At 43.4% G+C, this 127,478-nt stretch overlaps 1 protein-coding gene and 6 pseudogenes across 1 annotated transcript; all 7 read right to left on the reverse strand.

Moving 5' to 3' along the window:
- Positions 1–1,577: 1,577 nt before the first annotated feature.
- LOC137352513 (UDP-glucuronosyltransferase 2A2-like) lies at positions 1,578–14,966 on the reverse strand. The gene is made up of 2 exons (XM_068018059.1): positions 14,860–14,966; positions 1,578–7,169 (listed from the first exon to the last, which is right to left on the reverse strand). Exons 1-2 carry the CDS (start codon positions 14,877–14,879, stop codon positions 5,531–5,533), a joined length of 1,659 nt encoding a protein of 552 aa, XP_067874160.1. The 5' UTR covers positions 14,880–14,966; the 3' UTR covers positions 1,578–5,530.
- A 7,143-nt stretch (positions 14,967–22,109) lies between these two features.
- LOC137352514 (UDP-glucuronosyltransferase 2C1 pseudogene) lies at positions 22,110–23,948 on the reverse strand (annotated as a pseudogene).
- Positions 23,949–51,455: 27,507 nt separating this feature from the next.
- Positions 51,456–65,627, reverse strand: LOC137352515 (UDP-glucuronosyltransferase 2A2 pseudogene; annotated as a pseudogene).
- Positions 65,628–73,460: 7,833 nt separating this feature from the next.
- LOC137352624 (UDP-glucuronosyltransferase 2A1 pseudogene) lies at positions 73,461–74,905 on the reverse strand (annotated as a pseudogene).
- Positions 74,906–81,600: 6,695 nt separating this feature from the next.
- LOC137352516 (UDP-glucuronosyltransferase 2C1 pseudogene) lies at positions 81,601–90,095 on the reverse strand (annotated as a pseudogene).
- Positions 90,096–98,321: 8,226 nt separating this feature from the next.
- On the reverse strand, positions 98,322–103,642 carry LOC137352517 (UDP-glucuronosyltransferase 2A1 pseudogene; annotated as a pseudogene).
- Positions 103,643–115,517: 11,875 nt separating this feature from the next.
- Positions 115,518–120,477, reverse strand: LOC137352518 (UDP-glucuronosyltransferase 2A1-like; annotated as a pseudogene).
- Positions 120,478–127,478: the final 7,001 nt, after the last annotated feature.

A 127,478-nucleotide genomic window follows, 5' to 3' on the forward strand; every position in this document is an offset into this window, starting at 1 on the left:
TCTTGCCTCTCCTCATTCTTCCTCACCAAAATGCATCACTTCACACTTTTCTTTTCATCTGCCATGTGTCCACCCATAACAACAGTCTATCTATGTCCTCTTGAAGCCTATCACTATCCTCCTCGCAGTTCGCAATACATCAGAGATCTTTTACTGCAGTCAGTTGGTGGGAACCCAACAGGCATTGGAAGGAGAATCTGCAATCAACAGGTGCTGGCCACTTCAGATGAATATGTGACGAATAATTGGTAACATATCTGAGTGTTCTAATACTACATACTGTTGAAGCATTTATTTGCTCAGAGTAATAAAGCAGTTTTTTAAAATGATTGTTTACTTTTTTCTTCTTTCTCGACCTGTTAAATCTGTAATTACTTCCTGTAATTATTTTAAATCTTCTGTAATCATTTTAAATTTGCGCTAGTTTTAAATCTGTAATTGTATATGCTGATAAACTAACTGCATTAAGCACAACAACCTTTTGAGTGAGTCATCAATTTGTTTTGAGTAATTCGCTGGTCAAAACACATGATAAGCCTGAGTATTTTAAAACAAAAAGGTTTAAATTGGCATCCCTGGGTGGGCCCTGAGCAAAAAAGAATAAAATGACACACTCAAATTTAAAGGAGAAAACCATGGATAAAATAGTTAATAAGTATGTAACAGGAAACTTACCTTTAAATGAGGATTGGATTTGAATGATCCTCAGTGGAGAAAGCCTGGTGTGTATAGCAGAACAATGGATGCCAGGTACATCCTGACACCCTGGTATGCTAAAAGATCAGGTGAGGAAAAGAAATTGAGGAAAATAACACAAAAGCTAGTGATTCGGATGCTGTGGTCAACCGATTGTTGAAGAACGAAGTGAAGAAAGAGAAAACTGACAACCAAAAGGGAGCACCAGCTCATGGAGATTCATACCTAAAAAAAACAGATACTGGATAGACAGAAGTTAAGTGATAAATGGGAAAATGAAGCATGTAAACAGAGGGATAAAGTGGACAAAGGCAAAAAACAAAATGAGGACTTGAAAGCTGCAATAAAGCTAATCAGCTTTGGAGAGAAAAGGGAAAGAGAACTATGCAGAATGTGAGAAAAGAATTAAAGACTTGGAGGAGAAACTGTCGGTTATAAGGGGAGTAATGTGTGCACTGGCACCAAAGTATATAAGTGATAAGGAAGACAAATTAGACTCTGGACCATCTGGGGACGATTGGAGACCCCCAGCACACGTCCCAAAGAAAAGGGAGGACAGAAAAATGTGTTGTTCCACCCCCCCCCCACACCACACTGCTAAATATAAACCTGGGTTAGACCATATCAACCTGGAGACATCACCGAGAATACTCATTGACTGACCTTAAAAGTTTAGCCGAAGATATAAGCAAACTTGTAAGGAGAGGCAAAATAAAAAGCCATCTAATGTTACTAGAGCAACATACCTCTCTAGCTCAATGTGATGAGGAAGAAAAGAAGAAGCTGTTATTAGTTACATTCAAACTGAAGCATTTGGCAAAGCTCACAAAGGTCTTTGGTTGATTTAGGAAATATTATTACGCCTTCCAGCAATAACTTAATAACATCAAGACCATCACATCTTGGTGGGATATTGGAATGACCATTGAAATCCATCCGTGAATAAGAATTGTTTCACATATCCTATAGTTGTCCAGTTGATTATTGTGCTATTCTTACTGATTGACCTAGCCCGAAGAAATTGAAAGAAAACTGTCAATAATGTGGCAGAGAGCTGAATGCAAACAAATTCTCAAGTTGACACTTGTCAAATTGGTCTTAACAACTTCTGTTTATCTCCAAATCAAACCAGTTATAACAGGGGTGCATTTTGCTTTCTGTGTAATTAAACAAAGGCTATCGGAAAGAATTAGAGATAGTGCAGGAGAAGAAGAGACATTGGTATTTGGATAGGCTTTGGAGACTGTCTAAATTAAATAAGGTGGGGCCTGGTGTTCTGCTACAGTTCTACAAACATCTATACCTGGAAGGTTGACTACACGAGGGTTCACATGATGGAAATTTACGAAAAAAAGATGAAGAAAGATGGACAACTTTCTGGATGGGTTAAACCCTATCAATTAAATAAAGAGCCCCGAATATAATTGGGCATTATGATTTTAAGAGAAGCTTCACAGGATAGTATGGAGTGACAGTATAGTAACCCAGGGCCATCCACTGATAATGGGTATAAGAGGTTGAACAGCTCGGCGATCTTTTATCGTGTCAATTGGCGGGATCCTGACAGTAGGTGGAAGGAGAATCTGCAATCAACAGGAGCTGGCCACTTCGAGTGATTGTATGACTGATATTTGGTAACATATTTGAGCATTCTAATGCTTGATATTATTGAAGCATTTATTTGCTGAGAGTAGAGTAACAACGCGGATTTTTTTTATTATTATCTTTTCTCCTCTTCTTTCTCAACCCATTACATCTGTAATCATTTACCATAATCATTTTATAGCTGTGTACATTTTAAATCTGTAATCACAGGTACAAATAAGCTAACCCCATTAAGGAATCAATCTTTTGAGTGAGTCATCAATTTGTTTTCTTATAATTCACAGATCAAAGCAATGTATAAGTGTTTTGAAACAAAATGGTTTACAAAAAGCAGTTGTCCTCACAGCAACCCCTGGGGAACCCCAGTGTATACCTTCCTCCAGTCTGGAAAACAACCGTTCACCACTGCTCTCTCTTTCTTGTCACTCAGCCAACATCATATCCATGTTGCAACTCACCCTTTTATTCCAAGGTCTTTGACTTTGCTGACAAGCCTGTTATGTGTTTCTTTATCAAACTCCATTTGGAAGTCCATGTACACCGCATTAACCACATTACCCTCATCAACCCTCTCTGTTGCCTCATCAAAAAACTCAATCAAGTTAGTCAAGCACGATTTTACTTTACAAATCCTTGCTGGCTTTCCTTAACTAATCCATATTTGTCCAAGTGATTAATTTTGCCTGGATGATCATTTCTAAAAGCGTTCTCACATTGGAGGCTAAACTGACTGCCTGTAGTTACTGGGCTTATTCTTAAATCCTTTCTTGAGCAAGGGTGCAACATTTGTAATTCTCCAATCCTCTGCCACCATCCCTGTATCTAAGGAGGATTGGAAGATTATGGCAAGTCATTCCTCAATTTCCACTCTTACTGCCCTCAGTAACCGTGAATGCATCTCACCTGGTCCTGGTGGCTTATCGACTTTAAATACAGGTGCCTTTCCAGTGGTTCGTTTATCAATTTTTAGTCCATCCAGTATCTCAACTACCTCCTCTTTCACTATGACTTGGCTAGTATCTTGTTCCTTGGCAAAGTACTCATTTATTACCTCACCCACGCCCTCTACCTCCATGCTTCAATCCGCTTTTTGGTCCCTAATCAGTCCCATGTCTCTTTTTACCACCCTTTTGCTATTTATATGCCTGTCGAAGACTTTTGGATTCCCTTTTATGTTAGCTGCGATACTCTTCTCATACTCTCTCTTTGCTTCTCTTAGTTTTATCACTTCCCCTCCAAACATTCTACATTCAACCTGGTTCTAACTTGTATTATCAACCTGATATCTGTCATATGCACTCTTTTTCTGCTTCATCCTACACTCTATCTTTTTTATCATCCGGGGAGCTCTGGCTTTGTTTATCCTACCTTTCCCCCTCATGGGAATATATCTCAACTACATGCGAACCATCTCCTCTTTAAAGGCAGTCCATTGTTCCATTCCAGTTTTGTCTGGCGATCTTTGATTCCAATTTACCTGAGCCAGATCCGTTATCATCCCACTGAAATTGACCCTTATCCAATTAATTATTTTTACTCTGGATTACTCCTTGTCCTTTTCCATAGCTAACTTAAACCTTATGAGACCATGATCACTATCCCCTAAATGACAATTGACCTACCTCATTCCGCAGAACCAAATCCAGCAATACCTCCTTTGTCATTGAACTGGAAACCTACTGATCTAGAAAATTCTCCTGAACACACTTCATAAACACTTCCCCCACTCTGCCTTTTACACTATTACTATCACTGTCTGTATGAGGATAATTAAAGTTCCCTATAATAACTACTCTATAGTTTACACCTCTGTAATTTTCTTGCAAATTTGTTTTCACTAGTTGATGGCCTATAGAATGCACCCAGTAGTGTAATGATACCTCTATTGAATCTTAGCTCGATCCAAATAGATTCTGTCCTTAATCCCCCAGGACATTCTCACTCTCCAGCACTGTAATCATTTTCTTAATCAATGCTGACACCCCTCCTCCCTTCTTTCCTTCCCAATCTTTTCTGAACAGCCTGTGTCCAGGAATATTCAGTACCCGGTCCTTCGCTTTTTTGAGCCAATAGTCCCCACAACTGATGTTCGGCTAACTGGCCTGTAGCTCCCTGTTTTTTCTCTACTTCCTTTCTTGAAAAGCAGTGCAGCCTTTTCCAACTTTCAATCTGACAGGACCATCCCTGAATCTAAGAAATTCTGTAAAATCAGAGCAAGCACATCTCCTTTCTCTGCAGCTATCTCTTTTAGAACCCTCGGCGTAGGCATCTGGTCCCGGGGACTTGTCAGATTCGGATATATGCATGAAAGAGTTAACTTTTACTGGCCAAAATCATCAAAGAAGACAGATAAATTTTCCAGAAATATTTCTTCATTAATACCTCTGATTATATAATTAACAACATTTTCAAATCAGATAGTGTAAGTAACCGATTCTTGTTCAACAAATCTGACCCTCCATTTAAACTTGACAAGTCTGAACATTTCTAGCTCAGACCTCTGATAGGAAACAGATGCTAAGTGTTTTATCTTCGCAGCACTTTCGTGGAAGGACCCATGAGTCTTGTAATTAACACTTTCTCCTTTCCCAGACTTCAGCGTAATTTTTGATCAATCTGTTTTACTGGACAGCTTTATACATTTTGATGGCATTTTTGGTATACAGTGGTATGGCACTATATGGAGTTCACAGCAGATTATTTGAGGCATCCTGTTTATGCCTGCCATAAATTCTTGCCTATCAAAGCTCCCTAAAGAGAAACTTCCTTCAACTTGCCAGCACATGACCAACACAAATGGAGAGTATGCTGGAGAAAACGGATATGCAGACCAACCCTGAGAGAATTGTGGTGGAAATCTTAGGCCATGTGAGAGTGGATGGGATGACTCTGGGGGACAATGGGCTTTTCTGCCAGTGAATCCGAGAAGTCTCATATTCTTATTTTATATTCTCGACTACACGTCAATTAATGTGATGAGTAGTTTGAATAATACCTGAAAAACATGTTGTTCTTTCCTACAAAATTTGATTGAAGCGCAGCATTTCATGTACATATCTACTCAGAAAGTCTATTACTGACTGGCGTGCCACTCCTGTGGTACTTTCCGAAAAGTCTTTTATTAAAATTCATGATGTCAAGAAAGGAATGCATTAGATACTGGATTAAGCATATCTATTGTTAAATTGATATAATTCAAAACCCCTCTCCCAATTTGAAAGGAGAAATCTTACTGAATTTTTTGTTTTTTCTTCTGAGCAATGTTACAAAGTTTCTTCATCAGTAGAACTGTCAGCACTGTAACCATTAGGAACAGAGACAACAGGAAGATCATCACATCTACACAATAGTAAGCGTACCAGGGGAGTCGGTAAAATTCTGAGCGTAAATGTGCTGCACCTTTGTGTCGTGCAACATACTCAATCCAGAAAATGGCTCTCTCCATTGGAGACTCTGGCTGGTCCCTGTGCAGAGCAGAGAGTTTCTGCATGTTATCCCGATAAGATGTGTTGTTTATGACCTCATTAAGTGCCTGTAATAGATCTGTTGACTGCATGGTTGCGACGTTAATCACTTTTGCTGCACCTCGGATTTCAAGTCTCAGTAAATTGTCAAACTGATCAAGAATCAGAGGCATGCCAACTACTGGCACCCCATGATAGATGGCTTCATAAACTCCATTGGTGCCACCATGGGCAATGAAGGCTCGTGTTTTGGGGTGCCCTAGTAGGTCATTCTGAGGGATCCATTTTGCCAATAGTGTATTATTTCCTATGTTGGGAGGGATCTTTCCATAATGTCTCCAAATAACTTTCTGAGGTACTTGAGCAAAGGCCTCTGCTATTTTCATTGTAATATGCATTGGCAGAGAGCTGACAAGGGTCCCCAATGACATCACAATAATCCCATGTTCCCCTGACATTTGGACAAACTCTTCAAACTCTGCTGTTAAAGGTTTGGATGGTTTACACTGAAACCCTCCGATATACACAATATTTGGCATGGTTGGCCTCGGGAATTCAAATATAAAATCTACTCGCATCAGCCACACATCTGCCCTGAGGAGAATAGACTCGATGTCTGTGTCTGGGCCCAGATATCGATGGCACAGTTCAGTGTACATGGGGTGAGTTCGAAATTTTGTAGCCGATTGTTGAATAACATCTATGATGACATTTTTCATTCTTTGGAGAAAACTCATTTTGTCTGTTAATCGTGAGCCAGGTGATGGGATATAGGACAGTGGTGATGGTGCTGTGAGAAAATGAGCTTCTCCACTGCTGATCCAACGAACATTATACACCAAAGGGAGTTTTAAATAATAAGCAAGCATTGAACCTGTAACAAATACAGGATCGGTAAGTATTAAGTCAAAGTTTCCATTTTCAAGTTGGTTTAATAAACTTTTGTTTTCAAAAATTGCAATATTAATTTCTCGAGCCTGAATATGACAGTTGTACATAAAAGACGTAATTTCATATTGGAAATTCACACAGTCCCATAGTGTTGAATCATTCTGTGAGTGTTCTAGTGTCTTTTGCACAAAATGGTCCACGGCTTTGTCCCATGTATCTTTCTTATGGAATTCTTGCATTTGAACCACAATGGATTCATATAGATCAGGACACTCTTTGATATACCAAGATGGTGATGGATAAAACACAGTCATGTTGTGCCCACGAAGTCTCAGTTCTTCCATTAGAATTCTCATATTGATCCAGTGACTTCCCTCGATAGGTACAACTAATATTTTAGCCCCCTGCGTAATTGGACAAGAGAGGGTGATGATAATACTAAGAACATATGCAACCTGTAATCTGCGTTTCCATCCAGAACACTCCATATTGAGAACCAATGAAAGCCAGATCCTGTTGGAGAATTGAATAGAAATATTGGTAATACAACATAAATGTGAAAACCTGAGAATTAGGAGCAGGAATAGGCCATACAGTCACTTGAGCCTGCATCATCATTCAATAAGGTAATGGCTGAACTAATCAACTCCACTGTCTCACCATATCTCTCGATTAGCTAAGTACCCAAAAATCTATCAACCTCAGTCTTCAATGAACCCAGTTACTGAGCGTTGTGAGTCCTCTGGGGTAGAGAATTCCATAGATTCACACCAACCGATGAAGAAATTTTTCGTCATCTCAGTAATAAGTGGCCGACCTCTTATCCTAATTCTCTAACCCTTTCAAGCCTACCCTTAAGACAGGTATATCCTTCCTTAGATAAGGAGACCAAAACTGTACACAGTACTCAAGCTGTGGTCTTTCCGAAGTTCTATATAACTGAAACAAGAAGTCATTACTATTGTACTGCAACCCCTTTGCAATAAAGTGTAACATTCCATTTGCCTTCCTAATTATTAGTGTAGTTCTTTGTGATTCGTGTACAAAAACACTCAATCCCTGTGAATCACAATATTTACTTGGTTAATCTTTCATAAAAAGTTCCTCTTTTCCATGCTTCCTACCAAAGTGGATCATTTCACACATCCCCATGAGTATTTCTGATACAAAAATACTTTTGCAGGGCACTGCTTTAATCAAATTAGACCTGTGGGCTGAGTGATTTCTCGTATGCAATACAATTTTGGATGTCACAGAAGCAGATTGCATTGGATTTACAGCTGAAAAGCAGGGAGCAACAAGTTTCAACACAGGATCAGGGATTAAGAAATGCCAAAACGCAGCCAGGGAAAAGAAAGTAGTGCATCAGGAAAAAAACATTTTCCAGCACACTGCATCAGGGAGAAGAGAATTCCAGCACAGTGTAACAGGAGCAGTGAGTTCCCAGCCAAGTGTATTGGAGAGCAGCAAATTCCAACACAGTGTAACAGGGAACTTCAAGTTCCACCACAGTGACCTTATCAGTGTCACCTTGGTGATTTGCTGCTTTGAGCTGACCTGTCATGGATGTAAGGTTTGTCCTCACCAGATAAGAATGGGAATAACTTGAGGCACTGAACCTGCACTATTCAGAGGGATGGTAGCTATACTAAAGCTCAGGGAGCTCGTCATTGACTCCTGTCTGAGCCAGATATTGTGTAATGTGATAAAAACAAAAGGAGGAAATCTGTCAATAATTTCAGAATAAATCACAAGGCCACTTGGTCGGCTGAATTGTTGCCCTTGTTCCAGGCTGGGGTGAAAATATCCTCTCAGCATCTACCGGTCAAACCACCTCAGAATCTTTTATGTTTCAATAAGTTTGCTGCTCATTCTTCTAAACTTTCATGAGTAAACATCCAATCTGCTCAACCTCTCCTCATAAGGCAACCCCTTCATCCCAGGAATCAACCTAGTGAACCTTCTCTGAACTGCCTCCAATGCAAGAATAAGGAGACCAAAACTGTACGCAGTACTGTAGTGTCATGTCAACAACACCCTTTACAGTTGTAACAAGACTTCCTTACTGCCATACTCGATACCCCTTGCAATAAAGGCCAACATTCCATTTGCCTTCCTAATTACTTGCTGTACCTGAATGTTAACATTTTGTGATTCATGTGCGAGGACACCCAGATTCCTCTGTACCACAGCATTCTCTAGTCTCTCTCTATTCAAATAATATTTTGCTTTTATATTCTTCCTACCAAAGAGTGTTAAAAGATGTGGCTAGTGAGTTGGTTCCAAAATTCCCTAGATCTGGGGAATGTTCTGTTCGATTGGAAAATTGCGAATGTAACTCCTTTATTCAAAAAGGGAGGGAAACAGAAAGCAGGAAACTACAGGCCGGTTAGCCTAACATCTGTCTCAGGGAAAATGTTAGAAGCTATTATTAAAGATGTTATAGCAGAGCATTTAGAAAAATTCAAGGTAATCAGGCAGAATCAACATGGTTTTGTGAAAGGGAAATCATGTTTAACCAATTTATTGGAGGTCTTTGAGGGAGTTACATGTGCTGTGGATGCATTGTACTTAGATTTCCAGTAGGAGCCATATCAAAGGTTATTGCTGAAAATAAATGCTCATGGTGTAGGGGGTAACATATTGGCATGGATAGATTGGCTGGCTAACAGGAAACAGAGAGTCGGCATAAATGGGTCATTTTCTGGTTGGCAAGAGGTAACAAGTGGTGTGCCACAGGGATTTGTGCTGGGGCCTCAATTTTTTACAATTTATATAACTGACTTCGATGAATGGACCAAAGGTATGGTTGCTAAATGTGCTGATGACACAAAGATCGGTAGGAAAGTAACTTGTGAAGAGGACAAAAGGGGGTGACAAAGGGATATAGATAGGTTAATTGAGTGGGCAAAGACCTGGCAAATAGAGTATAATATGGGAAAGTGTGAAATTGTCCACTTTGGCAGGAAAAATAAAAAAGAAGCATATTATCTAAATGGTGAGAGATTGCAGAGCTCTGAGATGTAGAGGAATCTGGGTGTCATAGAGTCATCGGGTTATACAACACGGAAACAGGTTCTTCTGCCCATTGTGTCAGTGCCAGCCATCAAGCACCTAACTCATCTAATCCCATTTTCCAGCACTTGGCCAGTAGTCTTGTATGCTATGGCATTTCAAGTGCTCATCTAAATACTTCTTAAATGTTGTGAGGGTTCCTGCCTCTACCAGCACTTCAGACAATGTATTCCAGATTCCAACCACCTTCGAGCTGAACATTTTTTTCCTCAAATCCCCTCTCAATCTCCTGCCCCTTACCTTAAATCTATGCCCCCTGGTTATTGACCCCTCCGCTAAGGGAAAATGTCTCTACCTATCTAACCTATCAATGCCCCTCATAATTTTGTATACCTCAATTATATCTCCCCTCATCCTTCTCTGCTCTGAGGAAAACAAGCCTAGCCTTTTCAGTCTCTCTTCATAGCTGAAGTGCTCCAGCCCAGGCAAGATCCTGGTGAATCTCTTCTGCACCCTCTCCAGTGCAATCACATCCTTCCTATAGTCTGGAGCCCAGAACTGTACACAGTACTCCAGCTGTGACCTAACTAGTGTTTTATACAGCTCCATCATAACCTCCCTGCTTTTATATTCTAAGGCTCGGCTAATAACGGCAAGGATCCCACATGCCTTCCTAATCACCTTATCTACCTGTGCTGCTGCCTTCAGTGATCTATGGACAAGTACACCAAGGTTCCTCTGACCTTCTGTACTTCCTAGGGTCCTACCATCCATTGTAAATTCCCTTGCCTTGATAGTCCTCCCAAAATGCATCACCTCACACTTCTCAGGATTAAATTCCATTTGCCACAGCTCCGCCCATCTTACCAGCCCATCTATATCGTCCTGTAATCTATGGCTTTCCTCCTCACTATTTACAACACCAATTTCGTGTCATCTGCGATCTTACTTATCATACCTCCTATATTCACATCTAAATCATTAATATACACTACAAACAGCAAGGTTCCCAGCAACGATCCCTGTGGTACACCACTGTTCACAGGCTTCCACTCGCAAAAACAACCCTCGACCATTACCCTCTGTTTCCTGCCAAAAAGGCAATTTTGGATTCAATTTGCCAAATTGCCCTGGATCCAATGGGCTCTTACCTTCTTAACCAATATCCCATGCGGGACCTTATCAAAAGTCTTACTGAGGTCCAGGTAGACTACATCTACTGCTTTTCCCTCATCTACACATCTAGTCACCTCCTCGAAAAATTCAATCAAGTTAGTTAGACATGATCTCCCCCTGACAAAGCCATGCTGACCATCCCTGATTATTCCCTGCCTCTCCAAGTGAAGATTGATCCTGCCCCTCAGAATTTTTTCCAATAGTTTCCCAACCACTGATGTTAGACTCAGCCTGTAATTACCTGGTCCATACCTGCTACCCTTCTTGAATAATGGTAACACATTCGCTGTCCTTCAGTCCACTGGCACCACTCCCGTAGCCAGAGAGGAACTGAAAATTTGTGTCAGAGCCCCTTCTATCACATCTCTTGTCTCACACAACAGCCTGGGATACATCTCATCTGGGCCTGGGGATTTATCCACTTTTAAGCCCACTCAAACATCTAATACTTCCTCCCTTTCAATGTTAATATGTTCAAGTACATTGCAATCCCCTTCCCTGATCGCTACACCTACATTGTCGTTCTCCACAGTGAAAACAGATGAAAAGTGATCATTTAAAACATCACCTATGTCCTCCAGCTCCACACACAGATTGCCACTTTGGTCCTAATGGGCCCTACTCTTTCCCTGGTTATCCTCTTGCCCTTAATATACTTGTAAAGCACCTGAGGATTTTCCTTTATATTGACTGCCAGTGTTTTTTCATGTCCCCTCTTTGCTCTCCTAATCATTTTCTAAAGTACCCCCCTACACTTTCTATACTCCTCTAATGCCTCCGCTGTTTTCAGTGCTCCAAATCTGCCCTAAGCCTCCTTTTTCTCCTGATCCAATACTCTATCCCTTGACATCCAGGGTACCCTGGACTTGTGGGTGCTACCCTTCACCTTAACGGGTACAATTTGGCTCTAAACCCTCACTATTTCCTCTTTGAATGATTCCCACTGGTCTGATGTAGACTTTCTTACCAGTAGCTTCTCCCAGTCCACTTTGGCCAGATCCTGCTCTATCAAATTGAAATTGGCCTTCACCCAATTCAGTACCTTTATTTCTGGCCCCTCTTTGTCCTTTTCCATAACTACCTTAAATCTTACAGAGTTATGATTGTTATCCCTGAAATGCGCCCCCACTGACACTTCTACCACTTGTCAGGCTTCATTCCCTCGGATTAGGTCCAGTACTGCCCCATCTCTTGTAGGACTTTCTACGGACTGGCTCAAAAAGCTCTCCTGTATGCATTTTAAGAATTCCTCCCTCTTTAAGCCTTTTGCACTAAGACTATCCCAGTTGATATTAGCTAAGTTGAAATCTCCTCCTATTATTTCCCTATTATTTTTACACCTCTCTGAGAGTTGCCTACTTATCTGTTCCTCTATCTCTCCCTGACTGTTTGGAGGCCTGTAGTACATGCCCAGCCAAGTGATTGCCCCCCTTTTGTTCTTAAGTTCTACCCATATATCCTCATTTGAGGAACCTTCTAAGATATCATCCCTCCTGACTGCAGTAATAGACTCCTTGATCAACATTGCAAAACCACCTCCTCTTTTATCCCCTCCCCTATCACGCCTGAAGATTCTATACCTTGGATTATTGAGCTGCCAGTCCTGCCCCTCCCTCAACCATGTCTCTGTGACAGCAATAATATCATAATCCCATGTGTTAATCAATGCCCTCAATTCATCTGCCTTATTAGTAAGACACCTTGCATTAAAGAATATGCATTCCAGCCTTGCATTTTTCATTTGTGTCTTACCAGGTCCATATTTGCTCTGCCTTCCAGACTGACTCAGTTTATCTTCTATATTTGGCTGTGCCTCACCCCCTACTGTACCTCCACTCTGTATCCCAACCCCCTGCCAAATTAGTTAAAACCACTAACCACCCTCCCCCCCCGCCCCCCCCCCCACACCCCACAACAGCACTAGCAAACCTCCCAGCAAGGATGTTGGTCCCATTACGGTTTAGGTGCAACCCGTCCAACTTGTACAGGACTCACCTTTGCCAGAAACAGACCCTTTGATCCAGGAACCTAAAGCCCTCCCTCCTGCACCATCTCCTCAGCCACACATACATCTGCTGTATCCTCTTATTCTTATACTCACTAGCATGTGGCACAGGGAGTAATCCAGAGATTACAACCTTTCATGTCCTGCTTTTTAATCTGCTACCTAACTCCCTAAATTCTTGTTGCAGGACCTCATCCCTCTTTCTACCTATGTCATTGGTACCAATGTGTATCACCACCTCTGACTGCTCCCCCTCCCCCGTCAAAATGTCCTGAGGAATGTCCTGCAGCTGCACCGTTACATCCTTAACCTAGCACCAAGGAGGCAGCATACCATCGTGGAGTCTCGTTTGCAGCCACAGAAACGCCGATCTGCACCCCGTATGATAGAATGCCCTATCACGATACCTCTTCCAATCCTTTTCCTCCCTTGCTGTGCAGCAGAACCCTCCGTGGTTGCGCGAACTTGACTGTTGCTGCTTTCCCCTGGAAGGTCATACCCCCAACAGTATCCTCGTGCATCAATCGCAAAAGGTTAGTATGCAGGTACAGCTCTTAATTAGGAAAGCGAATAGAATGTTATCGTTAATCGCGAGAGGAATTGAATACAAAAGTCGGGAGGTTATGCTTCAGCTATACAGGGCATTGGTGAGACCACATCTGAGTACTGTGTACAATACTGGTCTCCTTATTTAAGGAAGGATGTAAATGCATTGGAGGCAGTACAGAGCAGGTTTACGAAACTAATACCTGGAAGGGTGGGCTGTCTTACAAAGAAAGATTGGACAGGTTAGTTGTGTCTCTGCTGGAATTTAGTAGAGTAAGCGGTGACTTGATTGAAACATATGAGATCCTGAGGGGTCTTGACAGGGTGAATGTGGAAAGGATGTTTTCCCTTGTGGGTGAATCGAGAACTAGGGGTCACTCTTTAAAAATAAGGAGTCGCCCATTTAAGACAGATGAAGAGAAATTTCTTTCTCTCAGAGGATCATGAGTCTTTGAAACTCTCTTCCTCAAAAGGCAGTGGAAGCAGAGTCTTTAAATATTTTTAAGGCAGAGGTAGATAGATTCTTGATAAGCAAGAGGGTGAAAGGTTATCGGGGGTAGCCATGAACTTATTGAATGGTGGAGCAGGCTCGAGGGGCCGAGTGGCCTACTTCGGCTCCTAATTCGTATGTTCATATGTATGAGATTTTCAACTATTTTAATAAGTTAAGGAACCCTCCTCCCCGCCAAAGCAAGTATATCCTTTCTTAGGTAAGGAGATAAAAACTGTACAGATTACTCAAGGTGTGGTCTCTCCAACATTGCAAATAATTGCAATAAGACTACATTACTCTTCTAAGAAATGCCCTTGTAATAAAAGCTGTCATTCGATTTACCTTCCTAGTTTCTTGTTGTACCTGCCTGTTAACTTTCTGTGAGTTATGTAAAAGGATACTCAAATCCCTGCTGTGAATGTCAACATTTCACAACCTTTTAAAAAGTATTCTGCCTTTCCATTCTTCCTACCAAAGTGGATACTTTCACACTTCCCCATGGACATTTCTGAGACAGTGTTGCTTATACTCGGAACTACATTAAACAAATCAGACCTGTGGACTGAATGGCTTCTCATGTGAAAACAAATTTGGGATACAATAGAAGCAGATTGTGTTGGATTTGCAGCTGATGACCAGGGAGCAGCAAGTTCTACAACGTGTACAGCCACTCTCTCCTTAATTATACACTCTACGAATTTCCCAACAACTGTTGTTCGGCTAATGCATCTTTAATTCCTTTGATTCCTTTAAACTTCCTTCAATGACATGCAATTTTCCAATCTAAAGGAATGATTGCTGAATCAAGAAAACTTTGGAATCTTATAGTTCGGAGCTCTGCAATACTTTTGTGCAGAAACTAAATGCACTGTTGCACATCTGACCTAAGGATTTGTGGCATTTGAAAGATTAATTTTAATTTGTTGATTATGAAACTCTTTGTCATGAAATCGTAAGCTTTTACTTACCGAGGAAGCGCAAGTTGCATGCTATACTAAGTCCTGTCTTGTCGGTAGATTTCAACTCAAATCAAGAGTACAGTAATTGAATCTAACTAGCAGGTCAAGAGTCGAAATGAATTTCTGATTGCGCAATTTTAATCTTCATGTGATCTGCTATGTATACTTTGCAATGATCTTTCTGTTGGCATGGGCAACACATATGTTCAGATGGAGCGTCTCCTCTGAGTCATCATGGATTAAAAATGAATTATTTGTTCCTGAATTTCTGAATTGTTCCATTTTTATGGAAAGTACCAACGCATTTTAGTGCTTGGGCAAACTTTTTAAGTAACTTATTTACCCAACATTAAAAGAGAGGGGAAAGACTGATTTAGGGTAAGAATGGCTAATGCTGCTCAATTGGAAAATAGTATGTTTGTGGGAGAGGTGCTAGGGTGGGCACTTTGGGAGGAATTTTATGCTGGCGGCGGGGTTCCTGCATCTGGGCAAACTGACGCTGAGATCCCCGTGTTGCTTCTTTTCTGGAAGGCCCGCCCAATTTTGTGCCAATCAGGCACTTAAGTGGACAGCAGCGGGCCTTCCATAGGATTTAGGATCCCATCGCTGGAAGTCATGCCCGAGGAGAGCAGCTGCAAATCAAAGGCAGACAGCTGCCGCCTTCTGTTTGTTTGGTATCCTGCCACCTTAATATGTTGAATTAGTCTAGCTCAGAGAGATTCCTTTGTCTTGAGTAATTCAAACATTCACCTTTATTACATTACAACAATGTACAGCTTCACACCAGTCTGTGTGACTCCTCTGAAGCCATGCTGCATCTCACTTCAAGTCCCTGACTAAATTTCAGGTGAGGTGGGACGCTGGTGGCAACCACCACCCAAACTGCCACCATCCCATCCGATTTTATGCTCTCCCTGCCTCCAAACCCACCGTGGGAGAGAGCATAAAACTCCACCCATTAATTTGCTGGGAAAGGTTTTTAACATTCATAAGAGTGAATTTTTCAATTGGCAATTTTTATTGCTGATGGTAAGCCATTTATAACAAATAACTATGCTGCTATGTGTTGTTCTCACAACAGAGCATCGACCTAAAATTTTAACTCTCTTTCTCTCTCCACAGATGCTGCCAGAACTGCTGACTACTTCCACCATTTTCTGTTTTTATTTTAACTTTGGATTCCCTCCTCTTGTTTCCTCTTGTCACCAGGTTACATCTATCCCAATCCTGCTCTGTAACCAGGCCTTTGTATCTTGAGCTTTCCCGTGTCCATTCGTGGCTGTCATTGCAGACTCTGTTCTGTTCAACTGTTCAATTCTGTTTTCCCCTTTTTCTTTGTTTTTCTCTACCCTTCCTAGGCCTGTATCTCCTAACATCATGCCTCCTCTGATTTCTCCCCTTTGGAGTACTTGTCCCTGCAAATCCTTATCCCAATCCTTCAGCACTCATCGACCTTCCCACATCACCCCAGGCGGAACTGACTCTTAGATAAGCCAACAGCTTTTCTCTGTGCCTCCCCTGGCATCCTCCAAGGAGCCGAACAAGGCACTCATTGATTCCTCCTTACGAGCAGCAACTCCAGATGGCCCATCCTACTCTCGCGTTGTCCTTCCCACCCAGCGTTCCCACTGGGGGCTAATCTTGCCAAAATCCTTCCTGTCCCACCCATCCCTCCCAGAACTGACCTCCCTCTAGAATGTCCATTCATTTGTGAACAAAGTTCTTGTCATCCATGAGCTTATTGCAGATGATTGTATCGACATCATGACCTCAATAGAAATTTAGTTGATGTGTGTTATCACCATCCTCCTTAATGAAGCCTTTCCATTTGGCTATACCATTTGCCCAGACTATTCCACTGTGGTGACAGTGTGGCCTTTTTCACCAAACCAAACCTTGATCTATCTCTCTTCTCTTTTGAGCATCTCATATTGTTCTACCCCTCATACCTCTCCTTTAAAATCCATTCTCTCGACCACGCCAAAGTACTCACGGAAATAGTTTCTTTCCATTCCTCCCTTAGCCTCTGCACCGAGTGACTTCTCATCCTCGGTGATTCAAACTCCATGTCAACTCTTCATGCCCTCTTTCCTCTTAGTTCACTGCACCACTACTCTTCTTAATTGCTCTCTCCATATAATTTCCACCACCCATGTTAATGGCCACCCTCTCAACCTTCCTATCTCATCTGTCCTCTCTATTCCCATCATGTCAATTATAGATAAGGCCATCTCTGCTGATCCCTTCCTTGTATCCATCTCCACTCTTCCTCATTCCCCTTCCCCCTCCCAAGCCAATTTTCTTCTGTGCCCGCCCCAGGTAAAGCTCTCCTGAGTCACCTACAGTGCCACTTTTAAAATCTCAACTGTCCAGACTTTGGCCTGTATTCACCACGACATTTTTATAGGTACCAAACTGGTCAATAACACACTCACCTTTACCTTTGATGTCCTTGACCCCAGTACTCTCTCACTCTGATCATTCCCCCAGTACAGTCATCATCTCCACTCCCTTAACTCCAAGAGATGCAGACTCAATGGTTAATGGCGACAAAGTGGTTCAGCCATTCATAATCAGAACTGGTTGGACCACATGAAGTGCTATCAGGTTCTGTTTTCCTCTGCCTAAACTACTGACTAATATAGGATCATCCTGGAATGGAAAGATAACATCTGGTTTCCTGTCTGTACTACAAACTGCCTTCTTAAACCTCTGTCTCCTTCTTCCTCCACCCTCACCCCCAACTACAAATGCAGGAAGCTCTTGTCACTAAGATTGACTCTGACTCTGCTGTTTCCCTCCCTTCCACTTGTAAGACAAACATCCCCTTAGGTTCTCCCTTCCTTAGCCCTCAACTCACTCCTTTCTCCAGTTCCTCCCCTATCTCCCCTTAGATCCTCTCCAAGCTTGCCTTGTCCATGAGACCCGCATCCTGCTCCTTCAACTCTATTTCCATCAAACTCCTGAGCACCCAAATTCCTTTCTTGGCCCTGATGTTGGCTGACATTGTGAATGGTTCCCTGTCCTCAGCTCCTGTCCCCTGACCTTCAAATCTGCTGTCATCATCTCTCTCCTGAAAACACCCACACATGATCCCTCTGACCTTGCAATCTATTCTCATCTCCAGCCTCCATTTCCTCTCGAAGATCCTTGCACATGTTGTGCCTCCCAAATCTGTGCTGATCTTTCCCTCAACTCCATGTTTGAACTCCTCCAATCAGGTTTCCACCCTGTCATAGCATTCAAACATCCGATATCAACGTAGCAAATGATATCCTATGTGACTGTGACCATGGTATACTATCCCTCCTCATCCTTTTGTCTTCTGTTTATCTCCAAATCAAACCAGTTAGAACAGGGATGCATTTTGCTTTCTTCATATTATAGAATATTATTAGAGTGATCGCTACCCTAGTGCTTGTAGATAATGCACTTAGATCCAACTTGCTCAAATACATTATTAAGTTTGGTCATAACATTCCACTCCTACCAGGAACATTCAGCAAAGTTTAAGAGGGACATTAACCAATCTGGAACAACTATTACGACAGCAGAAATGTAACAATGTCAGGGCCCCACAGGTGGAAAAACAGAAAAGAAACTACTGTAGAAGTGCAGTGTGTCAAGTCACACTATACACTGGAGTGAGGAATGTAGGACAGTAAATAAAAATCTTTTTAAATGAATGTACTCCAGAAGCTTGACCATATTAATTGTCACGTACTGCGACGAGCTGGATACCACGCTGATGGAAGAAATGCCTCTTTTTCAGTCTATAAAATTAGACTTGCTGTGCTGTGATACATGTGAAATTAAACAAAGGCTATCGGAAAGAAACAGAGATAGTGCAGGAGAAGAAGAGACATTGGTATTTGGATAGGTTTTGGAGACTGTCTAAATTAAATAAGCTGGGGCCTGGTGTTCTGCTACAGTTCTATACACATCTTTACCTGGAAGGTTGACTATACGAGGGTTCACATGATGAAAATTTACTGAAAGAAAGCTGAAGAAAGATGGACAACTTTCTGGATGGGTTCAAACCTATCAATTAAATAAAGATCCCTGAATATAATTGGGCATTATGATTTTAAGAGAAGCTTCATAGGACAGTATGGCCCGTCAATATAGTAACCCAGGACGACCCACTGAAAATGGGTATAAGAGGTTGAACAGCTCGGAGATCTTTTATTGCATCATTTGGCGGGATCCCGACAGGCGGTGGAAGGAGTATCTGCAATCAACAGGAGCTGGCCACTTTGAGTGATTGTATGACTGATAGTTGGTAACATATTTGAGCATTCTAATGTTTATTGTTGAAGCATTTATTTGCTGAGAGTACAGTAACAAAGCGGATTTTTTAAATTATCTTTTTTCCTCTTCTTTCTTAACCCATTAAATCTGTTATCATTTACTATAATGATTTTATATCTGTGTTCATTTTAAACCTGTAATCGCAGGTACAAATAAGCTAACCCCATTAAGGAATCAATCTTTTGAGTGAGTCATCAATTTGGTTTCTTATAATTCACAGATCAAAGCAATGTATAAGTGATTTAAAACAAAATGGTTTACAAAAAGCAGTTGTCCTCACAGCAACCCCTGGGGAATCCCTAGGTATAACCTCCTCCAGTCTGAAAAACAACCGTTCACCACTGCTCTCTCTTTCTTGTCACTCAGCCAACATCATATCCATGTTGCAACTCACCCTTTTATTCCAAGGTCTTTGACTTTGCTGACAAGCCTGTTATGTGTTCCTTTATCAAACTCCATTTGGAAGTCCATGTACACCGCATTAACCACATTACCCTCATCAACCCTCTCTGTTACCTCATCAAAAAACTCAATCAAGTTAGTCAAGCACGATTTTACTTTACAAATCCTTGCTGGCTTTCCTTAACTAATCCACATTTGTCCAAGTGATTAATTTTGCCTGGATGATCATTTCTAAAAGCGTTCTCACATTGGAGGCTAAACTGACTGCCTGTAGTTACTGGGCTTATTCTTAAATCCTTTCTTGAGCAAGGGTGCAACATTTGTAATTCTCCAATCCTCTGCCACCATCCCTGTATCTAAGGAGGATTGGAAGATTATGGCAAGTCATTCCTCAATTTCCACTCTTACTGCCCTCAGTAACCGTGAATGCATCTCACCTGGTCCTGGTGGCTTATCGACTTTAAATACAGGTGCCTTTCCAGTGGTTCGTTTATCAATTTTTAGTCCATCCAGTATCTCAACTACCTCCTCTTTCACTATGACTTGGCTAGTATCTTGTTCCTTGACAAAGTACTCATTTATTACCTCACCCACGCCCTCTATCTCCATGCTTCAATCCGCTTTTTGGTCCCTAATCAGTCCCATGCCTCTTTTTACCACCCTTTTGCTATTTATATGCCTGTAGAAGACTTTTGGATTCCCTTTTATGTTAGCTGCGATACTCTTCTCATACTCTCTCTTTGCTTTTCTTAGTTTTATCACTTCCCCTCCAAACATTCTACATTCAACCTGGTTCTAACTTGTATTATCAACCTGATATCTGTCATATGCACTCTTTTTCTGCTTCATCCGACACTCTCTTTTTTATCATCCGGGGAGCTCTGGCTTTGTTTATCCTACCTTTCCCCCTCATGGGAATATATCTCAACTACATGCGAACCATCTCCTCTTTAAAGGCAGTCCATTGTTCCATTACAGTTTTGTCTGGCGATCTTTGATTCCAATTTACCTGAGCCAGATCCGTTATCATCCCACTGAAATTGACCCTTATCCAATTAATTATTTTTACTCTGGATTACTCCTTGTCCTTTTCCATAGCTAACTTAAACCTTATGAGACCATGATTTCTATCCCCTAAATGACAATTGACCTACCTCATTCCGCAGAACCAAATCCAGCAATACCTCCTTTGTCATTGGACTGGAAACCTACTGATCCAGAAAATTCTCCTGAACACACTTCATAAACACTTCCCCCACTCTGCCTTTTACACTATTACTATCACTGTCTGTATGAGGATAATTAAAGTTCCCCATAATAACTACTCTATAGTTTACACCTCTGTAATTTTCTTGCAAATTTGTTTTCACTAGTTGATGGCCTATAGAATGCACCCAGTAGTGTAATGATACCTCTATTGATTCTTAGCTCGATCCAAATAGATTCTGTCCTTGATCCCCCAGGACATTCTCTCTCTCCAGCACTGTAATCTTTTTCTTAATCAATGCTGACACCCCTCCTCCTTTCTTTCCTTCCCAATCTTTCCTGAACAGCCTATGTCCAGGAATATTCAGTACCCAGTCCTTCGCTTATTTGAGCCAATAGTCTCCACAACTGATGTTCGGCTAACTGGCCTGTAGCTCCCTGTTTTTTCTCTACTTCCTTTCCTGAAAAGCAGTGCAGCCTTTTCCAACTTTCAATCTGACAGGACCATTCCTGAATCTAAGGAATTCTGGAAAATCAGAGCAAGGACATCTCCTATTTCTGCAGATATCTCTTTTAGAACCCTAGGCGTAGGCATCTGGTCCCGGGGACTTGTCAGATTCGGATATATGCATGAAAGAGTTAACTTTTACTGGCCAAAATCATCAAAGAAGACAGATAGATTTTACAGAAATATTTCTTTATTACCTCTGATTATATAATTAACAACATTTTCAAATCAGATAGTGTAAGGAACCGATTCTTGTTCAACAAATCTGACCCTCCATTTAAACTTGACAAGTCTGAACATTTCTAGCTCAGACCTCTGATAGGAAACAGATGCTAAGTGTTTTATCTTCGCAGCACTTTCGTGGAAGGACCCATGAGTCTTGTAATTAACACTTTCTCCTTTCCCAGACTTCAGCGTAATTTTTGATCAATCTGTTTTACTGGACAGCTTTATACATTTTGATGGCATTTTTGGTATACAGTGGTATGGCACTACATGGAGTTCACAGCAGCGTATTTGAGGCATCCTGTTTATGCCTGCCATAAATTCTTGCCTATCAAAGCTCCCTAAAAAGAAACTTCCTTCAACTTGCCAGCACATGACCAACACAAATGGAGAGTACGCTGGAGAAAACGAATATGCAGACCAACCCTGAGAGAATCGTGGTGGAAATCTTCAGCCATGTGAGAGTGGATGGGATGACTCTGGGGGTCAATGGGCTTTTCTGCCAGTGAATCCGAGAAGTTTCATATTCTTATTTTATATTCTTGACTACACGTCAATTAATGTGATGAGTAGTTTGAATAATACCTGAAAAACATGTTGTTCTTTCCTACAAAATTTGATTTAAGCGCAGCATTTCATGTACATATCTACTCAGAAAGTCTATTACTGACTGGCGTGCCACTCCTGTGGTACTTTCCGAAAAGTCTTTATTAAAATTCATGATGTCAAGAAAGGAATGCGTTAGATACTGGATTAAGCATATCTATTGTTAACTTGATATAATTCAAAGCCCCTCTCCCAATTTGAAAGGAGAAATCTTACTGAATTTTTTGCTTTTTCTTCTGAGCAATGTTACAAAGTTTCTTCATCAGTAGAACTGTCAGCACTGTAACCATTAGGAACAGAGACAACAGGAAGATCATCACATCTCCACAATAGTAAGCGTACCAGGGGAGTCGGTAAAATTCTGAGCGTAAATGTGCTGCACCTTTGTGTCGTGCAACATACTCAATCCAGAAAATGGCTCTCTCCATTGGAGACTCTGGCTGGTCCCTGTGCAGAGCAGAAAGTTTCTGCATGTTATCCCGATAAGATGTGTTGTTTATGACCTCATTAAGTGCCTGCAATAGATCTGTTGACTGCATGGTTGCGACATTAATCACTTTTGCTGCACCTCGGATTTCAAGTCTAAGTAAATTGTCAAACTGATCAAAAAGCAGAGGCATGCCAACTACTGGAACCCCATGATAGATGGCTTCATAAACCCCATTGGTGCCACCATGGGCAATGAAGGCTCGTGTTTTGGGGTGCCCCAGTAGGTCATTCTGAGGGATCCATTTTGCCAGTAGTGTATTATTTCCTATGTTGGGAGGGATCTTTCCATAATGTCTCCAAATAACTTTCTGAGGTACTTGAGCAAAGGCCTCTGCTATTTTCATTGTAATATGCATTGGCAGAGAGCTGACAAGGGTCCCTAATGACATCACAATAATCCCATGTTTCCCTGACATTTGGACAAACTCTTCAAACTCTGCTGTTAAAGGTTTGGATGGTTTACATTGGAACCCTCCAATATACACAAGATTTGGCATGGTGGGCCTCGGGAATTCAAATATAAAATCTACTCTCATCAGCCACACATCTGCCCTGAGGAGAATAGACTCGATGTCTGTGTCTGGGCCCAGATATCGATGGCACAGTTCAGTGTACATGGGGTGAGTTAGAAATTTTGTAATGGATTGTTGAATAACATCTACGATGACATTTTTCATTCTTTGGAGAAAACTCATTTTGTCTGTTAATCGTGAGCCAGGTGATGGGATATAGGACAGTGGTGATGGTGCTGTGAGAAAATGAGCTTCTCCACTGCTGACCCAACGAACATTATACACCAAAGGGAGTTTTAAATAATAGGCAAGCATTGAACCTGTAACAAATATAGGATCGGTAAGTATTAAGTCAAAGTTTCCATTTTCAAGTTGGTTTAACAAACTTTTGTTTTCAAAAATTGCAATATTAATTTCTCGAGCCCAAATATGACAGTTGTGCATAAAAGACATCATTTCATATTGGAACTTCACATGGTGCAATAGTGTTGAATCATTCTGTGAGAGTTCTAGTGTCTTTTGTACAAAATGGTCCACGACTTTGTCCCATGTATCTTTCTTATGGAATTCTTGCATTTGAACCACAATGGATTCATATAGATCAGGACTCTCTTTGATATACCAAGTTGGTGATGGATAAAGCACAGTCATGTTGTGTCCATGAAGTCTCAGTTCTTCCATTAGAATTCTCATATTGACCCAGTGACTTCCCTCGATAGGTACAACTAATATTTTAGCCCCCTGCGTAATTGGACAAGAGAGGGCGATGATAATACTAAGAACATATGCAACCTGTAATCTGCGTTTCCATCCAGAACACTCCATATTGAGAAAAAATGATAGCCAGATCCTGTTGGAGAATTGAATAGAAATATTGGTAATACAACATAAATGTGAAAACATGAGAATTAGGAGCAGGAATAGGCCATACAGTCACTTGAGCCTGCATCGTCATTCAATAAGGTAATGGCTGAACTAATCAACTCCACTGTCTCACCATATCTCTCGATTACCTAAGTGCCCAAAAATCTATCAACCTCAGTGTTGAATGAACTCAGTTACTGAGCGTCCAGAGTCCTCTGGGGTAGAGAATTCTAAAGATTCACAACAACCTATGAAGACATTTTTCATCATCTCAGTAATAAGTGGCCAACCTCTTATCCTAATTCTCTAACCCTTGGAACCCTACCCTTAAGACAGGTATATCCTTCCTTAGATAAGGAGACCAAAACTGTACACAGTACTCAAGCTGTGGTCTTTCCGAAGTCCTTTATAACTGAAACAAGATGTCCTTACTATTGTACTGCAACCCCCTTGCAATAAAGTGTAACTTTCCATTTGCCTTCCTAATTATTAGTGTAGGTCTTTGTGATTCGTGTACAAAAACACTCAATCCCTGCGAATCACAATATTTACTAGTCTCACCTTTTTAAAAAAATTCCTCTTTTTCGTGCTTCCAACCAAAGTGGATCATTTCACACATCCTCATGAGTATTTCTGACACAATTATGCTTTAACAGGGCACTGCTTTAATCAAATTAGACCTGTGGGCTGAGTGATTTCTTGTATGAAATACAATTTTGGATGTCACAGAAGCAGATTGTGCAGAATTTACAGCTGAAAAGCAGGGAGCAATAAGTTCCAACTCAGGATCAGGGATTAAGAAATGCCAAAACGCAGCCAGGGAAAAGAAAGTAGTGCATCAGGAAACAACATTTTCCAGCACAAAAATCTATCAACCTCAGTGTTGAATGAACTCAGTTACTGAGCGTCCAGAGTCCTCTGGGGTAGAGAATTCTAAAGATTCACAACAACCTATGAAGACATTTTTCATCATCTCAGTAATAAGTGGCCAACCTCTTATCCTAATTCTCTAACCCTTGGAACCCTACCCTTAAGACAGGTTCTTCTAAAAAAAACATTTTCCAGCACAGTGCATCAGGGAGAAGAGAATTCCAGCACAGTGTAACAGGAGCAGTGAGTTCCCAGCCAAGTGTATTGGAGAGCAGCAAATTCCAGCACAGTGTAACAAGGAACTTCAAGTTCCACCACAGTGACCTTGTCAGTGTCACCTTGGTGATTTGCTGCTTTGAGCTGACCTGTCATGGATGTAAGGTTTGTCCTCACCAGATAAGAATGGGAATCACCTGAGCCACTGAACCTGCACTATTCTGAGGGATGGTAGCTAAACTAAAGCTCATGGGGCTCGTCATTGTTTCCTGTCCGAGCCAGATATTGTGTAATGTGATAAAAACAAAAGGAGGAAAGCTGTCAATAATTTCAGAATAAATCACAAGGCCACTTGGTCGGCCTAATTGTTGCCCTTGTCCCAGGCTGGAGTGAAGATCAGTTTAAACAGGGCAAATTGCTCTGTCTGGACACACCCAGTGCCTACAACTGAGATACTGTGATGTTGCGGTGACACAGCGCATTTAGCAGTGGTGCTAAGTGAGACAGATCAAAATGCGATTAGGCTGAATCCCTGCTTGGCATTGAATTAACCAATGATTGTTCAATAAAAACATAAGAACAACAAATAGGAGCTAGATTGGACCATTTGGCCCTTGAAGCCTGCTCCGCTATTCAATAAGATCATGGCTGATCTGATCGTGGCCTCAACTCCACTTTCCTGCCAGTGCCCCATAACCCTTGTCACATTTGTCAATCGAAAATCTGTCTAACACAGCCATTTTCATTTGTTCATTGGATGTGAGCATTGCTGGCAAGGCCATCATTTGTTGCCCATCCTTAATTGCCCTTGAGAAGGTGGTGGTGAGCTGCCTTCTTGAACCACTGCAGGCTTTGTGGTGTAGGTACACCCACAGTGCTGTTCAGAAGGCAGTTCCAGGTTTTTGACCTAGCAACAGTAAAGGAATGGCGATATAGTTCCATGTCAGGATGGTGTGTCGCTTGAAGGGAAATTTGCAGGTGGTTGTGTTCCTATGCATCCATGGATTTGGAAGGTGGTGCCAAAGGAGCTTTGGTGAATTGCTGCAGTGCATCTTGTAGATCGTACCCACGATACAAACCCCCAGGATGCGGATAGTGGGGGATTGAGTGATGGCAATGCCATTGAACATCAAGGGGAGTTGGTTAGATTCTCTGTTGTTTGAGATGGACATTGCCTGGCACTTGTGTGGCATGAATGTTACTTTCCACTTATCAGTCTGAATATTGTCCAAGTCTTGCTGCATCTGGACACAGGCTGCTTCAGTATCTAAGGAGTCTTGAATGGTGCTGAACATTGTGCAATCATCAGTGAACGTCCCCTCTTCTGACGTGCTGCAGGGAAGGTCATTGATGAAGCAGCTGAAGATGGTTGGGCCTCGGACACTACCCTGAGGAACTCCTGCAGTGATGTCCTGGGACTGAGGTGTTTGACCTCCAACAACCAGAACCATCTTCCTTTGTGCTAGGTATGACTGCAATCAGTGGAGAGGATTCCCCCTGATTCCCATTGACTCCAGTTTTACTAGGGCTCCTTCATGCATTGCTCAGTCAAATGCTGCCTTGATGTCAAGGACAGTCACTCTCACCTCACCTATGGAGTTCAGATCTTCTGTCCATGTTTGGACAAAGTATGTAATGAGGTCAGGAGCTGAGTATCCCTGGCAGAACCCAAACTGAGTGTGCTGAGCAGGTTATTGATGAGCAAATGCCACTTGATAGCCTTGCCGATGACCCCTTCCATCACTTTACTGATGATTGAGAATAGACTGATGGGGCAGTAATTGGCCGGGTTGGATTTGTCCTGCTTTTAGTGCACAGGACATACCTGGGCAATTTTCCACACAGCTGGGTAGATGCCAGTGTTGTAGCTGTACTGGAACAGCTTGGCTCGAGAAGCGGTTAGTTCTGGAGCACAGATCTTTAGTACGATTGCCAGAATGTTGTCATGGCCCATAGTCTTTGCAGTATCCTGTGCCTTCAGCCTTTTCTTGATATCACATGGAGCAAATCGGATTGGCTGAAGACTGGCATCTGTGAGGCTGGCGACCTCAAGGGGGACTGAGATGGATCATTCACTCTGCACTTCTGACTGAAGATGGATGCAAATGCTTCAGCCTTGTCTTTTGCACTCTTGTGCTGGGTTCCCCCATCATTGAGAATATGGATATTTGTGGAGGCTCCTCTTCCTGTTGTTTAATTGTCCACCACCATCCACAGCTGAATGTGGGAGGACTGCAGAGCTTAAATCTGATCCATGGGTTGTGGGATTGCTTAGCCCTGTCTATCGCATGTTGCTTCCGCTGTTTGGCAAGTACTTCTGGGTTGTAGCTTCACCAAGCTGACACCTCATGCTTGGTGCTGTTCCTGGCATGCCCGCCTGCACTCTTCATTGAACCAGGATTGATCCCCAGCTTGGTGGGGGATATGCCAGGCCATGAGGTTGCAGATTGTGGTTGAATACAATTCTGCTGCTGCTGATGGCCTACAGCGTCTCATGGATGTCCAGTTTTGAGTTGCTAGATCTGTTCAAAATCTATCTCATTGCGCATGGTGTTCGTGCCATACAATACAATGGTGGGTATTTTCAATGTGAAGACAGGACTTTGTCTCCACAAGGTCTGTGCGGCGGTCACTCCTACCAATACTGTCATCAACAGATCCATCTGCGACAGGTAGATCGGTGAAGATGAGGTCAAGTAGATTTTTCCCTCCTCTTGGTTCCCTCACAACATGCCGCAGGCCCAGTCTAACAGCTATGTCCTTTCAGACTTGGCTAGCTCAGTCAACAATGGTGCTACTGAGCCACTCTTGGTGCTGGACATTGAAGTCCCCCACCCAGAGAACATTCTGTGCCCTTGCTACCCTCCATGCTTCTTCCAATTCCAATTCCTAAGGGCTGGGGGTTTGTGGCTGTGGTGGAGGTGGTAATCATCAGGAACTTTCCTTGCCCGTGTTTGACCTGATGCCATGAGACTTCATAGGTCCGCAGTCAATGTTGAGGACTCCCAGGGCAACTCCCTCCCAACTGTATACCACTGTGCCACCATCTCTGGTAGATCAGTCCTGCCAGTGGGACAAGATATACCCAGGGATGGTGATGGTGGAATCTGGGACATTGTCTGCAAGGTATGATTCCGTCAGTATGACTTTGTCAGGCTGTTGCTTGATGAATCTGTGGGACAGCTCTCCCAATTTTGGCACGAGCCCCCAGATGTTAGTCAGGAGAACTTTGCAGGGTCGACAGGGCTGGTTTTGTCGTTGTTGCTTCCAGTGCTTAGGTTGCTGGTGGGTGGTCTATGCGGTTTCATTCTTTTTCATAGAATTCATAGGGGTTTGATACAACTGAGTGGCTTGCCAGGCCATTTCAGAGGGTATTTGAGCATCAACCACATTGCTCTAGGTCTGGAATCACATGTAGGCCAGGCCAGGCAAGGCAAGGAAGACAGATTTCCTTTCCTTTTTGGGAACAATCGACAATGGTTTCATGGTCACTGCTAGACTAGCTTTTATTTCCAGATTTATTAATTGAATTCAAATTTCACCATGTGCCATGGTGGATAGGATGGTGCCATGGGATTCAAACCCATGTCTGCAGAGTATTAGCCTGGGCGCATGGATTACTAGTCCAATGATATTACCACTATGCCACTGCCTCCCCAAGCCTTAAATATATTCAATGACCCAGCCTACCCTGCTCTCTGGGGAAGAGAATTCCAACGATTAATGATCCTCTGAGAAATTCCTTCTCATGTCCCTACTTCTAGATTCTCTCACGAGCGAAAATATCCTCTCAGCATCTACCTGTCAAACCTCCTCAGAATCTTATATGTTTCAATAGGTTCGCTGCTCATGCTTCTCAACTCTCATGAGTAAACGTCAAACCTGCTCAACTTTTCCCCATCAGGCAATTCCTTCATCCCAGGAATCAACCTGGTGAACCTTCTCTGAACTGCCTCCAATGCAAGAATATCCCTCCTTAAGTAAGGAGACCAAAACTGTGTGCAGTAAGTACTGTAGTGTCATCTCAATAACACCTTTTACAGTTGTAGCAAGACTTCCTTCTTGCTATGCTCGATATCCCTTGCAATAAAGGCCAACATTCCATTTGCCTTCCTAATTACTTGCTGTACCTAAATGTTAACATTTTGTGATTCATGTACAAGGACACCCAGATCCTCTGTACCACAGCATTCTCTAGTCTCTCTCTATTTAAATAATATTTTGCTTTTCTATTCTTCCTACCAAAGAGTGTTAAAAGATGTGGCTAGTGAGATAGTTGATGCGTTAGTTTTCCAAAATTCCCTAGATCTGGGGAAGGTTCCGTTCGATTGAAAAATAGTGAATGTGACTCCTTTATTCAAAAAAGGAGGGAAACAGAAAGCAGGAATCTACAGGCCTGTTAGCTTAACATCTGTCTTAGGGAAAATGTTAGAAGCTATTATTAAAGATGTTATAGCAGGGCATTTAGAAAAATTCAAGGTAATCAGGCAGAGTCAACATGGTTTTGTGAAAGGGAAATTATATTTAACCAATTTATTGGATTTCTTTGAGGGAGTTACATGTGCTGTGGATGCATTGTACTTAGATTTCCAGAAGGTGCCACATCAAAGGTTATTGCAGAAAATAAAAGCTCATGGTGTAGGGGGTAACATATTGGCATGGATAGAAGATTGGCTGGCTAACAAGAAACAGAGAGTAGGCATAAATGGGTCATTTTCTGGTTGGCAAGTGGTAACGAGTGGTGTGCCACAGGGATTTGTGCCTGGGGCCTCAACTTTTTACAATTTATACAAATGACTTAGAGGAATGGCCAAAGGTATGGTTGCTAAATTTGCTGATGACACAAAGATAGGTAGGAAAGTAACTTGTGAAGAGGACATAAGGGGGCTGCAAAGGGGTGTAGATAGGTTAAGTGAATGGGCAAAGACCTGGCAAATGGAGTATAATGTGGGAAAGTGTGAAATTGCCCACTTTGGCAGGATGAATAAAAAAGAAGCATATTATCTAAATGGTGAGAGATTGCAGAGCTCTAAGATGCACAGGAATCTGGGTTTCCTAGTGCATGAATCGCAAAAGGTTAGTATTCAGATACAGCACGTAATTAGGAAAGCTAATAGAATGTTATCATTTATCGCGAGGGTAATTGAATATAAAAGTAGGGAGGTTATGCTTCAGCTATACAGGGCATTGGTGAGACCACATCTGGAGTACTGTATACAGTCCTGGTCTCCTTATTTAAGGAAGGATGTAAATGCATTGGAGGCAGTACAGAGAAAGCTTACTAGACTAATAGCTGGAAGGGTGGGCTGTCTTACAAAGAAAGATTGGACAGGTTAGGCTTGTATCCACTGGAATTTAGTAGATGAGGCGGCGACTTGATTGAAACATATGAGATCCTGAGGGGTCTTGGCAGGGTGAATGTGGAAAGGATGTTTCCCCTCATGGGTGAATCTCGAACTAGGGGTCACTGTTTAAAAATAAGGGTCGCCCATTTGAGACAGATGAAGAGAAATTTCTTTCTCTCAGAGGGTCATGAGTCTTTGAAACTGTCTTCCTCAAAAGGCGGTGGAAGCAGAGTCTTTAAATATTTTTAAGGTAGAGGTAGATAGATTCTTGATAAGCAAGAGGGTGAAAGGTTATCAGGGGTAGATGGAAATATGGAGTAATCAGTTCAGCCACAAACTTATTGAATGGTGAGCAGGCTCGAGGGGCCGAGTGGCCCACTCCTGCTCCTAATTCGTATGTTCATATGTATGAGATTTTCAACTATTTTAATAAGTTAAGGAACCCTCCTCCCCGCCAAAGCAAGTACATCCTTCCTTGGGTAAGGTGATAAAAACTGTACAGATTACTCAAGATGTAGTCTCTCCATCATTGCAGATAATTGCAATAAGACTACATTACTCTTCTCAGCAATGCCCTTGCAACAAAGGCTGCCATTCGATTTACCTTCCTAGTTTCTTGTTGTACCTACCTGTTAACTTTCTGTGAGTTATGTAAAAGGATACTCAAATCCCTGCTGTGAATGCCAACATTTCACAACCTTTTAAAAAGTATTCTGCCTTTCCATTCTTCCTACCAAAGTGGATACTTTCACACTTCCCCATGGACATTTCTGAGACAGTTTTGCTTATACTCGGAACTACATTAAACAAATCAGACCTGTGGACTGAATGGCTTCTCATGTGAAAACAAATTTGGGATACAATAGAAGCGGATTGTGTTGGATTTGCAGCTGATGACCAGGGAGCAGCAAGTTCTACACGGTGTACAGCCACTCTCTCCTTAATTATACATTCTAGGAATTTCCCAACAACTGTTGTTCGGCTAATGCATCTTTAATTCCGTTGTTTCCCTTCAACTTCCTTAAATGACATGCAATTTTCCAATCTAAAGGGATGATTCCTGAATCAAGACAACTTTGGAAGATTATAGTTTGGAGGTCTGCAATATTGTTGCACAGAAACTAATTGCACTATTGCACATCTGGCCTAAAGATTCGTCGCATTTGAAGGATTAATTTTAATTTATAGATTATGACATTCTTTTCATGAAATGGTAAGTTTTTACTCACCGATAAAGCGCAAGTTGCATGCTATACTAAGTCCTGTTTATCGGTAGCAGAGATTTAAACACTAATCAAGAGTACCGTAATTTAATCTAACTAGTAGTTCGAGCGTCTCAATGAATTTCTGATTGTGCAATTTTAATCTTCATGTGATCTGCTATTTATACTTTGCAATGATCTTTCTGTTGGCATGGGCAACACATATGTTTAGGTGGAGCGTTTCCTCTAAGTTGTCATGGATTTAAAATGAACTATTTGTTCCTGAATTTCTGGATTGTTCCATTTATATGGAAAGTAACAATGCATTTTCGTGCTTGGGCAAACTTTTTAAGTAACTTATTTCCCCAACATTAATATGAGAGGGGAAAGATTGATTAAGGGTAAGAATGGCTAATACTGCTCAATTGGAAAATAGTATGTTTGTGGGAGAGGTGCTGGGTTGGGCACTTTGGAGGGAATTTAATGCTGGTGGTGGGGGTCCCACATCCGGGGAAACCGACGCTGAGATCTCCATGTTGCTTCTTTTCTGGAAGGCCCGCCCAATTTGGTGCCAATCAGGCACTTAAGTGGACAGTGGCGGGCCTTCCATAGGATTTAGGACCCTATCGTTGGAAGTCGTGCCCTTGGAGAGCAGCTGCGAATCAGAGGCCGGCAGCTGCTGTCTTCTGTTTGTTTGGTATGCTGCCACCTTAATACGCTTAGTTAGTCCAGCTCAGAGAGATTCCTTCGTCTTGAGTAATTAGAACGTTAACCTTTATTACATTATAACTATGTATAGCTTCACACCAGTCTGTGTGACTCCTCTGAAGCCATGCTGCATCTCTCTTCAAGATGCTCTCATGCGATCTCCTACATCATCAGGGTCGGAGGTATTCTTTACACTTTCTCAACATTAACCCTTTCACACGCTTATACTACAGCTGCAGCGCCACCACGCAGGCAGTGGCTGCTGCTGGAGGTGACCTCCCGGAGGCCGAGGAGCATCACTGGAGCCAGGCCTCAGGTAGGTCAGGGCGCGAGGGGCTTGCGGGCTGGCAGCTGTGGGGGAGGGGGTCAGCAGCTAGGGCAGTGGGGTGGTTTTCTGTGGGACCCACCTTCCCGATGCTGGTTCCCTTCTTCAGGAACCTACCCTCCATCCCCCAGAACCAGGAAACAAGCTGCAGGTTTTTCTATTTTCCTCTTTTTCTTCTTTTCTCTCTGCCCTTCCTAGACCTGTATCTCTTCTCGTCATGCCTCCTCTCATTTCTCCCTCTAGGTTACTTGCCCCCTACAAATCCTTAGCCCAATCCTTCAGCAATCATCGACCTTCCCATGATCCTGTCAGCGCCGTAGGCTTAACTGACTCTTAGATAAGTCAGCAGCTTTTCTTTGTGCCTCCCTTGGCATCCTCCGAAGAGCCCAACAAGGTACCCATAGATTCCTCCTTACGAGCAGCAACTCCAGAAGCCCCATCCTACTCTCTCGCTGACATTTCCACCCAGCATTCCCACTGGGGGTTAATCTTGCCAAAATTCTTCCTGTCCCACCCATCCCTCCGAGAGCTGACCTCCCTCTAGAATGTCCATTCATTTGTGAGCAAAGTCCTCGCCATCCATGAGTTCATTACGGATGATTGCATCGACATCATGACCTTAGTGGAAACTTAGTTGATGCGTGTTATCACCATCCTCCTTAATGAAGCCTCTCCATCTGGCTATACCATTTGCCCAGACTATTCCACTGTGGTGACAGTGTGGCCTTTATCACCAAATCACAACTTGATCTGTCTCTCTTCTCTTTTGAGCATCTCATGTAGTTCTACCCCTCATTCCTCATCCATTCTCTCTACCACGCTAAATTGCTCACGGAGCTATCTTCTTTGCATTTCTCCCTTAGCCTCTGCACTGAGTGACTTCTCATCCTTGGTAATTTCTATCTCCATCTCAACTCATCATGCCCTCTCTCCTCTTAGTGCAGTGTCCTCCTAATTTCCTTAATTGCTCTTTCTGTATAATTTCCCCTACCCATGTTCATAGCCACCCTCTCTACCTCCCCATCTCATCTGTCCTCTCTATTCCCTTTGTGTCAAGCATAGATAAGGCCATCTCTGATCACTTCCTTGTATCCATTTCCACTCATATCCCCATTCCATCTTTCCCCTCCCAAGCCCATTTTCTTCTGTGCCGGGCCCAGATAAAGCTCCCCTAATTCACTTTCAAGCTCACAACAGTCTAGCCAGTGGCCTCTATTCACCATGACATTTTTGTAGCTACCAATCTTCTCAGTAACACATTCACCTCGCCTTTGATGCTCTTGACGCCAATACTCTCTCACTCTAATCATTCCCCGGTTACAGTCATCATCTGCACTCCCTTAGGCCCAAGGGAGCCAGATTCAAAGGTTAATGGCAAAAAATTGGTTTAGCCATTGTTACAACCAAGGTGGGAGTAATGCAGTTGCTGTTAATCCAGTCCAACTATTCCACAGGTCACAGCACATTAGTAAAGATTCCCACATACTGGAAAAATAGTCAAATTAGTCATTTTATTTATCCCCAGAATAAAACACTCCAAACCAGGTTTCTTCAAACAACAACAAAATTAACTATTTATTAATAAACCAAGTTTTAAATGATATTGAGATCAATCTACATCTATGAAAAGACTTTATAACTCCTTAATCGTTCTAACATTCATGCATGCACATACATTCAATTACCAATGGTTAAGCGGGGGAAAAGGGTGATTTGACTTTACAACAGATTCTTCGGGATAATAAAACGTCAAAGTCTGCAACTTCAGGCAGCTGCCAGGACTAAAGATGGCGCTGCTCAAATAATCACACGGAGGCAACCTAACAAATACATGGCAGCACATAATGGCGGAGTGAGAGAGCGAATGAGTAGGCCGGGGCTGGGGCCGGGAGCGGAGCGGGCCGGGGAGGGGGGGAGAGTGGACCGGGCTGGGGAAGGGGGTAGAGCGAAGCGGGCCGGGGAGGTGGGGGGGAGCAGAGCGGGCCTGGGGGAGCGGAGCGGCCGGCAAGTGGGCGAGCGAACGGGCCGGGGACTGGGGGGGAGTGGAGCGGCCAGAGATGCCTATTACTATCAGCATGCGCCATAAACTTGCAACAGCAAAAGACGCACCGGCCGGTCCCCACACCCGGCGACACCGAGGTCTTCGGCCGCTCGCTCCCCGCGGCTCTCTACGGCCTCTCACTTCCGGCCCTCTCCATCCAGCCGTTCCCTCCAGCCGCTTTCTCCCCTACTTCTCAACTGTACTTCAGGCATTACAGCTGTCTGGTCCCTACCTTTTTCATCCCCCTATTCAGGCACGTCTGAATTTAACTCCCTCCCACTTCATCCGTAAATGCAAGGTTCCTTTCCACATCTTGACAAGCTCCGCAGCATGATCCAGTTGCCTTCGTTGCTTAAATGCTGACCTTAAGTCTCAAGGATTGTTTTCTCGACGGCACGTTTTACATGAAAAGAAATAAGGAAAGAACATCAGTGTCAGAGCTCCCCCCCTCCAATGATATTACTGTTGAGCATGCTTTATGTTCTGTAGTAAAGGCATGTACTGATAACACCGCCAATGAATCACTTAGTACCCAACTCAGCAGTAGGAGTCAGGATGATGTAACTGCCCCTATCTCGTGATGGTTCAATGCTGCTCTCAGGGACAACATGAATGATGTGAGGGTGCTGGAAAAAGAAGCACATTTCTTTTGGACTATGAACATAAAGCAGGCCATTTAGCCCAGCTGTTCCCTGCTGGTGGTTATGCTACTCCTGCGCCTTCCCATCCGCTCCCATTTAATCCTGCCTATTACTATCAGCATCACCTTCTATTTCTTTCGCTGTTATCTACTTTTGCCTTAAAGCAACATTGAGGATGGAGAACGGTGTGGCTGCACTCCCACCTCACCAGTTGTGTACACAGCAAGAGCATTCACATTTAGAACATAGAACAGTACAGCATAGTACAGGCCCTTCGGCCCATGATGTTGTGCCAAACCTTTAACCTACTCTAAGATCAAACTAACTACCTACCCTTCATTCTACTATCATCCATGTACCTATCCAAGAGTCGCTTAAATGCCCCTAATGTATCTGCTTCTACTACCACCACTGGCAGTGCATTCCACGTACCCACCACTCTCTGTGTAAAGAACCTACCTCTGACATCTCCCCGAAACCTTCCTCCAATCACCTTAAAATTATGCCCCCTGGTGATAGCCCTTTCCACCCTGGGAAAAAGTCTCTGACTATCCACTCTATCTATGCCTCTCATCATCTTGTACCCCTCTATCAAGTCACCTCTCATCCTCCACATTTGTGCTACCACTGGACACGGCACGCTTGTTTCTTTTAGTGCTCAGTCTCTTCTTGCTGAATGTTCCCCAAGCACTTGACCCCTTTGGATGCCCTCTCTGCTTGACAGGCAGCATCTGGCAATTGCGCTCACAAGGCTCTGCATGGCTGTTTCAAGGGCGGATGGGGAAACATGTGGCTGTGTGTCCATGTGCACTGCTCTGATGGGTGCAGGAACAGAGCAACTTACAACAGGGACTGGAGCACATGTACTGCCTGCACACAGCCCCAGACAATGGAAAGGATGTTAGTGCAGTGCAGTGGACTGGAGCACATGCAGTGCCCCAGACAATGGAAATGTTTTCAGAGCAAATTACAACAGGGACTGGAGCACATTTACTGCCTGCACACAGCCCCAGACAATGGAAAGGGTTTTAGTGCAGTGCAGTGGACTAGAGCACATGCAGTGCCCCAAACTGTGGAAATGTTTTCAGAGCAACTTACAACAGGGACTGGAGCACATGCAGTGTCCCAGACAATGGAAATGTTTTCAGAGCAACTTACCTTGGAGAAATCTCCTCTTTCTAATAAAAATTAAGCAGACTGAAATCTCCAAAACGACTAAATAATTGCGATAAAATGCGAGAAAATGCCCGACGAAACCTCTCCTCCTTCCACTTTCAGAAACTCGCGCCGAAGCTTGACGCATGCGTGAATATTCGAAGGTTGACGCATGCGTGAATACCCGTTCGCGTTGCATAAAGCGCATGTGCAGAGGCCGACCAGGCGCATTGCCCGAAGATGCACACATCACGCGATGACATCATCGACGCATGTGCTAACCAGTCCTGGCAAGCCAGAACGCAGCGCATGCGCAGAGAGCAGAAGACCGTCTGCGCAAGTGCACACCGCGTCGCAGCCTGATGACATCAGTGGCAGCCAGCATTGTCAGGAATCATTTTGTTTTCTAAATGGTGAAGAGAAGCTAGGAACTGTGGAGGATCAGGGATTTAGAAGTATAAGTACAAAAATCACTAAAAGCTGGCTCCTGAGGAAGCTCCTTTGCTGTGCAACTCTATCGTTTGCCATCTGTTGCCATCCTTTGCCCTTTCTCCTCCAATCTCGTGTTCACTGTTTAAGTTCCCCTGCTCCATCTGCAAGATCAGCTGCAAGTTTCAAGTTACCTGGGGCCACTGCCCATTCCTCGAACATGGCTGCTCTTTGCTTACCTTTGGTAGGGTCCCAGCGGCGGTGGGAAGAGGCACTTATTTTTCCATTAATAAGCCACTGAGGGACCTCAATTGGCTTCTGGGTGGGAAGGCCATCATCAGCCTATCCCGCCCATGGGATGATCGTTTGGCGAAGGGGAGGCGATAGGTCCTCTGCCCCCCACCTCCCCACCACCACCTGTCACAATACTCCGTGACTCCCTCTCTCCAATCCCGCCTCAGAGGGCCACATAAAATCCCACACATGATCCCTCTGACCTTGCAATCTATGCCTCATCTCCATCCGCAATTTCCTCTCCAAAATCCTTGCACATGTTGTGCCTCCCAAATCTGTGCTGATCTTTCCCTCAACTCCATGTTTGAACCCCTCCAATCAGGTTTCCACCCCGTCATAGCATTTAAACATCCCATATCAATGTAATAGATGATGTCTTATGTGACTGTGACCATGGTAAACTATCCCTCCTCATCCTTTTTGACCTGTCTGCTGCCTTTGACACATTTGACCACACCATCCTTCTTCTAAGCCTCTCCTCCAACATCCAGCTGGCTGAGACTACACTCGGCTGGTTTCATTCAAATCTATCCAGTCATAAGGTGAGAATCAATTGCAATGAATTCTTTCCCCGCTCCTGCTCCATTAACCCTGGTGTTCCACAAAGATCCAACCTTGGCTGCCTCTTATTTCTCATCCAGATGCTACCCCTCATTGCTCCACCATTGGCAGCCCTGCTTTCAGCTGCCTAGGCCCTAGGCTCTGGAATTCCCTCCCCAAGCCTCTCTACCTCTGTTTCTTCCTTTAAGACGCTCATTAAGAATCTACCTCCTTGACCAAGCTATTGATTACCTGTGCTAATGTCTCCTATATGGCTTGGTGTCACATTTTGTTTGATAGTCACTCCTGTTAAGTGTATTGTTTCATTTTACATAGAAATGTAGAAACATAGAAAATAGAAGCAGGAGTAGACCATTTGGCCCTTCGAGCCTGTTCCACCATTCATTATGATCATGGCTGATCATCCAAACTCAGTAACCTGTTCCTGCTTTCTCCCTATAACCTTTGATCCCGTTAGACCCAAGAGCTATATCTAACTCCTTCTTGAAAACATACAACATTTTAGCCTCAATTGCTTTCTGTGGTAGTGAATTCCACAGGCTCACCACTCTCTGGGTGAAGTAATTTCTCCTCATCTCAGTCCTGAAAGGTTTACCCCGTATCCTTAGACTATGACCCCTGGTTCTGGACTCCCCCACCATCGGGAACACCCTTCCTGCATCTACCCTGTCAAGTCCTGTTAGAATTTTATAGGTTTCTATGAGATCCCCCCTCACTCTTCTGAACTCCAGCAAATGTAATCCTAACCGACTCAATCTCTCTGCATACATCAGTCCCGCCATCCCAGGAATCAGTCTGGTAAACCTTCGCTGCATTCCCTCTATAGCAAGAACATCCTTCCTCAGATAAGAAGACCAAAACTGCACACAATGTTCCAGGTGTGGCCTCACCAAGGCCCTGTATAATTGCAGCAAGACATCCCTGCTCCTGTACTCAAACCCTCTCACGATGAAGGCCAACATACCATTTGCCTTTTTTACCGCCTGTTGCACCTGCACGCTTACCTTCAGTGACTGGTGTACGAGAACACCCAGGTCTCGCTGCATATTCCCCTCTCTCAGTTTATAGCCATTCAGATAATACTCTGCCTTCCTGTTTTTGTTACCAAAGTGGATAACCTCACATTTATCCACATTATACTGCATCTGCCAGGCATTTGCCCACTCACTTAACTTGTCCAAATCACCCTGAAGCCTCTCTGCATCTTCCTCACAACTCACCCTCCGACCCAGTTTTGTGTCATCTGCAAATTTAGAGATATTACATTTAGTTCCCTCATCTAAATCATTAATGTATATTGTGAATAGCTGGGGTCTTAGCACCGATCCCTGCGGTACCCCACAAGTCACTGCCTGCCATTCGGAAAAAGACCCATTTATTCCTACTCTTTGTTTCCTGTCTGCCAACCAATTTTCTATCCGTCGCAATACACTACCCCCAACCCCATGCGCTTTAATTTTACATGCTAATCTCTTATGTGGGACTTTGTCGAAAACCACACTCACTGGCTCCCCTTCATCAACTCTACTAGTTACATCCTCAAAGAATTCTAGTAGATTTGTCAAGGACAATTTCCCTTTCGTATATTCATGCTGACTCTGTCCGATTCTACCACTGGTCTCCAAGTGCTCTGCGATAAAATCTTTCATAATGGACTCTCGAACTTTCCCCACTACCGACGTCAGGCTGACTGGTCTATAATTCCCTGTTTTCTCTCTACCTCCCTTTTTAAATAGTGGTTTAACTTTGTTAAAGTTGCTATACAAATGCAAGTTGTTGTTGTAGTGACCCAGGTACACAAAACAATTATAAATAATCTCAAGGCGGCAGGTAAAGAAAGGGGTGGAAGTTATGTTACGGTTCTCTAAAGCCCCCATTTCCCATTTACAGTACTACCTTTGGTTCTGGGCATCTCAACTCAAGTTGGATATATTGACCTTGGAAGGGGTGCAGCACAGATTCATCAAAACCTGATAGCTAGTCTATAAGGGCTATTTTATAAGACAGGCTTGTATTCCCTTAAGTATAGGTTAAGAAGATATCTAACTGGGTGTTTAGGATGAATAAATGAACTAATTGGATAATTAGAGAGAAACCTTTCCCTCAGGTTGGGAAGTCCAGATGAACTTTAACATTAGAGTTAGGGTGTTCAGGGTGATGTCAGGAAGCTCTTTTGCACAAAAAGGTTAGTGGAAATCTGGAAGTCTTACTGCCAAAACTCTGTTGGAGCTCGCTAAATTGAAAATTTCACAACTGAGCTTGATAGATTTTTCTTAGGCAAAACTACAAAGGGTGAAGGAACCAAGGCAGGTAGATGGAGTTAAGATGCAGATCAGCTGTGATCTAACTGAATAGCAGAACAGGCTTAAGGGGCTGAGTGACCTATTCCTGTTCCTATGTTCCCAACAGTGTAGCTACATGTATCATTGAATCATAGAATGGTTACAGCACAGAAGGAGGCCATTCGGCCCTTCATGTCCGTGCCAGCTGTCTGCAGGAGCAACTCAGCCCATCCCTTTCCCTGTAGCTCTGCAAATCTTTTCTCTTCAGATCATTATCAAGTTCACTTTTGAAAGCCATGATTGAATCTGCCTCCACTCACAGACAGCGTGTTCCAGATGCTAACCACACGCTGTGTAAAAATGTTTTACCTCATGTCGCCTTTGGTTGTTTTGCCATTCACCTTAAATCGATGTACTCTGGTTATTGACCCTTCCACCAATGGGAACAGTTTCCCTCTATCAACTCTGTCCAGACCACTCATGATTTTGAATATTGTTACAACTGAGGCGGGAGTAATGTACTGTCAATTTAGTCCCATTACTCCACAGGTCATAGCATATTATTAAAGTTTTCCCACCTACCGGAAATTAGCCAAATTAAACACTTTATTAACCCCCCAGAATAAAACAGACCAAACCACATATCTTTAAACAATAATAAATTAACTATGTATTAATAAATTAAATTGTAAACACTATTGAGATAAACCTAAGTCTAAAAGACTTTATAACTTCTTGTTTATCCTAACCTTCATTCACACACACATACATTCAAAAACAAACGGTTAATAGGTTTAAAAATAATGTTTCTTAGAAATAAATAAGTAGCTATGTTGTAAGTCTTTGTGGGTTATGTTCACGGTTGGTGAGATGTCCCAGAGTAGAATAGTCAGATACGACTCGATGTCTCCAGGCGAATTCGACAAACAGTCTTTAAGGAATAGGTATTGAAAGCCAAGGGAGGCAGTGGCATAATCACTGGACTAGTAATCCAGAGCCCAGGCTAATTCTCTAGGGCCATGGATTCAAATCCCACCACGGCTGATGGTGAAATTTGAATTCAATTAATAAATCTGGAATTTTTTAAAAAAAAGCTCATCCAATGGTGACCCTGAAACCATTGCTGATTGTTGTAAAAACCCATCTGGTTCAGTAATGTCCTTTAGGGAAGGAAATCTGCCGTCCTTACCTGGTCTGGCCTACATGTGACTCCAGACCTACAGCAATGTGGTTAACTGTTAAAATGCCCTCTGAAATGGCCTAGCAAGCCACTCAGTTCAAGGGCAATTAGGGATGGGCAATAAATGCTGGCCTGTCAGCGATGCCCACATCCCACAAACGAATAAAAAAAGCACTTTGGTTTCAGCAGGTGTCACACAGTTCTTTCAACAAGGAGTATAGCAACAGGTCTATTTGGATTTTTATATTGGAAGTCTGACAGTAGAAACTTTGCTGCGAATTCCAGAAAACATAAACAGGCAACAGAGAGTCAATCCTGAAGCAGAGACTTCTTAGAGTTTGGAAGTAAAAATGGAATTTACTACCTCTAACAATGCAAATGTTCTTTTCCAGAGTTTTTTCTGTTCTTAGGCAATACAGAGCCTGAAGATAAATGTCGATTTTTCTGCTAAGAAATAGACAACTGCTTCCTTTAGTGTAGAGCATGCTTCACTGGTCTCCAGTTCAAACCGGTTATAGCCAGTCTTTATACACAGTCAAAAGTTACAATTCAGCATGTGACCTCCCTTTCCTGCTATTGCCTAGGATTCAGGCTTGCTGCTGCACACACTGTTCTCAGTCTTAAAGGGACACTGTTTTTAAACAGAGTCTTAAAGGCACACTGTTTTAAACAGAGGGAAAAAAACTACTTCCATGAAAATATCTCTATCTCTCAACCTTTTGTCTCAAAGGAGAACAGCCCCAGCTTCTCCAATTTATCCACATAACTGAAGTCTCTTATCCCTGGAACCATTCCCGTAAATCTGTTCTGCACCCTCTTGTCACGCACACAGGAAATACGATAATGCAACAATCTTGGACTAACTCTGAAGAATTATGAAAAAGACTTTGTCTCTTAACAAATGAACTTTTATTTTAAAAAGTTAGCAATGGAACAAAATGGACACCAAAGAAAAAGGGATTGGCCTTTTGTGTATTCAATCTGCCTGACAAAGACAAAGGACAAATCTTCAAAGCTAAGAGGAACCAATTGAATCCATCCTACACCTACCCCAAAACATTCCAGAATTGAATTTCTTCTCCTGAAACAAAGGAGATGTGAAGTGGCCACATCCTGGACCATTTTATGATCACCATGGGGAAGAAACCAGAGAGTCTCTTAACAGGAGATGAGAAATAACAGATTTGCTTTAAAAAAAAAAGACAGCCAGAGAGAGAGAGAGAAAGAAGCAATATCCTAACAGCTTGTGTTCCAGCCAAGCCAGAAAAAATAAGTGCTCTACTGCAAAATCTAATATCTACATTATACAGCAGTGAGAGCTAGAGGTAACCCACCATCTTCAATTGAACCTTCAATCGAGAGAATTCTATACTCATCTATATCCTGCATCCATTGAGAACTTGATTTCCAAGAGATTCAACAGGTTTATCAACCTTTCCCCCCACTAAAAGTCACCTTTCATTTTCCCTTCTCTATTTGTCTCTTGTTGTGCATGCATGTGTGTGTGAGAGAATGCGTGAGAGGATGCAATTGCTACAATTTTGGGATAAGGCATATTGATCAATAAAGAATTGAGTTTCTGTTTTTAAAACCTACAAGAAAACTTATCGCTGTCTGTTTTTTTGAAAAATAAAACACCAAGGGGTTAAACTCTAATACAAATACACTTGCTGTGGTCAGCTGGGGAGTTGAACAGTGGGAACCACTCACATTGCACTACATGGTCGTAACACTCTCTAATGCCTGCACATCCTTCCTAAAATTTGGTGCCCAGAATTAGGCGCAATAAGGAAGTTGAAGTTGAACCAGTGTTTCATAAAGGTTAACTATAACTTTTATACTCTATTCCAGTATTTTCAACCCTAGGATCCCATATCCCTTATTAATTACTTTCTCAAGCTGCCCTGCCACCTTTACTGATTTGTGCACACAGACCCCCAGGTCCCTCTGCTCCTGCACCCCCTTTAGAATGGTACCCTTTATTTTCTATTGCCTCTCCTCATTCTTCCTCCCAAAATGTATCACTTCACACTTCTATTTTCACATGTGTCCACCCATCTTTCTTCTTTCTTTTTCTTTTGGGCCTCCTTATCTCGAGAGACAATGGATACGCGCCTGGAGGTGGTCAGTGGTTTGTGAAGCAGCGCCTGGAGTGGCTATAAAGGCCAATTCTAGAGTGACAGGCTCTTCCACAGGTGCTGCAGAGAAATTTGTTTGTCGGGGCTGTTGCACAGTTGGCTCTCCCCTTGCGCCTCTGTCTTTTTTCCTGCCAACTACTAAGTCTCTTCGACTCGCCACATTTTAGCCCTGTCTTTATGGCTCCCCGCCAGCTCTGGCGAACGCTGTCAATTGACTCCCACGACTTGTGATCAATGTCACAGGATTTCATGTCGCGTTTGCAGACGTCTTTATAGCGGAGACATGGATGGCCGGTGGGTCTGATACCAGTGGCGAGCTCGCTGCACAACGTATCTTTGGGGATCCTGCCATCTTCCATGCGGCTCACATGGCCAAGCCATCTCAAGCGCCGTTGACTCAGTAGTGTGTACAAGCTGGGGATGTTGGCCGCCTCGAGGACTTCTGTGTTGGAGATATGGTCCTGCCACCTGATGCCAAGTATTCTCCGGAGGCAGCGAAGATGGAATGAATTGAGACGTCGCTCTTGGCTGACATACGTTGTCCAGGCCTCGCTGCCATAGAGCAAGGTACTGAGGACACAGGCCTGATACACTCGGACTTTTGTGTTCCGTGTCAGTGCGCCATTTTCCCACACTCTCTTGGCAAGTCTGGACATAGCAGTGGAAGCCTTTCCCATGCGCTTGTTGATTTCTGCATCTAGAGACAGGTTACTGGTGATAGTTGAACCTAGGTAGGTGAACTCTTGAACCACTTCCAGAGCGTGGTCGCCAATATTGATGGATGGAGCATTTCTGACGTCCTGCCCCATGATGTTTGTTTTCTTGAGGCTGATGGTTAGGCCAAATTCATTGCAGGTAGTCGCAAACCTGTCGATGAGACTCTGCAGGCACTCTTCAGTGTGAGATGTTAAAGCAGCATCGTCAGCAAAGAGGAGTTCCCTGATGAGGACTTTCCGTACTTTGGACTTCGCTCTTAGACGGGCAAGGTTGAACAACCTGCCCCCTGATCTTGTGTGATCTTGTCCACCCATACCACCAGTCTATCTATGTCCTCCTGACATCTATCACTATCCTCCTCACAGTTCACAAAACTTCGAAGTTTGGTGTCATCAGAAAATTTTGTAATTGTGCCCTACATACTGAAGTCTAGGTCATTAATATAAATCAAGAAAATGTAGGACAGTAAATAAATATCTTTTTCAATGAATTTACTCCAGAAGCTTGAATATATTAACTGTCATGTCTGCAATAAGCTGGAAACCATGCTGATGGAACAAATGCTTGTTTTTCAGTCTATTAAAATTGCTGTATGGTAGTGAAACTGAACAAAGACTATTGGAAAGAATCAGACATAGTGCAGGAGAATAAGAGACAATGGTATTTCGATTGACTTTGGAGACTGTCCAAATTAAATCAGGTGGGGCCTGATGTTCTGCTACAGTTCTACAAACACCTTTACCTGGCAGGTTGACTACAAGGGGCTTCAGGTGATGGAAATTTACTGAAAGAAAGCTAAAGAAAGAATGGACAACTTTCTGGGCCAGGTCCAACCCTTTAGTTCAAATAAAGAGCCCAGAATATAATGAGGAATTGTGATTTTAAGAGAAGCTTCATATGACAGTATGGCCCGTCAATATCGTAACCCAGGGCCATCCCCTGAAAATGGATATAAGAGGTTGAACACATTGGAGATCTTTTATTGCAGTCAATTGGTGGGATCCCAACAAGTGTTGGAAGCAGAATCTGCAATCAACAGGAGCTGGCCACTTCAAGTGATTAGATGACTAATAGTTGGTAACATATTTGAGCATTCTAATGCTCGATATTGTTGAAGCATTTATTTGCTGGGAGTAAAGACCTGCTCGGATCTGCAAAAAAAAACCCGACCCAAGCCCAACAGAACCACATCAGACCCGCGCCTGACCCGACCCGTGACCTTCCATTTTTTCCCGCGCCCGACCCAACTCGACCATCAGTTAATTTACCTTCCGTTTTTCACTTTCTTGCTGATCTGCACAAGCTTAAAATAACTGTAACAAAACCACCGCTCTAGTCCAAAAATTAAATTAACAGTGGAGCCACTTACCTGTGATAGAGCGTGTCCGAGTCGGCCCGACCCGAGACTGAATACCGGACCCAGAAGTGCAGCCCGACCTGACCAGAACCCCACACATGTCGTCGAGTCCCGTCAGGTTCGGGTCGGGTAGCAGGCCTTTAGCTGGGAGCAGAGTAACAAAGCAGAACTTTTTATTATTATCTTTTCTCCTCTTCTTTCTCAACCTGTTAAATCTATAATCATTTACTGTAAACATTTTATATCTGTCTTCATTTTAAATCTGTAATCGCAGGTACAAATAAGCTAACCCCATTAAGGAAACAACCTTTTGAGTGAGTCATCAATTTGTTCTCTTCTAATTCAAGCGTCAAAACAAAGCAAAACTGTTTTAAAACAAAATGGTTTACAAAAAGCAGTTGTCCTAGCACCAACCCCTGGGGAACCCCAGTGTATACCTTCCTCCAGTCTGAAAAACAACTGTTCACCATTACTCTCTGCTTCTTGTCACTCAACCATCATCGTATCCATGTTGCAAAGCACCCTTTTATTCCATGTTCTTTGACTTTGCTGACAAGCCTGTTATATGTTCCTTTATCAAACGTGCTTTGGAAGTCCATGAACACCATATTAGCCAGATTACCCTCATCAACCCTCTCTGTTATTTCATCAAAAAACTCAATCAAGTTAGTTAAACACAATTTTACTTTAACAAATCCATGTTGGCTTTCGTTAATTAATCTACATTTGTCCAAGTGACTGTTAATTTTGCCCAGATTATCATTTCTAAAAGCTTTCTCACCATGGAGGGTAAACTGACTGGCCTCTTGTTGCTGGGCTTATTCTTACTCCCTTTCTTGAACAAGGGTGTAACATTTGTAATTCTCCAATCCTCTGCCACCATCCCTGTATCTAAGGAAGATTGGAAGATTATGGCAAGTGCTTCCTCAATTTTCAACCTCAGATGTATCTCACCTGGTCCTGATGGCTTACCAACTTTAAGTGCAACCAGCCTTTCTAATGCCTCATTTATGATTGTTTAGCCCATCCAGTATCTCAATTACTCCCTCTTTTACTATGACTTTGGCAGCATCTTCTGCCTTGGTGAAGACAGATGCAAAGTACTCATTTATTACCTCAGCCATGCCCTCTGCCTCCATGCTTGAATTCCCTTTTTGTCCCGAATTGGCCTCACGCTTCCTTTTACCATCCTTTCGCTATTTATATGCCTGTAGAAGACTTTTGGATTCCCTTTTATGTTAGCTGCGATACTCTTCTCATACTCTCTCTTTGCTTCTCTTAGTTTTATCACTTCCCCTCCAAACATTCGATATTCAGCCTGGTTCTGACTTGTATTATCAATCTGATATCTGTCAAATGCACTCTTTCTCTGCTTCATCCTACTCTCTATCTCTTTCGTCATCCAGGGAGCTCTGGCTTTGACTGTCCCACCTTTCCCCCTCATGGGAATATAACTCAACTGTATGCAAACCAGGTCCTTTTATACATTGTTCCATTACAGTTTTGCCTGCCAATCTTTGATTCCAATTTTCCTGAGCTAGATCCCACTGAAATCGACCCTCACCCAATTACTTATTTTTACTCTGGATTACTCCTTGTCCTTTTCCATAGCTAACCTTAACCTTATGATACTATGATCACTATCCCCTAAATGACACTTGACCGACCTCATTCCCCAAAATCAAATCCAGCAATACCTCCTTTGTCATTAGACTGGAAACATAGTGATCTAGAAACTCTTCCTCCTCTCTACACTATTACTTACCCAGTCTATATTAGGATAATTCAAATCCCCCATAATAACTATTCTATAGATTTTGCACCTCACTGTAATTTCCTTGCAAATTTGTTTCCCAAGAGTTGATGGCCTATAGGATGCACCCAGTAATGTAATGGTACCTCTATTGATTCTTAGCTCTAACCAAATAGATTCTGTCCTTGAACCCCAGGACATTCTCTCTCTCCAGCACTGCAATCTTCTCCTTAATCAATGCAGCCACCCACTTCCTTTCTTTCTCTCCCTATCTTTCCTGAACACCCTATAACCAGGAATATTCAATACCCAGTCCTTCCCTTTTTGAGCTAGTTTTTCATTATTGCCACAACCTCATACTCGCTACTATCTATCTGCACCTACAGTGTGCCAACCTTATTTACCATCACTATAAACCTAATTTAGATGTTATTGGATTCCCTGACCTCACCTAATGCCTTATTATTTCTTACTGTCGTGATATCTGTCTCTCCCAATCCCCAATAGGACTAGCAAACCACGCCGCAAGGACTTTGGTCCTAAACTTGTTGAGGTGCAACCCATCCAGCCTGTATTGGTCCCACCTCGCTCAGTACTGGCCCCAATGTTTCAAGAATCTAAAGCCGTCCCTCCTGCACCATTTCTCCAGCCATACATTTATCTGTTCCATCCTCCTACTTCTGTATTCACGAATGCATGTTCCTGCTTGCTAGTCTTCTTCCTTGCTCCCTAAAATCTACCTGAAGCACCTCATCCCTCTTTCTACCTATGTTGTTGTTATCCATATAGACCACGACTGCTGGCTGTTCACCCTCCCTCCTCAGAGTGCTCTGCAGCCACTCAGCATCATCCTTGACCCTGGCACTAGGGAGGCAACATACGATCCTGGATTCATGTCCACTGTTGAAGAATTACCTATCCATTGCCCCAACTATAGAGTCCCTTGTCACTATTCTTTCCCAATTAATCCCAATTAATGGCCTCTTCTCGCTGCAACTGCAGTTAGAAATACATTGGGTGGCCCTGTCGCTGCAGGGGAAGCATGGCACGAAAAACCAAGTGGGCTCCTTCCCAGCTCCGGGGTGGGGTGGGGAGGGGGTCCCTCGTTAAAAGAACCTTAGTGCCTGAATGAGGGGTCCAGCATCATGACGTGGCGGGCCTGCTGCAAGCCATCCCCCTGTCCTTGCTACCGACCCCCCCCTACACGCCCCTCACCCATGAACCCCACCCACGAGACTGCTCTCGCTCTGACTTACCTGTGGCCTGGCTCCAGTAATGCTCCTCAGCCTGCGGTAGGTGTTCCTATAGCAGCAGTCACTGTCCGGTCTCTGATTGGCCGGCAGCTCTTCAAAAGCAGGACTCCCGGTGACAGGGTCCTCGATCCTGTAGAAGGCCCACTGCTGTTCACTTAAGTGCCTGATTGGCACTAGATTCGGTAGGCCTTCCAGAGAAGAGGTAACGCAGGGATCTCGGCATTGCTTCTTCCGGATGTTGAGACCTCCACCTCCAGAATGATATCTCAGCGGGGGAGTCGAGAGGTGAGTTACTCACTGCTTACTTGCACTGTCTTACGCCACATGGTCCAAATTTCTATTCGGATATATGCATGAAAGAGTTAACCTTTACTTGACAAAATCATCAATAAAGACAGACCAATTGTCCAGAAATATTTCTTTATTAATACCTGTGATTATATAATGAACAACATTTTAACATCAGATAGTACTAGTAACCTATTCTTGTTCAACAAACCTGACCCTCCATTTAACATTGACAAGGCTGTGTGTTTCAAGTTCTGACCACAGGTAGCAAACAGAAGCTAAGTGTAGAAGATTCTGTAAGGGAAAGGCATTTTTACGCAATGTTTTTATCCAGCTACTTGCTTGTAACAGTTTTTAATGGATGACAATTTGTATTTCAACTGCTCTATCAAATTGCGAAAGGTGCTTGTTACAGATGTAAACTGGTACTTGTTGACTTTGTGTGCAGAGTTTGACAAAGGGTGGTGGGAACATAGAGTGCGTAGGACATCGGGATGAAAGGAGATGAATTCTGACTGAGGACATCATCACTGGGGATCATATTAGACTTTTAAAAAATAAAAACTGTTGTAACTGAACAAGGATACAAACACACACACACAGACATGTCAGGACATGTCATTAAGATGGTGACCCAGACTATTATAACATCAGATATGATGATATCACACTGCTCCCCAAACACCTGCAGGAATTGCATGAGGAAATAAAACAATCTAGGAGAGTGTTCCATAAATTAGAGCAGCAGAACAAGTTATTTCAGGAAAAGGTGAAGGCTATCCCTAACCGAAGGTGGTGGGAAACATTTTGGAATTATGGGATGCATATTCAGATCCATTCAGGATCCAAATTATCTCTCATGTCTTGTGGTACAGCTTATAACTGTTGTTAAATTATTCCACCTCTCAAAGGTGCAGGAGAGAGCAAAGAATGGAGTGTTTGTTACAGGGTGAATGGGATCAATTAATCAATTTATATAAATGCAATAATGTAATTAATTAATTATGCATTTAAAGGGTGGCTGCTGTAAGGGGAATGTATTTTTATGTAATGTTTTTATTCAACTATTTGCTTGTAGCAGTTTTTGCTGGATTTCGGTTTGTATTTTAACTGCTCTATCAAATTGCCAACTCTGCTTGTTACAGATGTAAACTGGGACTTGGTGATTTCATGTTTAGAGTTTGGAAAAGGGTGGTAGGAACATGGAGTGCGGAGAACATCGGGATGAAGGGATAAGAATTCTGACTGAAGACATTATCACTGGGGCTCAGATGAGATTTTTTTTTAAATAAAGACAGTTCTAACTGAACAGGGACACACACAGGACATGTCATTAAGGTGGTGGCCACGACTGTTATAACATCAGATCCTCTGACTGCAACAACTCTCATAGACAATGGCCCCTCTGGATATGTGTGAATAGTTTTCTTTCTGCCTTATCAAGATGCAGATATCACATCCATTGCTGGTATGCACCTAAGACCGCACCCCCCACCCCGTCCCCCACCACCCCTGCTGAACACGGTAAATGACTACATGCAGGTGGTCTCGCATTGCCATGGTGGGATTGATAAAGCACTGAAACCCAATTGGATGGCACAATTTGAGATATTACCTTATATGTCCAGGGACCACTTTCAGAAAGAGGTATAAAGCCACAGCCCACAGGGACATTGCTGCTGCAGTCTGGAAGAGTGATCTAGTCAGTCACTGAAGACATAAAGAGAACTCCTCGGCCTCTATACACCAAATGTGGTCTCGTAAAATGTGCATAGCATGTAAAATGGAATGGAAGGGTTGTGAGGCAGCTCACTCCTATATTGAAGGAAACTGATTTTCTTTGCACTTTTTGGAATGTCAACTTAGTGCTGTTTTGAACTGTCTCGCAAAGTTTTTTTTACATATTTGTATGAATAAAGTATATTTTTGAAAAAAAAGGCAAAGAGACCTTGTTCCTCAGACTGGCCACCCAAGGATGAACTCTTGCACAAGGGTTCACCAACTACCAGAATAGTGAATGTATCTGTAGTTTGGGTAGAATGTAAATAAAATAATTTGTGAGAACAAATACTTGTTATGTGCATTGATATCAAGAGTAAGACAAGATTCCACAATATTTGGAGGAAAGTACCTGGGGTAACCAGCGTTATAATCCTTTGTCTTCACAGCACTGTCATGGAAGGATCCATGATTCTAATAATTAACTCTTTCTCTTTTCCCAGACTTCAGCAGAATTGCTGACAGCTCTGTTTTACTGGACATCCTTATACGCTTAGTTGACATTTTTGGTACACAGTGGTATGGCACTGAATGGAGTTCACAGCAGTGTATTGGAGGTGTGCTGTTTATGCCTGCCATACATTCTTGTGTATCACAGCTCAGTAAAGAGAAACTTATCTTCAACCTGCCAGTACATGGTCAACACAGATGGAGGGTATGGCAGAGAAAACAAATATGCTGACAAACACAAAGAGAACTGTGGTGAAAATGGCCACGAGGAAGTGGATGGGATGACTCTGGGTAACAATGGGCTCTTCTGCCAGTGAATCTGAGAAGTCTCGCATTCTTATTTTATGTTCTCGACCACATGTCAACTAATGTGATGACTAATTTTGAATAATACCACAACACATGTTGTTCTTTCCTGCAAAATTTGATTTAAGTACAGCATTTCAATTACATATCAACTCACAAGGACTACTATTGACTGAAAGGCCACTCAGGTGATACTTTCCTAAAAGCCTTTATTAAAATTGATGCTGTCTAGAAAATATGCTTAGTTACTGGATGAAATATGCGTATTGTTAAATTGAAGGAATTCAAAGCCCCTCTCCCAATTTGAAAGGATTATTCTTACTGAACTTTTTGCTTTTTCTTTGGAGCAATGTTACAAAGTTTCTTCATCAGTAGAACTGTCAGCACTGTAACCATTAAGAACAGAGAAAACAGGAAGATCATCACATCTACACAATAGTAAGCGTACCAGGGGAGTTGGTAAAATTCTGAGCGTAAATGTGCTGCACCTTTGTGTCGTGCAACATACTCAATCCAGAAAATGGCTCTCTCCATTGGAGACTCTGGCTGGTCCCTGTGGAGAGCAGAGAGTTTCTGCATGTTATCCCGATATGATGTGTTGTTTATGACCTCATTAAGTGCCTGTAATAGATCTGTTGACTGCATGGTTGCGACGTTAATCACTTTTGCTGCACCTCGGATTTCAAGTCTAAGTAAATTGTCAAACTGATCAAAAAGCAGAGGTATGCCAACTACTGGCACCCCATGATAGATGGCTTCATAAACTCCATTGGTGCCACCATGGGCAATGAAGGCTCGTGTTTTGGGGTGCCCCAGTAGGTCATTCTGAGGGATCCATTTTGCCAGTAGTGTATTATTTCCTATGTTGGGAGGGATCTTTCCATAATGCCTCCAAATAACTTTCTGAGGTACTTGAGCAAAGGCCTCTGCTATTTTCATTGTAATATGCATTGGCAGAGATCTGACAGTGGTCCCCAATGACATCACAATAATCCCATGTTTCCCTGACGTTTGGATAAACTCTTCAAACTCTGCTGCTAGAGGTTTGGATGGTTTACACTGGAAGCCTCCAATATACACAATATTTGGCATGGTGGGCCTCGGGAATTCAAATATAAAATCTACTCTCATCAGCCACACATCTGCCCTGAGGAGAATAGTCTTGATATCTGTGTCTGGGCCCAAATATCGATGGCACAGTTCATTGTAAATAGGGTGAATGATAAATTCTGTAAAGGATAGCTGAAAAAGATTTAGGATGACATTTTGTGTTCTTTGGAGAAAACTCATTTTGTCTGTCAGTCGTGAGTTAGCTATTGGGACATAGGACAGTGGTGATGGTGCAGAGAGAAAATGAGCTTCTCCGCTGCTGATCCAACGAACATTATACACCAAAGGGAGTTTTAAATAATAAGAAAGCATTGAACCTGTAGCAAAATATGGATCTGTAAGTATTAAGTCAAAGTTTCTATTTTCAAGTTGGTTTAACAAACTTCTGTTTTCAAAAATTGCAGTATTAATTTCATGACCCCAAATATGACAGGTGTGCAGAAAAGACATCATTTCATATTGGAACTTCACAAAGTGCCATGCTGTTGAATCATGATGTCTCACTTCTAGTGTCTTTTGTACCACATGTTCAATAAATTCTTTATTTGTATTTTTCTCAAGGAATCCTGGCATTTTAATCACAATGGATTCATATAGATCAGGACTCTCTTTGATGTACCAAGATATTGAGGGAAAAAGCACAGTCACGTTGTGCCCATGAAGTCTCAGTTCTTCTATCAGAATTCTCATATTGATCCAATGACTTCCATCGAGAGGTACAACCAATATATTAGCCCCCTGCTTAATTGGACAAGACAGGGTGATGATAATACTAAGAAGGTATGCAGCCTGTAATCTGCTTTTCCAGCCACTAAAGTCCATCTTGAGAGGAAATGATAGCGAGATCCTGTAGGAGAATTGAATAGCAATATTGGTAATACAACATAAACTTAAAAACATGAGAAATAGGAGCAGGAAAAGGCCATACAGTCACTTGAGCCTGCAAAGTCATTCAATAATATAATAGCGGAACCCCTAATCCCTGTGAATTACAATATTTACTAGTCTTACCTGTTAAGAAAAATTCTGCTTTTGCATGCTTCCTACCAAAGAGGATAATTTTACACATCCCCATGAGTATTTTTGTCACAATTATGTTTTTACAGGTGTCATGGTACTGATTTTTTTTCCTCCTCTGTTTGGAACAGTGTGCCTTTAAGACTCAGTTTAAAAACAGTGTGCCTTTAAGACTAAGCACAGTGTGCCAGCAGCTGCAACTGTTTCTTAGGCCACAGCAACAAAGAGAGGTCACATGGTGTACTATAATTTTTAACTGTGTAAAAACCGGCAAAAACCAGTATGATCCAGAACCAGCAAAGTGTGCTTGCCTTGAAAGAAAAGAATTCTCTCAGTAGAAATTCTACAATGAATTACAGGTTGTGTTAATTGCCTAAGGAGGAAAAAACCATTTGGAAGAGAACGTTTGTATTGCTAGAGGTAGCACAATTCCTTTTCTTTACTTCCAATCCAAGAAATATTTGCTTCACCATCGACTCTCTCTTGACTGATGGTGTTTTCTGGAATTGGCAGTAAAGTTTTGGCTTAAAGACTATCAATTTTAAAATCAAAATATAGACCTGTCATTATACTCCATGTTGAAAGAACTGTGTGAAGCCTGCTGCAACCAAAGTGCTTTGAATACCCATCTGCTATAGACTGTCAAATTCACCTGGAGATGTTGAGTGGCATTTAATTGTTCTAATCTGGGATACCTCATCAACCAGGACTGTAACTTACCAGGACTTCCAACGCAGCTACTTATTTTATTTCTAAAACACTATTGTTTTTAACTGGTTAACCATTGTTACTTTTTGAATGTATATGTGTGAATGGGGAGGCTTAGGTTAAATAAGAAGTTATAAGGTCTTTAGATATAGGTTTATCTTAATCGTGTTTAAGATTTAGTTTTTTAATAAAGAGTTAATTTGTTGTTGTCTAAAGATACCTGATTTGGTGTATTTTATTCTGGAGATTAATAAAGTGCTTAATTTGGTTGTTTTCCAGTATGGGGGGAAAACTTTAATAATATGCTGTGACCTGTGGAGTGTTGGGACTGAATTGACAGTGCGTTGCTCCTGTTTCAGTCATAACACAGGGCACTGCTTTAATCAAATTAAACCTGTGAACTGGATAACTTCTAATATGAAATATAATTTTGGATGGCATAGAAGTAGATTGTGTTGGATTTGGAGCTGATAAGCAGGGAGCAACAATTTCCAACACAGGATCAGGGATTAAGAAATGCCAAATTATGGCCAGGGAAAAGTAAGTAATGCATCAAGAACAACATTTTCCAACACAGTGCATCAGGGAGCAGAGAATTCCAGCACAGGATAACCAGGGATAGGCACCAAACTGTGTGATGAAAAGTCACTGACCTGAAACGTTAACTCTGTTTCTCTCTCCACAGATGTTGCCAGACCTGCTGAGCATTTCCAGCATTTTATCGTCTTTATTTCAGATTTCCAGCATCTGCAGTATTTTGCTTTTATTCCAGGCACCAACCTGTTGCACCATTGACATTTGGCAACATTATTGACTCAGCCATGGACATGGGTTGGGGTGGGGGGGGGGGGCGGGGGTTGATGGTGGTGGTGGTGGTGGGCTGGTGATTAATCTGTATGTAAAGTGTATCTCCAATCTAATGCCAATGAAACAGAGTCCAATTTAAAATACATTTCTCTCTATAAATAAAGTAGCTAAGCATACAAATATCAATGGAGAGCAGCACGACTGTATTAGCTAGCTAGCAAGCAAAATAGTATGCAATGTCAATGCGAATTACTTTTGCAATTACTTTTACTGCTAGGTTATTTTAAAGGCTTGAAGCCGGGGTACCCAACATTTTTGCGTGCGGGGCCACATTACAATTTTTGTCTTACCTGGAGAGTCGGTTAGATGATTTCAGAAAGATAAAGGCATTAAAAATTGATCTGAGTATTAATCAAAACAACAACAGAGGTGCATTTTTGAAAAGAAGCTTTATATGAGAAGACTAATTTATTGCCTTACTTTCTAGTCACTATGTTGGACACTGATTTAGTGAGATACCAGGCATTTTTTTTGCTTGCATGAGTAGTCAATGTTTGCCTGCACACTTCTTGTAGTGATGCGGAGTATTCCAATTGATGTCCATTGTTAGGAGTGATCTTGAGTGCTCTCTCTCCTACTTCTGTCTCTGTGTCTGTCGCTCTCTCTCTCTGTTGCTCTTTCCCCCTCCCTGTCTGTGTCGCCCTCTTTATGTTGTCCCTCCCTCTCTGTCCTCACCCCACCTCACTCTCTGCACCATTTCTCTCTCTGCCCGCTCTCTCTGCTCCTACCCGCCCTATCTCTGCCCCCTCTCCCTTTATCCCCCCACTCACTCTCTCTGCCCCCACTCTTTATCTCTCCCGCAACTTTCTCTCTCCCCCCACTCTTTCTCTGCCCCCTTCCTCCCCTCCCTCTCTCCCTCCCCGCCCCCCCTCCTGCTCTTCCCTTCTTCCCTCCCTTTCTCCTCTCCCCCTCTCTCACCTCCTCCTCCTCCCTCCTCACCCCTCTCTCCAATCCCTCCCTCATCCTCTCCTTCAACTCCTCCCCTCTCTCCCTCCCATCTCTCTCCCCCTCTCCCTCTCCCCTCCCTCTATCTCTCTCCCGCCCATCTCTTCCCTCTCTCTCTGCTGTTCCTCCCTCCCTCTCTCTCTCCCCCCTCAGCCTCTCCCTCCCTCCCTTAGCCTCTCCCTCCCCTCCCTCTCCTTTTCCCTCTCTCCCTCCCTCTGCCGCTTCCTTCCCTCCCCCTTTCCCCAACTCTTCTCTCCCTCTCCTCCCTCTCTTTCCCTCCCACTCTCTCCCTCCCTCCCCTCCTCTCCTCCCTCTTTCTTCCTCCTCTCGCCCTCTCCCTTCCCTCCCCCTCCCTCCCTGCCCTCCCTCTCCCCTCCATTTTCTCCCTCTCTCTTTCCCTCCCCATCCCTCTCTCTCTTCCTCCGTCTCTCTCTCCCCCCTCAGCCTCTCCCTCCCTCCCTTAGCCTCTCCTTCCCCTCCCTCTGCCCCTTCCTCCCTCTCTCCCCAACCCTTCTCTCCCTCCCCTTCCTTCCCTCCCTCACTCTCTCCCTCCCTTTCTGCCTCTTCCTCTCTCTCCCTCCCCTCACTCTTTCCCAACCTCCACTCCTCCTCCCTTTTCCTCCCTCCTCCCTCCTCTCACCCTCTCCCTTCCCTCCCCCTCCCTCCCTTCCCTCCCTCTCCCCTCCATTTCCTCCCTCTCTCTTTCCCTCCCCTCCCTCTATCTCTTCCTCCCTCGCTCTCTCTCTCACTCCCTTCCTTCCTCCCCTCTCCCCCCTCCCAATCCTCTCTCCCCTCTCACCCTCCCCTCCCTCCCTCTCACCCTCGTTCTTCTCCCTCCCTCTTTCCACTCCTCCCTCTCTCTTTCCCCTCCCTCTCCTCCCATTCCTCTCACTCCATCCTTCTCCCTCCCTCTCTCTCCCTCTCTTCCCTCCCCTCTTTCTCTCACTCTCCATCCCTGTCCCCCAGTTTCCCTGTTCCTCTCTCTCTGATATTTGCAGGGAGCAGGAACTTTGCAATTGGTCAGTTATTTTTTTAAATCGCAGCCGTCAGTTTCACAGCTGACACTTGTTTAGCTCGAGAACAGCGCTTCCAATTCGGACATGTTCAGGGTTTTCCAGCTAGCTTTAAAAAAAATCAAAACCCGCTGGAAAACCCACAACTTGTCCGAATTGGAAGCACTGTTCCTGCTCTAAACACATGCCAGCTGTGAAACTGATGGCTGCGATTTTTTTTATATTGACTAGTCTGGAAGAAGTCAATGGGAAATTTCTCGCCCCTGAAATTACCTGTCACAGACCTCAAAAATTTTGCCACGGACACGTTGCCGATCCCTGAGTGTAACAGGAACAGTGAATTCCAGCACATTGCAACAGGGAACTTCAAGTTCCACCTCTTATCAGTGTCACCTTGGTGATTTGCTGCTTTGAGCTGATCTGTCATGGATGTAAGGTTTGTCCTCACCAGATAAGAATGGGAATCACCTGAGCCACTGAACCTGCACTATTCTGAGGGATGGTAGCTATACTAAAGCTCAGGGAGCTTGTCATTGTCTCCTGTCCGAGCCAGATATTGTGTAATGTGATAAAAACAAAAGGAGGAAAGCTGTCAATAATTTCAGAATAAATCACAAGGCCACTTGGTCTGCCTAATTGTTGCCCTTGTCCCAGGCTGGAGTTAAGATCAGTTTAAACAGGGCAAATTGCTCTGTCTGGACTCACCGAGTGCCTACAACTGAGATACTGTGATGGTGCGGTGACACAACGCATTTAGCAGTGGTGCTAAGTGAGACAGTTCAAAACGCAATTAAACTGAATCCCTGCTTGGCATTGAATTAACTAATGGTTGGTCAATAAGAACATAATAACAGGAAATAGGAGCCAGTTTGGGCCAATTGGTTCCTCGAGTCTGCTCTGCCATTCAATAAGACCATGGTTGATCTGATCGTGGCCTCAACTCCACTTTCCTGCCTGTCCCCCATAACACTTGACACGTTTGTCGATCTAAAATCTGTCTAACTCAGCCTTGAATATATTCAAGGACCAAGCGTCCACCACTCTCTGGGGAAGAGATTTCCAAAGATTATTGACCCTCTGAGAGAAGAAATTCCTCCTCATTTCCATCTTACACCGAGACCTCTTAGTCTGAAACTGTGTCCCCTAGTTCCAGATTCCCTCACGGGCAGATATATCCTCTCAGCATCTACCCTGTCAAGCCTCCTCAGAATCTTAAATATTTCAACAAGATCACCTCTCATTCTTCTAAGCTCCAATGCGTATAGGTCCAACCTGCTCAACCATTCCTCATAAGATAACCCCTTCATCCCAGGAAACAACCCAGTGAGTCTTCTCTGAACTGCCTCTAACGTAAGTTTATCCCTTGTCTTGCAGGCCCCACCTGCCAAGAATGAGGCACATTGCTTTTATCATATGAACATTGATTTTGAACTGTTACTAGAGTGAGGAAATGACTTGTTGGACATATCTGCCGTGGCTAGAAAAAACATTTGCATACTAACAGACGGTGCTTATGTGGACAAAGGACCATTCCCTGACACAGTCAACCCATGATGGATATTGATCATCGGACAGTGAGGGGGTGGGGAAGTGCATTCCAGGGCCTGCTGGGGTGATGCAATCCACAAGGGCCAGGAGTGATTGGAACCAGCTGGTCACATGACTAACTGGCTGTTCCGGGGTCTTTTGAACTGGCCACAGAGAGTTTGAACTCAGAAAGACTGTTTGCTCCTGGACTGAAAAGATCTCTCTCCTGTCTGCTCTTATCTCTTTCTCACAAGCATTTGAATCCATTGAAGACACATGAACCCCAAGAGAGAAAAGTCTCCGACAGTCTCCTGCAGAATGTGGGAGGTAAGGGTCGCCAAGAGTGTCCCTGCTGACTGCATCTGCGGGAAGTGCACCCAACTCCAGCTCCTCGAGAACTGCGTTAGGGAACTGGAGCTGGAGCTGGATGAACTTCGGATCATTCGGGAGGCAGAGGGGGTTATTGAGAGGAGTTATAGGGAGGTAGTCACACCTCAGGTAAAAGAAGTAGGTAGATGGGTTACCATCAGGGGAAGGAGAGGGAACCAGCAGGCAGTGCAGGGATCCCCTGTGGCCGTTTCCCTCAACAACAGGTATACCGTTTTGGATACTGTTGCGGGGGACGACTTACCAGGGGTAAGCAATGGGGTACAGGTCTCTGGCACAGAGTCTGTCCCTGTTGCTCAGAAGGGAAAGGGGAAGAGGAGCAGAGCATTAGTCATTGGGGACTCCATAGTTAGGGGAACAGATAGGAGGTTCTGTGGGAACGAGAGAGGTGTGTTGCCTCCCAGGTGCCAGGGTTCGTGATGTCTCGGATCGTGTTTTTGGGATCCTTAAGGGGGAGGGGGAGCAGCCACAAGTCATGATCCACATAGGCACCAACGACATAGGTAGGAAGAGAGATGGGGATTTCAGGCAGAAATTCAGGGAGCTAGGGTGGAAGCTTAGAGCGAGAACAAACAGAGTTGTTATCTCTGGGTTGTTGCCCGTGCTACGTGCTAGCGAAGCGAGGAATAGGGAGAGAGAGGAGTTGAACACGTGGCTGCAGGGATGGTGTAGGAGGGAGGGTTTTTGGTTTCCTGGATAATTGGGGCTCTTTCTGAGGTAGGTGGGACCTCTACAAACAGGATGGTCTTCACCTGAACCAGAGGGGTGCCAATATCCTGGGGGGGAGATTTGCTAGTGCTCTTCGGGGGGGTTTAAACTAATTCAGCAGGGGAATGGGAACCTAAATTGTAGTTCCAGTGTACAGGATGTTGAGAGTAGTGAGGTCAGGGATAAGGTTACAAGGACGCAAGAGGGCACTGGCAAGCAAGAACTTGGTTTAAAATGTCTACTTCAACGCCAGGAGCATCCGGAATAAGGTGGGTGAGCTTGCAGCATGGGTTGGTACCTGGGATCTCGATGTTGTGGCCATTTCGGAGACGTGGGTAGAGCAGGGGCAGGAATGGATGTTGCAGGTTCCGGGATTTAGATGTTTCAGTAAGAACAGAGAAGATGGTAAAAGAGGGGGGGGGGGTGTGGCATTGTTAATCAAGGAGAGTATTACAGCGACAGAAAGGACGTTTGAGGACTCGTCTACTGAGGTAGTATGGCCGAGGTTGGAAACAGGAGAAGAGAGGTCACCCTGTTGGGAGTTTTCTATAGACCTCCGAATAGTTCCAGAGATGTAGAGGAAAGGATAGCGAAGATGATTCTCGACAGGAGCGAGAGTAACGGGGTAGTTGTTATGGGGGACTTTAACTTTCCAAATATTGACTGGAAATACTATAGTTCGAGTACTTTAGATGGGTCAGTTTTTGTCCAGTGTGTGCAGGAGGGTTTTCTGCAGTATGTAGACAGGCCAACCAGGGGCGATGCCACATTGGATTTGGTACTGGGTAATGAACCCGGCCAGGTGTTAGATTTAGATGTAGGCGAGCACTTTGGTGATAGTGATCACAATTCGGTTAGGTTTACCTTAGCGATGAGCAGGGGCAGGTATATACCGCAGGGCAAGAATTATAGCTGGGGGAAAAGAAATTATGATGCGATTAGGCAAGATTTAGGATGCGTAGGATGGGGAAGGAAACTGCAGGGGATGGGCACAATAGAAATGTGGAGCTTATTCAAGGAGCAGCTACTGCGTGTCCTTGATAAGTATGTACCTGTCAGGCAGGGAGGAAGTTGTCGAGCGACGGAGCCGTGGTTTACTAAAGAAGTTGAAGCGCTTGTCAAGAGGAAGAAGAAGGCTTATGTTAGGATGAGACGTGAAGACTCAGTTAGGGCGCTTGAGAGTTACAAGCTAGCCAGGAAAGATCTAAAGGGAGAGCTAAGAAGAGCGAGGAGAGGACACGAGAAGTCATTGGCGGATAGGATCAAGGAAAACCCTAAGGCTTTCTCTAGGTATATCAGGAATAAAAGAATGACTAGAGTTAGATTAGGGCCAATCAAGGATAGTAGTGGGAAGTTGTGTGTAGAATCAGAGGAGATAGGGGAAATGTTGTCGAGGAGAATATTGAGATACAGACTACTAGGCTAGATGGGATTGAGGTTCACAAGGAGGAGGTGCTAGCAATTTTGGAAAGTGTGAAAATAGATAAGTCCCCTGGGCCAGATGGGATTTATCCTAGGATTCTCTGGGAAGCCAGGGAGGAGATTGCAGAGCCTTTGTCCTTGATCTTTATGTCGTCATTGTCGACAGGAATAGTGCTGGAAGACTGGAGGATAGAAAATGTTGTCCCCTTGTTCAAGAAGGGGAATAGAGACAGCCCTGGTAATTATAGACCTGTGAGCCTTACTTCGGTTGTGGGTAAACTGTTGGAAAAGGTTATAAGAGATAGGATTTATAATCATCTTGAAAAGAATAAGTTCATTAGCGATAGTCAGCACGGTTTTGTGAAGGGTAGGTCGTGCCTCACAAACCTTATTGAGTTTTTCGAGAAGGTGACCAAACAGGTGGATGAGGGTAAAGCCGTGGATGTGGTGTATATGGATTTCAGTAAGGCGTTTGATAAGGTTCCCCACGGTAGGCTATTGCAGAAAATACGGAAGTATGGGATTGAAGGTGATTTAGAGCTTTGGATCAGAAATTGGCTAGCTGAAAGAAGACAGAGGGTGGTGGTTTTTGGCAAATGTTCATCCTGGAGTTTAGTTACTAGTGGTGTACCGCAAGGATCTGTTTTGGGGCCACTGCTGTTTGTCATTTTTATAAATGACCTGGATGAGGGTGTGGAAGGGTGGGTTAGTAAATTTGCGGATGACACGAAGGTCGGTGGAGTTGTGGATAGTGCCGAAGGATGTTGTAGGTTACAGAGGGACATAGATAGGCTGCAGAGCTGGGCTGAGAGATGGCAAATGGAGTTTAACGTGGAAAAGTGTGAGGTGATTCTCTTTGGAAGGAGTAACAGGAATGCAGTGTACTGGGCTAATGGGAAGATTCTTGGTAGTGTAGATGAGCAGAGAGATCTTGGTGTCCAGGTACATAAATCCCTGAAAGTTGCCACCCAGGTTAATAGGGCTGTTAAGAAGGCATATGGTGTGTTAGCTTTTATTAGTAGGGGGATCGAGTTTCGGAGCCACGAGGTCATGCTGCAGCTGTACAAAACTCTGGTGCGGCCGCACCTGGAGTATTGCGTGCAGTTCTGGTCACCGCATTATAGGAAGGATGTGGAAGCTTTGGAAAGGGTGCATTGGAGATTTACTAGGATGTTGCCTGGTATGGAGGGAAGGTCTTACGAGGAAAGGCTGAGGGACTCGAGGTTGCTTTTGTTAGAGAGAAGGAGGAGGAGAGGTGACTTAATAGAGACATATAAGATAATCAGAGGGTTAGATAGGGTGGATAGTGAGAGTCTATTTCCCCGGATGGTGATGACAAACACGAGGGGACATAGCTTTAAGTTGAGGGGTGATAGATATAGGACAGATGTTAGAGGTAGCTTCTTTACTCAGAGAGTAGTAGGGGCATGGCACGCCCTGCCTGCAACAGTAGTAGACTCGCCAACTTTAAGGGCATTTAAGTGGTCATTGGATAGACATATGGATGAAAATAGAATAGTGTAGGTCAGATGGTTTCACAGGTCGGCGCAACATCGAGGGCCGAAGGGCCTGTACTGCGCTGTAATGTTCTATGTTCTATGTTCTATGAACAAGGTTTAAGAAGAATACTGGGCCCCAACGAAAAGAAAGAACTACCTACAATCAAGGACTCTACAGTGAGCTCAAAGAACTGTAACAAAAACTTTTCAGGTTTGGCCTCAAACTCTTCTGCTTTATTTTTTCTTCCACTCTTTTCTGTCTCTATTTGCATGTGTGTATCATGTATGCATGCTAGCATGGGCGCGTCATATATCCGTAGGTATCAACCAAATTAGAGTTTAAGATTAAGTTTAATAAATTTCAACCTTTCTTCTTTAAACCTAAGAAAACCTGTTTGTGCTGGTTTGTTTGCCTTATAATTGGAAAGCAGCGATCAAGGATTCACCAAAGGGGAGCGAAAAACAGTGTGTTTAAAAATAAACCCTGTTACAGTAAGACCAGGTGAAGGCTGAGAGGGATCCCTAGACACCTTTCTCACCTGGTCGTAACACCCTCCTTAAATAAGGGGACCAAAACTGTATGCAGTACTCTAGGTGTGGCCCAACCAACACCTTGTACAGTTGTAGCAAGACATCCCTATTTTTAATATCCATCCCCCTTGCAATAAAAGCCAACATTCCATTTACCTTCCTAATTATTTGCCGTACCTGCATGCTAACTTTTTGTGATTCATATACAAGGACACCCAGATCCCTCTGGACCACAGCATTCTGTAGTCTCTCTTCATTTAAATAATATTTTGCTTTTCTATTCTTCCTACCAAAGTGGATAACCTCACATTTTCCCACCTTATGCTCCATCTGCCAAATTTTTGCCCACTCACTTGACCTATCTATATCCCTTTGCAGACTCTCTGGGCAGGATAGCAGGAATGGAGATCAGGAGGACAAACAAACTGGCAAGGGGTGCAATTCCCAATATTGGCCTGGCCCCCTGCCATTTTGTCTTGGGCCGGGAAGGCCAAGGGCTGTTTATCCACCCCTGTCCATTTTCTGTTTTAATTTCAGGTTTCAGCATGATTTGGCTTTGGTGCTAAAATATTGGGTCCTGTTTCGGGCATGCTATTTTAGGTTGGCTGTCAAGGCCACGAAGAAATACAGAACAGATTCATTAGGATGGTACCAGGGATGTGAAAAATGAAAAGCAATTGTCATGAGGAGAGGCGGCATTTTTCACAAGAGCAAATGAGTTGAAGAGAAGTTTTCATAAGGTAAATAGGGAAGAGCAATTTCTATTGATTGGTGAGTTGGTAACTAGAAGGCATAAATCAAATAATGGAGGGAGAGTTAAGGAGAAATGCACCTGCTCTTTACCTGCCAAACTATGATTTTAACGCCACTGGTTTTGGTAGCAGATGAGGGCCCCAGCAGACTCTGGTGGAGATAATTCATAAACCCAAATTTGGGTGCAACGACATACATGGAACCCTGATGGAATTTCCAACCCCACTCCTTAGAGTAGTGGCTGTCACACTCATCCCTTTCCAGTTAAATCTGTGAGGAAGCCAGCGAGGCCCACCATGGGAAATTTTAAAGGAAACTTTTAGTGTGACCCCTAGCAGCAGGGGCGCTCCTTCATACTTCTGAAGGAAAGTCTAAGCAGCACAACAAAGGTTTGCCGCTCTCCTGCCCTGGGTTCCTCCCTACACCTCTATCTGACTTTCATTCTCTGCTGCTATCTCTCAGAAATGGCCAAGCAGCTGACCAGCTGCATTCAAATTGAGTCCTGGCAGTTAGAATTTCTGATTTCTACTCCCACATGAGATTGCTGTCGACACCCTGGCTTCCTGCAAGGACTTAAAATCAGCCTTCTTGTTTTTCATTGTTCCACCCATTAGACGTTTCTATTGGTAACTCAGGCACTCTGTTTGTTGCTTTTGTTTAATTCGGATTTCCCCAAGCATTATTTTTGAATAGTTCTCGGAGCATAGGAACAGGAGCAGGTCGTTCAGCCTCTGCAGCCTGTTCCACTATTCAATGAGATCATGGTTGATCTGTGAACTAACTCCATATACTCACCTTTGCCCCATTTCCCTTATTACCTTTGGTAAACAAAAAGCAATCGATCTCAGATTTAAAATTAATAATTGATTCTTTATCAACTGGTGTTTACAGAGAGAATTCCAAACTTCTACCACCCTTGGCGTTTCCAAATTTCACTTCTGAAAGATCTGGCTTTAATTTTTAGTCTATGTCCTCTAGTCCTGGAGTGCCAAACCAATGGAAATGATTTCTCTCTATCTACCTTATATGTTCTCCTTAACATCTTGAAAGCTTTGATCATATCACCACTTAACCTTCTGAATTCCAGGGAATACAATCCGAGTTTGTTTAATCTCTCCTCACTATTTAACCCCTGGTATCATTCTGGTAAATCTACACTGCACTCCCTCCAAGGGCAATATGTCCTTCCTAAGGTGTTGTGCCCTGAACTGAACACAGTACTCCAGAAGTGGTCTAAATGGTCACATCCTGCCAATTAGAGTACCTGCTGCTCAGCCGCTTTCTGAACCAAGTCAATAATTTTCTTTCAATTCCATGAGCTGCAACTTTAGCTAACAATCTCTTTTGAGTGCCTTCTGGAAGTCCATAATAAAACATTCATAGACATTCCCCTGTCCAGTACTTTCATCACCTCTTCAAAAATTTCAATCCACCTGTGGGAATTTACTCCTTGGAAATCCATGCAGGCTATCTCTAATCAGTCACTTTCTTCTTAATTAAAGACCCCAGGAATTTCCCTGTATACATCCCTGGTTTCCCTCTCGAACCTTTCTTAAATATCCAATGACATATGCCATTTACCAATCAAAAGGAACGGTTCCTGAATCTAGAGAATGTTGGAAGGTTATAGTTAGCACATCTGCATTGTTGTATGTGCAGAAAATAAATGCACTGCTGCAAACCAAGTCTCAGGCTGTCTTTTCACCATACCTGAAAGATTAATTTTAACTTGTAGCTTATTAAACTATTTGTCATGAAATTATAATCTTTCACTTACAGATGAAGAACAAATGCAGCACGGTAATAAATCTTGTACTCCCAGTAGCTGAGGTTTCAACGAAAGTAAGAGTACTTTAATCCACCTTGTCAAAAGTCAAAGTGAATTAGTGATTGTGTAATATTAATTCTCATGTGATCTACTAGTCACATATTGCAATGAACTTTTTCTTGACGTTTGCAACATATAGTTTCAGAAGAGGTTTTCCTCTGAGTTTGTCCTCATTACTGCCTTTAGAATTAACCCATGGATTCAAAATCCCTGAATGGTCCCATTTCAGGGAAAGTACCAATGCATTTTCGTACAAAGGCAAACTTATTAAGTAACTTTTCCCTCCAAAGGCGATTTAGGGTAGGAATGGCCTAGACCATTCAATTGGAAAATAGTATGTTTCTGAGAAAGACACTAGGGCTGAATTTTCAAAGCAGCTGCTTTGAAGTTGGCACGTGGATGCGCTGTCACTGAGCACCGCGATATTACGCGCGGGAACGCATTTAAATGGATGGGGCGGAAGGTTTCCTGACTCAATATGGAGATAGGCCGACTAGAGGGGAGGCTATGTTGGATTTGGTGCTGGGCAACGAACCAGGCCAGGTGGCAGATCTCTCGGTGGGAGAGCATTTCGGTGATAGTGAGCACAATTCCCTGACCTTTACTATAGTCATGGAGAGGGACAGGAGCAGATGGGATGGGAAAATATTTAATTGGGGGAGGGGGAATTACAATGCTATTAGGCAGGAACTGGGGAGCATAAATTGGGAACAGATGTTCTCAGGGAAATGCACGACAGAAATGTGGAGGTTGTTTAGGGAGCACTTGCTGCGACTGCTGGATAGGTTGGTCCCGATGAGGCAAGGAAGGGATGGGAGGGTAAAGGAACCTTGAATGACAAGAGATGTGGAACAGCTAGTCAAGAGGAAGAAGGAAGCTTACTTAAGGTTGAGGAAGCAAGGATCAGACAGGGCTCTAGAGGGTTACAAGGTAGCCAGGAAGGAACTGAAGAATGGACTTAGGAGAGCTAGAAAGGGACATGAAAAAGTCTTGGCGGGTAGGATTAAGGAAAATCCCAAGGCGTTCTACACTTATGTGAGGAACAAGAGGATGGCCAGAGTGAGGGTAGGGCCGATCAGGAATAGTGGAGGGAACTTGTGCCTGGAGTCGGAGGAGGTAGGAGAGGTCCTAAATTAATACTTTGCTTCAGTATTCACCAGTGAGAGGGACCTGGTCGTTTGTGAGGACAGCGTGAAACAGGCTGATATGCTCGAACAGGTTGATGTTAAGAGGGAGGATGTGCTGGAAATTTTGAAAGACATGAGGACAGATAAGTCCCCGGGGCCAGATGGGATATACCCAAGGATATTACGGGAAGCGAGGGAAGAGATTGCCGCGCCTTTGGCGATGATCTTTGTGTCCTCACTGTCCACTGGAGTAGTACCAGATGATTGGAGGGTGGCAAATGTTATTCCCTTGTTCAAGAAAGGGAATAGGGATAACCCTGGGAATTATAGACCAGTCAGTCTTATGTCGGTAGTGGGCAAATTATTGGAGAGGATTCTGAGAGACAGGATTTATGATTATTTGGAAAAGCATAGTTTGATTAGAGACAGTCAGCATGGCTTTGTGAGGGGCAGGTCATGCCTCATAAGCCTTATTGAATTCTTTGAAGATGTGACAAAACACGTTGATGAAGGAAGAGCAGTGGATGTGGTGTATATGGATTTTAGCAAGGCGTTTGATAATGTTCCCTGTGGTAGGCTCATTCAGAAAGTAAGGTGGCATGGGATACAGGGAAAGTAGGCTGTCTGGATACAGAATTGTCTCGCCCATAGAAGACAGAGGGTGGTAGTGGATGGAAAGTATTCAGCCTGCAGCTCGGTGACCAGTGGTGTTCCACAGGGATCTGTTCTGGGACCTCTGCTCTTTGTGATTTTAATAAATGACTTGGATGAGGAAGTGGAAGGCTGGGTTAGCAAGTTTGCCGGTGACACGAAGGATGCTGGAGTTGTGGATAGTGTGGAAGGCTGTTGTAGGTTGCAACCGGACATTGACAGGATGCAGAACTGGGCTGAGAAGTGGCAGATGGAGTTCAACCTGGAAAAGTGTGAAGTGATTCATTTTGGAAGGTCGAATTTGAATGCAGAATACAGGCTTAAAGACAGGATTCTTGGTAGTGTGGAGGAACAGAGGGATCTTGGGGTCCATGTCCATAGATCGTTCAAAGTTGCCACCCAAGTTGATAGGGTTGTTAAGAAAGCGTATGGTGTGTTGGATTTCATTAACAGGGGGATTGAGTTTAAGAGCCACGAGGTTATGCTGCAGCTCTATAAAGCCCTGGATAGACCACACTTGGAATATTGTGTTCAGTTCTGGTCGCCTCATTATAGGAAGGATGTGGAAGCTTTAGAGAGGGTGCAGAGGAGATTTACCAGGATGCTGCCTGGACTGGAGGGCATGCCTTACGAAGAAAGGTTGAGGGAGCTAGGGCTTTTCTCATTGGAGCGAAGAAGGATGAGAGGTGACTTGATAGAGGGGTACAAGATGATGAGAGGCATAGCTAAAGTGGATAGCCAGAGACCTTTTTCCAGGACGGAAAGGGCTATCACCAGGGAGCATAATTTTAAGGTAATTGGAGGACGGTTTCGGGGAGATGTCAGAGGTAGGTTCTTTACACAGAGAGTGGTGGGTGCGTGGAATGCACTGCCAGCAGTGGTAGTAGAAGCAGATACATTAGGGACATTTAAGCGACTCTTGGATAGGTACATGGATGATCGTAGAATGAAGGGTATGTAGGTAGTTTGAGCCTAGAGTAGGTTAAAGATTCGGCACAACATCGTGGGCCGAAGGGCCTGTACTGTGCTGTACTGTGCTGTAATGTTCTATGTACTATGTTCTATGAATTGTTCATATTGATATTTTAATGTTGATGGTAACCCATTTAAAATAAGTCAGTATTCCTTATTGTTTCTAATGGAGGAAATGTTGGATTTAGCCCTAATTTCCACCTAATAAAGGAATTTAGATTACTGGAAACATGTTATGGCACTAATTGATCCCTTGGATCATTGCTCCTTGCCAAATGCAAACATAAAATGTGTTGTTTCTCTGTGTATGCATGTATTTATGTGATTGCCTCCCTTTTAACTATTTCCCTGCTTTCCGTTTCCTTGTTTGTGCTGCACTCCTTCCTGTCTCCTTTTCCCTCCCTGCCCCTCCTTGTATGTCTCTGAAATGCTAAAGATAACAAATTGGAACACTCTGGACAGCCTTGAAACCTTCTGCAAAGGAGATATGGAGAAGAAGTGGAGTAAAAGTTACTGTTTTTGTGAAGATCCACAATTGGGTTTGCATTAAAGTTAGAGCTAGGATATGTTACCTTAGTATTGCGCAAAATATAAAAACAGATAGCAACACTTTCTATAAGTATATAAAATGGAAGAGAGTAGCTAAAGTGAATGTTGGTCCCTTGGAGGATGAGACTCAAGAATTAATGGTGGAGAACACAGGAATGGCAGAGACACTAAGTCAGTATTTTGCCTCAGTTTTCACAATGGAGGACACTAGTACCATCCCAAAAGTGACAAGTAATGCAGAGGTTATAGGAAGGGAGGAACTTAGAAAAATCATCATCACTGGGGAAAAAGTACTGAGCAAACTATTGGGATTGAAGGCAGACAAATCCCCAGGGCCAGAGGTCTACATCCTAGCCTCTTAAAGGAAGTGGCAGCGGAGATAGTGGATCCATTGGTTGTAATATTCCAAAATTCCCTGGATGTGGGAAAGGTTCCAGTGGATTGGAAAAATGTTAAGATAATACCCTTATTCAAAAATGGAGGGAGGCTAAAAGTAGGAAACTATAGAGCAGTTAGTTTAACATCTGTCATTGGGAAATTGTTAGAATCCATTATTAAAGAAGTAATAACAGGACATTTACAAAGTCAAAATGCTATCCATCAGAGTCAGCATGGTTTTATGAAGGGTAATGGACACAGGGAAATTCAAGTTACAGACGTGTATTAAATAGTAATTCAAAAGTTTTAAAAGGGCTGAGAGGCCCTCTCTCTCTCTCCCTTACCTGCAACTTGCCCTCCAGCACCGAAAGCTCACCCACCGTCATTAATTGGATGGTTAGCGTGCCCTCTGGCCACTACTTGCCCAATAAAGGCAAAGTCACTGTCACTGTCCGGCACAGTGTGAGGTCGGGGCCCACATTTGATGCCGACATTAGGACCCCGATTCAAAATGCAAAATCCTGCCCTGCACTCGCCTGGTTCCATTCTTATCTGTCCACTCATAGCCAGACAATCACTTGCAATTGCTTCTCATCCCAATCCTGCACAGTTTCTTCTGCAGTCTCCCAAGGTTCTATCCTTGGCCCAGTTGTATTTTTCCTATATATGCTGCCCCTAATCAACATCTTCCGACAACACGTCAGGTTCCAAATGTACGCTGACGACATCCAGTTCTACCAGCACCTCTTTCAACCCCTCCACTGTCTCTGGTTTGTCATGTTGCTTGTCTGACATCCAGTCCTGGATGAGCAGAAATTTTCTCCAGCTAAATATCAGGAAACCTAAGCCATTCTTTTTGATATGCACCATAAAAACTATTCCCTTGCCACTGACTCCACCAAGACCTATTATCCCATCATCCCTGTGCTCGCTGACCTACATTGGCTCCTGATTCAACAATGATCTCAAAGTTCCCATTTGTGTTTTCAAGTTGCTCTGTGGCTTCACCCCTCCCAATGTCTGGAACCAACTCCAGTCCTACAACCCTCTAAAATCTTTGCGCTCCTCCAATAAACCGTAAGAGCTTCTACGGGTATATAAAAATGAAGAGAGTAGCTAAAGTAAGTGTGGGACCCTTAGAGGATGAGACTGGCGAATTAATAACAGGGCACAGGGAAATAGCAGATAATTTAAACGAATATTCTGCCTCGGTCTTCAAGGTGGAGGACACTATAAACATCCCAACAATAATTGATGAGCAAAGTGTAAATGGGAGGGAGGAACTTATAACAATCTCTATCATGAGGGAAAAAGTGCTGGGCAAACTGATGGAACGAAAGGCAGACAAGTCACCAGGACACCTTGGCCTGCTTCCAAGGGTTCAAAAAGAAGTGGCTGCAGAAATTGTGGAGACATTGGTTGTAATATATCAAAACTCACTGGATTCCAGTTGCGGATTGGAAAACTGCTAATGTGACACCCCTAGTCAAGAAAGGAGGGAAACACAAAGCAGGAAACTATAGACCAGTTAGCTTAACAGCTGTCATTGGGAAAATGCTAGAGTCCATTATTAAGGAAGAAATAGCAGGACATTTAGAAAAACATAATGCAATCAGAGCTAGTCAACATGGTTTTATGAAAGGGAAATCATGTTTGACAAATTTATTAGAGTTCTTTGAGGGTATAACAAGCAGAGTGGATAAAGGGGAATCGGTAGATGTAGTGTATTTGGATTTTCAGAAGGCTTTCAATAAGGTGTCACATAAAAGGTTATTGCACAAAATAAGAGCTCAGGGTATTGTGGGTAACTTGTTGGCATGGATTGAGGATTGGCTAATACACAGAAGGCATTCAAAACAATCATGGCTGATCATCCGAACTCAGTAACTTGTTCCCGCTTTCTCCCCATATCCCTTGATCCCATTAGTCCTAAGAACTATATCTAACTCTTTCTTGAATATATTTAATGATTTGGCCTCAACTTGGCCTGCTTTCCGTGGTAGAGAATTCTACAGGTTCACATCCTTCCTAAAATGTGGTGCCCAGAATTGGACACAAGACTCTAGTTGGGGTCAAACCAGTGTTTTATGAAGGTTCACTGGAACTTCCTTGCTTTTGTACTCTGTACCTCTATTTAGAAATCCCAGGATGCCATATGCCTTTTTAACTGTTTTCTCAACCTGCCCTGCCACCTTCAACAAGTTGTGCACATATATCCCCCATTCCCTCTGCTCCTAGACCCCTTTAGATTTGTATATTTATGTTATATTGCCTCTCCTCGTTCTTTCAATCAAAATGCTTACTTGAACTGTCTTACATCAACTTGTCCAAATTACACTATCAACTCCCTATTCAGATGCACACGTGAAAGAATTAAGCGCTACTCATCAAAGTTAAACAGCCAAATCCTGCAGTAACATTTCTTTATTAATATCTGTGATTATATAATTAACAGTATTTTAAAATCAGATGTAAGAGTATCCAGTTCTTGTTCAATGAGGAAATAACATGCCCGGTGAATACCAACAGATCTGGGCAACAACTGAGGAATTAATTCCAGGGTATGGCATAGATCACTGACTTGCCAGTTTATCACAAACACCAATGAAGAGCGTGGTAAAGGAACCAAACATACTGATAAACTGAGAGCAAGCAGTGGTGCAAATTGTAGGCCATTAGAAAGTGAATGGGATGATGTGGGGGGAAATGGGCATCTCGGCTGCTGATTCCCGGAGTCTCACATACTATTTTTTGTACTCTTGACCACACGTGAACTAATATAAGGATTAGTTTTGAATAATACTTGAAACCCACGTTGTTCTTTCATATAAAATTTGATTTAAGTACAACATTTCCATGCCAGTATCTACACAAGAAGATTCCTTTGGACCGGCATACTTTCCGAAAAGCCTTTGTTAAAATTCATGATGACTCGAAAGGGGGTTGCATATATTTGATATTTTTTTTTATTCATTCACGGGATGTGGGCGTCGCTGGCCAGGCCAGCATTATATTGCCCATCCCTAATTGCCCTTGAGAAGGTGTTGGTGAGCTGCCTTCTTGAACCGCTGCAGTCCATGTGGAGTAGGTACACCCAAAATGCTGTTAGGAAGGGAGTTCCAGGATTTTGACCCAGCTACAGTGAAGGAACGGCGATATAGTTCCAAGTCAGGGTGACGTGTGACTTGGAGGGGAACTTGCAGGTGGTGGTGCTCCCATGTATTTGCTGCCCTTGTCCTTCTAGTTGGTAGAGGTCGCGGGTTTGGAAGGTGTTGTCGAAGGAACCTTGGTGCATTGCTGCAGTGCATCTTGTAGATGGTACACACTGCTGCCACTATGCGTCGGTGGTGGAGGGAGTGAATGTTTGTAGATGGGGTGCCAATCAAGCGGGCCGCTTTGTCCTGGATGGTGATGAGCTTCTTGAGTGTTGTTGGAGCTGCACCCATCCAGGCAAGTGGAGAGTATTCCATCACACTCCTGACTTGTGCCTTGTAGATTGTGGACAGGCTTTGGGGAGTCAGGAGGTGAGTTGCTCGCCTCAGGATTCCTAACCTCTGACCTGCTCTTGTAGCCACGGTATTTATATGGCTACTCCAGTTCAGTTTTTGGTCAATGGTAGCCCCTCGGATGTTGATAGTGGGGGCACAGTGGTGCAGTGGTTAGCACTGCAGCCTCACAGCTCCAGTGACCCGGGTTCAATTCTGGGTACTGCCTGTGTGGAGTGTGCAAGTTCTCCCTGTGTCTGCGTGGGTTTCCTCTGGGTGCTCTGGTTTCCTCCCACATGCCAAAGACTTGCTGGTTGATAGGTTAATTGGCCATTATAAATTGCCCTGAGTATAGGTAGGTGGTAGGGAAATATAGGGACAGGTGGGGATATGGTAGGAATATGGGATTAGTGTAGGATTAGTATAAATGGGTGGTTGATGGTCGGCACAGACTCGGTGGGCCGAAGGGCCTGTTTCAGTGCTGTATCTCTAACTAACTAACTAACTGACATTCAGCGATGGTAATGCCATTGAATGTCAAGGGGAGATGGTTAGATTCTCTTTTGTTGGAGATGGTCATTGCCTGGCACTTGAGTGGTGCGAATGTTACCTGCCACTTATCAGCCCACATTTGATACTACATTGAAACTCTCTTATTGTTAAATTGAACGAACTGAAAGCCCCTTTCCAAATTCACAAGGATAAATCTTACTGAATTTTTTATTTTTTCTTCTGAACAATGTTACACAGTTTCTTCATTAGTTAGAACTGTCAGGACTGTAACCATTAGGAACAGAGACAACAGTAAGATCATCACATCTACACAATAGTAAGCGTACCAAGGGGAGTCGGTAAAATTCTGAGTGTAAATGTGCTGCACCTTTGTTTCGTGCGACATACTCAATCCAGAAAATGGCTCTATGGCTCACTCCATTGGAGACTCTGGCAGGTTGCTGTGGAGAGCAGAGAGTTTCTGCATATTATCCCGATAAGATGTGCTGTTTATGACCTCGTTAATTGCCTGCAATAGATCTGTTGACTGCATGGTTGCAACATTAACCACTTTTGCTGCACCTCGGATTTCAAGTCTAAGTAAATTGTCAAACTGGTCAAAAATCAGAGGTATGCCAACTACTGGCACACCATGATAGATGGCTTCATAAACTCCATTGGTGCCACCATGGACATTGAAGGCCTGCGTCTTGGGGTGCCCCGGTAGGTCATTCTGAGGGATCTATTTTGCCAATAGTGCATTATTTCCTGTATTGGGAGGGATCTTTCCATCATGCCTCCAAATAACTTTCTTGGGTACTTGAGCAAAGGCCTCTGTTATTTTCATTGTAATATGCATTGGCAGAGAGCTGACAATGGTCCCCAATGACATCACAATAATCCCATGTTTCCCTGACATTTGGATAAACTCTTCAAACTCTGCTGCTAGCGGTTTGGATGGTTTACACTGGAAGCCTCCAATATACACAATATTTGGCATCGTGTGCCTCGGGAATTCAAATATAAAATCTACTCTCATCAGCCACACATCTGCCCTGAGGAAAACAGTCTTGATGTCTGTGTCTGGGCCCAGATATCGATGGCACAGTTCATTGTAAATGGGGAGAATGATAAGTTCTAAAGCAGATAGTTGAATTAGGTTTAGGATGACATTTTCCGCTCTTTGGCGAAAGCACGTTTTGTCTGTAAATTGTGAACTGGGGATTGGGATATAGGAAGGTGGTGATGGGGCAGAGAGAAAATGAGCTTCCCCACTGGTGAACCATCGAACATTATACACCAAAGATACTTTTAAATAATAAGCAAGCATTGGACCAGTACCAAAAGCAGGATCGGTAAGTACTACATCAAAGTTCACATGTTCAAGTTCCCCTAACATGCCTTTGTTATTGAAAATTGCTAGGATGAGCTCTCCAGTGCAATAATGGTATGAATACAAAACAGACCATAGCTCATATCGTGGCTGAACAAAGGCCCATGGTGTCTGGACATTCGTTAAAGCTGTCAATGTCTTTTGTAGATATCTTTGTATTAAGGTTACAGTTTCATTTTGTCAAGACATTGTGCAGTTGAACCACATTGGATCGATATAGATCAGGCCTCTCTTTGATGTACCAAGCTGTTGAGGAATAAAGCACAGTGATGTTGTGCCCCCATTATCGACCACCAGGGGCTGAACTCTTGCACACGGGGTTACCAACCACCAGTATACCAGTACAGTATACCAGACCATGGAAATGTTTTCAGAGCAATTTACAACAGGGACTGGAGCACATGCAGTGCCCCAGACAATGGAAATGTTTTCAGAGCAATTTACCTTGGAGCAATCTCCTCTTTCTGATAAAAATCAAGCAGACTGAAATCTTCAAAACGACTAAATAATTGCGAGAAAATGCCCGACGAAAGCTCTCCTCCTTCCACTTTCAGGAACTCGCGCCGAAGCTTGACGCAATGCGTGAAGATCCGAAGGTTGACACATGCGTGAATACCCATTGGCGTTGCACAAAGCGCATGCGCAGAGGCCGGCCTGGCGCGTTGCCCGAAGATGCACACGTCATGCGCTGTCGTCATCGCGCATGCGCTAACCAGTCCTGGCAAGCCGGAACGTGACGCATGCGCAGAGAGCAGGAGACTGTCTGCGCATGTGCACACCGAGGCGCCGCCTGATGACGTCAGTGGGGGCCCAGCGTTGTCAGGAATCACTTTGATAGTTGAATATATCTGTAATTTGGGTACAAAGTAAATAAAAGCAAAATACTACGGATACTGGAAATCTGAAATAAAAACAAGAAATGCTGGAAATACTCAGCAGATCTGGCAGCATCTGTGAAAAGAGAAGCAGAGTTAACATTTCGGGTCAGTGACCCTTCTTCGGAACTGACAAATATTAGAAAAGTCACAGGTTATAAGCAAGTGAGGTGGGGGTGGGGCAAGAGATAACAAAGGAGAAAGTGTAGATTGGACTAAGCCACATAGCTGACCAAAAGGTCATGGAGCAAAGGCAAACAATATGTTAATGGTGTGTTGAAAGACAAAGCATTAGTACAGATTAGGTGTTAACGGACTGAATATTGAACAGCAGCAAGTGCAAACCTGAAAAAAAAGAGTGGGTAAGCAAACTGAACAAAGTAAGATGAAATGAAATAAATGCAAAAAAAAAAGATTGTCAAAAATGTAAAAAAGAAAAAAAGAAAAAATAACTAAAAATGAAAGTAAAACGGGGGGCTGTCATGCTCTGAAATTATTGAACTCAATGTTCAGTCTGGCAGGCTGTAGTGTGCCTAATCGGTAGATGAGATGCTCTTCCTCGAGCTTGCGTTGATGTTCACTGGAACACTGCAGCAATCCCAGGCCAGAAATGTGAGCATGAGAGCAGGGGGGAGTGTTGAAATGGGAGGCAACCGGAAGCTCAGGGTCCTGCTTGCGGACTGTGCGGAGATGTTCCGCAAAGCGGTCACCCAGTCTGTGCTTGGTCTCCCCAATGTAGAGGAGACCACATTGTGAGCAGAGAATACAGTATACTACATTGAAAGAAGTACAGGTAGATCGCTGCTTCACCTGAAAGGAGTGTTTGGGGCCTGGGATAGTGAGGAGAGAAGAGGTAAATGGGCAGGTATTACACCTCCTGCGATTGCAGGGGAAGGTGCCATGGGACGGGGACGAGGTGGTGGTGGTAATGGAAGAGTGGACCAAGGTGTCGCGGAGGGAACGATCCCTTCGGAATGCTGACAGGGGAAGATGCGTTTGGTAGTGGCATCACGCTGTAGGTGGCGGAAATGGCGGAGGATGATCCTTTGGATATGGAGGCTGATGGGGTGGAAAGTGAGGACAAGGGGAACCCTGTCACTGTTCTGGGAGGGAGGGGAAGGGGTGAGGGTAGAGGTGCGGGAAATGGCCGGACACGGTTGAGGGCATTGTCAACCACAGTGGGGGGAAATCCTCGGTTGAGGAAAAAGGAGGTCATATCAGAAGCACCGTCATGGAAAGTAGCATCATCAGAGCAGATGCGTCGGAGACGGAGAAACTGGGAGAATGGAATGGAGTCCTTACAGGAGGTAGGGTGTGAAGAAGTGTAGTCGAGGTAGCTGTGGGAGTCGGTGGGCTTATAATGGATGTTAGTGGACAAAGGAAATAAACTAGTTTGTGAGAACAAATACTTGTTATGTATCCTTGATATCAAGAGTAAGACAAGATTCCACAATATTTGGGGGAGTGTACCTGGGGTAAAGGGGTAACCAGGTTCTAGGGAATAATAAACACTTACCCTAAGAATGCAGTTGTGAGTCTAAGCGATATAGTGGTGGAATGGGGATACATTTTCTGCATACAGTCTCCCGCTGTACAGAAGAAGTGTTTAGGCCTGCGATTATGTTCTGAGGAGGGAAAATGTCTCCAAGGCTGCAAGTAATAGAGTCAGGGATATGGAGACCGCTAGATTTTGAAAGAGTGGGTATAGTTGGTGACACCAGGGCAGACAACAAGACATTTTGTGGAAAGTGATATCCAGCTCAAGGGGTAGGCAGCTATGGGTGCGAAAAGAAAGATCAGGAACTACGCTGCTTTGGTAGCAGGATAAGCAGAGTGTCGGGCATCCGGGTGACATTGTATAGGAAGCCCCAGCCTTTAATATGGGTGGCACAGTGGCGCAGTGGTTCGCACCGCAGCCTCACAGCTCCAGCGACCCGGGTTCAATTCTGGGTACTGCCTGTGTGGAGTGTGCAAGTTCTCCCTGTGTCTGCGTGGGTTTCCTCTGGGTGCTCTGGTTTCCTCCCACATGCCAAAGACTTGCTGGTTGATAGGTTAATTGGCCATTATAAATTGCCCTGAGTATAGGTAGGTGGTAGGGAAATATAGGGACAGGTGGGGATGTGGTAGGAATATGGAATTAGCGTAGCATTAGTATAAATGGGTGGTTGATGGTCGGCACAGACTCGGTGGGCCGAAGGGCCTGTTTCAGTGTTGTACCTCTAAACTAAACTAATCGCACAGATAGTTGCATGGAGTGTCTCCAACAGACCTCAGACCCAAGGAATGGTTTGGTTTTGATACTTACTGGGAAAATGTTATATAATGATGTACACCATGAGATGGTACCAGTGATTTTGAATTTGACAAAGATAAGGTTGCCCAAGTGGTGTGGGAGAAAGAAGCAGGGTCTGCATGCCAAGTCATTTGACAATGTGTTCGAACACGGAATAAGGACCAACGGTGATGGGTCTGGCCTCTGGAGATAGGTATATCTCCCATCGACAACAAAAGGGGCAAGCCAAAAGAGGAGGCGAGGGCTGGTCAATGACATGGCTACTTTCTTTAATACTGAGACCTCGCTGGTGTATAGTTTGGATCTGGCATCTCTGGAAGCAGAGATGAGGGATTCGAGGGAGAGAATTAAAAGAAAGTCAGGTGGTGATGCTCCATTTTGCAGAAGATTGTGGATCAGCTAGAAATTGATACAGTAAAGATAAATGACATCGTAAAGGAAGGGGTGAATGCCTTTACAAAATCCACAAGAAATGACGTGTGCATCATGTACGGCTCTTGATTAATTGAGCAGGCTAGGGAGAAATTACAGCAAATTACAAAAGGGGAGGTACCGTTATGGATTGAGGATAGAGATTGCAAAATTTGCATCTATATCGAAACATATCACCATGTGCCAACTCAGCGGCCTAGCACAGGTCTATCCTACAAGTGTTGGATTGGTAATTTATTTCCCTGTCCTCTCCCCTAATACCACACCATTATCACTTTACGGAGTAGAGAATATCGGGGTGGTTAGTATGGTATGTTAATAAAGTACCAGGACATTAAAATCTATGTGGTTAACCTGGAAGATTATATGATAGAAGTTAGTTTAGAGGGATGTAAGGAACGGGGTGGGCAGATAATGTGTCCATATCAAATAAAGCAACACAATCAACCTGTGGATTCAATGTGACTAATATAAATTGCACCATGGAAGCTGTGGGAGCAAGGCTGGCTGATATGCACGTTGCATATGTTGGAGAGGGAGAATATTGTGTCACGACTCAAGAGGAAGAGTTTGTCTAGGATCATGGGTCTGCGTGTCCCATTACACAGACAACGTTCTGTTTTACCCCAGAAAGACCAGTCAGGTTGGGAATGCGTTAGTTAGTCAATATTTACCATCACAATATCACGGAGTTGAGACTGGAGGATGATCTCTGAAGTGATTTGCGAAAATATGTAGAAAGCTTTGGGCACGATATCACACTGCTGCCCAAACACCTGAAGGAATTGCATGAGGAAATAAAACAATCTAGGAGAGTGTTCTATAAATTAGAGCAGCAGAACAAGTTATTTCAGGAAAAGGTGAAGGCTATCCCTAACCGAAGGTGGTGGGAAACATTTTGGAATTATGGGATGCATATTCAGATCCATTCAGGATCCAAATTATCTCTCATGTCTTGTGGTACAGCTTACAACTGTTGTTAAATTATTCCACCTTTCAAAGGTGCAGGTGAGAGCAAAGAATGGAGTGTTTGTTACAGGGTGAATGGGATCAATTAATCAATTTATATAAATGCAATAATGTAATTAATTAATTATGCATTTAAAGGGTGGCTGCTGTAAGGGGAATGTATTTTTATGTAATGTTTTTATTCAACTATTTGCTTGTAGCAGTTTTTGCTGGATTTCGGTTTGTATTTTAACTGCTCTATCAAATTGCCAACTCTGCTTGTTACAGATGTAAACTGGGACTTGGTGATTTCATGTGTAGAGTTTGGAAAAGGGTAGTGGGAACATGGAGTGTGGAGCATATCGGGATGAAGGGATAAGAATTCTGACTGAAGACATTATCACTGGGGCTCAGATGAGATTTTTTTTTAAATAAAGACAGTTCTAACTGAACAGGGACACACACAGGACATGTCATTAAGGTGGTGGCCACGACTGTTATAACATCAGATCCTCTGACTGCAACAACTCTCATAGACAATGGCCCCTCTGGATATGTGTGAATAGTTTTCTTTCTGCCTTATCAAGATGCAGATATCACATCCATTGTTGGTATGCACCTAAGACCGCACCCCCCACCCCGTCCCCCACCACCCCTGCTGAACACGGTAAATGACCACATGCAGGTGGACTCGCATTGCCATTGCGGGATTGATAAAGCCCTGAAACCCAATTGGATGGCACAATTTGAGATATTAACTTATATGTCCAGGGACCACTTTTAGAAAGAGGTATAAAGAAACAGACCACAGGGACATTGCTGCTGCAGTCTGGAAGAGTGATCTAGTCAGTCACTGAAGACATAAAGAGAACTCCTCGGCCTCTATACACCAAATGTGGTCTAGTTGTAAAACGTGCATAGCATGTAAAATGGAATGGAAGGGTTGTGAGGCAGCTCACTCCTATATTGAAGCAAACTGATTTCCTTTGCACTTTTTGGAATGTCAACTTAGTGCTGTTTTGAACTGTCTCGCAAAGTTTTTTTTTTGCAGATTTTTATGAATAAAGTATATTTTTGAGAAAAAAGCTATGAAGAGAACTTGTTCCGCAGACTGGCCACCCAAGGATGAACTCTTGCACAAGGGGTTACCAACTACCAGAATAGTGAATGTATATGTAGTTTGGGTAGAATGTAAATAAAATAATTTGTGAGAACAAATACTTGTTATGTGCATTGATATCAAGAGTAAGACAAGATTCCACAATATTTGGAGGAAAGTACCTGGGGTAAACAGCGTTATAATCCTTTGTCTTCACAGCACTGTCATGGAAGGATCCATGATTCTAATAATTAACTCTTTCTCTTTTCCCAGACTTCAGCAGAATTGTTGACATCTCTGTTTTACTGGACATCCTTATACGCTTAGTTGACATTTTTGGTACACAGTGGTATGGCACTGAGTGGAGTTCACAGCAGTGTATTTGAGGTGTGCTGTTTATGCCTGCCATACATTCTTGTGTATCACAGCTCAGTAAAGAGAAACTTACCTTCAACCTGCCAGTACATGGCCAACACAAATGGAGGGTATGGCAGAGAAAACAAATATGCTGGCAAACCCAGAGAGAACTGTGGTGGAAATCTCTGGCCATGAGGAACAAAGAACAGTACAGTACAGGAACAGTCCATTCAGCCCTCCAAGCCTGCGCTGATCTTGATGCCTGCCTAAACTAACACCTTCTGCACTTCCGGGGCCCATATCCCTCTGTTCCCTTCCTATTCATATATTTGTCAAGATGTCTCTTAAACGTCGTTATCGTATCTGCTTCCACCACCTCCCCTGGCAGCAAGTTCCAGGCACTCACCACCCTCTGTGTAAAAAACTTGCCTCGCACATCCCCTCTAAACTTTGACCCTTGCACCATAAACCTATATCCTCCAGTAACTGACTCTTCCACCCTGGGAAAAAGCTTCTGACTATCCACTCTGTCCATGCCGCTCATAACTTTGTAAACCTCTGTCACGTCGCCCCTCCACCTCCGTCGTTCCAGTGAAAACAATCTGAGTTTTTCCAACCTCTCCTCATAGCTAATGCCCTCCAGATCAGGCAACATCCTGGTAAACCAACTCTGTACCCTCTCCAAAGCCTCCACGTCCTTCTGGAAGTGTGGCGATCAGAATTGCATGCAATATTCTAAGGAGGTGGATGGGATGTCTCTGGGGGACAATGGGCTTTTCTGCCAGTAAATCTGAGAAGTCTCACATTCTTATTTTATGTTCTCAACCACATGTCAACGAATGTGATGACTAATTTTGAACAATACCTCAACACATGTTGTGCGTTCCTACAAAATTAGATTTAAGTACAGCATTTTCAATGTACATATCAACCCACAAGGACTACTATTGACTGAAATGCCACTCAGGTGATACTTTCCTAAAAGCCTTTATTAAAATTGATGCTGTCTAGACAATATGCATTAGTTACTGGATTATATATGTCTATTGTTAAATTGAAAGAATTCAAAGCGCCTCTCCCAATTCACAAGGTTAAATCTTATTGAATTTTTTGCTTTCTCTTTCGAGCAATGTTACAAAGTTTCTTCAACAGTAGAACTGTCAGCACTGTAACCATTAGGAACAGAGACAACAGGAAGATCATCACATCTACACAATAGTAAGCGTACCAGGGGAGTTGGTAAAATTCTGAGCGTAAATGTGCTGCACCTTTGTGTCGTGCAACATACTCAATCCAGAAAATGGCTCTCTCCATTGGAGACTCTGGTTGGTCCCTGTGGAGAGCAGAGAGTTTCTGCATGTTATCCCGATATGATGCATTATTTATGACCTCGTTAATTGCCTGCAATAGATCTGTTGACTGCATGGTTGCAATATCTACCACTTTTGCTGCACCTCGGATTTCAAGTCTCAGTAAATTGTCAAACTGATCAAAAATCAGAGGTATGCCAACTACTGGCACCCCATGATAGATGGCTTCATAAACTCCATTGGTGCCACCATGGGCAATGAAGGCTCGTGTTTTGGGGTGCCCCAGTAGGTCATTCTGAGGGATCCATTTTGCCAGTAGTGTATTATTTCCTATGTTGGGAGGGATCTTTCCATAATGCCTCCAGATAACTTTCTGAGGTACTTGAGCAAAGGCCTCTGCTATTTTCATTGTAATATGCATTGGCAGAGAGCTGATAATGGTCCCCAATGACATCACAATAATCCCATGTTTCCCTGACGTTTGGATAAACTCTTCAAACTCTGCTGTTAAAGGTTTGGATGGTTTACACTGGAACCCTCCAATATACACAATATTTGGCATGGTAGGCCTTGGGAATTCAAATATAAAATCTACTCTCATCAGCCACACATCAGCCCTGAGGAGAATAGACTCGATGTCTGTGTCTGGGCCCAGATATCGATGGCACAGTTCATTGTAAATGGGGTGAATGATAAATTCTGTAAATGATAGCTGAAGAAGATTTAGGATGACATTTTGTGTTCTTTGGAGAAAACTCATTTTGTCTGTCAGTTGTGAGGTAACTGTTGGGACATAGGACAGTGGTGATGGTGCAGAGAGAAAATGAGCTTCTCCACTGCTGATCCCACGAACGTTATACACCAAAGGGAGTTTTAAATAATAAGCAAGCATAGAACCTGTAGCAAAAAACGGATCTGTAAGTATTAAGTCAAAGTTTCTATTTTCAAGTTGGTTTAACAAACTTCTGTTTTCAAAAATTGCAGTATTAATTTCATGACCCCAAATATGACAGGCGTGCAGAAAAGACATCATTTCATATTGGAACTTCACAAAGTGCCATGCTGTTGAATCATGATGTAAGACTTCTAGTGTCTTTTGTACCACATGTTCAATAAATTCTTTATTTGTATTTTTCTCAAGGAATCCTGGCATTTTAATCACAATGGATTCATATAGATCAGGACTCTCTTTGATGTACCAAGATGTTGAGGGAAAAAGCACAGTCACGTTGTGCCCACGAAGTCTCAGTTCTTCTGTCAGAATTCTCATATTGACCCAGTGACTTCCATCGAGAGGTACAACTAATATGTTAGCCCCCTGCGTAATTGGACAAGACAGGGTGATGATAATACTAAGAAGGTATGCAGCCTGTAATCTGCTTTTCCATCCAAGAAACTCCATATTGAGAGGAAATGATAGCCAGATCCTGTTGGAGAATTGAATAGAAATATTGGTAATACAACAGAAACTTAAAAACACGAGAAATATGAGCAGCAAAAGGCCATCCAGTCGCTTGAGTCTGCAAAGTCATTCAATGAGATAATGGCTGAACCCCCTAATCCCTGTGAATCACAATATTTACTAGTCTTATCTGTTAAGAAAAATTCTGCTTTCCATGCTTCCTACCAAAGAGGATAATTTCTTTCACACATCCCCATGAGTATTTCTGACACAATTATGCTTTTACAAGTGTCACGGTACTGTTTTTTTCCTCCTCTGTTTGGAACACTATGCCTTTAAGACTCGGTTTAAAAGCAGTGTGCCTTTAAGACTAAGCATAGTGTGCCAGCAGCTGCAACTGTTTCCGAGGCGACAGCAATAAAGAGAGGTCACATGGTGTACTGTAATTTTTAACTGTGTGTAAAAATCAGCTAAAACAAGTATGATCCAGAAACAGCAAAGTGTGCTTGCCTTGAAAGAAGAGAATTCTCTCAGTAGAAATTCTACAGTGAACTACAGGTTGTGTTAATTTCCTAAGGAGGGAAAAACCATTAGGAAGAGAACATTTGTATTGTTGAAGGTAGCATAATTCCTTTTATTTACTTCCAATCCAAGAAGTCTTTGCTTCAACATTGACTCTCTCTTGACTGATGGGCTTTTCTGGAATTGGCAGTAAAGTTTTGGCTGAAAGACTATCAATTTTAAAAATTCAAATATAGACCTGTCATTATACTCAATGTTGAAAGAACTGTGTGATGCCTGCTTAACTGAAGTGCTTTGAATACCCATCTGCTATAGACTGTCAAATTCACCTGGCAGCACAGTGGCGCAGTGGTTAGCACCGCAGCTTCACAGCTCCAGTGACCTGGGGTCAATTCCAGGTACTGCCTGTGTGGAGTTTGCAAGTTCTCCCTGTGTCTGCGTGGGTTTCCTCCGGGTGCTCCGGTTTCCTCCCACATGCCAAAGACTTGCAGGTTGATAGGTAAATTCGCCATTAGCAATTGCCCCTAGTATAGGTAGGTGGTAGGGAAATATAGGGACAGGTGGGGATGTGGTAGGAATATGGAATTAGTGTAGAATTAGTGTAAATGGGTGGTTGATGGTCGGCACAGACCTGGTGGACCGAAGGGACTGTTTCAGTGCTGTATCTCTAAACTGAACTAAACATGTTGAGTGGCATTTGATTGTTCTAATCTGGGATACCTCATCAACCAGGACTGTAACTTACCAGGACTTCCAACGCAGCTACTTATTTTATTTCTAAAGCACTATTGTTTTTAACTGGTTAACCATTGTTACTTTTTGAATGTATATGTGTGAATGGGGAGGCTTAGGTTAAATAAGAAGTTATAAGGTCTTTAGATATAGGTTTATCTTAATAGTGTTTAAGATTTAGTTTTTTAATAAAGAGTTAATTTGTTGTTATCTAAAGATACCTGATTTGGTGTATTTTATTCTGGAGATTAATAAAGTGCTTAATATGGTTGTTTTCCAGTTTGGTGGGAAAACTTTAATAATATGCTGTGACCTGTGGAGTGTTGGGACTGAATTGACAGTGCGTTGCTCCTGTTTCAGTCATAACACAGGGCTCTGCTATAATCAAATTAAACCTGTGGAATGGATGACTTCTCATATGAAATATAATTTTGGATGGCATAGAAGTAGATTGTGTTGGATTTGTAGCTGATAAACAGGGAGCAACAATTTCCAACACAGGATCAGGGATTAAGAAATGCCAAATTATGGCCGGGGAAAAGCAAGTAGTTTATCGAGAAACAACATTTTCCAGCACAGTGCATCAGGGAGCAGAGAATTCCAGCACAGGAGAACCAGGGATAGGCACCAACCTATCTGATGAACCTATCTGTCACTGACCTGAAACGTTAACTCTGTTTCTCTCGCCACAGATGTTGCCAGACCTGCTGAGTATTTCCAGCATTTTTTGTTTATATTTCAGATTTCCAGCATCTGCAGTATTTTGCTTTTATTCCAGCACCAACCTGTTGCACCATTGACATTTGACAAAATTATTGACTCAGCCACGGACATGGGTGGGGGTGGGGTGATTAATCTGTATATAAAGTATATCTTCAATCTAATGTCAATGAAACAAAGTCTAATTTAAGATACATTTCTCTCTATAAATAAAGTGGCTAAGTGTATGAATATCGATGGAGAGCAGCACGACTGTATTACCTAGCTAGCAAGCGAAATAGTATGCAATGTCAATGCGAATTACCTTTGCAATTACTTTGACTGCTAGGTTATTTTAAAACACAATTTTAAAGGCTTGAAGAAGGAGTGCCCAACATTTTTGTGTGCGGGGTGACATTACAATTTTTGTCGTACCTGAACTACCGGTTAGATGATTTCGGAAAGATAAAGGCATTAAAAATTGATCTTGCAATTAATTAGAACAACAACAAAGGTGCAGTTTTGTGAAGAAGCTTTAAATGAGAAGACTAATTTCTTGGCTTACTTTCTGGTCACTATGTTGGACACTGATATAGTGAGATACCTGGCATTTTTTTTGCTTACATGAGTAGTCAATGTTTGCCTGCACACTTCTTGTCGCGATGCAGAGTATTCCAATGGATGTCGATTGTCAGGAGTGATCTTGAGTGCGCTCTCTACCACTTCTCTCTCTCTGTCTGTCTGTCTCTCTCTCTCTGTCGCTCACTCCCCCTCCCTGTCTGTGTTTCCCTTTCTGTGTTGTCCCTCCCTCTCTGTCCTCCCCCACCTCAATCTCTGCACCAATTCTCACTCTGCCCCCTCTCTCTCTCCCCCCTATCTCTGCGCCCTCTCGCTTTGTCCCCCGCTCTCGCTCTCTCTGCCCCCACTCTTTATCTCTCCCCTGACTCTCTCTCTCCCCTCACTCTTTCTCTGCCCACCATCCTCCCCTCCCTCTCTCCATCCTCTGCCTCCCCTCCTTCTCACCTTCCCTTCTTCCCTCCCTCTCTCCTCTCCCCCTCTCTCACCTCCTCCTCCTCCTCCCTCCCACCTCTCTCCTCTCCCTCACTAGTTTAGCTCCAGAACAGCGCTTCCAATTCAGACAGGTTCAGGGTTTTCCAGCGGGCTTTTAAAAAATCAGAACCCACTAGAAAACCCACAACTTGCCCGAATTGGAAGCACTGTTCCTGCTCTAAACACATGTCAGCTGTGAACCTGACAGCTGTGATTTTTTTAAAAAATTGACTGGTCTGGAAGAAGCCAGTGGGAAATTTCTTGCCCCTGAAATTACCTGTCACAGACTTCAAAAATGTTACCACAGACACATTGCCGATCCCTGCAGTGAATTCCTGCCTGGTGTATTGGAGAGCAGCAAATTCCAGCACATTGCAACAGGGAACTTTAATTGTCACCTCTTGTCGGTGTCACCTTGGAGATTTGCTGCTTTGAGCTGACCTGTCATGGATGTAAGGTTTGCCCTCACCAGATAAGAATGGGAATCACCTGAGCCACTGAACCTGCACTATTCAAAGGGATGGTAGCTATACTAAAGCTCAGGGAGCTTGTCATTGTCTCCTGTACGAGCCGGGTATTGTGTAATGTGATAAAAACAAAAGGAGGAAAGCTGTCAATAATTTCAGAATAAATCACAAAGCCACTTGGTCGGCCTAATTGTTGCCCTTGTCCCAGGCTGCAGTGAAGATCAGTTTAAACAAGGCAAATTGCTCTGTCTGGACACACCCAGTGCTCACAACTGAGACACTGTGATGGTGCAGTGACACAGCCCACAACCCACTTTGCGAGTCTTCTCTGAACGGCCTCTAATCTAAGTATATCCCTTCTCATGTAGCCCCCACCTGCCAAGAGTGAGGCACATTGCTTTTGTCATATGAGCATTGATTTTGAACTTTTGCTTGAGTGAAGAAATGACTTGTTGAACAGATCCGCCGTGGCTGAAAAAAACATTTGCATACAAACAGACGGTGCTTGTGTGGACAAAGGACCATTCCCTGACACATTCAACCCACAATGGATGTTGATCATCGGACAGTGAGGGGGTGGGAAAATGCATTCCAGGGCCTGCTGGGGTGATGCAATCCACAAGGGCCAGGACTGGTTGGAACCAGCTGGTCACATGACTAACTGGCTGTTCCGGGGTTTTTGAACTCGCCACAAAGAGTTTGAACTCAGAAAGACTGTTTGCTCCTGGACTGAGAAGAACACTCCTGTCTGCACCGATCTCTTTCTCACAAGCCTTTGAATCCACTGAAGACACATGAACACCAAGAGAGAAAAGTCTCCTACAGCGAACAAGGTTTAAGAAGAATACTGGGCCCCAACGAATAGAAAGAAATACCTACAATCCAAGGACTCTGCAGTGAGCTCAAAGAACTGTAACAAAAACTCTTCAGATATCGCCTCAAACTTTTCCGCTTTATTTGGGTGCCGTTCCCGATGTTGGCCTGGCCTCCTGCCATTTTGTCCTGGGCTGGGAAGGCCAAGGGCTGCTTTTCCGTCCCTGTCCATTTTCTGTTTTAATTTCAGATTTCAGCATGATTTGGCTTTGGTGCTGAAATATTGGGTCCTGTTTCGAGCATGCTATTTTCGGTTGGCTGTCAAGGCCGTGAAGAAATACAGAACAGATTCATTAGGATGGTACCAGGGATGCGAAAAATGAAAAGCAATTGTTATGAGGAGAGGCGGCATTTTTCACAAGAGCAAATGAGTTGAAGAGAAGTTTTCATAAGGTAAATAGGGAAGAGCAATTTCTATTGATTGGTGAGTTGGTAACGAGAAGGCGTAAATCAAATAATGGACGAAGAGTTAAGGAGAAATGCACCTGCTCTTTGCCTGCCAAACTATGATTTTAACCCGAAACGTTAACTCTGCTTCTCTTTCCACAGATGCTGCCAGACCTGCTGAGTGAATCCAGCATTTCTTGTTTTTGTTTCAGATTTCCAGCATCTGCAGTATTTTGCTTTTATTTTATGATTTTAACGCCACTGGTTTTGGTAGCAGATGAGGGCCCCAGCAGACTCTGGTGCAGATAATTCATAAACCCAAATTTGGGTGCAACGACATACATGGACCCCTGATAGAATTTCCAACCCCACTCCTTGACGTAGTGGCTGCCAGACTCATCCCTTTCCAATTAAATCTGTGAGGAAGCCAGCGAGGCCCATCATGGTAAATTTTAAAGGAAACTTTTAGTGTGACCCCAGGCAGCAGGGGCGCTCCTCCATACTTCTGAAGGAAAATCTAAGCAGCACAACAAAGGTTTGCCGCTCTCCTGCCCTGGGTTCCTCCCTACACCTCTTTTTGACTTTTATTCTCTGCTGCTATCTCTCAGAAATGGCCAAGCAGCTGACCAGCTGCATTCAAATTGAGTCCTGGCAGTTAGAATTTCTGATTTCTACTCCCACATGAGATTGCTGTCGACACCCTGGCTTCCTGCAAGGACTTAAAATCAGCCTTCTTGTTTTTCATTGTTCCACCCATTAGAAGTTTCTATTGGTAACTCAGGCACTCTGTTTGTTGCTTTTGTTTAATTCGGATTTCCCCAAGCATTATTTTTGAATAGTTCTCGGAGCATAGGAACAGGAGCAGGTCGTTCAGCCTCTGCAGCCTGTTCCACTATTCAATGAGATCATGGTTGATCTGTGAACTAACTCCATATACTCACCTTTGCCCCATTTCCCTTATTACCTTTGGTAAACAAAAAGCAATCGATCTCAGATTTAAAATTAATAATTGATTCTTTATCAACTGGTGTTTACAGAGAGAATTCCAAACTTCTACCACCCTTGGCGTTTCCAAATTTCACTTCTGAAAGATCTGGCTTTAATTTTTAGTCTATGTCCTCTAGTCCTGGAGTGCCAAACCAATGGAAATGATTTCTCTCTATCTACCTTATATGTTCTCCTTAACATCTTGAAAGCTTTGATCATATCACCACTTAACCTTCTGAATTCCAGGGAATACAATCCGAGTTTGTTTAATCTCTCCTCACTATTTAACCCCTGGTATCATTCTGGTAAATCTACACTGCACTCCCTCCAAGGGCAATATGTCCTTCCTAAGGTGTTGTGCCCTGAACTGAACACAGTACTCCAGAAGTGGTCTAAATGGTCACATCCTGCCAATTAGAGTACCTGCTGCTCAGCCGCTTTCTGAACCAAGTCAATAATTTTCTTTCAATTCCATGAGCTGCAACTTTAGCTAACAATCTCTTTTGAGTGCCTTCTGGAAGTCCATAATAAAACATTCATAGACATTCCCCTGTCCAGTACTTTCATCACCTCTTCAAAAATTTCAATCCACCTGTGGGAATTTACTCCTTGGAAATCCATGCAGGCTATCTCTGATCAGTCACTTTCTTCTTAATTAAAGACCCCAGGAATTTCCCTGTATACGTCCCTGGTTTCCCACTCGAACCTTTCTTAAATATCCAATGACATATGCCATTTTCCAATCAAAAGGAACGGTTCCTGAATCTAGAGAATGTTGGAAGGTTATAGTTAGCACATCTGCATTGTTGTATGTGCAGAAAATAAATGCACTGCTGCAAACCAAGTCTCAGGCTGTCTTTTCACCAGACCTGAAAGATTAATTTTAACTTGTAGCTTATTAAACTATTTGTCATGAAATTATACTCTTTCACTTACAGATGAAGAACAAATGCAGCACGGTAATAAATCTTGTACTCCCAGTAGCTGAGGTTTCAACGAAAGTAAGAGTACTTTAATCCACCTTGTCAAAAGTCAAAGTGAATTAGTGATTGTGTAATATTAATTCTCATGTGATCTACTAGTCACATATTGCAATGATCTTTTTCTTGGCGTTTGCAACATATAGTTTCAGAAGAGGTTTTCCTCTGAGTTTGTCCTCATCACTGCCTTTAGAATTAACCCATGGATTCAAAATCCCTGAATGGTCCCATTTCAGGGAAAGTACCAATGCATTTTCGTACAAAGGCAAACTTATTAAGTAACTTTTCCCTCCAACGGCGATTTAGGGTAGGAATGGCCTAGACCATTCAATTGGAAAATAGTATGTTTCTGAGAAAGACACTAGGGCTGAATTTTCAAAGCAGCTGCTTTGAAGTTGGCACGTGGATGCGCTGTCACTGAGCACCGCGATATTACGCGCGGGAACGCATTTAAATGGATGGGGCGGAAGGTTTCCTGACTCAATATGGAGATAGGCCGACTAGAGGGGAGGCTATGTTGGATTTGGTGCTGGGCAACGAACCAGGCCAGGTGGCAGATCTCTCGGTGGGAGAGCATTTCGGTGATAGTGAGCACAATTCCCTGACCTTTACTATAGTCATGGAGAGGGACAGGAGCAGACGGGATGGGAAAATATTTAATTGAGGGAGGGGAAATTACAATGCTATTAGGCAGGAACTGGGGAGCATAAATTGGGAACAGATGTTCTCAGGGAAATGCACGACAGAAATGTGGAGGTTGTTTAGGGAGCACTTGCTGCGACTGCTGGATAGGTTTGTCCCGATGAGGCAAGGAAGGGATGGGAGGGTAAAGGAACCTTGAATGACAAGAGATGTGGAACAGCTAGTCAAGAGGAAGAAGGATGCTTACTTAAGGTTGAGGAAGCAAGGATCAGACAGGGCTCTAGAGGGTTACAAGGTAGCCAGGAAGGAACTGAAGAATGGACTTAGGAGAGCTAGAAAGGGACATGAAAAAGTCTTGGCGGGTAGGATTAAGGAAAATCCCAAGGCATTCTACACTTATGTGAGGAACAAGAGGATGGCCAGAGTGAGGGTAGGGCCGATCAGGAATAGTGGAGGGAACTTGTGCCTGGAGTCGGAGGAGGTAGGGGAGGTCCTAAATGAATACTTTGCTTCAGTATTCACTAGTGAGAGGGACCTGGTCGTTTGTGAGGACAGCGTGAAACAGGCTGATATGCTCGAACAGGTTGACGTTAAGAAGGAGGATGTGCTGGAAATTTTGAAAGACATGAGGACAGATAAGTCCCCGGGGCTAGACGGGATATACCCAAGGATATTACGGGAAGTGAGGGAAGAGATTGCCGCGCCTTTGGCAATGATCTTTGCGTCCTCACTGTCCATTGGAGTAGTACCAGATGATTGGAGGGTGGCAAATGTTATTTCCTTGTTCAAGAAAGGGAATAGGGATAACCCTGGGAATTATAGACCAGTCAGTCTTACGACGGTAGTGGGCAAATTATTGGAGAGGATTCTGAGAGACAGGATTTATGATTATTTGGAAAAGCATAGTTTGATTAGAGACAGTCAGCATGGCTTTGTGAGGGGCAGGTCATGCCTCAAAAGCCTTATTGAATTCTTTGAAGATGTGACAAAACACGTTGATGAAGGAAGAGCAGTGGATGTGGTGTATATGGATTTTAGCAAGGCATTTGAGAAGGTTCCCCATGGTAGGCTCATTCAGAAAGTAAGCATGGGATACAGGGAAAGTTGGCTGTCTGGATACAGAATTGGCTGGCCCATAGAAGACAGAGGGTGGTAGTAGATGGAAAGTATTCAGCCTGGAGCTCGGTGACCAGTGGTATTCCGCAGGGATCTGTTCTGGGACCTCTGCTCTTTGTGATTTTAATAAATGACTTGGATGAGGAAGTGGAAGGCTGGGTTAGCAAGTTTGCCGATGACACAAAGGTTGCTGGAGTTGTGGATAGTGTGGAAGGCTGTTGTAGGTTGCAACGGGACATTGACAGGATGCAGAGCTGGGCTGAGAAGTGGCAGATGGAGTTCAACCTGGAAAAGTGTGAAGTGATTCATTTTGGAAGGTCGAATTTGAATGCAGAATACAGGCTTAAAGACAGGATTCTTGGTAGTGTGGAGGAACAGAAGGATCTTGGGGTCCATGTCCATAGATCGCTCAAAGTTGCCACCCAAGTTGATAGGGTTGTTAAGAAAGCGTATGGTGTGTTGGATTTCATTAACAGGGGGATTGAGTTTAAGAGCCGCGAGGTTATGCTGCAGCTCTATAAAGCCCTGGATAGACCACACTTGGAATATTGTGTTCAGTTCTGGTCGCCTCATTATAGGAAGGATGGGGAATCTTTAGAGAGGGTGCAGAGGAGATTTACCAGGATGCTGCCTGGACTGGATGGCATGTCTTACGAAGAAAGGTTGAGGGAGCTAGGGCTTTTCTCATTGGAGCGAAGAAGGATGAGAGGTGACTTGATAGAGGGGTACAAGATGATGAGAGGCATAGCTAAAGTGGATAGCCAGAGACCTTTTCCCAGGACGGAAAGGGCTATCACCAGGGAGCATAATTTTAAGGTGATTGGAGGACGGTTTCGGGGAGATGTCAGAGGTAGGTTCTTTACACAGAGAGTGGTGGATGCGTGGAATGCACTGCCAGCGGTGGTAGTAGAAGCAGATACATTAGGGACATTTAAGCGACACTTGGATAGGTACATGGATGATTGTAGAATGAAGGGTATGTAGGTCGTTTGAGCCTAGAGTCGGTTAAAGGTTCGGCACAACATCGTGGGCCGAAGGGCCTGTACTGTGCTGTACTGTGCTATACTGTTCTATGTTCTATGATCTATGAATTGTTCATATTGATATTTTAATGTTGATGGTAACCCATTTAAAGTAAGTAACTATTCCTTATTGTTTCTCATGGAAGAAATGTTAGGTTTAGCCCTAAATTCCACCTAATAAAGGAATTTAGATTACTGGAAACATGTTTTGGAATACAAATTATCCCTTGGATCATTGCTCCTTGCCAAATGCAAACATAAAATGTGTTGTTTCTCTGTGTATGCATGTATTTATGTGATTGTCTCCCTTCTAACTATTTCCCTGCTTTCCATTTCCTTGTTTGTGCTGCACTCCTTCCTGTCTCCTTTTCCCTCCCTGCCCCTCTTTGTATGTCTCTGAGATGCCAAAGATAACAAATTGGAACACTCTGGACAGCCTTGAAACCTTCTGCAAAGGAGATATGGAGAAGAAGTAGAGTAAAAGTTACTGTTTTTGTGAAGATCCACAATTGGGTTCGCATTAAAGTTAGAGCTAGGATATGTTACCTTCGTATTGCGCAAAATATAAAAACAGATAGCAACAGTTTCTATAAGTATATAAAAGGGAAGAGAGTAGCTAAAGTGAATGTTGGTCCCTTGGAGGATGAGACTCGAGAATTAATGGTGGAGAACACAGAAATGGCAGAGACACTAAGTCAGTATTTTGCCTCAGTTTTCACAATGGAGGACACTAGTACCATCCCAAAAGTGACAAGTAATGCAGAGGTTATAGGAAGGGAGGAACTTAGAAAAATCATCATCACTGGGGAAAAAGTACTGAGCAAACTATTGGGATTGAAGGCAGACAAATCCCCAGGGCCAGAGGTCTACATCCTAGCCTCTTAAAGGAAGTGGCAGCGGAGATAGTGGATCCATTGGTTGTAATATTCCAAAATTCCCTGGATGTGGGAAAGGTTCCAGTGGATTGGAAAAATGTTAATATAATACCCTTATTCAAAAATGGAGGGAGGCTAAAAGTAGGAAACTATAGAGCAGTTAGTTTAACATCTGTCATTGGGAAATTGTTAGAATCCATTATCAAAGAAGTAATAACAGGACATTTACAAAGTCAAAATGCTATCCATCAGAGTCAGCATGGTTTTATGAAGGGTAATGGACACAGGGAAATTCAAGTTACAGACGTGTATTAAATAGTAATTCAAAAGTTTTAAAAGTGCTGAGAGGCCCTCTCTCTCTCTCCCTTACCTGCAACTTGCCCTCCAGCATCAAAAGCTCACTCACCGTCATTAATTGGATGGTTAGCGTGCCCTCTGGCCACTACTTGCCCAATAAAGGCAAAGTCACTGTCACTGTCACTGTCCGGCACAGTGTGAGGTCGGGGCCCACATTTGATGCCGACATCAGGATCCCGATTCAAAATGCAAAATCCTGCCCTGCACTCGCCTGGTTCCATTCTTATCTGTCCACTCATAGCCAGACAATCACTTGCAATTGCTTCTCATCCCAATCCTGCACAGTTTCTTCTGCAGTCTCCCAAGGTTCTATCCTTGGCCCAGTTGTATTTTTCCTATACATGCTGCCCCTAATCAACATCTTCTGACAACACGTCAGGTTCCAAATGTACGCTGACGACATCCAGTTCTACCAGCACCTCTTTCAACCCCTCCACTGTCTCTGGTTTGTCATGTTGCTTGTCTGACATCCAGTCCTGGATGAGCAGAAATTTTCTCCAACTAAATATCAGGAAACCTAAGCCATTCTTTTTGATATGCACCATAAAAACTATTCCCTTGCCACTGACTCCACCAAGACCTATTATCCCATCATCCCTGTGCTCGCTGACCTACATTGGCTCCTGATTCAACAATGATCTCAAAGTTCCTATTCTTGTTTTCAAGTTGCTCTGTGGCTTCACCCCTCCCAATGTCTGGAACCAACTCCAGTCCTACAACCCTCTAAAATCTTTGCGCTCCTCCAATAAACCGTAAGAGCTTCTACGGGTATATAAAAATGAAGAGAGTAGCTAAAGTAGGTGTGGGACCCTTAGAGGATGAGACTGGCGAATTAATAACAGGGCACAGGGAAATAGCAGATAATTTAAACGAATATTCTGCATCGGTCTTCAAGGTGGAGGACACGATAAACATCCCAACAATAATTGATGACCAAGGTGTAAATGGGAGGGAGGAACTTATAACAATCTCTATCACGAGGGAAAAGGTGCCGGACAAACTGATGGAATGAAAGGCAGACAAGTTGCCAGGACCTGATAGTCTGCATCCAAGGGTTTAAAAAGAAGTGGCTGCAGAGATAGTGGAGGCATTGGTCATAATATATCAAAACTCACTGGATTCCAGTAGGGTACCAGCGGATTGGAAAACTGCTAATGTGATGCCCCTATTCAAGAAAGGAGGGTGACAGGAAACTATAGACCAGTTAGCTTAACATCTGTCATTGGGAAAAGTCCATTATTAAGGAAGAAATAGCAGGACATTTAGAAAAACATAATGCAATCAGACCTAGTCAACATGGTTTTATGAAAGGGAAATCATGTTTGACAAATTTGTTAGAGTTCTTTGAGGATAATACAAGCAGAGTGGATAAATGGGAACCGGTAGATGTAGTGTATTTGGATTTTCAGAAGGCTTTCAATAAGCGGGCGGCACAGTGGCGCAGTGGTTAGCACCGCAGCCTCACAGCTCCAGTGACCCGGGTTCAATTCTGGGTACTGCCTGTGTGGAGTTTGCAAGTTCTCCCTGTGTCTGCGTGGGTTTCCTCCGGGTGCTCTGGTTTCCTCCCACAGCCAAAAGACTTGCAGATTGATAGGTAAATTGGCCATTATAAATTGTCACTAGTATAGGTAGGTGGTATGGAAATATAGGGACAGATGAGGATGTGATAGGAATATGGGATTAGTGTAGGATTAGTATTATTGGGTGGTTAATGGTCGGCACAGACTCGATGGGCCGAAGGGCCTGTTTCAGTGCTGTATCTCTCAATCTAAATCTAAAAAAAAGTGTCACATAAAAGGTTATTGTACAAAATAAGAGCTCAAGGTATTGTGGGTAACTTGTTGGCATGGACTGAGGATTGGCTAATACACAGAAGTCAGAGAGTTAGGATTAATGGATCTTTTTCAGGTTGGAAAGCCATAACTAGTGGGATGCCACAAGGATTGGTCCTAGGGCCTCAACTATTTACTATCTATATTAATGACTTGGATGAAGGGACAGAGTGTAGTGTATCCAAATTTGCTGATGATACAAAAATAGGTGAGAAGGCATGTTGTGATGAGGTCACAAAGAAATGCAAAGGGATGTAGATAGGTTAAGTTTGTGGGGCAAAAATTTGGCAGATGGAGTTCAAAGTGGGAAAGTGTGAGGCCATCTACTTTGGTAGGAAGAATAAAAAGGCGGATTATTATTTAGATAAAGACTACAAAATACTGCAGTACAGAGGGATCTGGCTATTCTTGTACATGAAACACAAAAAGTTAGCATGCAGGTGCAGCAAGTAATTAGAAAGGCAAATTGAATTTTGGCCTTTATTGCTAGGGGGGTTAGCGTTTAAAAATAGGGAAGTCTTGTAACAACTGTACAGGGTGTTGGTGAGGCCACACCTGGATTACTGCGTACAGTTTTGGTCCCCATATTTAAGGAAGGATATACTAGCATTGGAGGCAGTTCAGAAAAGGTTCACTAGGCTGATTCCTGGGATGAACGAGTTGTCTTATCATGAACGTCTGAACAGGTTAGGCCTTTACTCATTGGAGTTTAGAAGAATGAGAGGTGATCTTATTGATACATATCAGATTCTAAGGGGGCTTGACAAGGTAGATGTTGAGAATATGTTTCCACTGGTGGGGCAGTCTCGAACTAGGGGACATAATTGCAGAATAAGGAGTCACATACTTAAAACTGAGATGCGAAGGAATTTCTTCTCTCAGAGGGTGGTGAATCTCTGGAATTCTCTACCTCAGAGAGTTGTGGAGGCTAGGTCACTAAATGTATTTAAGGAGGAGGTAGATAGATTTTTGAAATCTCGGGAGTCAAGCGTTATGCGGAGCAGGCCCGAAAGAGGAATTCAGGCCTGGGACAGATCAGCCATGATCTTATTGAATGGCAGGGCAGGCTTGAGGGGCTGAATGGCCTACTCCTGCTCCTATTTCTTATGTTATGTTCTAATTCTGGATTCTTGTGCATCCCTGATTATCATCACTCCAACATTGGCGGCCATGCCTTCAGTTCCCTGGGCCCAAGGTCTGGAATTTTTCTCCATAAGCCTCTTTACCTCGGTGTTCTCCTTCAAGACATTCCTAAAATCTAATTCTTTGACCAAACTTTTGGTCACCTGTCCTAATATTTCCTTATGTGGCTTGGTGTCAAATGTTCTTTGATAATTCCTCTGTAAAGTGCCTTGGATCATAGCACCACAGACGATTACAGCACAGAAGGAGGCCATTTGGCCTGGCGTATCCGTACTGGGTCTCTGCAAGAACAACTCACCTAGTCCCACTTCACTACCTTTTCCCCGTAGCCCTGAATTTCTTTCTCTCTTCAGGTGCTTATCCAATTCCCTTTTGAAAGCCACAATTCAATCTGCCTTCAGCACACTCTCATGCAGTGCATTCCAGATCCTAACCACTCGCTGCATAAAAATGTTTTCCTCATGTTGCCATTGCTTCTTTTGCCATTTGCCTGAAATCAGCGTCCTCCAGTTCTCAACGCTACAACAATGGGAACAGCCTCTCCCTATCTACTCTGTCCAGACCACTCATGATTTTGAACACCGCTATCAAATCTCCTCCCAACCTTCTCTTCTCTCAGGAGAACACCCAGCTTCTCCAGTCTATCCATGTAACCAAAGTGCCTCATCCTTGGAACCATTCTTGTAAATCTTTAATGTACCCTCTTTAGAAACATAGAAAAATAGGAGCAGGAACAGACCATTCGGCCCTTCGAGCCTGCTCCACCATTCAATACGATCATAGCTGACCATCCAAACTCAGTAACTTGTTCCCGCTTTCTCTCCGTATCCCTTGATCCCATTAGCCCAAAGAACTATATCTAACTCTTTCTTGAATATATTTAATGACTTGGCCTCAACTGCTTTCCGTGATAGAGAATTCCACAGGTTCACATCCTTCCTAAAATGTGGTGCCCAGAATTGGACACAAGACTCTAGTTGGGGTCAAACCAGTGTTTTATAAAGGTTCACTAGAACTTCCTTGCTTTTGTACTCTGTGCCTCTATTTAGAAAGCCCAGGATGCCATATGCCTTTTTAACTGCTTTCTCAACCTGCCCTGCCACCTTCAACAAGTTGTGCACATATATCCCCCATTCCCTCTGCTCCTAGACCCCTTTAGATTTGTATCCTTTATGTTATGTTGCCTCTCCTCATTCTTTCAATCAAAATGCTTACTTGAACTGTCTTACATCAACTTGTCCAGATTACACTATCAACTCCCTATTAAGATGCATACGTGAAAGAATTAAGCCCTACTCATCAAAGTTAAACAGCCAAATCCTGCAGTAACATTTCTTTATTAATATCTGTGATTATATAATTAACAGTATTTTAAAATCAGATGTAAGAGTATCCAGTTCTTGTTCAATGAGGAAATAACATGCCCGGTGAATACCAACAGATCTGGGCAACAACTGAGGAATTAGTTCCAGGGTATGGCATAGTTCACTGACTTGCCAGTTTATCACTAACACCAATGGAGAGCGTGATAGAGTCTCACATACTTTTTTTATACTCTTGACCACACGTGAACTAATATAAGGATTAGTTTTGAATAATACTTGAAACCCACATTGTTCTTTCATATAAAATTTGATTTAAGTACAACATTTCCATGCATGTATCCACACAAAAAGATTCCTTTAGACAGGCATACTTTCAGAAAAGCCTTTGTTAAAATTCATGATGACTCGAAAGCAGGTTGCACATATTTGGTACTGCATTGAAACTCTCTTATTGTTAAATTGAAAGAACTGAAAGCCCCTTTCCAAATTCACAAGGATAAATCTTACTGAATTTTTAGTTTTTTCTTCCGAGCAATGTTACAAAGTTTCTTCAACAGTAGAACTGTCAGCACTGTAACCATTAGCAACAGAGACAACAGGAAGATCATCACATCTACACAATAGTAAGCGTACCAGGGGAGTCGGTAAAATTCTGAACGTAAATGTGCTGCACCTTTGTGTCGTGCAACATACTCAATCCAGAAAATGGCTCTCTCCATTGGAGACTCTGGTTGGTCCCTGTGGAGAGCAGAGAGTTTCTGCATGTTATCCCGATATGATGCATTATTTATGACCTCGTTAATTGCCTGCAATAGATCTGTTGACTGCATGGTTGCAATATCTACCACTTTTGCTGCACCTCGGATTTCAAGTCTCAGTAAATTGTCAAACTGATCAAAAATCAGAGGTATGCCAACTACTGGCACCCCATGATAGATGGCTTCATAAACTCCATTGGTGCCACCATGGGCAATGAAGGCTCGTGTTTTGGGGTGCCCTAGTAGGTCATTCTGAGGGATCCATTTTGCCAGTAGTGTATTGTTTCCTATGTTGGGAGGGATCTTTCCATCATGCCTCCAGATAACTTTCTGAGGTACTTGAGCAAAGGCCTCTGCTATTTTCATTGTAATATGCATTGGCAGAGAGCTGATAATGGTCCCCAATGACATCACAATAATCCCATGTTTCCCTGACGTTTGGATAAACTCTTCAAACTCTGCTGCTAGAGGTTTGGATGGTTTACACTGGAAGCCTCCAATATACACAATATTTGGCATGGTGGGCTTCGGGAATTCAAATATAAAATCTACTCTCATCAGCCACACATCAGCCCTGAGGAGAACAGTCTTGATGTCTGTGTCTGGGCCCAGATATCGATGGCAGAGATCATTGTAAATGGGGAGAATGATAAATTCTGAAGCAGATAGTTGAATAAGGTTTAGGATGACATTTACCATTCTTTGGCGAAAACTCATTTTGTCTGTCAATTGTGAACTGGGGATTGGGATATAGGAAGGTGGTGATGGGGCAAAGAGAAAATGAGCTTCCCCACAGGTCAACCATCGAACATTATACACCAAAGGTACTTTTAAATAATAAGCAAGCATTGGACCAGTACCAAAAGCAGGATCGGTAAGTACTACATCAAAGTTCACATCTTCAAGTTCCCCTAACGTGCCTTTGTTATTGAAAATTGCTGTGATGAGCTCTCTCGTGCAATGATGGTATGAATACAAAACAGACCATAGCTCATATCGTGACTGAACAAAGGCCCATGGTGTCTGGCCATTCGTTAAAGCTGTCAATGTCTTTTGTAGATATCTTTGTATTAAGGTTTCAGTTTCATTTTTGTCAAGACATTGTTGCAGTTGAACAACAATGGATCGATATAGATCAGGCCTCTCTTTGATGTACCAAGCTGTTGAGGAATAAAGCACAGTGATGTTGTGCCCATGAAGTCTCAGTTCTTCTATTAGAATTCTCATATTGACCCAGTGACTTCCATCAACAGGAACAACCAATATATTAGCCCCCTGGGTAATAGGACAAGACAGGGTGATGATGGCAGTAAGAGTACATGCAGTCAGTAATCCACTTTTCCATCCAGGACACTCCATACTGAGAGGGACTGATACCCAGATCCTATTGGAGAAACGAATACAGGTATTGGTAATACCCCATAAATTGGTAATGTGACATTTACGCTGCTTCCAATCCTTTTAATACTCATTCACTATTCTACTTAAACCAAATCAGACTTGTGATCCTGACAGCTTTTGCATGTGAAATCAACATTTTTAATTCCATAGCAGCAAACTGTGTTGGAGTTGCAGCTTGTGACAAGAGTGTCGCAAGTTTCATCAACACCACCAACAACCTGTATTTTTATAGTGCCCATAAAACAACAAAATGTCCCAAGGCACTTCACACGAGCATTATAAAGCAAAATTTGACACCGAACCACATTAGACAATATTAGAGCAGATGGCTAAAAGCTTTGTCAAAGAGGTAGGTTTTAAGTAGTGTTTTAAAGAAGGAAAGCATGGTAGAGGTGCAGGACGTAGAGGGAGGGAATTCCAGTACTTAGGACCTGGGCAGCAATAGGCATGGACTTCAATGGTGGAGCAATTAAAATTGGGGATGCTCAAGAGGCCAGAATTAGATCACCACAGATATCTCTGAGAGTTGTGGAGCTAGAGGAGATTACAGAAATAGCGAGGGGCTTGAAAATAAGTATGAGAATTTTAAAATTGAGGCATTCCTTGTCCAGCAGCCAATGAGTACAGGCTGATGGCTGAATAGGACTAGGTGAGAATAAAGCCAAGGACAGCAGAGTTTTGGATGACCTCAAGTTTACAGGGAGTAAAATGTGGGAGGCCGGCCTGGACTGCATTGCAATAATCAAGTCTACAGGTAACAAAGTCATGGATGAGGGTTTCAGCAGCAGACGATTTGAGGCAGAGTGGAGTCAGGCAATGGTACAGAGGTGGAAATAGATGGTCTTAATGATGGCGTGGATGTGTGGCCAGAAGCTCATCTTGGGGTCAAATATGACACCAAGGCTGCAAACAGACTGGTTCAGCCTCAGACAGTTGCCACAGAGGGGAATGGGGTCAACAGCTTAGGAATGGAGTTTGTAGTGGGCATGAAGGACAGTGGCTTTTGTCTTCCCAACATTTAATTGGTGGAAATTTCTGCTCAACAAGTAATGGACAAGCAGTCTTATAATTTAGCAACTCTAGGAGAGTTGTGATAGGTGTTGGTGAGGTAGAGCTGGGTTTCATCAGCATACATGCGAAAATTAATGTTGTGTTTTCAGATGATGTCACCGAGGGGCAGCACATAGATGAGAAATAGGAGTGGGCTAAGGATAGATCCTTGGGGGGACACCAGATGTAATGGTGTGGGAGCTGCAAGAGGAGCCATTCTGGCTACTGTTACGACCAGGTGCAAAAAGGTGTCGACGGGTCTATTACTATCTTCATCTAGTCTTATAGTAACAGGGTTTAATTTTAAACACACTGTGTTTTGAAATCCCCCTTTGTGAATCCTTGTTCACAATTTCCAATTTAAGGTAAAGAAATGAGCACAAACAGGCTTTCTTTGGTTTAAAGAAGAATGATGAAGTTTATTAAACCTTAAACTTAAAATCTAATACAGTTCATGCCTACAGATATACGACATGCCCATGCTAGCATGCACATGTGATATAAACATGCAGATAAGGACAGAAAAGAGAAGAAAAGTAGAACAGTTTGAGGCAATATCTTGTTGCTGTTTCTCAAGCTCACTGTAGTCCTTGATTGAAGATATGGTCTTGTGATTTGTTGGGGCCCAGTAGTCTTCTTAAAACCTTGTTCACGTAGGAAACCTTTCTCTCTTCGAGTTTACGTGCCTTCATAAGATTCAGTTCCGTGGGGAAGTGTTGGAGGCAGGCAGAGAGGGTTCTGCTTAAGTTCCAGGAGCACAGTCTTCTTCACTCCATGAGCACATGGCTTTCTGTTCAAATCCTTTGTTGGAAGTTCAAATTCTCTGCAACAGCTAGTTAGTCATGTGAATAAAACTGGTCTGACCACTTCTGTGTATTGGGGAAGCAACTGCTGGGTCCCCATTGTTTCAACATTACCTGGTACTATGCAAATATACTTCCAGTCAAGGCTTGCAATTTTAAAGTTTTTGTTCAGGTGGCAAAATAATGTGTGCCTTAGTCTTGGCAGGTGGAGGGGTTTGTCTGACACCACGACTGGATAAGAATGGAAGCAGATGACCGCAGTCCAACCCAGCTGGATGACAGTGGAGAGGTGTCGCAGGAAGATAGTGTCGTCAACCATGTCAAAGACTGCAGACAGGTTGAGGATGAGATGGGATAGTTTAACTTTGTCACAGTCACATCTGTCATTTGTGATTTTGATACAATGTCAGGAATGGAAACCTGATTGGAGGGATTCAAACATGGAGTTCCAGGAAAAATGGGCAGGCAACAACACATTCAAGAACTGTGGACAGAAAAGGGAGGTTAGAGATGGGGCTGTAATTTGCAAGGACGATGGGGTCAAGGATGGGTTTTTTGAGGAGAGCGGTGATGATGGGCAGATTTAAAGAGAGAACTGTTAATAATAGCAGCTTACATGGGGACCTGGGGGGAAAATTGGGTGGTCAGCAGCTTAGTAGAAATAGGGTCAAGGGAGCAGAAGGCGAGTCTCATGGACCAGATGAGCTTGGAGATTACATGAGGGATGATAGGAGAGAAACTAGAAAAAGATACAAGTTCAAGGGTGAGGGGTAGGACAGGGGGGATCTTTAGAGGAATTTTGGCAGGTGGGCTGATGGGAGGGAAGCAGCAGAGGCAGCTGATTGGATAATTTCAATCTTAGTGATAAAGAAATCCATGGGCTCCTCGCACTTATTGTTGGGGGTGAGTGTGGAAGAGGCAGGGGAGAGGATTTTAGGAAGATGATCTGCAGTCGAGAAAAGAAGCTGGAGGTTAGCCTGGAATAGTGAGCAGTTTTAGCAGACGAGAGCAGGACCCAGTAGTGCTTAATGTGGGTCAGCCAGATCTGGCAGTGAGCCCAGGTATAACCCTATACTTAACTTGCTTAATGATTCCTGCCGTCCTTTCACGAAGTTCCAGGTTGTTCCTTACAGCGGGTAGAGACTCTGGGGAACACCCGAGTTATTTTCCAAGGGAGTACAGCAGCTTCTGTCGAGCTCCGGGAACAGCCTTAGCCACGGATGCAGAACAACTTGAGAATCGATCGCAACGCTACTCAGTCCGCTCACTTATCATCAAATGACAATTGTGGGGCGGTCGGTTCAGAGCAGACACATAATTCCACCCAAACACTGTGTGAACGCAGTCTAGCTCCATTTTTGTTTAGAAAATGATATGGACAAAATTATTTATTTATTTTAAGAAGAAACGTTCTTGAACCAGCAGCGAGGTTACAGCTTATGTTAAATTGCAGCAGACTTTTTTTGTGGTGGGGGCGGGGTGGATGTTATCACACGAAATATGATTCTGGTTCCTCCTGTAACGAAAAGTCGCGTTGCCTTTTGTTTATTTTTGTTAGTTCGGTTTTTCCCCCGTTACAATTGTTTCTACAGCCGTTATGGGTCTGAATTCAGGCCACTTACATCCAAAATGTCAGTTTCAGCCTCTAGGTTGTAACATTCTTAAATCATTAAGCCGTAATCGTTTACTGACTGGGGAGCACCATAAAATGCCTTGCGTTCCCGGTGCCTAAAGTTTCGACTATTGGGGGGTCAAAAAAAGTAGAGTCTATTGGTGCAATCGTCCAAAGTCTAACCGAAGGAATTCTGAAACTCAATGGATTTGATACTCAATGATACTTGGTTTGCAATTAGTTTTGTCCTGCCATGAACCAGCTGATAACACTTTTGTCCAATAGTTCTATCTATTATTAACCCTTTTCATTCTGAATTGCTGTGCTCTCATGGAAATGACACTGCGTGGACAAAGCTTTCAAGTACTTTTTATCTCCCAGTTTTAAAATAAGAGCAGAAAATGCTGAATTAGAATAGAAATGGCTAAGACTGAGGAGTGGGAAGTCAGTGCAGGGGTTGGTTTTAAAATAGAAACAAAGTGCTAGAAATACTCAGCATCTGTGAGAGAATCCTCACGTTTCAAGTCTGTGACCTTTCATCAGAAACATTAACTCTGTTTCTCTCTCCAGAGATGCTGCCAGACCTGCTGAGTATTTCCAACACTTACTGTTTTTATTTCAGATTTCCAGCATCTGCAGTATTTTGCTTTTGCTCTAATTGTACACAGGTTGGGCATTCATCCTTGGGTGCTGAATGCTCTAGTCACAATCATAAAGGCACAGGAAATTGCAGGTCTGTTGTATGCTTTAAAGGCTTGTGACTTTTTAATGGGGTTTGTACATTTTGTGGCTCTGGGAGAGCCTGTAGAGAAAACTGTTAACTAAGGCAGCATCTATAGAAGGGGGCCTGCACCACACTGAAGATGTTAGTCTGTCTGCTGGTTCACAATCCATTGTCGCCCAACATGGACATGCCAGAAAATCCTTGTACCAGTAGCTTCAAGATGTAGGATAGGAAAGGCATAATACCAGCTTCTTCATTGCAAACATGTAGTCTGTCCCATTCTTGGATATGAGCTCCACTATCACCAGTTTGCAGCCTGCCCCATAATTGAATACCAGTTGCTCCATCACTAACACACAACCCGTGCCACTGCCAGATGTAAGTTCCTGCATCATCAACAGACAGCCTATGCTGCTCTGCTTCAGCCTTTCCAGCAACTAGCCTCATAGAGCCCAATGTGACGAAAAGACCATTGTGCTTTTCGGTGCCAATTGGCCTGCTTAAAATTAGACCTCCAAACCAGAAAACTTCCCCACAAGCACACCTCAGTCCTCTACCCAATTCTACCACTGGTATACCTGACCTGGGCATTCCATCTCAATGCTGGAAGGAGATACTGAGATTGCTCCTCATGACCTCCAGCTGCAGCAGAATTCTTTTTAATTCTTTCATGGGATTTGGGCATCACTGGCAAAGCCAGCATTTGTTGTCCATCCCTAGTTGCTTTTGACATTTCCATCCCTAAAGGAGATTAGTAAACCAGATGGGTTTTTACAGCAATCAATGATCATGGCACCATTACTGAGACTAGCTTTTAATTCCTTATTTTTAAAATGTATTAATTAAACTTAAATTCCACCAACTGTCATGGTGGGATTTAAACTCGTGTTCCCAGGGCATTAGCCTGGACCTCTGGATTACTACTCCAGTGACATTACCACAACACCACAGTCTCCCCATAATGAAGGAATGAAAAAGGGACAACTCAGAACCTTCTACCTTGCATACTTCACTCTTTGTAAACACTGAAAATCCCATCAATCCATGCAGATAGTTGCTACAGAACTGTGCCCTGAAGGTGGCCCGGCCAAACACATTCTGGTCCTACCCAACCCTCCTGCTACTAGAGTGGTGATAAGACTAAGTATCCCTCTTGACCCAAGCCCATGCATAGTCAGTCTACTGCTAGCTGGAGAATGAACCGCTTCCTTTCAGAAGGCTACTGAGTTCTACTCCTAGCAGCAAGAAGATGTATCCAGTTTATGAGGCACAATCCAACACCCTCTGCTACCAATATGCAATCATAGCACACAGTCTGAGCGCTTAATACATGAGCTGCACAAATAGCTGGGGGCTAATGTTCCACCCTCACTAAACCCAAAAAACTAGACCAATTCTGGGGCTACTTGCTGAGGAGTCTGTCTCACAATAAATAAAGCTAACAAGGACTTGTTGGATCTATAACTTATTGCAGCACCTTACCTCATTACTGGTTAAGGTCCCAGAATCCTTGATAAGGTATTACCCCAGCTTTGGTCACCAAGCATACCTTACGTTGCTGTATAGAAGTAGCTAACTATGTATGACATGGATTTGTTAAGGGAAGGTAGCAGCTGATTAACTTCATTGAATCTTTTGAGTAGGTAACAAGGAGGGTCAATGAGGGGTGTAGTTTCCATAGATTTCAGCAACATAAGAACATAAGAAATAGGGATAGGAGTAGACCATTCGGCCCCTCGAGCTTGCTCCACCATTCAATACAATCATGGCTGATCGCCTGGCTCAATTCTACTTTCCTGCCTGCTCCCTATATCCCTTGACCCCCTGAGAGATCAAGGGCCAGATTTTCACAGCGGGGTCAGGAATCTGACGCCCAGATGAATTTCGGGTCCCGACTCCGTACCTCCAGTGCATCGCTCACGTGACACTATTTTTAAATGCTAATCCCCTAATTGGGCAGGAGGCGAGCTCAGCGCCCAATTAGTGACACTGAGCATCTGTAGAAAGTGGGAGCAACCTGCATGATGCCAGCAGCAAAGGCAAGGGGCAGCCATCATGGAGCTTGCCACTGTCTTGCCGAAGAGAGCAGGCAGCTGCTCAGAGGGACAGCTGCATAAAGGGATGAGACAGAGTGGAAATGGCAAAAACAGAGGTACTGTGCAGGTGCCGCCACAGGATACAGGAGGGCCAGATAACTGTAAACACAAAAAAGACTTTTCCTTCACCCCTGCAGTGAACTCGACAGCTGTGCACTAATGTGCACCAGACTGTTTGGGTTCACCGGAATCTCCATTAAAAATTGCAGTGCCGACCTCCCCAGCCCGTTAACATGCTCCTAAAGGAGCTTAATGGGCCACTAATTGGAGGAAAGTGGATTCCCCATTCCCTCCCCTCGCCATGCCAGCACTTTGAATATTACAAACTGTCCCGGAGGCGCTGGATCCAGAGACGACCTCCAGCGCCGTGATTTTTAAATCGCGCCTGCATCAAGTCCCAACCCCACTGGCATTTGAAAATTGGGCCCCAAAAATCAATCAATCTCATTCTGGAATATATTCAACAATTGAACATCCACAACCCTCTGGGGTACACAATTCCAAAGATTCACAATCCTCTGAGTGAATAAATTTCTCATCTCAGTCCTAAATGATCAGCCCCTTATCCTGAGACTGTGCCCCCGTGTTCTGGATTCGCCAGCCAAGGAAAACAACCTCTCAGTGTCTATATTGTTAAGCCCCTGCCGAATCTTGTATGTCTCAATGAGATCACCTGTCTTTCTTCTAAACTCTAGAGAGTACAGGCTGAATTTACTCAGTGTCTCATCATAGGGCAACCCTCTCATTCCAGAAAACAATCTAATTAACCTGTGCTGTACCACCTCCAAATCAAGTATATCTTTCCTTAAACATGGAGACATACTGCATGCAGTACTCCAGGTGTGGTCTCGCCAAAGCCCTATACAACTGTAGCAAGACTTCCTTATTCTTGTACTCCAATCCCCTTGCAATAAAGGCCAACAAGCCATTTGCCTTCCTAATTGCTTGCTGTACCTGCATTCTAACTTTCTGTGTTCCTTGTACGAGTGCGCCTAAGCCACTCTGAACATCAACATTTAATAGTTTCACTTTTAAAATATATTCTGTTTCTCTATTCTTACTACCAAAATGAATAACCTCATACTTTCCCCACATTATACTCCATCTGCCACTGTGTTGTCCACTCACTTAATCTGTCAATATCTCTTTGCCTCCTCTCACAGCTTACATTCCCGCCTAACCTTGTATGACCGGCAAACTTAGACACATTACTCTTGGTCTGTTCACCTAATTTATTAATGTAGATTGTAAATAGCTGAGGCCCCACCACTTATCTGTGCAGCATTCTACTAGATACAGCCTGCCAACTTGAAAATGCCCTGTTTATCCCTACTCTCTGCTTCCAGTCTGTTAATCAATCCTCCATCCATGCTAATATATTGCCCCAACTCCATGAGCCCTTATCACGCGTATTAACCTTTTGTGTGCATCTTATCAACTGTCTTTCATAAATCCACGTATGCTATCTCTACTGGTTCCCCTTAATCTACCCTACTAGTTAGTTTAGTTTAGTTTAGAGATACAGCACTGAAACAGGCCCTTTGGCCCACCGAGTCCACACCGTCCATCAACCACCTATTTATACTCATCCTACACTAATTCCATATTCCTATCACATCCCCACCTGTCCCTATATTTCCCGACCACCTACCTATACTAGGGGCAATTGCTAATGGCCAATTTACCTATCAACCTGCAAGTCTTTGGCATGTGTGAGGAAACCGGAGCACCTGGAGAAAACCCACGCAGACACAGGGAGAACTTGCAAACTCCACACAGGCAGTACCCAGAATTGAACCCGGGTCGCTGGAGCTGTGAGGCTGCGGTGCTAACCACTGCGCCACTGTGCCGCCCCTCAAGAGTTACATCCTCAAGAAACTCTAATAAATTTGTCAAACACAATTTCCCTTTCATAAAACCATGTGGACTTTGTCTGATAATACTAGGACTTTTTAAGTGCATTGTTAAGACTTCCTTAATAATAGATTCCAGCATTTTCCCAATCACTGATGTCAGGAGAATTGGCCTGTAGTTCCTTGTTTTCTCTCCCTTCTTTCTCGAAAGCAGTGTTACATTTTTGCTAACTTCCAATCCACTATGACTGTTCTAGAATTTTGGAAAATCATAACCAATGCATCTCCAATCTCTGCAGCTACCACTTTTAGAACCCGAGAATGTAGTCCATCAGGTCCTAGGGATTTGTCGGCTTTTAGTCCTTTAGGTTTCTCCAATACTTTTTGTCTGCTGCTATTAATTACCTTAAGTTCGTCACTCTTATTAGCCCCCTGGTTACTCTCTATTTCTGGTATGTAATTTGTAACAGACAACAAATATTTGTTCAATATCTCTGCCATTTACTCATTTCTCAAAATGATTTCTCCTGTCTCTGCCTCTAAGGCATTTGACAATGTCTTACATTGGCAGATTGGTCAGAGAAGTAAAAGCCCATGGAATCTATGGGAAAGTGGCAAATTGGATCCAAAATTGGTTCAGTGGCAGGAAGCAAAGGGTAATGTTACGTGGTATTTTTAGGATTGGAAGATAGTTTCCAGTGGGATTCCACAGGCCTTGGTACTAGTCGCTTGCTTTTTGTGGTATGTATCAATGATTTAGACATAAATATAGGGAGTATGATTAAAAAGTTTGCAGATGATAAAAAAGAATTGTCTGTGTGGTGATAGTGAGGAAGAAAGCTATAGAATGTAGGAAGATATCAATGGACTGTTCCAATAGGCAGAAAAGTGGCAAATGTAATTTAATCCAGAGAAGTGTGCGTTAATACATTTGCAGAAGACAAACATGGCCAATGAGTAGATTATAAATGGTAGGATACCAGGGAATAGAGGGACCTCAGAGTGCATATCCACAGATCCCTGAAGGTAGCAGGACAAGTAGATAAAGTGGTTAAGAAAGCATATAGAAGTATTTCCTTTATTCGCTACGGCATAGAATATAAGATCAGGGAGGCTATTCTGGAACTGTATAAAACACTAGTTAGACCACAGCTAGAGTACTGCGTACAGGTCTGGTTACTGCATTACAAGGAGGATGTGAGCGCACTAGAGAGGGTACGGAGGTAACTTATAAGGATGTTGCCAGGAATGGAGAATTTTAGCTTGCAGGAAAGAGTGGATAGGCTGGGGTTATTTTCTTTGGAAAAGAGAATGTTGAGGGGAGAACTAATTGAGATGTATAAAATTATCAGGGGCCTAGATAGAGTGAATAGGAGGGACTTACTTCCTTTGGCAGAGAGGTCAACGTACAGAAGGCATTGATTTAAAGTAATTGTTGGAAGGATTAGAAGGGAGTTGAGGAGGAATTTTTCCCCCAGAGAGTGGTAGGGTTCTGGAACTCACTAGCCAAAAGGGTGGGAAAGCCAGAAACCCTAATCACATTTTAAAAAATACTTGGACATACACTTTAAGTGCTGTAACCTACAAGGCTACAAACCAAGAGCTGGAAGGTGGGATTAGTTGGATAACTCTTTTTCGGCTGGCACAGACACTATAGGCTGAAAGGCCTTCTTTTGTCCCATACATTTGCTAAGTTTCTGTGAACCTTATTGTGTTTACCCTGATGCATCCTGAAAAAGGCACCATCACAGGTATTCTGTATGGAACCATTTGGGAAAACATCGTGTCTAAAATAATTAAAGGAATAAAAAATTAAAACAACGGTTGATCAAGTAAAATTTCATTCTGTACTGGCTCTCTGCATTCACTCTCTCTCACCTTGACACCCATGTGAACTTGTTTTTACTGCTACTGTTTAACAGAAAAAGGCTAAAGGGTAGATTTCCACCGTAGATAAGTTCTTGTCATGTGCCACATTGATATATTAAGTTTCTTCAATAGCCACATGTTAGCTTGTTATGACAAGTGCTGCTCTGAAACATCAGCTCTTCAATCAGTATGTTTAGTTTTGAGATACAGCGCTGAAACAGGCCCTTCGGCCCACCGAGTCTGTGCCGACCATCAACCACCCATTTATACTAATCCTAATAATTCCATATTCCTACCACATCCCCACCTGTCCTGATATTTCCCTACCACCTACCAATACTAGGGGCAATTTATAATGGCCAATTAGGGCGGCACAGTGGCGCAGTGGTTAGCACCGCAGCCTCACAGCTCCAGCGACCCGGGTTCAATTCTGGGTACTGCCTGTGTGGAGTTTGCAAGTTCTCCCTGTGTCTGCGTGGGTTTCCTCCGGATGCTCCGGTTTCCTCCCACAAGCCAAAAGACTTGCAGGTTGATAGGTAAATTGGCCATTATAAATTGCCCCTAGTATAGGTAGGTGGTAGGGAAATATAGGGACAGGTGGGGATGTGGTAGTAATGTGGGATTAGTGTTCTTTTGGGCCTCCTTATCTCGAGAGACAATGGATACGCGCCTGGAGGTGGTCAGTGGTTTGTGAAGCAGCGCCTGGAGTGGCTATAAAGGCCAATTCTGGAGTGACAGGCTCTTCCACAGGTGCTGCAGAGAAATTTGTTTGTTGGGGCTGTTGCACAGTTGGCTCTCCCCTTGCGCCTCTGTCTTTTTTCCTGCCAACTACTAAGTCTCTTCGACTCGCCACAATTTAGCCCTGTCTTTATGGCTGCCCGCCAGCTCTGGCGAATGCTGGCAACTGACTCCCACGACTTGTGATCAATGTCACACGATTTCATGTCGCGTTTGCAGACGTCTTTATAACGGAGACATGGACGGCCGGTGGGTCTGATACCAGTGGCGAGCTCGCTGTACAATGTGTCTTTGGGGATCCTGCCATCTTCCATGCGGCTCACATGGCCAAGCCATCTCAAGCGCCGCTGACTCAGTAGTGTGTATAAGCTGGGGATGTTGGCCGCTTCAAGGACTTCTGTGTTGGAGATATAGTCCTGCCACCTGATGCCAAGTATTCTCCGAAGGCAGCGAAGATGGAATGAATTGAGACGTCGCTCTTGGCTGGCATACGTTGTCCAGGCCTCGCTGCCGTAGAGCAAGGTACTGAGGACACAGGCCTGATACACTCGGACTTTTGTGTTCCGTGTCAGTGCGCCATTTTCCCACACTCTCTTGGCCAGTCTGAACATAGCAGTGGAAGCCTTACCCATGCGCTTGTTGATTTCTGCATCTAGAGACAGGTTACTGGTGATAGTTGAGCTGGGATTAGTGTAGGATTAGTATAAATGGGTGGTTGATGGTCGGCACAGACTCGGTGGGCCGAAGGGCCTGTTTCAGTGCTGTATCTCTAAACTAAACTAAACTAAACATCAACCAGCAAGTCTTTGGCATGTGGGAGGAAACCGGAGCACCCGGAGGAAACCCACGCAGACACAGGGAGAACTTGCAAACTCCATACAGGCAGTACCCAGGATTGAACCCGGGTCGCTGGAGCTGTGAGGCTGCGGTGCTAACCACTGCGCCACTGTGCCGCCCAGTATGTAGCCTGCCCTTTCCTTAGATACCAGCTTTTGCATCACCAACACACAGCCTGTCCCACTCACAAGTACTGTTTCTTCCACCCCAGTTCTTTTGTGATCCCGGCCATTATACACAGCAGCAAGAACTGTAACTTTAGAAAAATTGGCAAAATTAAAGTCCATCAAAGCAAAAATGGTGAATCTTAATTATGCTGGCACTAGCAAAAGGGAGCAAATAAGTTATTTTTTTGTAACAATTATCCCCAATTTAGCATTATGGACAAAGATGAAAGACATTTAATTTTTTGTTATTCATTCATGGAATGTCGGTGTCACTGGCTAGGCCAGCATTTATTGCCATCCCTAATTGCCCTTCACTAAGAGGCTTGCTAGGCCATTTCAGAGGGCATTTAAGAGTCAACCACATTGCTGCAGGTCTGGAGTCACACGTAGGCCAGACCAGGGAAGGACGGCAGATTTCCTTCCCTAAAGGACATCAGTAACCCAGATGGGATTTTAGAACAATCAACAATAGTTTCTTGGGCAACAATGGTTTCATGGGCACCATTAGACTAGCTTTTTAATTCCAGATTTTTATTAATTAGATTCAAATTTCACCATCTGCCATAGTGGAATGTGAACCCATGTCCCCAGAGCATTAGCCTAGGACTCTGGATTAATAGTGCAGTGACAATATTACTTTGCCAACGCCTCCCCAAGGACAATACAAAGAAGGGTTGACGTTGCCATCCCCAGAACTGATCACATATCTCTGACAGAGTGAGCCTGTGCCTGAACCTCTCTGAAAACTGAAATGGAATGTGGTTCATACAGAACACCTACACTGATAATTTGCTGAGTTGCTGATTATTACTCTTCATGCCATGCACATGGTAGTTAATAAATCAAACCAAAATGACTGCATCACAAATGATTACAAACCATTAAATAATCCATGTTAATATCTAAAATCTGTCCCTCCCTGTGGAACAGAAGTTCTACATTTTTCTAAGTAATGACAGATTTCAGACACCACACAGAAGTGAGATCTAAGTGAAGTGAGTTCAAAAAGACATTCAAAGAACAAAGAACAGTACAGCACAGGAACAGGACATTCGGCCCTCCAAGCCTGCGCCGATCTTGATGCCTGCCGAAACTAACACCTTCTGCACTTCCGGGGCCCATATCTCTCTATTCCCTTCCTATTCATATATTTGTCAAGACGTCTCTTAAACGTCGCTATCGTATCTGCTTCCACCACCTCCCCTGGCAGCAAGTTCCAGGCACTCACAACCCTCTGTGTAAAATACGTGCCTCGCACATCCCCTCTAAACTTTGCCCCTCGCACCTTAAACCTATGTCCCCTAGTAACTGACTCTTCCACCCTGGGAAAAAGCTTCTGACTATCCACTCTGTCCATGCCGCTCATAACTTTGTAAACCTCTATCATGTCGCCCCTCCACCTCCGTCGTTCCAGTGAAAACAATCCAGTGTTTTTCCAACCTCTCCTCATAGCTAATGCCCTCCAGGCCAGGCAACATCCTGGTAAACCTCCTCTGTACCCTCTCCAAAGCCTCCACGTCCTTCTGGTAGTGTGGCGACAAGAATTGCACGCAATATTCTAAGTGTGGCCTAATTAAGGTTCTGTACAGCTGCAACATGACTTGCCAATTTTTATACTCTATGCCCCGACCGATGAAGGCAAGCATGCCGTATGCCTTCTTAGTTTAGTTTAGTTTAGAGATACAGCACTGAAACAGGCCCTTCGGCCCACCGAGTCTGTGCCGACCATCAACCACCCATTTATACTAATCCTACACCAATCCCATATTCCTACCACATCCCCACCTGTCCCTATATTTCCCTACCACCTAACTATACTAGGGGCAATTTATAATGGCCAATTTACCTACCAACCTGCAAGACATTTGGCTTGTGGGAGGAAACCGGAGCACCCGGAGAAATCCCACGCAGACACAGGGAGAACTTGCAAACTCCACACAGGCAGTACCCAGAATTGAACCCGGGTTGCTGGAGCTGTGAGGCTGCGGTGCTAACCACTGCGCCACTGTGCTGCCCCTTGACTGCCTTATCCACCTGCATTGCCACTTTCAGTGACCTGTGGACCTGTACGCCCAGATCTCTCTGCCTGTCAATACTCCCAAGGGTTCTGCCATTTACTGTATACCTCCCACCTGCATTAGATCTTCCAAAATGCATTACCTCACATTTGTCCAAATTAAACTCCATCTGCCATTTCTCCGCCCAAGTCTCCAACCGATCTATATCCTGCTATATCCTCTGACAATCCTCATCATTATCCGCAACTCCACCAACCTTTGTGTCGTCCGCAAACTTACTAATCAGACTAGCTACATTTTCCTCCAAATCATTTATATATACCACAAACAGCAAAGGTCCCAACACTGATCCCTGCGGAACACCACTAGTCACATCCCTCCATTCAGAAAAACACCCATCCACTGTTACCCTCTGTCTTCTATGACCGAGCCAGTTCTGTATCCATCTTGCCAGCTCACCTCTGATCCCGTGTGACTTCACCTTTTGCACCAGTCTGCCATGCGGGACCTTGTCAAAGGCTTTACTAAAGTCCATATAGACAACATCCACCGCCCTTCCCTCATCAATCATCTTCGTCACTTCCTCAAAAAACTCAATCAAATTAGTGAGACACGACCTCCCCTTCACAAAACCATGCTGTCTCTCGCTAATAAGTTCGTTTGTTTCCAAATGGGAGTAAATCCTGTCCCGAAGAATCCTCTCTAATAGTTTCCCTACCACTGACGTAAGGCTCACCGGCCTATAATTTCCTGGATTATCCTTACCACCCTTCTTAAACAAAGGAACAACATTGGCTATTCTCCAGTCCTCTGGGACCTCACCTGTAGCCAATGAGGATGCAAAGATTTCTGTCAAGGCCCCAGCAATTTCTTCCCTTGCCTCCCTCAGTATTCTAGGGTAGATCCCATCAGGCCCTAGGGACTTATCTACCTTAATGCTTTGCAAGACGCCCAACACCACCTCCTTTTTGATAATGAGATGACTGAGACTATCTGCACTCCCTTCCCTAGGCTCATCATCCACCAAGTCCTTCTCCTTGGTGAATACTGATGCAAAGTATTCATTTAGCACCTCACCCATTTCCTCTGCTCCACACATAGATTCCCATCTCTGTCCTTGAGTGGGCCAACCCTTTCCCTGGTTACCCTCTTGCTCTTTATATATGTATAAAAAGCCTTGGGATTTTCCTTAATCCTGTTTGCCAATGACTTTTCATGACCCGATTTAGCCCTCCTGGGAATCAGTAAAATTCTGAGTGTAAATGTGTTGCACCTTTGTGTCGTGCAACATAGTCAATCCAGAAAATGGCTCTCTCCATTCGAGATTCTGGTTGGTCCCTGTGGAGAGCAGAGAGTTTTTGCATGTTACCCCGATAAGATGTGTTGTTTATGGCCTCATTAAGTGCCTGCAATAGATCTGTTGACTGCATGTTTGCAATATCTACCACTTTTGCTGCACCTCGGATTTCAAGTCTAAGTAAGTTGTCACACTGGTCAAAAATCAGAGGTATGCCAACTACTGGCACACCATGATAGAAGGCTTCATAAATTCCATTCGTGCCACCATGGGCAATGAAGGCTCGTGTTTTGGGGTGCCCTAGTAGGTCATTCTGAGGGATCCATTTTGCCAGTAGTGTATTATTTCCTGTATTGGGAGGGATCTTTCCATCATGCCTCCAAATAACTTTCTGAGGTACTTGAGCAAAGGCCTCTGCTATTTTCATTGTTAGGGTTAGTATAAATGGGTGGTTGTTGGTCGGCACAGACTCGGTGGGCCGAAGGGCCTGTTTCAGTGCTGTATCTCTAAATAAAAAATAAAATAAATAAATATGCATTGGCAGAGAGCTGACAATGGTCCCCAATGACATCACAATAATCCCATGTTCCCCTGATGTTTGGATAAACTCTTCAAACTCTTCTGCTCGAGGCTTGGGTGGTTTACACTGGAAGCCTCCAATATACACAATATTTGACATGGCAGGCTTCAGGAATTCAAATATAAAATCTACTCTCATCAGCCACACATCTGCCCTGAGGAGAACAGTCTTGATGTCTGTGTCTGGGCCCAGATATCGATGGCAGAGATCATTGTAAATGGGCTGAATGATAAATTCTGAAGCAGATAGTTGAAGAAGATTTAGGATGACAATTTGTATTCTTTGGCAAAAGTCCATTTTGTCCATCCATTGTGATATAGAAACTGGGACGTAGGAAAGTGGTGAAGGGGCAAAGAGGAAATGAGCTTCCACGTTGATGGCCAATCGAATATTATACACCAAAGGTAATTTCAAATAATAAGCAAGCATTGGAGCAGTGCCAAAAACAGGATTTGTAAGTATTAAGCCAAAGTTCACATCTTCAAGTTGCCTTAACACACCTGTTACAGAGAGGTGGTAAGTGGTGTGGGTGGCTTCCACTTTTCAATTCCCAACTGGCCGCAATTGTGTTTTGTTAAAAATGGTGCGTTCGTCCCTGAGTGTTTTTAAGGTCAAATGAACAGACAAATTATATGTTTTCTCATAGGTTAAAAAAAACTATTTATTTCTTAAAACAATTCCCGAAATGGTCGCAGCCTTCACCCACTCACACATTCACTCACGTGCATACTTAAGAATAGATAGATAGAGAGAAAAGGGTTGGATGCAATTTTAATGTTCAAGGTGATATAAGAGTTTGTGGTTTACAGAATATTATTGAATTGTCTTGGGAAGAAAAGTCATTTTTAAAGGCACAGGCCTGGTTGTTTGCAATCTTGAATTTGTTGAGGTGTTTAGATTAGATTAGAGATACAGCACTGAAACAGGCCCTTCGGCCCACCGAGTCTGTGCCGACCATCAACCACCCATTTTTATACTAATCCTACACTAATCCCATATTCCCAACAAACATCCCCACCTGTCCCTATATTTCCCTACCACCTACCTATACTAGTGACAATTTATAATGGCCAATTTACCTATCAACCTGCAAGTCTTTTGGCTTGTGGGAGGAAACCGGAGCACCCGGAGAAAACCCACGCAGACACAGGGAGAACTTGCAAACTCCACACAGGCAGTACCCGGAATCGAACCCGGGTCCCTGGAGCTGTGAGGCTGCGGTGCTAACCACTGCGCCACTGTGCCGCCCGTTCTAGTGGTTAAAACTCAGCCCAAAGCTGGTGGTGTGAATTTGGTTTACCTTCAGAGATGGAGAGTCTCAAAGTCACTTTGTACTTTCTCTGCTGCAGTGGTGGTTCAGTTTTTGTTCAGCAGGGTTCTTCTGCTTGGCTGGATCGTGCTCCCAGACTCTAGCTGGAAACTGGCTTTCTGTGGCCTTGGCTTGAGCTCTTTCCCTCTCTCCAGAGAGTTACTTTTTAAAGTCAAGATCCATCAGGTTTGATTTTCTGTTAGGTACACATGGCCCTCTCCGCTGTGTGACCACACAATGGACCAGGATATGGAAATCTTGGCTATCCATAGATGACTAAATGGATAATAAAAGCAAAATACTGCGGATGCTGGAAATCTGAAATAAAAACAAGAAATGCTGGAAATACTCAGCAGGTCTGGCAGCATCTGTGGAAAGAGAAGCAGAGTTAACGTTTCGGGTCAGTGACCCTTCTTGAGAACTGGCAAATATTAGAAATGTCAAAGGTTATAAGCAAGTGAGGCGGGGGTGGGGCAAGAAATAACAAAGGAGAAGGTGTAGATTGGACAAGGCCACATAGCTGACCAAAAGGTCATGGAGCAAAGGCAAACAATATGTTAATAGTGTGTTGAAAGACAAAGCATTAGTACAGATAGGATGTTAACGGACTGAATATTGAACAGCAGCAAGTACAAACATGAAAAAAAGTGAGTAAGCAAACCAAACAAACTAAGATGAAATAACTAAAAATAAAAGTAAAATGGGGGGCCCGTCATGCTCTGAAATTATTGAACTCAATGTTCAGTCCGGCAGGCTGTAGTGTGCTTAATTGGTAAATGAGATGCTGTTCCTCGAGCTTGCATTGATGTTCACTGGAACACTGCAGCAATCCCAGGATAGAGATGTGAGCATGAGAGCAGGGGGGAGCGCTGAAATGACAAGCAACCGGAAGCTCAGGTCCTGCTTGCGGACTGAGCGGAGGTGTTCAGACCAAACGCAGACTGGGTGACTGCTTTGCAGAACACCTCCGCTCAGTCCACAAGCAAAACCCTGAGCTTCCGGTAGCTTGTCATTTCAACACTCCCCCCTGCTCTCATGCTCACATCTCTATCCTGGGATTGCTGCAGTGCTCCAGTGAACATCAATGCAAGCTCGAGGAACAGCATCTCATTTACCGATTAGGCACACTACAGCCTGCCGGACTGAACATTGAGTTCAATAATTTCAGAGCATGACGGGCCCCCCATTTTACTTTTATTTTTAGTTATTTTTTCTTTTTTTCTTTTTTACATTTTATTACATTTTTTTTATGTTTATTTCATTTCATCTTAGTTTGTTCAGTTTGCTTACCCATTGTTTTTTTTCAGGTTTGCACTTGCTGCTGTTCAATCTTCAGTCCGTTAACACCTTATCTGTACTAATGCTTTGTCTTTAAACACACCATTAACATATTGTTTGCCTTTGCTCCATGACCTTTTGGTCAGCTCTGTGGCCTTGTCCAATCTACATCTTCTCCTTTGTTATCTCTTGCCCACCCCCGCCTCACTTGCTTATAACCTGTGACATTTCTTATATTTGCCAGTTCCGAAGAAGGGTCACTGTCCCAAAACGATGACTAAATGGGATCCATTCTGTTATAATGATGCTACTTGACACCTATTTATTTTAGTTTGGGCTGTGAGTCAGTCTGTTTCCAGAAACTTTTGTTAGTTTATTCATGTAGATAGAAATCGCCAGTTTGCAATGGTGCTCCTTTCAATTTCATTGGATTCTCCCCAGAGCTATTTCAGACACAGTTAATGAGTTTCATCTTGGCAGACAGGTTTGTTGATTTCCAGTGTAGGAGAGGTCACATGACCACAGCTCTAATTTGTCAAGTGTGACTCACCGACTTTCCTTTTAGCCTCCAGCATTCGAGCCTGGGGTAACCCATTTTTGTGCAGCGGGAGCACACTGGTCTGTGGATTATCTCTTTGTGGGCTGGGTGTGGATTATTCGCACCCTCATTTGTACTTCCTTTCTGGGTGTGGCTCCCTTTCTATACAATCTCCCGTCTTATCTTCCCACTGATTTTAGAGTGGCTTTGAAAGGGTCTGCCTGACTTGCCAGGCCTATGCGAGAGGTCATAGCTATTGTGGTCTCTCTAGCTGTGCGGACTCTCTGCTAAGTGCGTTCTCAGGTTGAGGGTGTAGGCAACTTCTGAATTCCTCCAGCAATATTAGCTCATGTAATTCATCATAGGTGCGCTGTATTTTTACATATCAAACCCACCAGTTGAAAGCTATTTGCTTTCGCCTTTCCAATTCTAGATATCTCTGCACGGGTTTCTTTCGAGCATTCTTGAATTGCTGGCGATATGCCTCTGGGACCAACTCACATGCACTAAGGATGGCAGCTTTGGTCTGCTCGTAATTAGCAGACATTTCAGGGGTCAGCATAGAATAGACGTCTTGAGCCTTCCCTGCTAACTGACCCTGAATCATGAGGGTCCACAGTTCTTGGGCCATCGTCGTTGTTCCACTCCATGCTCTTGTGGTTTAGTTTAACAGTTGACTTTGACTTTTTATTTTCATAATTCCTCCAATTCATTGTTTATTTCATCACAGCTTTCTGTGCACGACACAATCTTGTTTACAAATTTTGCTGTGCTTAATTCTCTAGTGCAACTATGACATGCATGCATAGAAGACTCTATCTCATATTGGAGCTGAAAAAAGCCCCATGGTGTCCAGCCATTTTGTAAGGCTGCCAGTATCTATTGTAGAAAATTTTGTGTAATGCCTTCAGCTTCAGTTTTGCCATATGTTCCTTGCAGTTGAACCACAATGGATCGATATAAATCAGGCCTCTCTTTGATGTACCAAGCTGTTGACAAGTAAAGCACCGTGATATTGTACCCATGAAGTCTCAGTTCTTCTATTAGAATTCTCATATTGACTCAATAATTTCATCAATAGGAACAACCAATATATTAGCTCCCTGGGTGTTTGGGCAAAACAGCGTGATGATGATAGCAAAAACACATGCAACCTGTAATCTGCTTTTCCATCCAGGGCACTCCATATTGACAGGAAATTATATCCAGATCCTATTGGAAAATTAAATAGAAATATTGGTGATAAAACATAAATTTGCAACGGGCATTTCTGAAAATTTTGTGCCTTTATTACCCGTTCAGGGTTTGACTTTAACCAAATTGAGCCTGTGGTCCAGTGGGCCTTCCCACACAGAAGCACAATTTTGGATGCTGCAGCAGCAAATTGTGTTCGATTTGTAGCTCATAACCAGGCAGCAGCAAACTTCAACATGACCATGCAGCAGATATTTCCATCACACTGATCAAGGAAAAACGGGTACCAGCACAATGCACCAGGGATATTACATTCTAAGACGATAGAACAGGGGGATGGAAATTCCAACAGAATGCCTATTTCTGGCACAGTCCTTCAGGGTTAATCAAGTTCCTCCACAGTGCACCAGAACCAGCAATTTCCAGCACAATGCAATGGGAGCAGTAAGTTCCAGCACAGTGATCCTGTGTTTGCTGTCTTGGTGAGTTATTAGTTTCAGCTGTCCTATCATGGATGTCAGATTCTGCCTCAGGGTGAGTAGGGAAATCACCTGAGCCACCTGTGTAGGCCTACATCATTCAGAAGTGCAACAGCTATAGTAGAGCTCTGGTCACTGTCTTCTGTCTGAAACGGATGTTGTGTGAAGTGGGAAAGAGAGGAAAGCTGTAAATCACAATGCCACCTGGTTTAACTAATGTTGCCTTTGTCGGAAGGAGGGGGGAAAAGTATGCGGTGAAGAGCAGTTTGAATCTGCCAGATTGCTTTGTGTGGATCAGTCTTGCATTTATTTTACAAAGTAAAAAGATTACAAACATGCAGCTCCTCATTCAAACCTTCACCCAATTTCAGTAAGTGTCTCCCTAAATATACTCAAGTAAGACCCTAATTAACACCCTTCACTTGCATACCAATTAGGAAGCAATTTTTCACACAAAGTGTAGTGAAAATCTGGAACTCAGTCTCACAAAAGACTGTGGGTCATTTGAAAGTCTCAAAAACGTGATGGATAATTTTTTGTTAGGTAAGGGTATTATGATGAAAACCACACCTACCAAAAATGGGACATATTAATTTCATCATAAGTAACATTTTTGAACTGTGACTTGATTTAAAATAACTTTTTTAATGAGACCACAGCAGCGTCTGAAAACATGGCTGCACATTTGCATTCTAAAACACAGTTGAATGAGACAATGGAACTGCTCGCTGATTCAATACGAGATGAAGTTTGATCAAGAGATATTGAATGTGTAAAAGGCCAGCATTCCACCAATCCCCCGCCCCCCCCCCCCCTCCGCCCCCCACAACTGAGAGTGTCTGCCAAGCTTGGGGGAAAATCCACAAACCTTGCCAGGCAAGTTGTTCCACATAAGGAGCTAGTCACATGACTACCCTGCTGGCCAACTTGGAGTTTTTTGAATTGTACCCCACAGAAAGAGAAGAGACTGCAAGTGAACTTGAAGAAGAGAGCACCTATCTCTCTCTCTCACACGCAAAGTTCCAGGTCACCCACAGAAGTAACTCCAGCCTCAAGCGAGAAGACTCTTGCAGCCTTCTGGTACCAGCTAAGTAAGTGAAAGTGTGTATTGGCCCCCAACGAGAACTGCAAGACTTAACTGCAATCAAAGGCTTTACATCGAATCCCAAAATGAGTAACTGAATTCCACATTACTTCAAACCTCTCCTCTTTAGTTCTTTCTCCTTTTCTATCTCTATTTGCGTGTGTGTTTATCGCCTATGCATGCTAGCATGGTCGCGTTGTGTATTTCTAGTATTTTTAACTGAATTAGAGTTTTAAGGTTAATAAACTTGCACCTTTCTTGTTTAAATCTGAGAAAACCTGTCTGGTTGATTTCTTTGCCATTACATTGGAGAGCAGTGAGCAAGGACTCAGTGAGAGGGAAGCTAAAACATGGTGTTTTAAAAATGAAACCCTGTTACGGCCAGACCAGGAAAAGGCTGAGAGGGAGCCTGTAGACCCCTTTCTCACCTGATCGTAACAGTATGAATGGATATGGAACAACAACAAGCTTTCTGTAGGATAACATTAATTTCACTCCTACATGGCCTTGCTTGATATCTTGTTCTGGATTTTCCCCATCAGAGGAAATAGTTTCTCTGTATCTACCCTTTCAGATAGCCAATCTTAGGTATCTAATTACACATAATAGGTTAACACAGACAAATAAGTTGCATCAAGGAATCCTAAAGTTTTTTTTTTACTTATCTTCCAAAAGTACTCATTACTGCTTGTGAAAATGTTATATTAGTCAAAGGGTTATGATCTTTGCTATACTTTAAAATTCAGTCTTAAGTAACTTAGGTGTGTGGCTGCAAAATGAAACAAACCATGACAGAAAATTTTCTTTATTTATAAACAGATCATACATTACTGATCTGGCAGCTACCAGTATCTGTTCAGCCTTGGTCTGTTAGCTTCCTTCTTCCTGCAGGTATATTTGCCTAAGACATTCACTATGCTGCTATTTAAGCTGTAACACCACAAGCGTGCCTGACCATTGGTGTCCTATTAACGGTTGACTCAGTATGTCTGCTTATCATCTTAATAAATATCTATCCATCGAACAATAGCAAATGTAGCAAAGGTTAATCGTACAATTTCTTTGCTCTTGTGGTTACTTGTCTAGAATTGTTACCACTTCCCTTAATGTCAAACCTTTGAGAATTTGCTCACACGTAACCATTAAAGTTCTGTTGTTCCTACAACGGGCTCTCAAAGGTTGCTGTGCAATTCTTGTAATTCAATGTGTAGAAAGCTTTGAAAGGTCTGAGAAATATTCTGTTATAAAATTTCAACACTCGGAGTCCAGTTGAAATAGTCAAGTGGTGTCTTTATTACGCATGCGGGGAGCCAACGCTGGACAGCCAAGGTGCTTCTCCACCGAGGTCCAAATGAGCACAGTTTATATATGTTTGCATCATCAGCTACAACTTAACAGTATTAAGTAGGTAACGGCCACAGCACAATGGCCTCCGGTGGGCTGATAATTGTGTTCCTGTACAGTAAGAAACTTAGTATTGTCCCTCCGGACACAGTAAAGAATGTATGTGTATTCTGCATAAAAGGTTTACGGGGGGGTGAATTGATGTGGTCTAGGACCATCAGATGATGTGACAATGGCCTTTCCCATTTCTTAATTAGGTTATCCTGTGCATTGTTTGTGTGTCACCCATTTCCTAATTGCAAATGTTTTGCTGAGCCCTTTGTACAATTTTTTTTTAGCTCTCATGTGATTGTGTGTATGCTTTGGCACCCTAGCTGTTGGTCCTGACTGGCACTCCAAAATAAATCCAAATTTTGCACCTTCAGCTTCATACCTCAACAACTCACAGGATCACATTGTAACATCATATTCTTTGCAGCGGTCACTTTGTGTTGCCATATGTTTATAAAATGTTTTACAGTAGTCTAATTGCATATGTAAACTTTATGTGTAAATAAAAGTTAATTTAAATATTCTGGCATTATTGATTTCATTGCCTAATTAACTCTGTCACTCTTTTCTGTCTTGTTATATGTAGTTCCATCTCATAGATTGGAATCCTACTGAATCTTCGATATATGTGCTATGGAATTTCAAATTACCCTTTTCCATAATAAGAAAATAATTTTTCAGAGGTTCATTGAACTCTGCGACTCATTATAGATTTAAGTTTAAAGTTATTTTCCAGATCATACCTTCCTCTGGTTATCAGTGCCTGGTTTTGGTAGGAAGACAGGTTAACACTTCCAAGAAATAGTCATCACTGTAACTAGGAGGAGGGATAGCCTCATGCCTAAGAATCTAGGAGGACCTTTTCTACTAACTTATTTTTAATGAAAACTACATCAGCATTTAAAACACATGACATAGAACTGCAGTGTCCCAAGTCCCCAGTGGTGCTTTTTGCACAGCAGCTGCAAAAACAACTGATCTCCACCGGACTGAGGTCATGTCTACTTTTGTTGCAGTTCATCACTTTTGCATGTGAACTAAAGCAGCAGACACAGTGCAGAAGAGATCGGTCTACAAGAACCAGTTTCAAATGAACAACAACTTGAATGTGTATAGCTCCATAAACATTGGGAAACATGCCAAGGTGGTTCACAGGAGCGTATTGTACAAAACTTGACACTGATCCAAAGAAGAGAGTATTAGTTGAGGTGACAAAAAGCTTGGTCAAAAGGGTGGTTTTTAAGGAGCTGAATAAAGGAGGAATGTGAGGTGAGGAGGTTTAGAGAGAGAAGTTCAGAGGCACAGAGGCCTGAGTTGGAGGAATACAAAGTTCTTGGATTGTTGTAAGGCTGGATAAAGTTACAGAGATAGAGAGGGGCGAGGCCATGTAGGGATTTGAATAACAAGGTTGAGAATTTTAAGATCAAGGCACTGGTGGAATGGAGACCAAAGTAAGTCAGCGACTATAGGAGTATAGGTTGTGTGAGACTTTGTGAGGGTTGGGGATACAATTTATAATAGTTTTTACCATATTCTTTTTTTAAATTTCCAAAATATACTTTATTCTTAAAAATCTGTAAAAAAAAATACATTACAAAACAGTTCCAAACAGCACCAAGTCAAACAATACAAAGAGTGCAAAGGAGGTCATTTTCCTTCAATACAGGAGTGAGTCGCCTCACAACCCTTCCACTTCATTTTACATGCCATGTACATTTTACAGCAAACAAAGATTTTCCGGATACAGTTCGAGGGGTTTTCCATGGATCCAGCCCCTCAGTTCAGCTTGGTGGAGGGGAGCTTACACAGTGGTCTTTCCCCATTGAGCCTTTGCTGTGGCTGCCCCAAGCTTTAGTGCGTCCCTCAGCACGTAGACCTGGACCTTGGAATGTGCCAGTCTGCAACATTCGGTCGTGGACAACCCTTTGCGCTGGAAGACCAGTAAGTTTTGGGCAGACCAAAGGGCATCTTTCACCGAATTGATCGTCCTCCAACAGCAGCTGATGTTTATCTTGGTGTGCGTCCCTAGGAACAGCTCGTAGAGCACAGACTCCTCTGTTACAGAGCTGCTTGGGATGAACCTCGACAAAAACCACTGCATCTCTTTCCACACCTGCTTTGCAAAGACACATTGCAGAAGGAGGTGGGCAACCGTCTCTTCCCCACCACAGCCACCTCGAGGGCATTGTGCGGAGGGGGTGAGACTTTGGGCGTGCAGGAAGGATCTGACGGGGAGGGCTCTTCTCACCACCAGCCAAACTACACCTTGGTGCTTGTTTGAAAGTTCTGGTGATGAGGCATTCCGCCAAATGACTTTGGCAGTCTGCTTGGGGAACCATCCGACAGGATCCACCATCTCCTTTTCCCATAGGGCCTTGAGGACATTCTGTGCAGACCACTGCCTGATGGATTGGTGGTCAAAGGTGTTTTTCCGCAGAAACTTTTCCACGAAGGATAGGTGGTATGGCACAGTCCAACTGGATGGAACATTCCGTGGCAATGTGACCAGGCCCAGCCTTCGCAACACTGGGGACAGATAGAATCTCAGCATGTAGTGACACTTGGAGTTTGCGTACTGGAGATCTACACACAGCTTGGTGCAGCCGCACACGAAGGTAGTCATCAGGATGAGGGCGATGTGGGCGATGTTGGGTACATTTTTCCTGCCTTTATCCAGAGGTTTGAACATCGTGTCCCTCCAGACCCAGTCCATTATGGATCCCCAGATGAAGTGGAAAATAGCTCGGGTGACTGCCACCGCACAGGAGTAGGGTATGGGCCAGACCTGCGCCACATTCAGCAACAATGTGAGCGCCTCGCACCTGATGACCAGGTTCTTACCCATAATGGAGATAGATTGCTGCTCCCACATGCTCAGCTTATGTTGTACCCTGGCTACTCGCTCCTTCCAGGTTTTGGTGCATGCCCCGGCCCTTCCGAACCATATCCCCAGCACCTTTAGGTAGTCTGACCTGACAGCAAAGGGGACACAGGATCGGTCAGCCACGTTCCCAAAGAATATGGCCTCGCTCTTGCCTTGGTTAACCTTGGCTCCCGAGCCCAGTTCGAACTGGTCGCAGATGCTCATCAGTCTGCGCACAGACAGCGGGTCTGAGCAGAAGACGGCGACGTCATCCATGTACAGGGAGGTTTTAACCTAAGTGTCTCCACTGCCTGGGATTGTCACCCCTCTTATGCTCGCATCCTTCCTAATAGACTCAGCAAAGGGTTCAATACAGCAAACAAACAAGACAGGGGAGAGAGGACAGCCCTGTCTGACTCCAGATTGGATTGGGAAACTTTCTGATTCCCACCCATTGATTGAGACTGTGCCACTGATGTTTGTGTAGAGCAGTTTGATCCAATTGCAGATTCTCTCCCCAAACCCCATTTTGGAAAGCACGTCCATCATCTAGGTGTGCGATATCCTGTCAAAAGTCTTCTCCTGGTCCAGGCTGATGAGGCAGGTGTCCACCCTCCTGACCTGTACATAGGTGATCGTATCCCTGAGTAGCGCAAGACTATCAGAGATCTTCCTGCCGGGTACAGTACAGGTCTGGTCAGGGTGAATCACCAACGACAGAGCAGAGTTGACTCGACTGGCTACGACTTTTGACAGAATCTTGTAGTCAACATTAAGCAGTGAGATGGGCCGCCAATTTCTGATTTCTGCCCTCTCCCCCTTCCGCTTGTAGATGAGGGTAATGATGCCTTTCCTCATGGATTCTGACATGCCTGCCGGCCAGGAGCATACTCTCATATACTTCCAGCAGGTCCGGGCCGACCCAGTCCCACAGGGCCGAATACAACCCAACCAGTAAGCCATCGCTTCCGGATGTTTTACTCGTCTCAAAGGACTTGACTGCCTTTGTCAGCTCATCCAGAGTTAGCAGTTTGTCCAGTCTCTCCCTCATGCTGTCATCTAAGACCTCTGTGATGGATGACAGGAAGGACTAGGAGGCTCTGTTGTCTGTGGGCTTTGCGTCATACAGCCCAGCATACAAGGATTTGCTGATCCTTAGTTTGTCGGACTGCGAAGACGTTACCG

This window comes from Heterodontus francisci, chromosome 38, assembly GCF_036365525.1.
Source record: "Heterodontus francisci isolate sHetFra1 chromosome 38, sHetFra1.hap1, whole genome shotgun sequence".
NCBI classification, from domain to species: domain Eukaryota; kingdom Metazoa; phylum Chordata; class Chondrichthyes; order Heterodontiformes; family Heterodontidae; genus Heterodontus; species Heterodontus francisci.

Excerpts from the sequence above, each read along its gene's own strand:
- LOC137352513 (XM_068018059.1), bottom strand. The coding sequence starts at position 14,879 with ATGCAACTTGCGCTTCCTCG. Across the intron at positions 7,170-14,859 it reads ATGCAACTTGCGCTTCCTCG|GATCTGGCTTTCATTGGTTC; the intron begins GTAAGTAAAAGC and ends ATTCTCCAACAG.